The sequence below is a fragment of the Canis lupus genome, chromosome 16, assembly GCF_011100685.1.
Source record: "Canis lupus familiaris isolate Mischka breed German Shepherd chromosome 16, alternate assembly UU_Cfam_GSD_1.0, whole genome shotgun sequence".
Taxonomy (NCBI): domain Eukaryota; kingdom Metazoa; phylum Chordata; class Mammalia; order Carnivora; family Canidae; genus Canis; species Canis lupus.
The window spans coordinates 43,816,743-43,960,921 of record NC_049237.1 but is presented as its reverse complement, the minus strand read 5'-3'; the positions used below and the strand labels follow the sequence as shown (position 1 = coordinate 43,960,921).

Here is a 144,179-nt window from a genome sequence, read left to right as displayed (position 1 = left end):
GAGCCCCGCGAGCTGCTCCTGGAACCGCGCAGCCCCCTCCGCGGAGCCTCTTCCTCTGCCCGAGCCCCTCCGAGCTGCTCCCGGGGCCGCGCAGCCCCCTCCGTACGGAGCCTCTTCCTCTGCCCGAGCCCCTCCGAGCTGCTCCGGGTCCGCCGTGTGCGCTGCAGCCCTTAGGGAGCTCGGCTCACTCTCCCGGGGCGCAGGTGTCTGTTAGTGTCCCCGGGAACCCGAGGGCATCCCCGCCCTCCTGGGTCCTGCTCCAACTCCCCGCGAGCCCCTTTCCGCCCGGGAAGGTCGGTGCAGCTCCTGCTCCTCCGGGACGGGGCTCTCCTGTCCTGGGGACACTCGCCCCGGCCTCAGCCCGGCTCCTCGCCCCTCCCCCTTGGAGGCCTTTTGTGTCTTTATTTCTTTTCCCCCCGTCTTCCTACCTTGATAGAAGCGCAAACTCTTCTCACTGTAGCATTCCAGGTGTTCTCTCTTTAATTCTCAGGCCGAATTCATAGATTTTCAGGATAATTTGATGGTTTTCTAGGTAATTTGGTGGGGACAGGTGATTTGGTGACCCTACTCTTCCGCCAGCTTGCCCCTCCCCGCCTAATGTTTAACAAATGGTATGACTTAAAAAAAACAAAACAAATGGTATGACTGAGGTCTGAGCGATTAAGAGAGGCATGTAAAGCAGACTCAGGTGTTAGATTGTGGATGGAATTTATGATTAGGCAGAGAAATGAAAGATGAGCAGGAGCTAGGTGTAAGGTGCAGGTTGATAGTGGTGGAGAGAGGGCCCAAATATTCCTAGAACATTTTCCAAGGTCCCATGGCTATGCAGGCATTTTCTTTCTTTTTTTTTTTTTTTTTTTTTTATTTATGATAGTAACAGAGAGAGAGAGAGAGGCAGAGACACAGGCAGAGGGAGAAGCAGGCTCCATGCACCGGGAGCCCGACGTGGGATTCGATCCCGGGTCTCCAGGATCGCGCCCTGGGCCAAAGGCAGGCGCCAAACCGCTGCGCCACCCAGGGTTCCCTATGCAGGCATTTTCATTACAAAAAGGCACACTGGGAGCCTGGGTAGATGGCAAGCAATGCTGCTACAGAAGTAAACAGGCTCAAGGCTAAATGAATGAAGAGTGCCTTGAAGACTGCATTCTCTACCCACCACTTGACTAACATTGCTCAAAGATCATTCCTACCACTTGGAAAAAGGTTTTGACATAGTTTACCTTGATTTTATTTATTTAATTTATTTACTTATTATTTTCTTTACATTGATTTTAGTTTGTTCATTTCAAGATCCAAGGATGGCAAAGTTTTTGCTGCATCGGAGACATTGTGAATCATTAAAATGCTGAAACCAACTTTTATCAGTTTATTCTGGTCCTGGCCAGAAGTCACTAACCTAGCCGAAACATCAAATACCCAGACAATTTGGCTGAAAATAAATAATAGATGATGTTAATACAGACAGGGATCAGAGAAAAGTTACTTAGTTCTAGAGTATATGGAATGGTTTATTTGTAAATCAAAATGAAGCAAATGAATTGCTTTAAAAGAACTGATCCTGAAATCACTCTTTTAGGTGTTCTTACCACTCCATAAATTATAAATTAGGATAAACAAGAGATGGGTTCTATATTACAGAGTTAAATTATTTTATAATTCTGACAAAGAACTGCATACTCTAACTTTTTTTATACTTATGTATTTGAGAGACCACTCAGGAGGGGGAGGGGCAGAGGGAGAAGGAAAGAAACAGACTCACTGCTATGTCTGGTAGGGGCAGGGGAGGACTCCATGTGGAGCTCTACGTGGGGCATGACATGGAGCTTGAGCGCAAGGCTTGAACTCACCTGGGAAATCATGACATGAACCTAAGTCAGCAGTGGGAGGCCCAACCACCAAAGACAGTCAGGCATCCCTCTAACTTTTTATTTAAGAAAAGCTTGGTAACTGTTCTCACTTTACACCATAGAACCCACATAAAATTGGTCACTCTGGTTAATCATTTACTATGTGTAGCAACTGAATTCTAAATTTTTTACATCTTTGTATATACTAAGTCAAACATCAAAAATTGCCCCAAATCTCTCTCACAGAACTGATATGTCCTATTTGTACTGTCTTATGTTCTTAAAAACCATTGTGTATACTGAACCACAACTGGCCTCAAGGGTTCTGAAAGAGGAATTTTGGACCTATAATTAATATTCAAATTAATAATTAATTACTATATTAATAAACAATATACCCATTAAAATTAATATTTGGATTGAAATGAATATTTTAATGAATATCTGAATTGAGATATCAGAATAAAGAAATTGTAGAATATCAAATAAGATTCAATCACAAGTTTTAGAAAGAATTATGTTGTTCCTATCCGACTCTGCCTAAAATCCAGATGGCTGCTCTCTGATGTAGTATCTATGGATTATGATCTCGACTTTAGTGTACCTAGAATGTGAAACGCTGGATGGGACTTATCACTGTCAAGGACATGACTGGGGATCCAGTTTGAAACTTTTGTCTTTAAGTTAATAAGTTATGTAGAAATGAGCAAATTAACCAACTTATCCAAAGCCCTAATTTTCTTTTCTGTAACACTGTGATAGTAATTTATGACTCTGGGTTATTGTGAGAATTGAATAATAAGATAAAGTGGGTCTTTACACCTGACCTCTTAGTATGCATATAGTAGATGGAAGAAGCTATTATTAAGCCAAGTAATTATACATAAGGATGATATTTTTCCATCAAAGCTGACAATATGGATTAGATAAATGTCTCCATAAAAGCTAAATATGCTGAAATATATAAGAAACATACCTAACATGGAAAATTTCTCTTAGTGCTAATAATCCCTGCAATTGTGGAGCTTATCTTCTGGAAGGCTAGAGTTGGGAATGACTCTTAAAAAGCAAATTGAAATAGACATTAGAAGATGATATATGCTATGGCTGGAATCAAGGAAAAAAGTAGAATGGGCTTTAAGATAAATCATGGAGGAATAAGAAGGCATGAATTACAAAGGTAAAAATGTGGTAAATATAGGCTGAATTAAGATAGTGATATTTGATCTGAGACTTGAAGTAGGTATAAGGGCCAAGTAAATATCTGCAGAAAATGTATTTCAGGCAAGAAACTTCCAGGGCAAAGGCCCTAAGGCAAGAATTATGTGCTAGGTGGATAAACCCCTAGGCTCACTTGGAGCCCCGAGATGGCAAGGGGCTAGGGGTTGAGGTGAGAGGATAGAGTAGATAGACACAGAGACGGGGGAAAGGTCAAGAGTTACAGAACCATGTAGGATATTATAGGCATTCAGATGGTTTCTCCAAGTGTTACAGACTTCCACTTAAAATATTCTGGCCCAGGGATGTCCATTGACAGATGGATAAAGATGTGAGGTATATGCATACAATGGACTACTACTCAGCCATCAAAAAAAAAAATGAAATCTTGCCATTTGCAATGATGCTAGAGAATATTATACTAGGTGAAATAAGTCAATTAGAGAAAAACAATTATCATATGATCTCATTCATGTGGAATTTAAGAAACAAAACAGAGGATCATAGGGGAAGAGAGGAAAAACTAAATCAAGACAAAAACAGAGAGGGAGACAAACCATAAGAGACTCCTAATCATAGGAAACAGACAGGGTCACTGGAGGGGAGAGGGGTGTGGGGATGGGGTGACTAGGTGATGGGCATTAAGGAGGGCATGTGATGTGATGAGCACTGGGTATTATATAAGACTGATGAATCACTGAACTCTACCTCTGAAACCAATGATACATTATATGTTAATTAACTGAATTTAAGTAAACTTTTAAAAATAAATAATAAAAGAAAATAGGGATCCCTGGGTGGCGCAGCGGTTTAGCGCCTGCCTTTGGCCCAGGGCGCGATCCTGGAGACCCGGGATCGAATCCCACGTCGGGCTCCTGGTGCATGGAGCCTGCTTTTCCCTCTGCCTGTGTCTCTGCCTCTCTCTCTGTGACTATCATAAATAAATAAATAAAAATTAAAAAAAATAGTAAAAAAATATTTAAATTTAAAATTAAAAAAAAAAAATTCTGGCCCAAGGACCAGCAAACTTTCCCTGTGAAAGTCTAGATTATGAATACTTTAAACATTATCGTTCAAAAAATCTCTGTTGCAACTACTCAATTTACTCATCCCTATGGCATGAAAGTCATCGGTGATATGGAAACAATTGAGCATGGTTTGGTTTCAATAAACTTTATTTAGAAGAAAGGCAGTAGGCCACATTTTGCCTATTGGCCATGGTTTTTTAACCTCTGTTTTGGCCTAACTTAAGAACACAAAGTTTTTGCCTCTCTTTTTTTTCAAGAAGTTTTATAGTTTTATTTTTGCATTTGGGTGTATGACCCATTTCAAGGTCATTTTTCTGTCTTATGAGCTAAGAATTGAGTTTCTTTTTTTACTCTTTCTTTCATCTTTCTTTTTAATCTACGGATATTTAATTGTTCAGCACTATTTGTTGAAAAGATTAGCTTTTCCCTTTGCCTTGACACTTGTGTCAAAAATCAACTGAATGTGTGTATGCGTCTATTTCTGGAGTTTATTGTATTCCATTCATTTCTGTGTTATTCGTACAGAAACACAATACTATTTTGATTATTCTATTTTCATAATAAATCTTGACTTCAGGTAATCTAAGACCTTTAACTTTGTTCTTATTCAACATTATTTTTGTTATTCTATGTGCTTTGCACTTGCATGAATATTTTTAGGACCATCTTTTCAAATTCTACCAAAGAGTCTATTAAGGTTTGATCCAGATTTCAATGAATCCCATAAATCAATTTGGGGAATATTTACCTCTTAACAAAGATTTTTTTGATAGATGCCAAAAGTACTTTAAAAAATTGAAAATTGCAAAAATAAATAAAAATAAAAAATTGAAAACTGAAAATTGTACTTCATCAAAATTCAAAAGGATAAAATCTAAAAGGACAAGCCACAGACTAGGAGAAAATATATGCAAAGGATTTATATGATAAAGAACTTGTATCCAAAATACATAAAGAAATTTTAAAACTCAATAATAAAATAACTATCAACCTAATTAAAAACTGGCCAAAATATTTGAATAGAAAATTCATCATGAATATATATGAATGGAAATAAGTGCATAGAGATATACACAACATTGTTATTTATTTGGAAAATGCAAATTAAAACCAGAATGAGGGACCCTTGGGTTGCTCAGCAGTTGAGCATCTGTCTTTCGCTCAGGGCATGATCCTGGAGTCCTGAGATCAAGTCCCACATTGGGCTCCCTGCATGGAGCCTGCTTCTCCCTCTGCCTGTGTCTCTCTCTGCCTCTCTCTCTGTGTCTCTCATGAATAAATAAAATCTTTAAAAGTAAATAAAAATAAATAAAATGAGAATGAGATACTGATACACATCCACTACAAGACTGAATTTAAAAAGACTGACAATATCAAGCATTACAAAGCTGGTGTGAAGTAACTGGAACACTTAAAAATTGTTAAGAGGAATGCAAAATGATGCAACCACCTTGGAAATTAGGCAGTTTCTTAAAAAGTTTATTTACCATGTACTCATATAAGACCTGGCAAACTCACTTGTATTTAACTAACTGAAATTAAAAATATGTCCACAGAAAGACTTGCACTGGAATCGTCATAACAGGTTTATTCAAAATTGACAAAAATTAGAAACAACCCACATGTCCATCAACTGATGAACGGATAAAACAAAGTGTGTTATCTTTATAAGATGGAATAATTCTGTGTAATCAAAAGAAACTGAGTGATACATCTAACAACATAAACACATTTCAAAAGCATTTGCTAAGTGAAAGAAGTGATATGCAAAAAGATAGATATTGTATGATTCCATATAAATAAAATAGATTCTAGAAAAGGCAAATCTATAGTGATAGAAATCAGATCAGTAGTTACCAGATGCTTTCCAGCAGATATTAGTGGTGTGATGAAAGGATTAACTGAAAGAGGAATGAAGAAGGTTTTGGGATTGATGGAAGTACTCTATTTGGTGATTCTTGTTGTTCCATGACTGTTTGTATTTGTCAAAACTCACTTAAACACAATAATCAAGCAAACTTTGATGGAGGCTGGACCAATGTGGTAGTGGAGGAAGTTGGTGGAGAGAAGTCAGGTTCTTTCTTTACTTTGAAGGTAGAGTCATAGGATTTCCTAACAGCTTGGATGTGAAATATGAGAAAAAGAAAGAAGGGGGAAATGAACCTCCAATGACATAAGATATTCTTTCTCAACCCTTGTCATAGACTATACTACATGCTCACTGGGCAAACCCACTTGGCAGCAGTACAATATAGAAAAGTAAAGAGGCCAGATGTGGAGGCCAGACGTGGATATTGCCCTGATTTGTAGAGGGCCCTACAAATCACTTAACCATTCTCAGCCTCCTTTTTCTCACTTGTAAAATGGGGTTAATCCAATGTCTGTCTCATGGGCCAATTTAAAGTATGAAATGAGTTAACACATACTATATGTTTCGAACAGGGCTGATACACAGTAACTCCTCAATGAACATCAACGCTTCCTTCTCAAAATCAGATTCAAGAAACACGGATTTAAAAGAGCACTCGAGGGGGATCCCTGGGTGGCTTAGCTGTTTGGCGCCTGCCTTTGGCCCAGAGCGAGATCCTGGAGTCCCGGGATCGAGTCCCACATTGGGCTCCTGGCATGGAGCCTGCTTCTCACTCTGCCTGTGTCTGCCTCTCTCTCTGTGTGTCCATCATAAATAAATAAATCTTTAAAAAAATAAAAAATAAGAGCACTCGATTTTTTTCCCCCTAAAAGGGACATTTAATCAGCTTAAATCTCTTTGCATGGAGGAACAGCTCTCTCCTTTCTGTGCTTGACCAACTATTGTATCTTCCCATCAGAATGTCCCACCTGCAGGCTAATAGCTCCTGACCCAGGTCTAGCCTACCTTCAAAAATTGCTGAGCCTTGGCACAAAGTGCCAGGTAAATCTTGTCTTTCTCTCCCTCACTTACTATAAAATGTCCCCAGTTACCATAACCAAGGCCAGAGCATTTTTTAGAACAGTTTTAGATTTAGAAAAATTGAGAAATAGCAGAAACACCCATATACTCTAGACAATTGCCCTGATTATTAACATCTTACATTGGTATGGTACATTTGTAACAGCTTTTGAAATAATATTAATACACAATTTACTCAGATTTTCTTAAGTTTTACCTAACGTCCTTATCTCAGTTCTAGGAACCCACCCAGCATATCCCATTACAATTAGTCCTTAGGTTCTCCTTTGGTGTCTCCCTAGGCCACACTAAGCTATGACAAGATTCTCAGATTTCTCTTGCCTTTGATGACTTTGGATTTGGGCAATTTTTCAGAGTACTGGTCCTGTATTTTGTAGGATGCTCTTCAATTGGAATTTCTCTGCTGTTTTTCATGATTAGGTTGGGGTCACATGTTCTGGAAAGGAAGACCACTGAGGTAAAGTGCCATTATCATTACTTCATTGTGCACTACTACCACACTTGAGGTTGGCCTTGATCACTTAGCTGAGGTGATGTTTCACAGATTACTTCACTGTAAAGTCACCTTTTTTTTTTTTTGCTGTTGTCTTTGGAGGGAAGTCAGCAATGAGCAGGCTGTATTTAAATTGTGTTCCCTTTGCATCCATGACATTTTTAAAATTGAAAATTTCAGGCACTTGGAAACAATTAAGCATTCTGCTCTGTTACCTACTTTTGTTTCATTGGTTCCTTCTGAAGTTAGATGATGTTATAAATTCAGGGACCCAGCCCAGAAATTCAGATTCAACATGCTGAGGGTGGAGCCTAGGATTTAACAAATGCCCCTAGGTGATTCAGAGGCACATACTCCAGCAGTCCTCTCTAAAAAGCTCCACTCTAATCACTTACTAATGATAATTATTCTGAACTAAAGACCTTTTTACTGACTCCAGAGCTATTTTTCCCTTGGTTAAAGGCTTTTGTCATTAGTTTCTTGTCAGAGTTGGGGGAATACCTCTCTGCCCTTGTCTGCCTGCTTAACATTCAAAATAGTTGAACTAATTTGGCAACCACATAATTATTATTCATTGCCCATGAGGAAATTCAAATGCAGCATACAGCTCAGACTCTTACTCCTCTCTACCACCAAAAAAAAAAAAAAAAAAGTCCCAAATACATACAAATAAGTGTATAAATTATTAAGAATGCACTTTAAATTGATCCCACAACTCCTAAAAATAGCCAAGGCTCTTGTCAAGAATGCTTCCAAAGATGTGCAAGAAAGAAAGAAACACAAAAAGAGAGAAAGAAAGAAAGAGAGAGAGAAAGAAAGAAGAGGAAGGAAGGAAGAACACAATGAAAGATATTCAATGAGGACAGTAGTTTCTTCTGAGGAGAATAATGTAGAATCTGATGCTGAGAATTCAGAGACTTGACATTCTGACTGGTCTTCCTCTCTTGCTGTGTGGCCTTGGGCAATACACTTAATTTTTGTACTTTAATTTCTCATTTGTGAAGTACAAACAATAACCACCTGCCTTATGATATTGAGTTTGATTTTAAGATAGAATGGGATACTGAGGATCTGAGAATGAAAGATCTTGCTGCACAGATAAAAAGTTTCTTTGTAAAACAGAATTTATTTACCAATGTACTTATGGGATCAAAGAATTCAAATTTTAATGTTTCATATCATAATTATTGCATTCCATATCTAGATTAAGGAAACAAAGTTGAAGACACTTAGCGCCCCTGATCTCCCAGTATATAATGGACCAGGCCAAAATATACAATATGCAAAACTATACACACTTCAAACCCAAAATATTTTCCATAGACTCTAGAATATTCATATTAAGTTATACTTTAGATGCTTAAAATAATTACTTTTGTATTAAAAAAATTAAACTGTATGGTATTTCTCAAAAATTTAACATTGGCCTTTTCAAAATGGAGGCCCAATAGCCACTTCATTAGAGAAGCTGTAACACTATAAAGGCTTTGGTCTGTGAATATGGTTGTAAATCCTGGCTCTGCCACTTACTGTCTGGGTTATCTTGGGCAAATTTCTCAACTATTTAGTTTTCTTATCAGTAAAATAAGGACAGAATCATGGCAGGTTATTTGTGAGTGATTAGAGCCAACGTGTAAAATTCTTTAAAACATTGGTATATGTGATACTATTATTATTTATTACTATCAGTTTTAGAGGATTAAGGTCTATGGAAACCAATGAGATTAGTCTTCAAATTAAAAAAATGAAAATATTGGCAGTCAAAAAGTTGCTTTAACTTTATATATAACAACTGAAAATTATTTGCATTTAGTCAAAATGGTAAATTTAAAGTAAAACACTAATATCTACTTCTTCAAGCTAAGTACCAGAAAGAAAATGGATAGAAAGATAATTAATTGGATTACCAAAGGATAGTAATTGACCCCAATTACTTCTGTCTATTAGCTAATTTAAAAAAAGTCTGAACAATGATATTGGAAAGACTTACCTGTCATGATAAATTGAGTTAGGCTACTAGCTGCACAATTCATTTTCATTTCAAATGACACAGAAGGCCTTGCTTTTCAATCATATGTACAATCCTATTAACTAATATTTAAAACTGCAAATCAGTTCTCAAAATTCACATTTTTTTACGTATTTATTTATTTATTTATTATTTATTTTTTTATTTATGATAGTCACAGAAAGAGAGAGAGAGAGGCAGAGACATAGGCAGAGGGAGAAGCAGGCTCCATGCACCGGGAGCCCGATGTGGGATTCCATCCCGGGTCTCCAGGATCGCGCCCTGGGCCAAAGGCAGGCGCCAAACCGCTGCGCCATCCAGGGATCCCTCAAAATTCACATTTTAAAGATTAAGTTCACCTCTGACCGCTTAACAAAGATTCCTTGACCACTCTTTGGAGCAGTGAGTTCTTCCTTTCCATGTTCAGATACAGATGGGGTATCTGTAATTTCGGTGATAGTGAGCTTTATTAATATCACTAGTGTAGTTCATCCAGCACCTACAATAAAGGTCTTTGTTTTGCTTATTTTCATACATCCTCACTATCCCAAGCACAGAGGATAAAAGGATTTGTTCTTGGGCATGCAAATAGAAGCCAACATTGGACTACAACCCAAATCTCCTGACACTATTTCAACTATGCTTTTTCTCACACTTTTTACTCATATATATGCCACAGCTGTCCTGAAATTCCAAGGCTTGAAAATCCAAGAAGAAACAAATTAGTTGAATAATAATTACAAAAAAAAAGAGACACTTTTTCATTTGATCAGACTTTTTTATACATGACTACATAGTCATAATATACATGAGGTAATAATACTCTCCATTTTCAATAATGAAATAATGTTCCACAATATAAGTAAGTCCTGACCTAGGATTCATTAAAAATGGAAATAGTTGATCCTGCTATGGCTAATATATCACCTTTTTATGTGTTTGCTGTTAAATATAGGCAGGTAAATATGCAATTATGCCAAGGTTGCAGAATACAAAGTTAATATATAAAAGTCAATTTCTTTCCCATATTGCAGCAATGAACAAATGAAACATGAAATTAAAAATGCAATACCATTTATACTAGCATCTAAAAGAATAAAATACTTAGGTATAAATCTAATAAAATATGAAAGAAAAAAAAATAAAAAAAAAAAACAAATAAATCTAATAAAATATGTATAAGATATATATGAGGAAAACTATAAAATTCTGATGCATAAAAACAGAAAAGAACTAAATAAATGGAGGGATATACCATGTGCATGAGTAGGAAGACTTGTTGTTAAGATGTTAGTTCCTCCCAACTTGATTTATAGATTCATTGCAATCCTGTCAGATTCTCAGCAAATTGTTTCACAGGTACTAACATACTGATTCTAAAGATTATATGGTAGGGCAAAATACCCAACTGACACAATATTGAATGAGAACAAAGTTGGAAGACTGACACTACCCAATTTCAATACTTATTATAAAGTTAGAATAATTAAGACAGTGTAGTATTTGTGAAAGAATAGACAAATAGGTCAATGGAACAGAATAAGGAGCCCAGAAATAGAGCTTCATAAATATAGTCAACTGATCTGTAACAAAGGGGCAATAGGAATAGGAAGTCTTTTCAACAAATTATGCTGGAACAACTGAATATGCATACATTAAAAAAGAAAAGGAATCTGGACACAAACCCTACATGTTTCACAAAAGTAATTCAAAATAGGTTACAGACCTAAATGTAAAGGGCAAAGGTATAAACGAGGTATAAACTCATAGAAAATAACATGGAGAAAATTTAGATAACCTTGGGTAGGGCAATGACTTTTTAGATCCAACACCAAGAAAAAAAGAAATAATTGATAAGCTGGAGGTGCCTGGTGGCTCAGTTGGTTAAGTGTCTGCCTTTGGCTCCCATCATGATCTTAGGGTCCTGGAATTGAGCCTACATCATGGTCCCTGCTCAGTGGGGAATCTGCTTCTCTCTCTCACCCTCTGCCCCTCCCCCTCCCTCTGCTTGCGCTTGCTCCTTCTCTCTGTCTCTCTCTCAAAGTAAATGAATAAAAAACTTAAAAAAAATAATTGATAAGCTGAACTTCATTAAAATTAAAAACTTCTGCTCTGAAAAAGACAATGTCAAGACAATAAGACAGACTGGGAGAAAATATTTGCAAAGATGTATCTGGTAATGAACTGTTATACAAAATACACAAAGAACTCTTAAAAATCAACAAGAAGATATTCCAATTAAAAAATAGAGCAAAGACCTTTAAGAGACGCTTCACCAAAGATGTACAGATGGCAAATAAGTATATATAAAATTTTTTTTTAATTTTTTATATCATATATCATCAGGTAAATGAAAATTAAGACAAGATACTACTATACACACATTAGAATGGCCACATCCTACAGCACTAACATACCAAATATTAACGAAGATATGGAGCAACAAGAACTAATTTATTGCTGGTTCAATTCAAAATGGTAAAGTCACTTTGGAAGACAGTTTTGTAGTTGGTCACAAAACTAAACATACTCTTACTATATGATCTAGGGATTGTGCTCCAAAGGAGTTGAAAACATGCCCACACAAAAACCTGCACATAGATATTTATAGCAACTTTGTTCACAATTTCCAAAACTTGTAAGCAACAAGATGTGCTTCAGTAGATGAATGGGTAAGTAAACTGTGGTACATCCAGACAATGGAATACTATTTAGTGCTAAAAAGAAATGAGCTATCAGGCCATAAAAAGACATGGAGAATCTTTAAAGCACATATTGCTAAGTGAAAGAAGCCAATCTGAAAAGGCTATATACGAGATGATTCTAACCAAACGATATTTTGGAAAAGAGACAATTATGGAGAAGAGTAAAATGATGGGTAGTTGCTAGAGGTTGGAGAGGGATGGATAAACAGGTAGAGCACAGAAGATTTTTGGGAAGTGAAAATACCCTACATGATACCACAATGATGGAAATATGTCATTATACACATGTCCAAACCCATAGAATACACGACACCAAGAGTGAACCATAATGTGAACTATAGACTTTGAGTGATTATGATGTATCGACATAGATTCACCAGTTGTAATAAACATATTATTCTGGTGGGAGATGTTGATATACAGAAAGCTATGCATACATGGCGGCAAGAAGTATATGGGAAATCTCTTACCTTCTCCTCAGTTTTGCTGTGAACCTACAAGTATTGTAAAACATAAAATATTAATTAATAAAAAAGCTAGAGAGAATAAAAAGTTGAGCCTTTCTGTATATATGTGTGTGTATGTATACATATTTGTATGTGTGTGTGTATATATATGTCAAGAATATATTTTCAATGCAAGGATTTTGTTGAGCTCCTGATTTTGAGATACATTCAGGGCAAATATGTTTTCTAGGTCTTAAAGATAGTCTTCCTTTTATATTTCAAATCTTATTTGTGCACTGAATTATTTGTGCTCTGAAGTTCATGTCTAGCTAATAACAGGTGCTTACTACTAACTCCCACAGCTATCTTTATTTCATTTAAATATGTATGTTAGGGTTTTTTTTTGTATATTTACTTTAAAATATTTATTATCTCAGTGCTTTAATTTTAAATGAATTGTGATATAAAGAAAATATGTTAATTTTTTTGCTAAGTAAGTAATACTTTTGAAAAGAAAATAATCCTGTTTTTAATATAAATGATCCTACCCAAATAATCTTTTTTTAAGATTTAATTAATTTATTAATGAGAGACACAGAAAGAGAGAGGCAGAGACACAGGCAGAGGGAGAAGCAGGCTCCATGAAGAAGCCCAATGTGGGACTCAAGCCCAGAACTCCAGGATCACTCCCTGGGCCGAAGGTAAGCGCTTAACTGTTGAGCCCCCAGGGCTGCCCAGTCTTTTTCCTTCTTTCTTTCTTTCTTTCTTTCTTTCTTTCTTTCTTTCTTTCTTTCTTTCTTTCTTTCTTTCTTTTTTTTTTTGTCCATTTGTTTTATTTTTATTCATTGAACTTCTAAAAATTAGAGGAAATGGATGGAACATTTAGATCTTCATATCACACACTTATATTTTCAAGAGGAGTATGTACTTTAGGTAAAGTTCATTTGTTTATACTAGCACTGAATGAAGAACAGAAGAGCTGTTTTATCACCAAAAACAAACAAAATGTCATACACGCTGATTTGTGTTTACTGTGCTAGTTTTGGTGCTGTTTCACTGCAAGTATGAATATTACTTAGGCTTTGTTTGTTTGACAAAGCTTTGCTCCATGATAAAGCCAAGGGCAAAGCCAAGTATCTGTTTCATGAGGTAAAGAAAAATAGGTATAAGCTTGTACCATGGAAGTGTTTATTGATCAAAAGAAAGGTAGTTTTAAGAAAAATACTCAGGAGCACCTGCGTGGCTCAGTCAGTTAAACAGCTGACTCTTAATTTCATCTAAGGTCATGATCTCAGGGTTGTGAGATCGAGCTCTGGGTTGGGCTCACACGCTGGGTGTCGAGCCTGCTTAAGGTTCTCTCTCTCCCTCTCCTCAAAAAACAAAAAAAAGAAAGAAAGAAAAAAGAGAAAGATACAATGTGTTGAAAAAAACAAAATAGTCTTGAACTACTACTTTTCACCATCTAATAAATTAGTTCAAAAATTCCAGATTGGTCTCCCTATATTTATGTAGTGTAAGCTTCTGTTCAGTTTAAAAATCACATATGCAGAAAATACACCATCATTTGCTAAACATTGATATAAGTGTGATATCATTTTGATGTTGAAGAAGAGGAAATGATATAAATATATACTCTTGCCTTAGCCCTGTACTTTCTACAGTTAACAAAAGTTCACTGATGTTTCAAAATGAATTTTTAGTATTTTCTTTTCCATTATCAATAAGCCCCCAAATAAACTTCAGATATTTGAAAACCTATTTAAACTTATGTTATGCACTGAATCTTTTTATCCCCCCAATCCCCAGAAACTCACATGTTGAAGCCCTAACTTCCAGTGTGGCAGTATTTGGACCTGGGGCCTCTAAGAAAATAATTAAGGGTAAATGAAGTCCTAAGGGTTGGAGTCTTGACCTGATGAGATTAGTGTCTTTAGAGAAGAGACATCAGAGGCTCTTTCTTTCACACATGCATCAAGTAAAGGCCATATGAGGAGATTCCAAAAAGACAACTGTCTATAGGCCAGAGACCTCTCACCAGAAATCAATTTTGCAGGCTCCTTGGATCTTGGATTTCTAGTATCCAGAACAGCAAGAAATAAATTTATGTTGTGTTAGCCATCCTGTCTATGGTATTTTGTTATGGCAGTCCTAGTAGACTAATATAATTTGAAATCTGTATTTGTTTACTCTCTGTAATTTCATATATAACTGTTTTTTAAAAGATTTTATTTATTTATTCATCAGAGACACACACACAGAGAGAGAGAGAGAGAGAGAGGTAGAGATACAGGCAGAGGGAGAAGCAGGCTCCATGCAGGGAGCCCGACATGGGACTTGATCCTGGGACTCCTGGGCCAAAGGCAGGTGCTAAACCGCTAAGCCACCAGGGATCCCCATCATATATAACTTTTAGAGAAAACACAAAGTACATACAAATACACAAAATTATTTGAATAATATTTTATTCTTAAAGGATTGGAGAACTTATATTAGTATAAGACAGTGTTTGGTGGGTAAAATATTTGCAACTTCCTGAAAGAAAAGTTCTGCACTACAACTTTTATACCCAGGGATATAGAAAGATGATATTTTATATTATTTTTTACCTTGTATTATTTTTTATCTGATGGAGCCACCCTGGTACCCTGTAAATGAACCTTATAAAAGAATAGTGACCTCTTATGAAAAACATTTTTCAAAATTGAGGAAAACTAAAGGATAAAAATTCAAAGGAGGAGGAATAAAACTGATAAATTAGAAATGTTTAGATTATTCACTGGACATATGGAAATCATCAACTCAGGGAAGACAAAAAATGCAAAATTCATTAAAATTAAGATTTTAAAAGACAGCGTTAACCAGTTTGGTTTTTTCCCTTTGCTTGGAAGAGACAATGCTAACTTGGGTAGGTATTGTTTTCTTTTTTTCTTTTGTTGTTATTTATTAAATGCTATTTATAAAAACCCTAATGTCAAAGGATCAATAAACCTATGGCTAAAAATTAAAAACATGCTTCTCATAAAAATATAAATATAAATATAAATAAAAATATATAATTGGACATTTGTCAAATTCAATCATGAAGGAATCAGTAAGATCACTAAGCTGGTTCCAAAAGCATTTGAGAAACTTAGTATTTAAGGCATTTAGGGGGAAAATAAAAGAAATATTAGAATAATATTAGTAGGTTAGGTTTTTTGTTTGTTTTGTTGGTTTTTTTGACCTGGTTAATGTCTTACAGAACAATAAACCATAATCTTTGGGTTTTCATACTAGACAGAAATCTTTTCCATGTTTATCAGGAACAAAACTATAAATACCATGAAATTTTGCAGAGATTGAACCCTTAATAACAAGTAGCAAATGTAGAAAAAGGGTATTACCTTCCTGGAAAATTAGCATCATGGCATGATATGAATTTCATGAATGAATATATTTGCCAACTGAACTCTAGAAAAGCTGTGTCTAGAAAGGCTCTATACTTCTACTAGCAGTGAGAGACATGCTTCTCTTAAAAATATTTAATATTATGCAATTTTTTCCTTTGGAAGAGAAAATTCAAAGTTATGAAGCTTTCCGAAGCTAGCATCATGGCATGATATGAATTTCATGATAATATATTTGCCAACTGAACTCTAGAAAGGCTGTGTCTAGAAGGCTCTATACTTCTACTAGCAGTGAGAGACATGCTTCTCTTAAAATATTTAATATTATGTAATTTTTTCCTTTGGAAGAGAAAATTCAAAGTTACGAAGCTTTCCAAAGCCATATTTCAAAGCCAAGATTAGAATTCATTTTGCTATTCTATTCCATAACTCTGGATGCCAAATAGATTGCTAGTCTTGAGTTTCCTTCATTCATGAGTATCCCTCCTACTCCTTCCCAAAGTCCCAAGAATAATTCTGCTGCTAATTACTCATTGCCACACCTTTTCCCAAGGTTTTCCCCTCCTGGTAATATTTTGCTTTTTAATTAAATTATAACTTGGCTCATGACTCATTACATTTCAACTCATTTTGTAGAAGTTTTGTAGCTTCTACTTGGGTTAATACCCTTGCACATTTTAAGTCTATAATTTTAAACCAAAGGGGAAAGAAAATAAATATCAATATGTAGGAGGTTGTAGAGAGGTAGGAGTGGGTTGGGAGGACCGTAGGATTGAAGATCAAAAGGCATTCCCCAAATCCTTTAAGTCACATCATATAAACCAGAAGATTGTCCTTTTCACACGCATGTGTACTAGCTGAAACTCTTATTTCCTACTCAAGAAATCCAGAACAAGTGAGTACTACAAATATTACTCTAATTTATGAATAATATAACTTACAATTTTGGTATTTTATTGTCAGTAGCCAAGTACCTATCTCACAGTTGTGGATCAAAACAAAACCCTTGTGCTGCTATACTGAATTTCTGAGAACCACTGGTAAAATTATCAGCTCTTAAAATGGCTTTGCTACTTGTTCCTATACTATCTTTAGGATTTTCACTAATCACCATGGCCTAACTCCATTTGTTAGATATATTTTAAGATAGTGTCACTTCAATGTCTCTAGGTACTCCATGTGTGCTGAAAAATACACAGCTGCCCTGACCCTAGAGCCTACCAGCCTGTGTGTAAAATGAGGGCTGTTAGCGTTTATAGCCATTTTATCAGCTCATCTTACTCAGCTTGCTTAACCTGCTTGCTAGGACCTAAGCCTGCACAGAATCTTCCCCAAGTATTTTTTGAAAATTCCCAATCAAGCCACCAGATGGTTTAAAAAAAAAAAAAAATCTGACCCATCTGAACACTAACATTTTTAAAGAGTTGATATGATGTGTTCATTGATGACACTCTGTGCGCTATATACAGTAGGTTGAACAGTGTATATGATGTCCTATCATAACATAATTAGGATTATATAATTTAGGGAGACAAAATATATATGCCTAATCTTTTATAACTGAACAGAAAATTCCTGTGGAGTATTTCCTTGTATTCAAGAACAACTTAGGAATCTATGTTCTCTGGGGACTACTTCCCTCCTCTTGTGGGCAGCTAGCATCTTTTCTATGCAAGATGGAGCTCCCCAAAATTCTTAAACTGTAAAACCCTTGTGTTACCAAAGTGTTCTTGGCTCCCTTACATCTTCCGTGTTGGAGAACCACTCTGGTGTGTGTGTGTGTGTGTGTGTGTGTTTAAAGAAATGGGAAGATGTGTCCCTTTCTAGGGGGAAGATGTGTCCCTATTTCATTTTTACCTCTCCTGGGATCTCAAAACACCTCCCTGCATCTTAAGAGGGAGGAGGAGCACCAATGCTAAAGCACTCAAGCAAACACTGTGGGTGAGGGCTAGCACCAACTCATTCATGTCATTAGATACATTCAAGTTTGAAACAGTTTTTTTTTTTTTTTTAAAGATTTATTTATTTACTTTAGAGAGAGAGAGTAGGCAGTGCAGGGGAGCAGGGAAGGAAGAAGGAGAGAGGGAATTTTAAGCAGACTCCATGCTGAGTGCAGAGCCTAATACTTAGGACTCAGTCTCATGACCCTGAGATTATGACCTGAGCCAAAACCGAGAGTCTGACACTCAACTGACTGTTATCACCCAGGTGCCTCTGAAACCCTTTAATACACTACTAGGACTCTCTGACTCCCTGGCTCTCAGTTAATTAGAATTCTGACTCCACTACTTAGTAGTAACTCTCTTGGAGTAAATAACTACTCCACACTCCAGCTTCATTATCTGAAAAATAAGGATGAGACTAGTATTTACCTTACAGAGTTTTTAGGACAGGTAAATGAATCAATATTTGTAAAGCACTTAGCATGGTACCTGGCACCCAGTGAGCACTCTATAAGTGTTTGATAAGTACTCTATAAATAATGCATTTCACTGGAAGTTTTAAATCTTGCTTTTGAGGGAAAAGCTATGGAAAAATAAAATCATATTTTAATCTTCCAGTGAGACTTTTCCAATCATCATCTTTCTTTTTTTTAAGGTAGAAATAAAAGTAAAAATACTTTATAGATCTTCTATGTATATACATTAGTTTCTAAACAGAAAAAAGTTAATATTTTTAAATGTTACTTCAACAGTAAAATTGGTAGTAAACTAGAAATACATGCAAAAATTAATAAACCACAACATTGCCAGTTGTGGTTTAGGGGAATGGGAGCCTTCTGCTAAATAGGTTGGAAATACATGCTGAAATTTAAAATGTATGTAGGCTCTGCTCCATAAGCCTCTGAGGTAGTTTTCTCTAAATAAGTGATTTCTCAAATGTACTCCTCCGTCCAATACAACCTGAAAAATCTTGAGTGGTAATAAAAAATGTAGATGCCTCGGTTTTATCTAGGATTTATTAAATGAAAATATCTAGAGTTATCTGCAATTTATGATAATCTGCAATTTCAACAAATTCCCCAGTTGATACTTAATGCACCTTCAAGTTTGGAATTGTCATCCCAAAGACATGATCACACAAGTGTGAAAAGTTAGTCACGGAAGCATTATCTATAACAGTGGAAAATTGGTATCTGGCCAACAAAACTACATTAGTCTCCATACCACCTAGAGAATAATCTCATCAAACTGTTTCTTGTGAATCTAACCTGAGGAAACAATTAGACCAATGTGGAGCTGGAAATATCGTACAAGGTAGTGACCTCAGTTTTTAAAAAATGGCAATGTTTTGAGGGGGGAAAAAAAAAAGAATGATAGTAATGTAAATTAATCTTGTCTATAAAAATACAAACTGTGTCAGGTGGAATGCAAACAATTACTGCCGTAGAGATACTGGCCAATTCTACTAGTTTTTCCATTTATTTGTAAATCAATTACAACATTTTTTATTTGACATATATATGTAGTTCCTTGAATTCTCCTTTAAACTGGTCATAATATCTTGATTCCTTTATAAACTAAGAGATCAAAAAAATCTTCACTCATTTTTATATTTGTATGAGCCACGATTATATCCTTGTAAATTTTGTCTTTAATGCTTAAATGTTTTATTATGAACATGCATAGTTTTATAAAATAATACAGTATTTTAAAAGGAAATATAGTATTATATAAAAATTTGAAATATTTGAAATATATTGTTTCTTTTTCTAAAAACAAATTTTCATTGTAAAATAGGTATGTAGACACACATGCACACATATAGTAAGATGTAAAACAAGGTCATGAAATAATCTTATATATGAAATATAAGAGATATAGATAAAATTATACAACCAGGAGCTTTAAATTACCTACCTGGGCTGTTATAACAAAGCCCAAAGCCAGAAGCCCTCAATCAGAAACAGGTACTGATATGAAGATTACAGAAAATCCAGACACCACTGAAGGCAAAATTTACCTTAATTATATAGAGTCTTTAATGTCTAGCACAGTGATGGCCTGAGCTTCAAGGAGTTCGTTAGTTTTTTATTGCTGTATAATAAGTTGAAATAATCATTTATTATCTCAAAGATTCTGTGGGTCAGGAGTTCAGTCATGGAACAGTGGTGGGGGCCTAGTGTCACAGCATCTGGGTCCTCAGCTAGAAGACTCGAGGTTAGAGAGCTAAAATCATCTGGAATGCTCTATTGAGGCTAGAGAATCTGCTTCTGAGTTGGCTCTCCCACAAAGCTGGCAAGTTGGTTCCTTTCCACATAGGGACCCCTCTACAGGGCTGACTGTCCTTCTAACAAGGTGGTTGGTTTCTCCCAGACTAAGCCAAGAGGACAAAGCCAAGTGAAGCTCTCCTTCCCATGGAAGTCACACAGCATCACTTCCACTTTCCTCCATTTAAGGAGAGTCACTGATTCCAGCTCCTGTGCAAGCAGAGAGGAATCAGACTCCACCTTTTGAAAGTGCAAATGAATTTGAAGATGCTTTAAAATAACTGCAAGCACACTGACCAAGCAGTCAAGTCTACCAACAAGCTCAACTCAGATAACAGGTGAGGAAAGGAAAATAAACAAATCTTTAGTTTTAAAAGAGCCATTAATTCTTCAATTTATTTAATCAAATAACCAAATTTTGTTTTTTGATACATTTATGTTTCATTCACCTCAAATCTTTTTTTTTCCACCTCAAATATTTTAAAGTATCATTAAAGTTGTTAGTAAGGTTTTTGAGTGACTTAGAGTCAGACAATGACATAATAAAAGTAGAATTTGAGAAAAATGAATTTAATAAGAATGACTGGATGAAGAAAGGCTGGAGGCATAAAACCCAGTTGTGTGGTTCTTGTAGTAGTTCAAATGGAGATGTTTAGGTAAAAATCAATATGGTTTAGTGATTAATTAAAAACTATAAAAAAGGGATCCCTGGGTGGTGCAGCAGGTTTAGCGCCTGCCTTTGGCCCAGGGCGCGATCCTGGAGGCCCGGGATCGAATCCCACATCGGGCTCCCGGTGCATGGAGCCTGCTTCTCCCTCTGCCCATGTCTCTCTCTCTCTCTCTCTCTCTGTATGACTATCATAAAAAAAAAAAAAAAACCTATTAAAAAAACCTTTAAATTTTGAGGTTTTTTTTTTTTTTTTAAGATTTTATTTATTTATTTATGAGAGACAGAGAGGCAGAGGTCTAGGCAGAGAGAGAAACAGGCTCCGTGCAAGAGCCCAATGTGGGACTCGATCCCAGGACCTCGGGATCATGCCCTGAGCTGAAGGCAGCTGCTCAACCCCTAACCACCCAGGCATCCCTAAATTTTGAGTTTTGATGCTAAAGACTGGGCCGGTAGTATACTCATCATTCTTGAGGTTTGTTGAAAAAAATTTGAACTAGTTAAAATTAAACTAGTTTAAAATTCTTCAATATGAATCAGTTATTAATTAAGCGAGGTATAGATTGCTGAAGAAAAAATTTGACTTTTTTTGTTTACTATGACTGGCTATTTTTTTAGGTAAATTAGAAAAAAAAAATCCTAATATTTAGAAACAAAATCCAAGTAACAATATTTGACAAGTATCAAATGGGTAATTAAATTCCTATGTGAAAACAAAAGAAATTATAAAACTTTCCAGGCAAAACCCCCCAAAAGTGTTAAAATAGTCTCAAAATATGTGCTGTCACAACCTTGCTATTTCTTTGCATGGATTGGTGCATGGAAATGGATAGGATATATATGTAAAGCTAAAAAAAATGACTTTTCTAAAATGTCTTTGATTCTAAATTGAATATAGTCATGTGTAATAATCTGAGAAGTCAGGAGGATGATCCAAATGAAAGAACAAGTCTCTCTAGGAAGATGAGACAAAACAATAGAAGATTGTACAGATCTAAACCTCCTGCTGACTCTCCTTCAGGAAGGACAGGAGAATTGCTTTGATTTGAAAGATATCCTAATAGGTGAGCCACTGTGTCATAAAAAAATCTGAAACTTGCTCTCTTTCAAGTCCTGCTGGGTAATAAGCAAATAGAGAAGGATGGTGAAAACAGAGACAGTGAAGAGGTAAATAAAGTGCTCGAAATTCATCTGTGATGAAAGGTAATGCAAAAACCTATGAGCGGACAGGTGTGACATTCCCATATTAGTGAAAGTGAGTGTTCTAAAAAATAGCCAGTTTCTGAAGTATCCGTTTAAAGAAGTATTCTACTACTTCATAGTTTTCTAGTAAATTTCATGCCTCCCCCCCCCCATCCTTCATTCCTGTGAAGGATAGAAAACATTCGCTTTTTCACTAAACACATTACCTATTGATAAAGTAAGTAACTCCGAAATAGTCCAATTTCTTAATGCTTCTTCTTACAGATATGTTTTAGCACAATTTCTTATTTTCTAATTTTTGTCAAAACTATACAATAATTTATTCATATAGTTAAAAAAAGAAAATTACCCTTCCCATTATTTTTATGCAAATGCAGCATATTATACCCTTTCTGTCTACCCTTTGATTTTTTAAATTAATGCTCTGTCTTAAAGGTCTTCCCTATTAGTGCCTTGAAAGCATCATTCTTCATACAGCTGCTTTCTTATATTTTTATGGACATGTATTAATTTCTTAATAGATCCCTATAAATGGACATTTGGGTTTAGACATCATTTTTTATAATAACTACAACACATTTACTTCTTACTTTTTTCAAGATCACAAGGAAAGGAGATTCAAGCACTCAAAATTATTTAGTTAAATACACTGTTTTGTTCAATTAAACTCTTTTCAACTTAAAATTTTATCATCCATTCAAGATAGACATCACTTACATCCAGTGTAGTATAATTAACTTCTTCAAACTAAGTTCAAAATAGAATCAAATAAAAATACCTGTCTATATACAGAAATTTAAAAGTTTTCAAAATTACTGTTGAAAATCTCGTTAGACACTCTAATTGAAATTATGTTTTAATTGAAGTTTTTATCTTTTCCTTCTAAAATCATTCTTTTTATGTGACTACTCTAGCAAAAAAATATGTCATTTATCAGTTAAGTTTGATTATCTACTAAGAATAATATCTCTGTTTCACAAAATTAATAAGTTTTTACTCAAGAAGCCTTATGTCTTTCTTCAGAATTTCAAATGAGATTTAGTAAAACATAAAGTATGTGTAACAGGGCACCTGGGTGGCTCGATGGTTTAGTGTCTGTTTTTGGCTCAGGTTGTGATCCCAGGGTCCTGGGATTGAGTCTGACATTGGGCTCCCTTGCAGGGAGCCTGCTTCTCCCTCTGCCTAAGTCTCTACCTCTGTGTGTGTGTCTCTCATGAATAAATAAATAAAATCTTAAAAAAAAAAAAGTATATGTTGTTCATGGTGCTTGGATGGCTCAGTGGGTTAAGCAACTCTCGGCTCAGGCCATGATTCCAAGTGGGGGGGCCCTGTTCAGCAAGGATATTCTCTCTATATATATAAATATATACATATATAGTATGCTTTCCCTCTTCCTCTATCCCTCTCCCTGCTCCTGCTGGAGCTCCCTCTCTCTCTCTCAAGTAAATAAATAAATAAATAAATAGTATGTGTTACTCAATTCCTAAGCTCAGCTACACCGTTGAAAGATGGAAAATTCATTATATTCAATGAAGATAAAGATAATAGCACCAAAATATTACCACAAAGAAAAAAATATTTAAATTACTATATATTAAAAGATTTTGGCAGCTGTATAAATATGAACTATGTAACTTACAGATGTTAAATATTAACATGTAATTTCTCTAAATGAGTACTCAAATAGGTTAAGTATACACATTTAAAAATAAGTCTAGTTCTCTGTGCATTAAAGATTTCAGTGATCTTTTTCTGTGGAAATGTGATTCGGTACACATTTTTACATAGGGACAGATCTCTAAAGCAGTGACACTAAAAAGAGAATACTCTGCCCACTAGATTAAATAAAGCATAAACTTTATTTCTCTTTTCTATGGTCTCAGTGAGGGCCCCGAGGATTGGCAGCTGTGCTCCACGTGGTCACTCAGGGATGCAAGATCCTCCCATTCTAGAGTTTTACCTCAGCCTCCATCACAGATCACCTGGTGGAGGTTGCATTGCTACCATGTTTGTGTCATGGCCAGTGGGCAGGAGAAAATGAGCCCTAAAACTCATGAATTAGTTTCTCACTCATTCCGTTGATAAGCACTTAGTTATATGGCCACACCTAACAGTGAGACAGTGTCTCTACCAGGGTAAAAGAAAAAGAAAATGGATATCAGCTGTCAACTAGCAATCTCCACAAATCCTCTCATGTTTTTATATTTTATTTTGTTACTATATATGTATATATTTATATATAGAGAGAGAATATATATACATATTATATATATATGCATAAATGTATATGGGAAAACAGAGAATTGGCCTAGGCCACCTGCTTCCTTCCACAGTGAAACTCTAGAGATGTCAAATAAATAATGATGACAAAGGACATTCTATTTTTGTTTCTGACTTTATTTTACTTTATTTTATTTTTTTGTTTTGTTTTGTTTTGTTTTTTTGTTTCTGACTTTAATCTTGCATTTCAGTGTAACATTTGCTCTGGATTATGTTTTTGTTTCCTTTCTTTCTACTTTCCTTTCTTGTTTTACTAAATTGAGATTAAAACATAGAGAAATATCTATTACCTAGATTCATTAATGTTCAATGTTCTATTCTTTTGCTTCCTTTATTACACCAAAAATCTGTTTTTGAGTATTTTAAAGTAACTTCAGACATGCCGTATCATCTGTATATATGTTAATATGTATCTTTAACAGATGAGGAAAATTTTAAAAAACAATATAATACCATCATCACATCCAACAAAATGATGATTCATTCCAGATGGCCTTTCCTATAATTTTTTTAACCACTAGAGTTTTTTTTTTTTTTTCTTTGTAGTGTTCTCATGTGTTCTTTGTGAGAGAACAAATTAGTAATTTTCCTGGAAGTATAAACCTCTGAAGGAGGAAAGTGGGGAGAAAAGGGTATGAAAACATTTCTCCAGGAAGCACTCTTTTCTGCTTTGGGCCACAGTTTTTCAAACTGGTTGCATTCTTGGTTCCTACAATACAATATAGCTCTTAATTGTCAACTGTCTTTTAAAATTTCACATGCATGGATTTATTCTCCACCTGTGCCGTGAACTTACTGAAGGTAAGGTTACTTATCATGCCTTATTTCCCATGGTGCTAGACTTGAGCTCTCAACCATTATTATTCTCTTTCAAAAAATTCTTTGAAATCTCTCACATTCTTTATTCATAATTATGTTTTCAGTGGCATTCCAGGACATATATAAATAAACAATGAAATCTAGTCTCCATTTTTAACTCTAAGATTTCTGTTGATTATTACATATGCAGGAAAAATAGAGCTTTCTCTATTTGAGAAAAAAAGTTTGTTTTTCTCAGTTTGAGTCAAAATTGACATATAAAAACTGTGACATCAAACCCCTCCATCAAAATGTCAAGTACCCACTGTAGGATACTGAAATAGGGAATTGCTGAGAGGTCATTGGATTCATTTCTCTCACTCTTGTTGAAGTAAAAAAGCAAGGCCAACAAGAAAATATGGAGATATTTTTCCTTAAAAAACAAAAAAAAAACAGAAAAACAAAAACTCAAATAAATATCACAGAGGCCTTTTGTTCAGAAACCACTGTTCATCTGTGTATCTAATTAGTAGAATTAGTAGGATGCATGATTTGCATTTTTAAATACAGAGTCCAAGGATAATTTTGCATAAGTGATCAAAATAAAGCCACATAATTGAGGATGATTGTGGCAAGACTGCACGGAAGAGAAGCGGCTTATAAATAGTGTTAATAATTGCAGAGAGCAAAGAATTATTTTAGTTACAGCTAATAAAAGCACGACTCCAGGTACACCAGTGCATCAAGCAAATTGTGATATGGAGAACAGATGTTCTTATACCAGCCATTTAAGAACTGGAATGCTCAGTTCACTATTTGGTATTACCTGGGTTCTTATTAATTAGAACTTCCCTTACTGCCATTACTCCTAGAATGGGCTCTTGATACTCTCAGCTCAGCTTCATGCCCCTTTCCCTGATTTCCACACTTGACTTCCCCATCCAGTGTTGATGTAAGAGGGGAGCAAGGATGAAATTAACTTGAATGAGGAAAGGTCTTGAAAATGATAGAGCCTATCCTGGATTTTAGATAGAGATACTTCACTGGAAATGAAAACCCACATTTAGAATGTATTATTTAGAGAATATTTGTCATGGAATCAAGGAATAGAGGCTTATTTTATGAGACATTAGATAGACATCTTCTTTCTCCCTTGCTTAATTCCTGTTCCTTTCTCATGGGACTCAAAATTTCTCCTATGACTTCATTTGTAATAAACTATTCACTTCCTCCATACCTCTTCTCTTTCCCAATGTTTTTATGTCACAGTTTGTACTGAGAATGTCAGTGAATGATGTATGTGTATTTAGTGATAGGCATATATACGTTCCTTGCAAGAGAACTTGGGGGGAAACGGTAGATATTAGTCCTCTTCAGCAAGTGTTTAATGGATGACCATGAAAAAGTCATCTAATTTCTATGACCCTTGGATTTTTTCATCTGTGAAACAAAGGGATTTGACCAAATTGATCCCTAAAATTTGATCTTACTCTAAAATCCTGTGAGTCCTTAAAAACTCTTAGTTCTTTGGGAGTCAGATTTCTACAAGATTCTCTTTGTTTGTTCATGGGCCAATAGTCATGAAAGAATAGTGTCTTCCTTATCATCATCATCATAAGAACTTCCTAAACTACTGAGATACAGTAACCATGTGATTAGCAACTGCTCAAAAATAGAACTGAAGTTTCATACATTAGATTTTCTGCAGGGTCTTGAAAAACCTTTGTGTAAATAAGATCACATGCACAGTAATTTGAAAAATCTTCTGATTCATAACTTGCCTTGTTAATTTAAAAGCTAATGAAAATTGCCAAACCTATGATTATAAAACACATGAAGCCTGAATATACATTAATCTTCTGTTCAAAGACCACCATCATTAGGGTGATATTTTTGGATAGGTTCTATCTTGCAAATATAAAACTGCATTTTAAAAGTCTTACTTAATTGCTAAAGGACCATGCTAATACCATCAAATCGACTTTTTATTCTGCTAATATTTAATTCTCACAGTAAAAAGTTTCCAGACTTTAGACTTTTTTGTTGTTTGTTTTTTTGATTTTTTTTTTTTTAAACCCTGGCTGTATTATTTGGCATGAGTCAAATTTTGGGGTAGTGTCAATCCTGAAATTCCGCCAGGCATCAAAAGGCATTCTACTCACTGGCTTAATTTACATGGCCACTGACTTTATAGCTTATCAGGCTCAACCTTGTCATCTTTGGCTGAGAGAGGCCGATTTTCACCTACATACAAGGTTTCAGTTGTAATATTTGTGATTTTCAAACAGAGCCAACTGTTAATTAACTTTTTAAGAGTAAGTAGTAATACATGTGTGCATACTGTACAAAATTTGAAATATACAAAATGATTTACAATGGAAAGTCTCCCTCTCATACCAATTTCCCAGCCACCCAGTCTCCTACCAGCTAACATAATTTTGGCAGATTGAGATCAGCTCACAATTCTTTATTGTTTTGTCATCTCTTGGAAAAGTCATTATTAACTGGAAAAAGAGACAGCATTTTCAACTATGATCTGTTCTCTAAACAAATCATAACTTCTAATGTTTTATGACTTTTATTAATTTAAGATGGGCTTATGTAGCACTTTATAAGAAAGGCTCAAGGTGCTATATATTATTTCAATAAACTCCTCCATTTCTTCAGAAAATTAACTGTTTCAGAATTGAAAGTGAATATATTCTTTTTTTGTTGTTGTTAGCTGATGTAGCTTTTTAAATTTCAGTAAACTTTTATTTTACAATAGTTATAGATTTACAGAAAACTTAGAAAGATACTACACAGAGATCTCACATACCCTGTCTTCAATTTCCCTTATTGCTAACATCTTACAGTATAATGGTACATTTGTCACAACTAAGCACCAATATTCATACTATTAACTATTAACTATACACTGTTTCTGGCATTTCACTAGTTTATGGACTGAATGTTTGTGTCCTCTACTTCTCAAATTCGTATGTTGAAGCATTGATCTTCCCTTTGATGATATTTGAGGTGGGAATCTTTGAGAGGTGATGGGGTCATGAGGGTGGAGCTCTGATGAATGGGATTGGTGCCCTTATAAAAAGTGACACAAGAAAGATGACTTCTCTCTCTCTCCATCATGTGCAAACACAGCAAGAAGGTGGCTGTGGTAAACCAGACAGAGGAAGGACTTTCACCAGGAACCTGACCACACTGGCACCCTGATTTTAGATTTCCATCCTTCAGAACAATGAGAAATGAATGTGGTTTAAGCCACCCAGTCTATAGTAATTTGTTAAAGCACCCCGAAATGACTAAGAAATTAGTTTTTCCCTAATGTCTGATTAATTGTCAAGTCTCCTGAGTCTTCTCTGGTCTGTGACAATTTCCCAGACTTCCTTTGTTTTTGATGACCTTGATGGTTTAGAGATGTACAGACCAGGTATTTTGTAGAAAGCCCCCACTCTCGATTTGGTGCTTTTTTCATGATTAGACTGGAGTTATGTGTTTTTGGGATGAAGATCAAGATGAAGGGCCATTCTTAGCATATCATATCAGAGTACTTGCTATCAACATGACATTGCTGAAGATGTCAGTCAGCCTTAAGCACCTGCCTGAGAAATGTTTGCCAGGTTTCTTTCCTATCAAATGATTCTTTCTCTTATTTCTTTTCCATACTCTAGTTTTTGAAAACAAGTCACTAAGCAGAAGCCATTCAAGGAAGAGAGGAATTAAGCTCTGCCTCATTAATGGGGAGGAGGTATTTATGTAAGTTATGTGGAATTCTTTTCTATGGGAGATTTGTCCTTTTCCACTATTTTATGTGCATTACAAGGGTTCTTCATATATATTTATGAGAAAACACCAGCTACAACTAAACATTAGTATCCTAAGCTATTTCTCTTATATCTTTAAGTGAAGAAAGTTACATTTCAAGAGTTAATTTCATTTATCCAACCAACATATACTGAATATCTTTAGACAAGCTTCTCTCTTAGGCACCTGATAAATACAACAGAGCACACCAAATGCTTGCAATGGAGCTTACAGTCTAATAGAAATTTGCAATACAGTGTCATTAGTTACTGCTGAATAAATGTTTAGACAGAAGATACTAAGGACATCTATTCAGAGGGAACTTAGGGTCATCAAACATCTTGGAAGAAGGGGATCCCAGGTAATTTAAGTTATGTTTGTGTAGATCTTTACACATTGCAAAATTGTCAATTGTTTACATGTGTGTGTGTACATGTGTGCATTTAAAGATTAGTGGTGGCTGTAGCTGTGTGGTTTGGTGACATGGTATAGAACAAAAGAAAAAAGAAAATAAAAATATAGTCTGTGGTGACTGACATACATTATTTTTTGACATCAGTGTCCCCCCAGATATTGTCTAATTTTAGATTAATAACTTTAACTCCCTGAACTTTCTTTCCTTATTTTTTCAAGGTTGTTGTAAATATTCAAGCTAACCTAGCAAAAATGACTACATATTTTCCCCATTCTTTATGTATGCCTCTTTGCAATGTGATTTTGCATCTTCTGTCATCAAAAAATGAAGACTATCTTTCTACCCTTGAATCTGGGCTTAGCCTCTTAGGACTTGTCTTTTAACTTTGAAAAATTAGCAAACATGATGCACAGGCTTTAAGAGAATTCGAGGGGGGGCAGTCACTTCTTTACTGTTTCTGGAGACCTGTGGCATGTGAACAAATTCAGATTTTCCTGCTAAAGGACAAGACCAGTGCAGAACAGAGGAAAGATGGGTGAGGCCATCTGGGTAAATCAAGACCAAAGTAGTCCAGTGACTTGCCAGAAAATGGGCAACTGACCTCACATACATGAATAAGCCCTTCCAAGAACAGTAGAAAAACTGTCCCAATCAGCCTAGCCCAAACTGATGATCCAAAGGATAATAAGTCAAAAAAATGATTGTGTTAGGACACCAAGGTTCAAAATGGTTTATTACAGCCATAGATAATTGATAGTCAACTACAATGTTGACAGAAACCTGGTAAGTATTCCAAGTTTCAGAGATGATACTGTTTTTGTTTTTCTTTATGAGTAAGGTTAGAGGTGGGAGGGGTGCTAGGCTCCTAGGTCCCATGGGGCTGTAAAAGAGAAACTGTTCTTGGCAGGCTACCAACCCCAGGGCACTGCACCAGACTGACATACCCATCTTCTCTGTAAAAAAAAAAAAAAGAGAGAGAGAGAGAGAGAGAGAAAGAAAGAAAAGAAAAATATAGCTTATTTGCCTATCCTAAGGCTGATGATGTCTGAGTGGCAGGCATTAGATTTGACTAACAGGTAAGTATCTACAGATCTCCCTGCTCTCATGCTCTCAGGGAATATAGGCTGGTGCATTCCATCTTTCCACTCCCCCACTGCCTTGCTGCAGCTTACCAGTATGTTCCAGACACAGGAGCTTATACACTCATCTGGATCCCTGATATTTGTGACTACCCCCTGGGGACAACTCTAGATTGCCTGACATTGGTGGTTTGCTGGGCTTAGGCTTGCAGTCCCACTAGACTATATTTGCAAACTTTAAAGATGCTGCCTAAGGATCTGGCTCCCAATCAGGCTGACTCTAGGTGGTCCTGTTTGGGACACTGGCAGGTTTTGGTACATCCTCAACGCTTGGGGGGCAACAAAAATAAAATAGGCTGTTTGAATAATCACAAAGTTCTGAGAGACCACCAGGAGCTAGGGCAAAGTTGAACATAAAGTTGAACAATTCATCTCCTACATGAGGCCACTCCTTCAAGATTGGAAGAAGTGGATAATTTATCTAATGCATAGAAACCAACAGAGAAAGTTAAGCAAAATGAAGAAAGAGAAAGATATGATCCAAATGAAAGAATAAAGTAAGATCTTGGAAAGATATTTTCTTCTGCATGAAGATAGGCCATCAGGGATCAAAGAAATTATTAGGGCAGCCCTGGTGGCCCAGCGGTTTAGCGCCACCTTCAGCCTGGGGTGTGATCCTGGAGACCCGGGATCAAGTCCTACGTCAGGTTCCCTGCATGTAGCCTGCTTCTCCCTCTGCCTGTGTCTCTGCCTCTCTCTCTCTCTGTGTCTGTCATGAAGAAATAAATGAAATCTTTTTTAAAAAATTATCAATAGTCACCTGGAAATTTCTGTAAAGCCATCGAATGATTTTTTTTCCCAAAACCCATAAGCTGACTGAGTACTCCCCTCTTTGCCATCTTCATCTTTCTGTTCCAGAAGGTGTAGATGACTGGATTTAGAAAAGGAGCTAAAAACTATATCAAATATCCAGATGTTTTGAAGGAGAGGGCCACATATAGAAAAAAATCAGTGGGCAAAGAAATAAAATCACACAATAATGTGACCTGAAAGAGTAAAAGGAGCTTTGGATAACCACCTGAGGGGTGTTTCTGAAGAGTGGCCAGGATGAAGGTGAGAGAGGATGAGCAAGAAGAAAGCAACCAAGGAATTGAACCCATTGAACCAGTGACAATGAGCTTACGTTGTAAGTCTCTGTGAAGGCAAATTTGATGAACCACAGTATGTCACAGTTAAAGCTGTCAATACATTAAAGGCTACAGAAGGGCAAGTTTACCACAGAAGCCAAGGAGGCCAATGAGCCAATGAGACCAATGGTCCAGGCAACCACTAAGATCAAAATGCACATTCATGGCCTTTTGATGGTCAGGTGGTGGAGAGGCTTACATATGGCCCTATGACTGTCAAAGGCCATGGCTATGAGCAGCAAATCTTGTTGCCTCCAACACCATCATTGAGCTAATATAACCCCCAAAGGAGATGACTTTACACTTCCTGAAAAGATCACAAATTATCCTGGGTACTGCAATGGAGCAAAATATAAGGTCAGTGATGGAGAGATTGGCTAAAATAAAATACATGGGGGTCACAGGTCACAGTGACCATTATGAAGAAGTTTCCCATCATACTAGATGCAAAAGATAAGAAAAGAGCACACACATACACATACACAAAAGAAAGCAAAAAGAGGCTGGATCCCTGAAATTGGAGAACACAAACTGAGACACCACAAAGTTATTGGCTCTATCCATTGGCTCATATGGTAAGGTTAACTTAAACCTTCCTTACCTACAGGAAGAAAATGACACAATTTAAATTAATACTATTACACTAATACCCTTTATGGAAAAGTATATACATTTGGAAGTCAAATATTACCTGAGTATTTCACAAAAATCAAATAACATCCTTTTCACAACTTTTATGACAGTAACTAAGTAGCTAAGTAGCCTTGCTAACACAAAGGGTGATGCCTAGGAAAATTATTTCAATGGTAAGTCTTTCATACCCTATATAAATACTTTTTCTGATCACTTTTGGGGACACCAGTTAACTCAAATGTAGGTGCTTAAGCAACTGGGAATTTTGACAGTATAAGAAGTCAAATAAATTTGGAACATCTGGTACTATCCAACTATAATGAGCATAAATGAGATACATTGGAAGGAAGAATTGGACAAGGAAACAGGAAAAATAGGGACTCTGGAAATGAGTCCAATAATCTAAAAAGGGAAAGGAAGCAAAGCAAAAACTGTATACCAGAAGACAGTAACATGTACAGGGCTTGAGTCTTCAAGTTTCAAAGCCAAGACTTGCTCCTGGTTGATACACAAAACCAGAGGATCACATCCAATTGCCCTTGAAAGAATAATGCTGAGCTGGTTTTTTGTTGTTGTTGTTCTGAACAAAATAAGAATAATTTTAAACAATTTAGAATCAAACAACAAAAGCATCCTGTGTTAGTATTTGTAGAACACTACTAAAGCAGTATCCACAGAGAAGTAACTTTAAAATATATTAATCAAGAAATAAGAAATCTTGACAACAGATAGAGAATTAACTTTTTAGTTATCCAGAAGTACAGTTCATACAAAAGAAAAAAAAAGAATAAGTGCTTTATTATTTTTCTTAATTTACTAAGCTATAGAACAATACATTGATTAATTAATGAATGATTCTCATCTCAGGATGGTGGAATTATGAATGAATTTTTATTTCATTTATTATTTTTCTTAATTTACTAAGCTATAGAACAATACATTAATTAATGAATGATTCTCATCTCAGGATGGTGGAATTATGAATGAATTTTTATTTCATTTATACCTTGATTTCTGAGATTTTTTTTAAATGAAAAAGGTCTAACCATAAAATCGGGGGGGGAAAAGCATTCCTTTTGAAAAAGCAATCAGGCAATAAAGATATCTTTGCAACTCAGTAAAATTCCTTTCCTCTTCTGAAGTATTAAAACTTCAGTATACACATTTAAAAAAATTTAAGACTTCTCATGAAATCTGAACCTGAGGTCGTTTCTGGATGTTTTTTATGAAAGAGTCTCATACTAAAGTTAAGACCTCTGTTTTATGTCATTTTCAAAAAGATAGCACCTCTTGGGCAGGGGCATCAGTTCAATACTCACTTAGAAGAATGAACAGCACTTCCTGAATCACCAATGCCTTTTTCTACAGAACGTTGATTTTCCCTAGAGGTTTCCTATCCACACATACGCAACACTGACAATACTCAGAGGTTATAAAACCTGACAAATCACAGCTTGAGGTGAAAAAGCTTTAGGACTGAAAAATATCAAGAGGAATTAGAAATGAAAGGTGAATGCAATTATATTCATTTATTTTATCACTAAATTATAATAGGGAAAAAAACCCAAATAGAATTTTTTTAAATCTGAAGACTGATTATAACCATTAGCAGTATCATAATATCGACCTGTTGTATATTAAGAATATCCCTTTTCACTGAGATGTTAAATGTAATAAGTTAGTAAAGAAATTACTTTTCAGAAAAAGTCATAGGAGAGTTTTTCATTTTGAATTTCAAACCTGTGCTTCACTTTCTAGAATGTTTTTATTTAGAGGATGGGGGTTAGAAAGATTGTTGGTATGAGTTATTTTCCTTTCCTACACTATACTGACAGAAATTGACTAACATAGTCCAGCTTCTGTTCTCTTTTTTCTAAAAAAAAAAAAAAAAAAAAAAAATTCCTTTCTATAGTATCTTTTAAGGTTTGTCTAACTAATTTAGCCACAAGTACATACCAAAATGTTTCTGATTCTCAAAGTAATTTGATTTTAGAGAAGTATATGGGAACCAGCTGGGTCCTCATTTCCCCCCCAGCTTTTTATTTTGAAAATGTTCAAATCTACAGGAAAGTTGCCAGAACAATCCAGCGAATACCTATTTCTATGGGCTGAATTGTATCCCTCCAAAATTTATGTGTTGGAGCCTTTACTCCTAGCACCTCAGAATGTGATTGTTTCTCAAGATAGGGCTTTAAATTAGTGATCAGGTTAAAATAAGGCCATTGGGTTCGGCCCTAATCGTATCTTATTGGTATCTTCATAAGAAGAGGAAATTTGGACAAACAGACACTAAATGCACAGAAGGACAACCGTGTGAAGAGGGAAAAGGAACAGCCACCTACAAGCCAAGGAAAGGCCTCAGAGGAAGCCAATTCCACTGGCAGCTTGATCTTGCATTACAGCCTCCAGAACTGTGAGAAAATAAATTGGTGTGTTTGAGCCAACCAGCTGGTGGTATTTTATTATGGAACCCCTAGCAAACAAATATCCATATATACTTTTCATATAGAAATAATTGGTAACATTTTGCTACATTTGCATGCTCATTCTCTCTCTGCACACCCACACACACACACACACACACACACTGAAAAAAATATATATATATATACACACACAAATATTTAATCACACTTTTGGTAGGGCCAGAGGAAGGGATGAACTATTTGAGTGTTAACTGCAGGCATCATAAGACATATCTCTAAATACATCAGTGGGCACTTCCCAAGGACTAGTACATTTTCTGATGTAACTACATCACCAATTTCACATTCAGGAAATATAAATGTAACATAATTATTAAATATACTGTTATATTTAAATTTTCCCATTTGCCCTAACATAGCTAAGGTTTTTTGTTGTTGTTCTCTCCAACCCAAAATTTAATCAAGATACACACATTATATTTAGTTGTCAGGTCTCTTTAATCTAGAATTTTTAGGCTTTTTTTTTAAGCTCTTTTATGACATTAATATTTTAAAAGAGCAGTTGTTTTGTAAAATGTCCCTCAGTTTGAATTTGTCTGATGTTAATTAGATTCCAGTGAAACATTTCTAGCAGGAATACCACTCATGTGATTGTGTCTTTCTCAGGGTGTCACATTAGGAAGCTTATACCATCTTGTCCTACTATTGAGGATGTTAACTTTGACTATTTGGTTAAAATGATGTTTTCTAGATTTCATCACTGAAAAGTATTCTTTTATCTTTATAATTAATAACCTATCTTTTGGCTGATAATTTGATACTAGGTGACTATTGTGTTCCCCAGTAATCTTTCACTCATTGGTTTTAGCTCATTGATGATCCTTGTCAGAAGAAATTATTATGATGGCAGTTACAATATGGTAATTAAAGAATATCTATTAGTTGGTATTTTTCTTCAAAAGAGAACTCTTTCCCCTCTTCCTATTTAAAAACATTTTTTCCCCCCCAGGGCTCCTGGGCAGGTCCTCAGTTATGCCACTGGCTCTTGATTTCAGCTCAGGTCATGACCTCAGGGTTGTGAAGCTGAGCCTGCCATCAGGCTCTGTGCTCAGCAGGGAGTCTGTTTGGGATTCTCTTTCTCCCTCTCCCTCTGCCCTCCATCCTGTGTGCACTCTCTCTGTCTCTCTCTCTCTCTCTCAAATAAATAAGCAAATCTTTTAAAAATATTTTTTCTGCCACAGTGGACTCATTGATTTATTTATTTTATTCATTTTAAAAATTTAAGTATAACTAATATACAAGTTATATTAGTTGCAGGTGTACAAGATAGTGATTTAACAGTTCTATATATTACTCAGCGCTCACCATAAGTATAGTCACCATCTGTCACAAAGCATTATTACAATATTACTGACTATATTCCCTGTGCTGTACTTTTCATCTCTGTGACTTATTTTATAACTAGGTGTTTATATATCTTAATCCCCTTGATCTGAATTTATTTTATTCACTTTTTTTTTTTAGATTTACTTATTTTAGAAAGAGGGAGAGAACGTGTGTGCATGAGAATAGAGGGAGGGGCAGAGGGAGAGAATCTTCAAGTAGACTCCCCACTGAGCACAGAGCCTGATGTAGGGTTCCATCTGGGGCTCAATCTCAGGACCCATGAGATCAAGACCTGAGCCTAAACCAATGGTCAGGTATTTAACCAACTGAGCCACTCAGGAGCCCCATTTTATTAACTTTTTCTAATCCATTTCTGTCATTATGTGAAATTGTCCCAAATTTCACAAGTAAGAGTATCTTCATGTTGACTCCTGTCTCCTTGGTTTTTGAGCATGTCTTTGTTTCCTGGCACAAGAGATATTTGTTTAAACCAAAATGCAATAAATATCAAGTTTTCCCATTTTGTTACTGTCTCTTAGGATGTTTTTTAATCTAGAATAATTCCCCCCTCTTTGTTTTAAAATCATATCGACATACTGAAGAATCTGGTCTAGTTGCTATAGTGTCTCACTTTCTAGATCTGTCCAATTGTCTCCTCATGATATCATTTAACTTTCTTTATCACCTATATTCCCTGTAATATGAAAATGAGATGGTAGGATTTCATAAGCTATAGGGTAAACATTTTTGGCTAGTGTACTTTATAAGTTTTACTATATATATATAATAGCACATTAGGAGCCATATAATATTTAGTTGCCCTGCCATTAAATTTAATAGTCTCTCTACTATTAAACTGAGATGTAATTTCATCATCTGTATATATAATAAAATGTTTTTACCACATTCACTAAACTTATGTTATTTTTTATTCAAATAAGAGTTTATTACTTAATGATTGTAAATGAGATTTTACTGATTTCAATAAATGTATTTAATAGCTTCTTGAGAATATACCTTTAAATATCAGAAAATTGCAAGAAGAGTGAAACATCAACACATTTTAAAAATTAGATTCTAAAACTGAAATTTTCTTTTGGCCCCACCAATTCTACAACGAGAGATGTTCTACAGACTCTACAAGTTAATAAATATAATATAGAAGGATAATCAAGACAGGAATATTTATAGTCACAAAAACGTAAAAATAACCAAGGGTTTATCAAGAGGAGATTTGCTCAACTTAATGTGGAACATTCAGAATATATATACTAGGGAGCCATTAAAGTCAATTAAGTAGATCTCTTTGTATGCATACAGAATGCTGGGCAAGATTTATTTAGTGAAGAAGGCAAGTTTCAGAACCCTGTATATAGTGCAATTCTATTTATGTTTAAAATTTTTTAAATAACTAATTAAATGATTGGAGAATATCTGAAAACACCTGCAAGGAACATTTACAAGAAAATGTTAGGTGATAACTTTGATAAAGTCAGACAAGGATTGCTTTTTTTAAAAAAAATACATTTTGAATAAAGATTTATTCAAGTTAAGACCTACTCCTGAGTCTTTAAATTTTTCCAGATTACTCTTCAAGTATATTTTGCCTAAAGTCTCTATACCTAACACTCCTCAAAATTTTAAGAATAAAGAACTGTCTTTTGCAGAATTCAATATTATTTACTCATTATGAGAAAAGCAAACAAGTTGTATTGAGTTTATATCTGAACGGGTCAACTTTAAGGCATTCTCTGGCTAACCTATCTAACCATAAATATGACTTCAAAATTGAAGATTGACCAAAGATCTCTGATCTTGTTACGGAAAAACTGAAGCCCAGAAATCAGAAACTTTATAGATCTGAAAACTTGGGATTCCATAAAGATAAAAATCACAATAATAACAACCAGAGCAAATACTAGGAACCTAGGAACCATCCACTTGATAAACAGAAGAGAAAACAAGCAGACCATTGTAACCAAATCACTGCACTTCCTTAAAGTTTGTATTGAATGATCATTATCAACAACAGTAAAACTAGTTAGTTTAACTAATTTAGAAATTTAACAGTGCACCTCCGGCTAAAAGGAAGGTTCTGATTTAAAAACAAAACAAAACACCAGGGGAACCCTGGGTGGCTCCGCGGTTTAGCACCGCCTTCGGCTCAGGGCCTGATCCTGGAGACCCGGAATCCAGTCCCACATCGGGCTCCCTGCATGGAGCCTGCTTCTCCCTCTGCCTGTGTCTCTGCCCCCTCTCTCTCTCTCTCTCTCTCTCTCTGTGTGTGTGTGTCTCTCATGAATAAATAAATAAATCTTTAAAAAAAAATTTAAAAAAAATCTGTAGACACCATTTATATAGATAGATCTAGGTCTGTCTATGACATTTGCTGTTTGTTTTGCTGGTTTATTCTATTTTGGAGATTCTCTAACTTAAAATTATATATATGCACATACTGACTGACAACTCTCGATTTCAGGAGACTACACTTTCCGGTTTGTACATTCTTGTAAATGACATGTTCTGCTAGCCTGCAAGAACTACTAGCTCTTTGTATTTCCCAGCAACAGCCTGTCCCCTTCTCTTTGGGAAGCACTTAATGAGCCATGTACTCCTGGAAGTGAAAAACTCTTATCACACAAGGGCTCTGGTTCTGCTGACAGAGTAGTTTCAGCTATTCCTGATGGTTTTTGGTTTTCACATTGTATTGACTCCACCTTTAATTATATAGAAAGTGAGCTGGTTTCTTTGTTTCCTTTTCATTTTGGTCATCTTTCCCAAATTAACTTGAAGCTCTGTCTCTCAAATAGAAAGTTAACATTCATTTAAGTCAGGAATGTGGGGGTAAGCTTTTTTAATTTTTTTTTTTTTCAGGTATTCTTGAAGTATTCAGAAAGATCTGCACCCACATTCAAAGATTGTGGATTTAATTATATTGGTTTGCTTTTTTAAGATTTTATTTATTTATTCACAAGAGACACAGAGAGAGAGGCAGAAACATAAGTAGAGGGAGAAGCAGGCTCCCTGCAAGGAGCCTGAGGCAGGACTTGATCCCAGGGCCCTAGGATCACAACCTGAGCCAAAGGCCGACGCTTAACCACTGAGCCACCCAGTTTCCCTTAATTATATTGTTGAAACAAACAAACAAACAAACAAACAAACAAACAAAAACCTGAACTAGATAATCTTTGGTCATCTTCAGATATGGCTAACAAATCCATCTTTCTTGCTTGTAGATATGATCCTTAAAGCTAGCAAGAGACAAACTGTACCCTTCTTTTATGTTACATCAGTTCAATGGCATAGGGATCCAATGCCCCCAAGCTGTCCAAAAACATTATGTTCAAGGGCACTGTAATGGCTCAGGCCACTTCCTAGACTTCCCCAAATAAGTTTTGCTAAGCATCTCTCCTTCTCAGATGTCAGCACACGACTGGAAAGTCACCTCACAAACATTCCCTCCATCCATATTTATGTAAGTTCTCTGTGGTTTAATTTAATAGAATTCACCTCCCTATCCAATCTAATTTTAACACAAAAACAAATACATTTCTACTTCAAGTAAAGGAAGGATAATATGCCTATGCTTTGCTCATCTCCGTGGGCTATTGCACTGTATTCTATCATAGGGAAACTGGTCTTTTGGGGAATACATAGAAAGTATAATGGAGCAATTAGACAGCTCAATAAAATAAAAAGGAATTTAATTCAATCAACTGAACAAGGAGAACAATCACATTAAATACAGTACTAGTGTATAGTGTGTGGAATATTATCCCAGTAATTATGAGCCTCCTGATACACCACAAAGCACATTTAAGTTAAGATACTTTCTCTTAGCTAACTGACGGGCAAGAAATGTATGAAACAAACATTCCCTCGGTCATTTCTATTTTGACCTCATAATAATCTATATTTCTTTTTTTTTAAGATTTTTTTAAATTTATTTATTCATACATACACACACATACAGAGAGAGAGAGAGAGGCAGAGACACAGGCAGAGGGAGAAGCGGGCTCCTGTCTTCCCTGGTAGCTTACTATTTAACTTCTAGCTTAATGCCTTCCCATCTCAGAACACTTCCAAAATGTGCCTTTCTAAAGCAAATACCTCAGATGGCACAACTAGTGGCTGATTTTCTTTTATCTATCCCCTCTGCCCCTGCACAATGACCTCCATTAACTATATTATCCTTATAAAACGCACTTCCTTGATTGCTTTGTCCCTCAACATCTTATTTTCTCCTTAATCCATTTGTTGCCCCTCTATCTTCAATGGCTTCTCTTGTAGTTTTTACACCAAAAAGTGTATCTTCTTTCTGTGGGCCTGACCTTCGTCAAACCATGGTTACCTTGTGTATGACTAAAACCCCAACCAAATCTCAAACCCCAACCTGTCTGCTTCCCCCCAGTCATTTTTATCCCCATTCTTAGCTATTTCTAAGTCTTGAAATCATCTGAAACTGAACATATTCCAAATGGAGCTCTACATTTTATTCTCCCTCTCATTCTGGCACATCCTACCACAGAGTCAAGAAGACTTATATCTTTAGGATCATGATTGAGATCTTACCCTTGAAATCTCTTGACCCTATCTCTCTTAGATTCTACTTCATCTACACTATCTCCTTTGTTTATTCAGCTCCCCCAAAAAAAGCTGTTAAAAAAATCCACTGTGATAATCCTTGAATTAATTCACTATATTTGAGATTTTCATTCTTAAATTTCTAAGTCTAGTATCCAAACTCCAGCAACCTTTATCCGAGCCCTAACTTCTTAACTTTAAGGTTTGGCTTTCTAAGTTTTTTTTAAATTATTATTTATTTACAATAAAAATAATTTAAAATATGCAGTCTTACTTGCATTTAAAATTGATGTAAAAACAACTTTGTTTTTAATGCTTGTGTTTTATTATAAAAACTAGAGTAGTTTTAGATTTGAAAAAGAGCAAGGTATGGGGTACCTGGGTAGTGCAGTCAGTTAAGCCTTGGCTCTTAGTTTTGGCTCAGGTCATGATCTCTAGAGTGGTGAGATTAAGCCCTGAGTCAGGCTTGGTGTTCAGCACGGAGTCTGCTTAAGTTTCTCTCCCCCTTTGCCACTGCCTACCCCGATGCATGCATAAGAACACTCTCTCCCTTTCTTTCTCTCTAACAAATAGATACATCTTTGAAAAAGATCAAGGGCTCTTTTATTTTATTTTTTATTATTTTATATATGTACATAGATGAAATAAAAATATTATTTATTTTAACCAAATTGATCAAATTTGTCCTATGAGCTTTTTTTTTTTAAGATTTTATTTGAAAGAGAGAGAGAGAGAGCACATGAGCAGGGGGAGGGACAGAGAGAGGGCTTGATCCCAGGATCCTAGATCATTCTTTTTTTTTTTTTAAGATTTTATTTATTTATTCATGATAGACAGAGAGAGAGAGAGAGAGAGAGAGAGAGAGAGGCAGAAGGAGAAGCAGGCTCTCTGCAGGGAGCCCGATCCCGGGACTCCAGGACCATGCCCTGGGCCAAAGGCAGGCGCCAAACCGCTGAGCCACCCCAGGTGATCCTGGTATCCTAGACTCATGACTTGAGCCAAAGGCAGATGCTTAACAGCTTTATCCACCCAGGCACTCTTGTTATATGAGCTTTAAATGGTTTTATAATACATACATGTAAAATGTAAACTCGCTGAGAGTAGGTACTCTATCTCCAGCAACTACCTAAGTGCCAGGCATTTAGTAGGTACTCAATAAATATTTATTGACTCAGTAAGTATAAATTTCAACAGCTACAAGCAGGTAGAAAGTGTAAGGTAATTTTCCCTTCTATCTCTCCATATACTTAGTTTCTAATCCCAGAGGCAATTACCACTTTAGCAATTTCTTTTGTGTTTTTTTTCAGAGGTATCATAAGTCCAGCTAAACATGTTGTGTGTTTGCAGACAGGCAGATACATGTGTGTTTGTACACACCATAATCATCCTTTTTTCTCAAATGGGAACAATCTATATAAATTTCCTTTATCTTACCTTTTGTATTTATATATTTTAGGGTCATTTCATATTAATTTTTGGAAAACTCTCTTGTCTTTATAAAGATGAGAAAACATACCTTGAATGAACATGTATTCAATTGATTTGAACAGCCTACAAGGGGCATTTAGGCTACCAGGATTATGTGATTTTTAAACAATGTTGCAATACATGTTCTTGTAGGGTTATCATTGCTCCTATGTGCCAGTATCTGGACAATAATGTCCTAGAAGTGGAATTGCTGGGCCAGAGTAAATGCATTAAAATTCTCATTGATATTAGCAAGTTTCCTTTCATAGACATACCAATTTATACTTCCACTGAAAATCTTTAAGAGCACCATTTTCCTTCATAGTTGCCAAAAGAAGACCATGAGTTTTTACTTTTTTTTTAAACGTCTTTTTTAGAATCTGAGTAATTTTTTAAAATTTTAATTTCAGTGTGGTTAACATACAGTGTAATATTTGTTTCAGGTGTACAATACAGTGATTCAACAACTTTATGCATTACTCAGTGCTCATCATAAGTGTGTTCATAATGTCCATCACCTATTTCACCCATCCTCTACTACCTCCACTCTGGTAACCATCTGTTTTCTATAGTTAAGAATCTGGTTTTTGGTTTGTTTCTCTCTCTCTTTTCTTTTTTCCTTTGTTTTGTTTCTTAAATTCCACAAATGAGTGAAATCATATGATATTTGTCTTTCTCTGACTGGCTTATTTCACTTAGCATTACAACTCTCCAGATCTATCCATGTTGTTGCAAATGGCATGATTTTGTTCTTATTTATGGCTGAGTAATATTCTCTTGCATATATCTAACCACATCTTTATCCATTCATCTAACAAGGTCATTAGACTTTGAGATCATTACCATTAATGAGTTGAAAAATGGTAGCAGATTGCAACTTTCATGTTCCTTTTAAATATAAGTGAAATATTCTCTGTTTAAGAGTCCTTACCTTTTACAGAGATCTACAGAAACACAAATATAATTGTATAATGGCTGAGATTTGCAGCAAAATAATGAGAAGAGGGGAAGCAGATATGAGTTTAGATAAAACAGGATTAGCCAGAAACGAAGATGGTTGAAGGGTGCAGGAAGACTGCTTATGTTCCCTATCAAATTTGTGGATGTTTGAAATTTGCCATAACAAAGTATTTTTAATGTGCATACAAATTTGATAAAATAATTGTCTTCTTCCTGATACCAGAAAAGAATTATATGATGTTCAAGTTCAAAAAATTAATGCAAATAACATATAAAGTATGTTAATAAACATGTCTTATTAATTATTCTCACATTTTAAAGACATTTGTACTTTCATTTCTATGAATTTCCAGGAATATTATATATCATCGACTTATTTTTACTATTTTCTATTCTATTGTAATTTAAGTCATTACCTTTTTTCTCACTTTCCCAACTTACTTACTGCCTTTGCATTTGAAATTCTCTCTTCCTAAAATGCTTTTTACCACCATTTCCTTAAATCTAATTTTTTGTAAGATTTTTATTTATTTATCCATGAGAGAAACAGAAAGAGAGAGAGGCAGGCAGAGACACAGGCAGAGGGAGAAGCAGGCTCCGTGCAGGGAGCCCGATGTGGGACTTGATCCTGGGACCCTGGGATCACACCCTGGGCTGAAGGCAGACCCTCAACCGCTGAGCCACCAGGTGTCCTAGTTTCCCTAAATCTTAAATCAAAATCTTAATTTCATATGCACAGAATATCTCCAGGGAGTTGTGCAATGGAGAAACTGGTACCAGACCATTTCCAGATAAACAAACCGGATGAATGGAAACAGAGATTAGATTTCTCATTGCAAGAATGTCTAAATGTTATACAATGCTTACATGTAATCTCTACATGAGCAAACACAAACATTAACATACACCTGTTAATAATTCATATCCTTGTTTTTTAAGATATAGCTGGAGTGTAATTTTGAGCTGAAAGTTATTTATCTTTACTGTAATTAACACTCATGAAAATTAACTGTATACGTATAATATATTCTTTGAATTCTGCCAACATGCCTAGCACATTCTTTAATCAATGTAGGTACTCAAAAGCTGTTTAATTCATTTAGCAAACATTTATTGAGCTGCTGTTCTGGGAAAGTATCTTGGTAATCACTGGCAATAGGATTTACAGTCACAATCCTTGCCCTTAGAGATCCCAGTTAATGACGAAGATAAACACAGAGATAAATAACTTTAATAGGTGCAATTGAGACATGCAAAGAAAGAAAATAATAAACATGAGGCATTATCTATCTCAGCAATCTCCAGAGATTGAGTCAAGTAGCTCCTTCTCATGATGATTTTAGTTGGTCACCAGAAACACTTTTTTTATTAGATAATGATTTATTGCAAAAAATATATTACAAAAACTCATAATTTGTGGAGATTAATTTAGTATGAGGTTACAGCAGACAGTTAATTTTAAGAAGTCAGTCACAGTAAAGAAAAATTAAGTAAATAAGAGTTTAGAGAGAACATAGCTCTTGCAACACTAGTGAAGCAGAGATAAGGATGAGGTTTGATGTTTGACAAATGTTGATCAATCACATGCCAACAAGTAACATGCTGCCTTGGTAATGATGATCATAATTAAATATTAGAATAGCTTTCCTTTTTTGAGGGTTTACTATGTATCCAGAGTTATGTAAATTATGGTATCCATCAATAGTCACAATATCCCCAAGACCTATGTATTTTCTCGAGGAAACAGAGGCTAAGAGAAGTGAATTAAATGGCACATGTGAGCAAAAGTGTATTCTTTAATTCCCATTCAATTGTACCTACTAGGTGCTGAGTATTCGAAGAAATGAGAGTTATGTTTATTAATCTGACCTTATAAATTTTGGATTTGAGAGGAAAAAAATACTAGATTAATAAATGCCATTTATGAGAAATGCTATGAAAGAGAACTATGAGCACTTATGGCAGAACAATTAGGGGTGGGAGGTAAGGACAGAGATTTCCTTCAACAGGTGATGTTAAATTTGGCTCTCACAAATGAAATAGTTCCTGAGCACCACATGAAGAAAACGTCAGAGGAAGAGCCTAAGGATGGATATGAAAGAAGTCCAGTGTGGTTGGGTACAAGGAACTTCACAGCCCTACAAACAGTGACAGAAGAGTGCCTATGTTTCCACAGCCCTGCCAAAAACAATTCTCAAAGTTTCGGATTTTTGCCAGTCTCATGAGTAAGAAATAGTATGTCAAATGGTATGTCAAAAGAGTTAGTTTCCATTTCCCTTATTATGAACCTCTTTTTCTTTTTTTTTTGAACCTCTTTTTCTTAAGCTTAAGAACTATTGACATTTCTTTTTCTAGAAACGTATTATTGGCATATTTTTCTATATATTAAGTAAATTCACCTTTTGTCTATGATGTGAGGTATGTATTTGTTTCCTAATTTGACACATACCTTTCATTTTTACTATTTTCATGTTTTGATGATGAAGAAAGTCTCAATTATTTTTTAAGCCAAGTCAGTCTGTATTTTCTATTGATTTTGAGTTTGGAATCATATTGAGGAGTTCTAATCCAAGATTACAAACGTATTCTTCTGTGTCTTCTTTTAGTTTTTCTATGACATCAGTTTTCAAGTGTGAATATGTGAACACTGGAATTTATTTTGGCACAAAGTGTGATGTATGGATACAATTAGATTTTTCCTGAAGTATTTTCACTTGTTGCAACCCCATTTGTTGAATGATCTATCTTTTCACTATTGATTTGAACATTAATTTTATCCAATACTAGATTCTTGTAAGTATCTGAGTTCTTTACTGGACTCTATTCTATTGCATTGATGAATCTATATATTTATATACCAGTAATGCTATGATGTAATTACTATCATTTAGATTGTTTTATTATTTTGTAAGGCATTCACGTGTATGGAGTATTCATCTGTTTTATAATTTTTCTGGCTTTTATTTTAAAAAATTCATATATATATATTGTAGAATTGGATTTCTGCTTTTAAAAAAATTAATTAAAATTTTTACTGAGGGATCCCTGGGTGGGGCCGCGGTTTGGCACCTGCCTTTGGCCCAGGGCACGATCCTGTAGATTCAGGATCGAATCCCACGTCGGGCTCCCGGTGCATGGAGCCTGCTTCTCCCTCTGCCTGTGTCTCTGCCTCTCTCTCTCACTGTGTGCCTATCATAAGTAAATAAAAATTAAAAAAAAAAGTAAAATAAAATAAAAAATAAAATAAAATTTTTACTGAGAATTAGATTGAAGGAAATAAGGAAAGGAGCCATGGAACTATTGTAGGAAGAACATTCTAGGCCAAAGAGATACAATGTGTCAGAGCCTAGAGTGGGAGCCTGCCTCATGTTTGAAGAATAAGGAAACTGGTATTGCTGCAGCAGAATGAGGAGCTGAGTCAAGATCAGAGACAAGATCAGAGAAGTCATGGTGGTAAGGGTGTGGAATATGAGGGACAGAACCACACTGGTCCTTATAGGTCATTATAAAGATTTCCGCTGCTAGTCTGAATAGGAGAAAAGTCACCAGCCGACTGAGGACATATGAAGCATAGAAGAGCAGAGAAGTATCATATACAAATTTTTAAAATTTTTGGTAAATGCTAGGTGTCCAACAAGTTCATTTCTAGGTATCTGAAAGAGATTCAAACATATACAGGGAAAAAGAGAAAAAGAAAAAGCATTGTACAAAGATATTTATTGCGGCACTGTTTGTTACAGTGAAAAAGCTGACAACTGAAATATCACAAGAGGGAAATGGTTATAAAAATTCCATGCTATACATACTATAGAACACTAGGAAGCTGTTACATGCATGGAGTAGATTTGAAAGCACAGGAAAAAAAATGATAGAGCCATTATCTCAAGGGCAAAATGGCATAATGAGGGGAAGAACAGCCTTGTCTTATGGAGATTCAATTGGATGTGTCAGTGGATGAAGTGATGGGACATCTGGGATCTGGTTCAGAGTCCTCCAGTAGGGCAGGAGTAGGTGGATAGGTGAAACAAGATTAGCAGTGAGCTGGCACTTACTGAGGTTAAGTTGCTGGCATATGAGGATTAATTTCATTTTTCTCTCACTTTGAGTATGTTTGGGAAATTCCGTAAAAGTAAAAAAAAAATACTTTAAAAGGAATATCAACTCATTAAGAATTAAAACATCACTGAAGCATAAAAGTCAGGAAACTATTCCACGAAAGCCTTGGCTGTTCTTTTACATTTAAGGCAGGTTTTTATTAAGATGTATTTGTACAAAGTGTTTTGAAACACTAGACAATCAGTGAGGTTTATTTTTTTTATTTTTTTTTATTTTTTAAAGATTTTATTTATTTATTCATGATAGTCACAGAGAGAGAGAGAGGCAGAGACACAGGCAGAGGGAGAAGCAGGCTCCATGCAGGGAGCCCGACGTGGGATTCGATCCCGAGTCTCCAGGATCGCGCCCTGGGCCAAAGGCAGGCGCCAAACCGCTGCGCCACCCAGGGAATCCTCAGTGAGGTTTAAATGAGATGACCCATGTAAGTTGTTTAGCTCAGGATTTGCAATACATAGAGAGCTAGAAGTTTTTCTGGAAGTTGCTTTCATCACTCAAAATATATTTCAGTAATCTTTTCCATCTATCCATCCATCTTCTGTTTAACCATCACATAATATTTATTTGGCTCTTCCCCATTGACATTCCCTCCTCTTATAACTGTGTTACAATGAATGTCTTCTAACACATTTATGCACCTGTCCAATTATCTCCATGGGGTAAGTCCCAGAAGTGGATTTGCTGGATCTAAACCAATGCATTTAAGTAGATTTTTCCAGGTTACCCTATAAAGAGATTGTACTCAAATACATTATCTCCAAGTAATTATGAGACTATCTGTTTCCCCATAACCTTGGCAAGAAGGCACTATAAATATTTGTACATGTAAAAAAAAAATCATTGTCTTCTTAATACTGGATTTGTATTCCATGCATTATTACTGAGGGTAAATGTATATTTATTTGTCTACTTTTATTTCTGTCATTGTAAAATAACTTTTTATGTTAGTTTTTTTTTGTTTTACTTATTTTTCTATTGGATTTTTTTGTCTTTATTGATTTTTAAAAATATTTTATTTATTTATTTGAGATAGAGCAAGAGAGAGAGAACGAGTAGGGTGGGAGGGTGGGTAGGGAGGCAGAGGGAGAAGCAGGCTCCCCACTGAGCAGGGAGCTCAGTGCAGGGCTCAATCAAAGGACCCCAGGGTCATGACCTGAGCCAAAGGCAGATGTTTAATCAACTGAGCCACCCAAGTACCTCTGTCTTTATTGATTTGTTGGAGCTCTTTATATTAAGACTATTAATACTTTGTCATATGTGTTGCAGAACATTTTCCCTAGTTTGCCATTTGTCTTTATGTAGTTTTAAATATTTTAACCTTTATTTTATGGAATCCAGGATGTATGGCATGCTTAGAAAAGCCTTTTCTATTCCAAAATTATGAAGCTATTTTTTTCAGTAGTCGTTCACACTCTTGGACTAATTTGTTTGCATTTGTATCTTTAATCCAGCTGGAATTTGTTATTGAGTTTGAGGTAAGGATATGTACTTTATTCCTAAATGCAGAGCCAACTGTTCTAAATTGTTTACTGATTAAGTTCTTGTTTATACCCAGCTGGAAGTTCCCATCTCATTATTATTATTTTTTGGTTACTATTGATCAGCTCTTTTTACACATTTGCTATTCCCCATACATTTAGAACCATTTGTTGTGCTTCAAGAACATCCTGAAAGGACTATATTTGAAATCACTTTAGAAATTAGGTGAAGGACACATGGGTGGGCTAGTGGTTGAACATCTGCCTTCAGCTTAGGTGGTGATCCTGGAGTCCTGGGATCGAGTCCCACATCAAGCTCCCACAAGGAGCCTGCTTCTCCCTCTGCCTATGTCTCTGCTTCTCTCTCCGAGTCTCTCATGAATAAATAAATAAATAATAAAATCATTATAAAAAAAGAAATTAGGTGAGAATTGCCATTTGTGTGACATAGTGTGTCTTCCCACTTCTAAGATCTTTAGATAAAATTTATCATTAACTTCTCCATAAGTCTTTTAATTTCTTGTTAATTCCTATATATTGTATTATTTTGAGGGTTTGTGGCTTTCAGTGAGATTATTTTTGCTTCCATTATTTTAGTTATTGCTAATGTTACATCTACAAAATACTATGGATCTTTGCATGCATGTGTGCATGCATACACATACACACACACAGGTGTCATGAGATTAATAATAAGTGTCAAGATGTGAGATGGATATGACCTTTGGGTGCATCATTCTTTTTGCACATGTTTCAGGACTCTATGGCCCAGCAGTTACACTCTCAGGTATATAGCTAAGTGAAATCAATGCACGTTGTCCACCAAAAAATGTGTGTACAAGCATTTATAGCAGTTTTGTTCACAACAGGTAAAAACTGGAAACAATCCAAATGTCTACCAATAGAGAATAAATTGTGATTCGTTTATGCTATGGGGTATTACACAGCAAACCAACAAGAATAAAATTACTGATACAAAAAACAGCATGGAAAATCTCATGAACAATATTGTGAAGTCATTCTATTTATGTGAAGTTCAAGAACCTGCAAAACTAATCTTATAACATTAAAAAAAAAAAACTAATCTTATAACAGAAGTCAGGATAGTGGTTACTTTGGGGGATGTTAGGTATTGTCTAGGAAGGTGTGCTAACAACCCTGGGGTATGATGGAAATTTTCTGAATCTAAAACTAAGTGGTAGTATCACTGGTACACCAATGTATAAAAAACAATTGAGTCATACGTTTAATATTTGTTTAGTGTACTCAACATAAATTTTACCTACATTTTTAAAGTAAGCTTCCTACTAGATTGTGCCTATCCAGTCAGTAAAATAAAAATCAAATTGAAAAACAAACAAACAAAAAAGAAAATAATTGTCTGATCTGCCTGAAAAATCCACTCATGACTGTAAGACTCATTCTGAGCACTGATGCTTTGATCTGCTTTATCTGGATAGCCCCCGATATTCAGTGAAGCATGCTCCTGGAGGATCTTTCCTCCTACACCTGCTGCTCCTTATGTGTCCTATATTTCTCTTCATGACATTTCTATCTCCCAGTCTCCCAAGTTAAAAGTTACAGCATCATGTTTTATACCCTATAATAACTGAACATCATCTCATATAAATCTCTTTTCCCCTTTTTACTAACACTATCTTCAAATGGACTACAAAAATAGCCTTCTGATGGGATATTCCCCATACAATCTCTGGTCCCATTGTATTTTGCAAAATGCTCTGTTTAATTTTCTAGAACAATGTCTTCTGCCATGATGGCACCATCTACTGTGTTAGTCACTAGCCACAAACTGGGCACTTGAAATGTGGCCAGTTTGGCTGAAAAACTAAACTTTTTATTTCATTTCAATTAATTTAAATTTTAATTGCCAGATGTGGCTAGTGCCTTGTGTGTTGCATAGTGCAGTTCTAGAGGCACAGCTCCACAAATGGGATTGGGTTTTACACGTTCACTGACCGTAGGCCTGAGTAGTTCCTGAACCAGTTCAGATGTTCCTCCTCGTCAAAAACAAACAAGTCATTCAACATGGTGAACTTCTCCGGGCTGGATTTGTTCTTTTAATATGGCTTGAGTAATTGAGTAGGAACATTTTTTAATGTAAGAGCTCTTCTTAACACTGACCATAAATGCTAGATTATTTTTAAATTGTCTGACTCTGTTCTGAATATCTGCCAAAAAGTTTCTACTTATCATCCCCAACTGAAAAGCATTTTTTAAAAAGTCTTTATTTATTTATTTGAGAGAGAGAGAGAGAGAGAGAAACAGATAGACAGAAAGAGAACACAAGCAGGGGGAGAGGCAGATGGAGAGTAAGAAGCCGACTCCCCACTGAGCAGGGAGTCCAACTTGGGACTGGATCCCAGAACCCTGGGATCAGGACCTGAGCTGAAGGCAGACGCTTAACTGACTGAGCCACCCAGGCACCCTTGAAAAGCATTTTATTGTAGCCTCCATCTCAAATGAACTATGTGTGACTGAAGCTAGGCTGTATTGTCTAGTATATGGACAGATAAGCAAAAATCATGAACAACTTAATTGGATCCAATCAAAACTTGGGTAATTCACTTATGGCAAACCAATAGGATATAACCATATAGCTATGAAAATGATTTAGATTTGTACTGACACAGAAAGATATTTATATCAAATTATAATATAAAATCAGGATATCAAATAGAAAACATCCCAATCTTAATTTATTTTTAATATAAAAATATGTATACATTCACAGAGGAATAAATTGAAAGGAAATACATTAAAATGTTAGCAGTGGTTTATCTCCAGGTGGTAGAATTTGTTGTAGTCAATCAAAATTTTCTATGCTAATTGGTATTAACACTCTTTAAAAATGAAAACAGCATATTCAAATCCAGCAGGATATTTCCAGGCCAGATGTAATTTCTGAGTTAGTAACCATTTTCCGGAAAATCCAGCTACAATATCAGGCAAACAGAAATCCCGAGGTTAGCTTTTTAAATTATTCAACAATGAGTCTCTACTAATGGAGATTCTGGAAAGGACTCCATATATAGCCCCAAACAGTGTCAAATATAATTCCATGCTGGAAGCAGTATTCTAAGAAATGCTTACCAATTCCAAAATTTGGAAAAGTATCTATTCAAAGATATCAATTGAAAATAGGAAAGGAAAATCAATAATTGAAAAGGGATTTTAAAAAACATAATGTCATAGTAGAGAGGATTTTTCTAAACATAGCACACAAGCCACATACTATAGACAATTCAGCTGCATGGCAAAAAAAAACACAAAAAGCAAAACTAAGAAAAGTCTGCAAATAGTCTGACACAGGGGAAACTTCCTTAGTACATAGATACCATCTATAAATCCAGAAAAAAAGGGAACAAAAATATACATGAGATATAAATGCAAGATTTAAAATTGTCATTATTTTGGGAAAGGAGGAAGAGAAAAATAGAGAGAAGCCCATAGATAGCTTCTAAGATACTTGAAATCTATTTTTTTCTTTCAACGCATCAGTGATGCGTTCCCAAGTGTTTCATTGTTCTATAGTCATCTGTGTGGATATATATATGTGTTTGTGTGTGTATCGCTTACCTATCTACACACTTATATTCTGTATGTGTATTTCCAAAAAAAAATAAATAAATAAATGTGTCAACAAGATTAGATTATACTATGGGTCAGAATAAAGGGAAAGAGACAATTGTGAATGAAAATGTACATTGGTATTTCTACAGAGAACTATGACATATATAAGAATTATAAGGTATGTACTTTTTTAAAAATTTTTTATTTATTTATGATAGACATAGAGAGAGAGAGAGAGAGAGAGAGAGAGAGAGAGAGGCAGAAATGGAGAAGCAGGTTCCATGCAGGGAGCTCGACGCGGGACTCGATCCCAGGACTCCAGGATCGCGCCCCGGGCCAAAGGCAGGCCTGGGCCAAAGGCAGGCGCTAAACCTGAGCCACCCAGGGATCCCCCAAGGTATGTACTTTTGACTCAATATTTCTACTTCTAGGAAATTCACTCTAAATATATACTTGAACATGTATTATATGAAATTACATCATACAAGACTATTGTAACATTGTGAGTTATAATAAAAATGTGAAAACAATTTATTGACAGGGAGCCTAGTATATAAAACACTGTAAATATGTTTTTAATACACAAGCAGTTGTACCAAAGAATAAAGAAAAATAGGTAGATAGATAGATAAGAGGAATTCCATGATATACTATTTTGTGAAAAATTATGTGGAAAGGTATGCTATAATTGGTTTATTAAAAAGAAATACTACATGCTTGTTATTTACAGACTCTCTGGAGAGGGATACTTGATTGGATGAAAAAGCAGATGTAGGAAAATGTATTACCCATCTAAAAACTATATTTTAAAAAGTTTCCACATAGCTTTGTAATTAGTCATCAAAAGAAATTAAATGTACTTTATACATAGTATGTTTCCAGTTACATAAACAGACCTTAACAGAGGAAAGAGAAATGCAAGAAACACTCTATAGCAAATTAATGATGGTTGCATTGGTTTGGCAGAGCTCAGGGGCTAGTTCTCGTTTCTCTTTTTTCATAAGGACAGCTCGCAGACATTTAACACCACAAACTTCCAGTGTTTTTTATGAGCTACCATAAGGAGTTGGTCCTGACAAAGTATGAAAAAAGATGAAATATTAGTTCCTTCCTCCTGTGTGGGGAAAGTTTTGTTACCCTCTTACCCATTCAACAAAGGCTGGAGTAACAGTTCATAGCACATTGTTAACAAAAAGATACCTCCTCAGCTTAACTGGAACCACACAATTCTACTCCAAACCCTTTCTGAGAGAACAGAATAAATGGAAACTTCCCAGGTGAATTCCTTTCTTTCTTGGGGAGAGGGAAGGGGTGAGAAGGAGAAGGGGTTAGAATTATTCTCCTAGTCAACGCCTAGATCTAGGCTAGTTTGTGACAATGCCCGTGAGAATACAATGCAGTCCCCTAAGGACTACACAGAGTTGTTTGATTTTGCCAAATGAAAACTAGAGCCTCAATGTGTATGTTGTCTCAGTGGAGAGAGAATGTGATAAACCAAATGTGGCAAAATACGAAGTATGTAGATGTTCACTGAGATTCTTTTCAACTTTGCTATAGGTTTTATTTTAAGTTGAGGGAAAAAGGAAAGAAAATTTTGGCTAGGAAGCCTCTCCTAACACTGAAAACTTAACCTAGAAAGTTCTCTAGTCTCAGCCAGTTTCTAATATGGGAGGCATAAAAGTGGAGGATTGGAGTATGATTGAGTGGCAGTATCTGAGCCTTTGGACACAGGGCTAGTCTTCTTATATAAAAGACACTACTATTCCTCACCTTCATCTTTCCTTTAACACATTAATATCATCATGGTCTTTAAGAACAGTCATAACAACATATACCTACATTCGTTATTTATTGCAGTATAACAATTTTACTATAAACTTAGTATCTTAAAACATTTGTCATCTCACAAGTCAGGAGTTGGAAATGGCTCAGCTCAGGGCTCTGCAATGCTATAATCAAGATGTCAACTAGAGCTCAGTTATTTTTTGAAACCTTTACTAGAGAAAGATTCACTTCCAAACTCTTGTGATTATTGGAAGCATTTACTTCCTGGATGGGTCTTGCTCTGAGAGACTCAGTTTCTTGCTGACTGTTGGCCAGAGGCTTCCCGTGGTTCCTGGTCTTATTGACCACACAAAGCCCACTTGCTTCATCAAAGCCAGCAAGGGAGAAAGCCTCTGAGAAAGATAAATGTTACAATCTTACATCACATAATGACAGATACAACATTTTGTCACCTTCACTGTATTCTGTGGGTTAGAAACCAAATCCCAGGTCTTGCCTCTACTTGAAGGGGATGATTACACACACACATGAATACCAGGAGGTGGGGTCATGAGGTCCCTTTACAGACTGTCCACCACACCACCTTAACAAGAGAAAGCTTTTTTTTTTTTTTTTTAAGAATGTTCAAACTGCTCTTCCTTATTGTTTCAGAGATCATGTGCATTGTCATCATCAGTGAGCCACTCCCCCTTTCCCATTTTAAACAGTTGAAGCTAAGTCTCACCTAGAGGATATCTACAATATTTGTACCATTTGTTTCTAGTTTGGATATTTCCAAATAAAGGATATTAAATATCCTGAAAGAATCCTTTATCCTATTTTATACTGTTCTTATGTTTATATAATCATCACAGAATAGAGGCCAACTTAAAAATATCTTTAGAAATTGGTATAACTTAAAAAAAAAGAAATTGGTATAACTTTATAAATTATAATCTGGAAAGCTTTCTGAAATTTTACATCATTTTCCATGGACCATATTTTTGCAGTGATATCTATAGTCCATGGTATTTTCTCTTATTACACTGCTTATGCTGTACCAAGAACAGGTACTATTCCCAATGTCTTAATTTCAAAAATGTTCTACATTTTTTCACTCCTTCCTGAAAGTCAAAGATTTTCTTAAACTATCCATAGATACTGAAAATGGAATGAGGCCCAAAACTTCCTTCAAGTCACTGATTACAATGTATTTGTAAAAGCATTTTATATTCTGAGTAAACAGAGATAAACCTTAAATGAAAGGGGTTTGCAGAAACTATAGGTCAATCTTTAATCCAGGCATTTTTACTAAATACTTCCCAGATGCCAGGCACTGGAATGTTTTTGGGACACAGACTGACCTAGGAACACATATTCAGTGATAAGAAGACCATCCTTCTCTATGATGTAGCCAATTATATGAAGATGCAGCTTCTGGCTATTGTTTTTTTGTGTGTGGGTGTAAACCTATATGTACATCAGAGAAAAAGATGAAGCAAGACTTGGGAACTTCCTTTGAGGGAAACTCTTCCCCTTATGAGTCAGTCTCTGGTCCTCAAATCCCTTCTTAAAATGACCCAGAATATCCTCAATCTCCTGAAAATGAAATACGTGTCCTCTCTATGGCTTCAACCCTTGAAAATCGCCCAATGCATGTTGGGCTGTCAAAACTCAATCAGCAGTTGGTATCCATCACGCCAGGGCCTGCATGGGTTTCCACTTGTGATGTGCCAAGCACATAGAGCTTTAGACTTATTGACTCATTTAATACTTTCTAACAACCCAAGGAGAGATATATTATTACTCTCTATTTTATAGATGAGGAAATTGAGGTACAAGAGAGGTTATATAATTCCCTCAAGGATTCATATCTAATGAAGAGGATGTAGTAGACTCAGGACCAAGCAGGCAATCTAATCTAATATTCTTCTGCACATTTTGGTCTCAATTCCCTAGCTCCCTACTCCTCAGAATGGAAATGGGATGTGCGAAAGAGTGGGGGCCTGATTATGCCAACGGCAGAGCTTGGACACTCCAGAATGGTTCCCCCTTTAAGTGAAGAAAGTAATGCTTGCCTTTCTTTGCCAGACACACATTCTATCATTGAGAATGTTCAGAGTCCAATTAAAATTGGGTACAGCTGCTCTTGATTTTGAAGGATTTACACTTAAACCCTTCTCTGGTGCTTTCTTCACTAGGATTATCATGTAGAAGAAAAACCATCTGTCAAGAACCTTCCAAAGCCAAGTTATGCCTGGGGTAAACCTTTACCCCCACCCCACCCACCCCCCACACTGGCCGCGCTAAAATCCCATTTTTCTACAGTTTATGATAAAATCAAGAGGGTCCTTTCTCACTCCTCTTTTTTTGATCCTACAATGTCCAGAGGTCATTCTATCTCCTCAGACTAAAGTCATTCTTTTCATTAACTGGAATTTGCTTTAGGATACCTGCTAATTCTGCCCTTTTGTTGGGATAACCCCAGGTGTCCCAAGAGTTAATAATAGATCTCAGTGCCCTCAGGCCATCCCTATCTCAGCTTCCCCCATAAGGGTTCCTAAAAGAAACCAAAGTTCCTCACAGGGTCAAAAACTAGTAGACCAACTTTTTTTTTTTTTTTTTTTTTTTGTTTTTTGGTTGTTAGAATTTTATTTGACTTCAAATAGAAATACTGATTTGTATTTCTCTGGGAAGATCTGGCAGCAATGGACCCTTTGTTTCCAACTAGCAATATTTCTGTGGAATGGAAAGCCTCTCTAGGTCACCCTTGTTAGTACTGCCCTGTTTCCTCCTTTTCTTCTTTGCACTTGAAATTGTAGGATTTCAATTCACTGGTCTAAATCTGTGCTACTCAGTGTGCTCTGTAGCTAAGCAGCACAAGCATTACCCAGAACTTCCAGAAATGCAGAATTTCAGGACCATTTCAAATCTACTTAGAGTCTGCATTTTAACAAGCCTAGATGATTTCATTGCACATTAATGTTTGAGGGGCCACATCACTTCCTGTTTTCCCTTCACTCACCACCTACTAATGTACAATTTTATATGCCAGCAATATGAGCTCCTAGTGATTTTCCTACTCAAACAATTCCTACTCAATTACTTTTCTTCTTCTTGACTTTATGGTACTCTTTGTTTGGCCTAAATGGCCTTCTCCAAGTCACTCACATTGCCCTAGAAAATTCAGACTCATCTTGAAATTTCTGCTTAGAGGCTACTTGCCTCTAAGATTTTTCAGCAACCCATCCCCACCCCAACTCTAATGAGGTAAGGCATTTCTTCTCTGTGTCCTGCTAATACCTGTATATGATTCTTCAAGATTGTAACTGTCTAGATATGTGGTTGTCTAAATTGTAAACTTCTATTGAGCTCAATGAATTTTTTTCAGTTTCTAGGTCTAGGTCCTACATGTAGGTCAAACAGTGGCCCTCAAATTGATATCTTTGTGCTCTAATTCCCTGAAGACCTGTGACTGTGACCTTATTTGGTAAAAGGGTCTTTGCCAGTGCATATAAGAACCCTGAAGTAAGTTAAGGATCTTGAAACGAGATTATAATGGGTTATCCTATGGGCAGTAAATCCAGTAACAAGTGTCCTTATAAGGGACACAGAGAGAAAGAAGAGAAGGCCATATGAAGATATGAAGATGGAGGTGGAGATTGGAATGATGCAGACAGAAGACAAGAACACCTAGATCTGCCAGGAGTTGGAAAAAGCATGGAAAGATTCTTTTCTAGAGCCTTCAGAAGGAATACAGCCCCAATACCACCTTGATTTCAGACTTCTGGCCTCCAGAAATTTGGGAGACTACATTTCTAGGGTTTAAAGCCAATCAGTTGGAAATCATCTGTTACAGCAGGCAATCCTAGGTAAGCTAAGTGCCTAATATATTTAATAATTTTCTAATTGCATAACAATAGCTGCCAATATTGAGCTCCTATGAGCTACCAAGCATTTTTTTTTCAGGTGCTTTTCAATTATTTTGAAAGATAAACTGCAGGATGGATGGAAGAATGGGAAAAGGGCATGCAATGTACAATTCAGAAGGTGCTCAGAGGAGGAGTGTTATCATACACATCCTCATTTAAAAAACTGGAATATAGATGAAATTTAAAAAATAAAAGATTACTTATATGAGAGAGAGAGAGAGAGATTGTGCACACAAGCAAGTAGGGGGAGGAGCAGAGGGAGAGAGAGAATCTTAAAAAAGTCGCTCTACTGAGGACAGAGCCTGCTTGGGGCTCAATTCCAAGACCTGAGCTCATGACCTGAGCAGAAATCAAGAGTTGGCTGCTTAACTGACTGAGCCACCCAGGCACCCTCAGATGAAGTTTTTAATAATCAATTGGAGAAGATGATCCACCTGTAGGAGTTCATTAGCTTTTTTCACCAGCCAGTCAGCGTGCTCAAAGTCCCATGAAATCTTGAAAACAATAATATTGTTTGAATATTGAAAAAAAAGAACACCTACCAGATAGATGGGTCAAAGTGCCAAAGAATACCAAAACCTAATTGAGCTCCATTTCTAAATGTATGAAAACGGAAGCACCTCTATGTTTTTCATAATTTTCCCCTCCCTCATAACCTTCAAGGGCATACAGGAAATGCTGTTCTTTATAGCAAATGAATATTTAAGTTTAACAATTCTTTGATTTTTTTCTGAAAAATTAATTATAGTAATTAGAAAATCAAATACTTGGTTAAAGAGTGGCACCTATAGGCAGTGCTGTAGTGGTAAATGTTTAACAACCAGCTGAGGGTGAGCAGCACTAATTTTCAGCATGTACATACACATTCAGCATGACTGATTATAAGGTCTGAGTGTGATGTCAACTGGCTGGCACAATTCCTGAGAATGCAACAATTGGCTCTCGCATTGGGGGCTACTAGTGAAACTATCAGGGTTAGGATTAAAGAAGTCTACTGGCTTCAAGTGGGAGAAACAGGAACTGGAAGAGGCTGATAATGCTTTCAAACTAAGCAAATAAAAACAAGGAAGAAAAAAAGCATCTCTAATGTGATCTAATTTTTATGACACTTATCTTTCCACACACCCAGAGATATACAGAGAAGCACATTAAGTTATTTTATCTAAGTCTGTGCATGACCCAGTTTAGGTAAGGGCAGTCTTCTGAAAACTACTATGAAAATTTATGCTTAAGAGATGAGAACTGAAAACAACATAATGTCCCACCCCTATGTTAAACATTACTAAGACCAAAGCAACTGACCTTAGGCAATTTACTCCTGAAAGATAAGACTATGAACCACCTAAAATGACTTGAGTAGCAAGAACAACAGCATGCTCATCAATATTTGCTTAAACCCCTAGCCTCACTGTGATCCAATGCGGTGATGTCACAATCTAGGCTCAAACTCTATTAACTCTCTGCCTTGCAAAACCCACCTTAGAAATTACCTGACACAGGCCCTTAAAACCCTATAAATATTATTCTCTAATCCCCCCCCCCCTTGAGACCCTACTTGTAGCCTGTTAACCTTAAAAATAAAACTACCGCTTATTTTACTAGCAAAATGAGTTTATTTGGGAGGAGAGAACTGCAATTCGGGCCACGAAAACCCCCACAAAACTATACACTATTCTGTAGAATAAAGGAGGGCACTCTTTAAAAAGAGGAAAGAGTGGAGTTGGGTGGGGCTGTTATACACAAAAAATTCATTCAAGTGAACTGGGAGTATGAAGTATAATGGCTTTTCATTTGCTTAATGTGACAGTCTCTAATTGGCTAAGCTGTTGCCTGGCGAAGAGAAAACCTTCCTTCTGTAAGTTGGGGTACTGTAGGCTTCTTCCTGAGGGATCTGCGGTGGGCTGCAAGGAGTAGTATGGCATGAGAGTGCCTTTTCTGGCCTTATGGTTCCATTTCAAATGGTTTCCTTTATTCAGCTCCACACTCCCATGTATCTTCCATTACTGCATTAAATATAATAAACATAATTTTGCTTTCTGGCAGTCTAATTGTGAGGGTAGGCAGTGGTCATAGTCCTGTAAGGATCTAAAAAACAGATACCTCCTCTCCCCTCACCCCACTTCGGGTGCTCTTGTTTGGATGAGTACCTAGAACTATAAGCACCATCTGTGGTCAATGAAAGACCCTGCCCTGGTCAAGGTGGAGAAAGGAAGGGAGGGGAGGATGGATGGAGTGTGGCAGAGGGTGGAGAGAACAGAGAACAGAGACCAGCCTTCAGATAGATGGTGGGGCTGTTGGAACAGACTCCAACTCACCGCCCCTCTTTATGGGAGTTGTAGCACATTTGGTGCTGCCTGTTACTTGATGCAGTTATGGCAAAGGGAGACCATGTTCAGTGAGCTACACACTGGCAGGAGCACACGCAGAAATAGATGCACAAACCCCTAGTAAGGTCACAGGACATTCCCCAATTATTTTTGTCAGTACTAGAGAAACTTCACTGGAGGAAGGCAGCCACGAAGAGCAAGGGCAGACATGGTGCATCTTCCAGCTGCTATTGACATTCTTTGTACAAGTCTCATGATAGATCCCAAAGTGCAGTTTTAAGCTGAATCATAAACCTTATATGCAGTGCTTAAGTTACCATTCAAAAATACAGACACGATTTGTTCACATTTCCACTTCTAGAAATTCTACAAATGTTGGGATCTAGTGTCAGAACACATAGTTAGCCTGCAAAAGGAGGGGTAGAAAAGTCAGTCAGCCCCGAAGTTTATTATTCCCAATCTCCTATTATTCTGAGTTCCTGGCAGATCACTGTATTCCCACAATTGTAATTTTATTAATTTAGGACATATTAATTGTCACTATTAACTTAATATAAATTACATCACATCATATCAACTTGTCAAATATTAATTAAGAGTAATACATTTATTTTATTAGTTTTAAATATTTAAAACAATTCTCATCCATCCAGGATTCAAACCAGTGCTTACTACTCACTTACAGCTATCAAACTTGGAAACCATTAGCCTAAAAAGCACAAGTCTTTTGTTAGACCCACATTTAAGGCAACACTGTACTATTGGTGGAGACCAAAATCACTACAAAATAGCCAGTAGCTGAACACTGGGTCTCTGTACCAAATCCTCACTAGAACATCTCCATGTGTTTTATTTTTCTTTAGATATGTTCTTATAAGAATACTTTTTTTGTATTAGACCTTCCTATTATTAAGTTTCTCACAAGTGTGAACTTCTGCAACTCTACAGTGGTGGATAGTTTATCTTTACAAATTTTCACGTTATTTGCCAGCATTCAAGCTTGTCTGAGGAGCTCCCTGGGCATTCAGTGCCTTGCCTCCTTGCCTTCCATTAGCTTGTTTTTTTTCTAATTTCCCTCTTTAAATTGGTGAATTTGAAGTATGTATGTTTTCCTTTTCTTTGGAATTAAATACATTTTCTCACGAGCTCCGAAGGTCTTGATAACACCTCAGTTAGAATACTTTAATATTCTAATTGTCATAGAAATAATCTGATACCCCAGGGAACCTCTGGGATTAAATTTGTGGTTACAGTACACCCCTTATTCTCCGGTGTTTTGCATTTACTTTTTACAGATAAATACCTTAGTTCATAAGATCAAGACATGCTATTAAGGTTTATAATTTTTTAAAAATCACAATGAAAACTACAGCTGCAAACCTTCCACCTCCCTCCATGCCTGCAACCCAGCCACAAACACCTCAGTACTTGCAGAATCAACAGATTTCTTTATGCTTCTTTTTTAGGCATTATCAGTAGCTCCCTACTCTAAGAAATCAGAATGATATTATCCCCTACTCCTCCCAGATAAACTCTCCCTGCCCCATCATTCCAATACAGTCATGCTAACATTTGGTTAAATCACTTTTCACTGTGAACTTTTGGACCTAAGAAATATCCTTCAGCTGAGCAAATATAAATACTCTTCAATAATCAACATTGTTTTCTGTAGAGTTAACAATTGCCTCATTTTTCCCTATGTTTTCTTTCCTTATGTTTTCAAATGTACTAGTCACTCATCCCTTCAACTTTCCTCTGGAGCAATCAAGCTCTTGATGGTCAGACATCCATCAAGTTCTATTTATTTTTTCCACATCCTTCTGTGAGTCTTTGTTCTACTTTGGGCAAGCACTTGCTGACATTCTGGGAATTCTGTCCTTCCCCATCATTTTGGTAATTCCCTTCCCTCTTTGCTGTGTTCTACTTACCACTTCTGAGATTCTTTTTTACCGTGGTACTCCCCTCCCTCACTGTTAATAGAGCATTCTGTTACGGCTTTGCGAGCAGAGATATTGCATCACTAAATTGATTGCTTGGCTAGGAATGGGATGTAAGCTTGGAAGCATTTCTCCCCAGAACTGGGAAAGGCAGGACTCCTTTGACTTTTCTTGTACTGATATTGGTAAGTCCAAAGCCATTCTGAAATTGGATTTTGTATGCGTGACCTATTCTCTATCCTCCTGATCCCTGATAATGTTCTAACTTGGTATGGATGTTTTCACTCATTGCACTGGCACGTGAGGGACCCTTTCAATGTAAAATCCATCAATTTAAAATGTGTATATAATTTTCCTCTGCTCCCTCCACTTTCTCAGTTCTCCTTGTAATTCCCATGGATCAGAAGTAAACTCCCTGGATTAGATTTACCTTTTTCAAATGTTTTTCATCTTCTTGCTTTTCTCTCTAGGATATTTCCTTTTTTTTTCTTCCAACCTTTTTTACTGAATTTCATTACTGCTGTTTTTTATATAGAAGAGTTCTTTATTTCTTGTTTATATGTACACAGTATCTCTAGAATATCTTTTCATTTCTCTGAGGAAATTAATGGTTTTGAGGTTTTCCTTCAAATTCTACTTCCTACTATTCGTCTTTGTCTATACATTCCATATTTTTCTTAACTCATTTGTTGGTATTTTTAAAAAAAGATTTTATTTATGTATTTGAGAGACAGTATGTGCAAACAGGAAGGGGAGAGGGGGAACAGGGGAGGGAGAGAGGGAATCCCAAGCAGACTCAGCATGGAGCCCACCCTGGGCCAGACCACCACTCCAAGATCATGACCTGAGCCGAAATGAAGAGTCCAATGCTTAATCGACTGAGCCAAGCAGGTGCCCCTGTTGTTCATTTTTATCTATGAGTAGGGTAGTTAAAAAGTAGCTGGGAAACCATAAGAAACACCGAATATCAGGTCTTCCCTTTTGGTTTTCAAGTCTGCCTTGGGGCAAGGGATAAACCTGATTGCCAGCATTCTAGAAACCATCTAGGGGCCTATGTTTCATTGTCCAGTTTGCAAGCCTTAACTTTTAAAAGTTTTTTTTTCTCTCTTTTCTGTAACATAACATCAACCAACACATTAAAAGTCCATTTATTTTTTAACAAAACGTCCACCATTCACCAATACTTAATGAATAGCTATTGTGGACTTCCACAGTGTTTAAGGTGGGACAGAGGTAAATAAGACATATTTTCCAAAGAGAAAATGCATGATTTGTGTTATATGCTATAAAAGTAAGGCTGTATTGTCAAAAAGAATACGCCACTAACCCTTCACTGGGAGAATAAACCCCAACACGTTCTCAACTAGCTACTGGTATTATATAGGTTTGTATGTGTGCATATATGTATGGATACTTATGACACCTAATGATATGTAGTATCTTCTCTTAGATACTGAAGTTTTAAATCTTGTGTAGAAATGAGTTTAGAGAAAAGTAACCAAAGAGAGGAACACTAAATGCTTCAGGACTGAAAAACCATTAGCCAAACAGAACACCTGGGACTTTGATACTCATGTGAAAGCCACTGGGGTATTTCCCAGAGCAACCATCATGAACTAACAGGGTAATAGCTCTTGGGATTTCTAGTTGGTACAAAATCTTAACCTACAGTGATCCATTTTTATGAGTAGCTATAGCCTTCTCTTTAGTAGACACTTTTTGTGATCTTTGCCTCCAAGGCCTGAATTGCTCTATTCCATCTATGCAGTAAGAATAAACTGTTGTGCATGTATAAACAAATATCTGTTCTTAACGACAGAAAAGATTTAACCCCTCCTCACAGTAAATTCTATTATTTGAAGCAAGTCAATTAGGCATCCATCTCTCCCCTGCCCCCTCCCCCCAGGCCCCGTATTTATCTCAGGCTTTAGATCTGAGCCAGAAAGCTGGTCTATTGGATCAGAAAAAAACTAAGCTCTGATTTTTTTAAGTCATATTCAGAGACATGCTTGGGAAAACCTGATGGTCCACTGGATCATGATAAAAGGATATTAGAGAACTCTATTTCATTAGTAGTGATCTATGGACAAAACAAACAATTCTTAGAGAGTTCCTTAGACAAAATAATACTCCAAAGTTCCAATGTCAAGCTGTCTTATCTGTCCACTGATGTCAGGGATCTTTGTTTTGTTCGCTTAAGTAAAGTACAGGGCATATACCGATCAGTTGATATTTGTTGATTGTATTGTTCACCATTCATTCAAAACCCTTGCTATCACGGTTTACATTCCTGAGAGAGAAGATAGATAAATATGAATCCAGGTAATTACTGATGCTATAAAGGAAATAATGAAAGAGGAAGAGAATGAGATAGAACGTTCAGGGGAGGTCTTCCTTGTGGAGAGTAGATTAACGAAGACAAGAGTGGAAAGCCACCACAGCCGTCTAGTTTGGACTAGTGTGGTAAGACGAAAGTTGTTTAAAAAAAAACAACTTTGAATTGTGATATATATGAAAGAGCTAACAGCACTTGCTGACAGACTGAATGTAGAATGGGAGTGAAATAGAGGAGCCAGTGATGACTCCAGAGTAAATCAAAACAAAGTGAACCCTGAAGCTTACATAAAGCATGGGATGCCTGAGAGGTTGGCACATTTGGGAACCTTGTGGGCTCTGAGGGTGGGGAAGATATTCTTGATGGATTTTCACATGTTTTTTTCATAGGTTTTTAAAGAGGCTTTGGTCCTAAAGAGGTGAAGCATATCATACACCTTTTCCAATTCCTCAAATTACTCGCCCCAGGAAACTAGTGTCTCTGCCTTTCCCTCCAAAGCAAGCCACCTAACTCCACAATGGCAAAAAGGATAGTATATTTTCAGAGAAAAATTACACTTACAGTTCCTCATCTCTGAAGTTCTAAATTTCAACATCAAATGTAGGAATAGCTTTTAGCTTCAGAAATTTCATAGGCCAAAGAACAAAAGCTCAGGAGGTTATAACAAGTACTCTTCCACCCTCAGATCCACCCACCTTCTCAGAGAAAAATCCACTAGTATCTCAAGTATCTGGAATGACCACATAGTTCTATCTGAAAAAAGAAACACAATGCAGACTAGCTGACTAGAGACTGTTCATTAGAATAAACACAAACTCGTTAAAATATTCAGAAAAAAATTCACCTCAGTTGTAATCTTTTTAATTAAAAATTTTACTCTACAAATACATAATGTAAAACTGTTTTCACAAAATTCATTTAACTCTCCATCAACCACTTTTGAGAAATGTGAATTTCACCTTTACATCTTATCAGGCTTTTACTTCCCCCACCTTTCCTTCCAGTCAATCCCAGTTATCTGACTGAATACCTTTAGGGAGATACAATCTGTGTGGGTGGAAAGATTAAATTGCCAGTTTAAGTCTGTATTACTATTTGGTGATTTTTAGCATGTCTGTCTCTGTAAATTAGAAGTAAAAAATCTACCTCTTAGAGTTAAAAGAATGAGATGATACATATAAAGTATTTAGAACTTTACCTTGCAGACAATAGATTACAAACTTAAATTACCTTAATATGTAATATTTAAATTAAATATCCTTTTTGTCATCCTACCCCATTCATCTGCTGCAGAGAATTCTTCTTCTCTTGTGGGTATAAGTTTCCAACCTGACACTAGGTTCTTTTCAGGGCAAATTTCCCATTCTCTCAACTTTCCAATTTGTCAAGACACAACTAAATTGTAACCTTCTCCATCTTTTCACATTCCCTATGTGCTTTTTAACTTCCATGGACCACTGATGGATGATGTTTATCACACTCTAATCAGAAAAGCCAAGAAATCAGAACCTCAAATGACTTCTCCATGAATTCTTTATCTTCTCTTTATCTTTTCCTTGCTTTATACAAGATCAAGAAAATTAACTGCAGTGAGGTCACTTACCTTTCCTTCTTTTATTCCCAGACAGATGATTTCAAGCAGCCTGCCCTGACTCTCAACTGAAGGTAGGAGTAGGTCTAGATTGGCAGCAGCTGTGAGCCTTCCCTTATTCTTAACCCAGAAAGGTATCAGTAGTTCAGCTATAAAGAGCCTCACAGCTGGACTTTGCTACACATTTGTAGAGCACTATTTCCAAGTTATAACCAGAGAATGAAACTGGGTTTTTAACTTAAAAGTACCCCAACCAAAAAAAAACCCTTGCCATATGTAAAGTGTTTTAAGGGTAGCAGTAGCTCCCCAGCGTGGTTGGATAATCCAGGTGTTCCCAACCACTGGAGGCTCTGAGGCTCTCTTACTTAGCCCAGAGTTCCAAGACATATGGTCTCCTAAAGCAATTTCTAATTATACGTTACCAACAATTTTCCTTAAACAGCAGTCTGATTGGTAGTCCCAGTCATGTGAACTACGCACACTTGCTCATCACTAGAGACTATGTATAACTTCCTCTCATCTGAAAACCAAATAGTCCACCTCCCCAGTATTATCACCATGTCCTTAAGTTTTAAGACATGCAATTGCAAGCCACACAAAAGGCTTTGACCCTGACCAAACCAGTTTTGTTTCTTGTCTCTACTAATTTTCTTCTTAATCTTGTCTGCATATTGTAACCACCAAGGGAGCTTTGGAAAAATGATGCCTGGGTTCCAACCCAAAACTTGAAGGTAATTGGCGTGTGTCAAGAGGGGTGGCTTAAATATTCAGATTTTTAAGAGCTCCTCAGGTGATTTTAGGATAAACCGAATTTGCAAACCTGCTACTGCACATTAAAAATTTCTAGACAAACCAATTTACTATGGGTTGAACTGTCATTGTCTCTACTTCCCCTGCCATATGCACAAGATGTCCTAACTCCCTGTACCTGAGTGTGACCTTGTTTATAAATAGGGTCATTAAGTTAAAATGAAGACATACTGTAGTGTGGGCCCTAATCCAATATAAATGGTTCATTCCCTCATTAAAAAGAAAAAGTCATGTGAAGAGACAGAGCCATAGGGAGAATGCCAAGTGAAGATATAGACAGAGAAGGGGGTGTTATCAATAAGCCAAGAAACACCAAAGACTCTCAGCAAACCACCAGAAGCTAGGAAAGTGACATGCAACTGTCATCAGAAGGACCTAACTCTAAAAACACCATGATTTTTAGATGGCTAGCCTCCAGAACTAGGAGGTAATACACCTGTTGTTCCGGCTACCCATTTTGTGGTACTTATTATGGCTGCCTCAGCCAACTAAGTCACTTCATATGAATATTCTTTACTCATTTTTTAGTTTTGACACAGGTACATCTCTCCACTCCAGGACTCTGACATTCTGGCATCACCCAACAGCCCCACAAGCTACCATACTACTCAGTGCTTTTTTCCTCTCTTTCAGTATATATTTGAGAATTTACATGCTCAGGGGTATTTACCACCAGAATATTAGAAGGATGAACAGAAACAGACATAGTTCTTACTCTCAAGGAGTTTACAGTCTCATGGGGAAGGCAATCGAAGAATTGCCCAAATCTAAAAATTGCAACTGGGCTTTCCATAACAAGAACCTGGTACAAGGGATGCCCCAGGATTCATTCTTGTTAAGGATGCTAAGGAAGGCTCCTTTAAGAGTAACACTTATACTAAGATGTGAAGAATGAGCCAGAGTTTGCAAAAAATGGGGATGGAGCAGTGGTAACTAAAGTATAGAGTTTTGCACGTGCAGTCCTTGTGGCTGCAAGGGTGCTTGGGGCATCTCTGTTCAGAGGGTCAGTAGGCTGTGTCAAAGCTGTTCTTTCAAATGCTTAATCACATGATTCTCATACAAATATACACAGAAACAGGTCAAAATTTTGTTCAACTCAGCAATTTGTTAGGGAATCAGAAAAAGTTGGTTCCAAGAGGAATGAGAAGCAATTTACAGATCATCAAAACTACGAAAAGGATGTTAAAGTAAGATTGTTTAGGTTAGATACAAAACTGGTTAGTATTCTACAGGGCAATAAAACCAGGGGGTCGTTTTCCTACCAGACAAATCCTCATATAACATGTAAGTTCAGGGGTACCTGGCTGGTCCAGAGGAACAGGATTCTTTTTTTTTTTTTTAAGATTTTATTTATTTATTCATGAGACACACACACATACACAGAGAGAGAGAGAGAGAGAGAGAGAGAGAGGCAGAGACACAGGCAAACAGAGAAGCAGGCTCCATGCAGGGAGCCTGACATGGGACTCGATCCTGGGTCTCCAGGATCAGGCCGAGCTGAAGGTAGCACTTAAACACTGAGCCACCCGGGCTGCCCCAGGAGCATGATTCTTGATCTTGGGGTAGTGAGCTCAAGCCCCCTCTTGAGTGGAGAGATTACTAAAATAAATAAAAATAAAAATAAAATAAATAAAATAAATAATAATAAATATTATTTATTAATATTAATAAAATTAAAATAAAAATACATATTAAATAAAAATAAAAATAAAATAAAATATTAATAAAAATAAATGAATAAATAAATAAAATAAAAATAAAAATAAAAAATAAAGTCCTAAACTTCAGTATCTGGGTTCTCGTCTAATGGTAAGTACCAAAGTCAAATGCAGATACATTTTTCTAGAGAATTTAAATAATGTTTTTGTGCTTGTTGATGTCCCAGAGCAGCACTGAAAGGACATACTGTATTCTCCTGGTTTCTAAGTTTTTGAAATAGTTCTTAATAGTTAAGTTGCAGAAGCAGGAGAAATTTGAAGATGACAGTAGAGACTTAGAGACATTAATTCTCACATTTGCCTACATGATGCATCATTTCACTCAGGAAATTGTAAAGAGGCTTGAGAGCCACTACTCCAAGTCCTTAATCTCAGTGTTTCCAATAATTGTTTTACTTTCAATCACTCACCTAACCTAACCCCCTACTTCTCAGATCAGGGCTATTTTTCCCCCAAGGCTTCTTGTGATTTGCTGTGAAGATGTGCAAATATTTCTTCTAAACTTACATCTTTACCCACACACAAATTATCCGTATGATACAGTAAAAGCAAATTTTGAAAATTCTAAATAGTCAATTAAAAATCAGTTCCAGGGGTACCTGGGTGGCTCAGATGGTTGAGCCTCCGATTCTTGATTTTAGACTTTTGATTTCAGCTCAGGTTGTGGGATCGAGTCCCACTCCTGGCCCTACACTCAGCAGTCTGCTCATCCATGTTCCTCTGCTCCTCCCTGACTTGTTTTTTTGTTTGTTTGTTCTTAAGATCTTATTTATTTACTTGAGAAAGAAAGAAAGAGCACAATCAGGGGGAGCTGCAGAGGAGGGAGAAGCAGGGTCCCTGAGCAGGGAGCCCAATATGGGGATCCATCCCAGGATCCTGGGATCAGGACCTGAGCCTAAGGCAGATGTTTAACCAACTGAGCCACCCAGGTGCCTTCATACTCTAATAAATATAAATATATATATATATAAACAAATATAAATGTTTCCACCACTTCCTGTAGAAACCAGCTTGCATTTTTTAGGAAACTTGAATGAGACCACCGACCTACCTTATCATACACAGGAACCTACTGTTTAAGAAACAGGACCTGAGACAGAGCTGGCTTTCTGATTCCATGATCTAGACTTAATTCCTTATCCTGGTTACTTACTGAACACTAATAGCTGTGTGACTTTAGGAACATTAAATCACCTCTGTGTCTACTTCTACATGAGGAATAAGATTAATATATACTTATAGGTTGTTAAAAATATTAAGGGAAATAAAGTAGGACAAATCTTTTACATAAAAGTCCCTCTTTAAACATTGTCATCTTCTCAGCATTGTAGAACCACCCAAGCAAGGCTGCAGGAAAAAACTTTTCAGTGGATCATCAAACAGAGAAAGATGAGAGAAAGTACAATACACATACTGCTTGTATCAAAGCATTGAATTATCAGGCTTCTTTTAAGAAATCTAATTTTCCTTGTAAGACAGGAGTAGAATACGTTGAAAAAAATAATTTTAAAATATTTGTATTTTCTGTGACACCTCCTCCCCACCCAGATAGAGTACCCAGGGAAATGAAGTTCTCTGGAATGATATTAGGAAGTCTTGACACCATCAGTAATAGGATCAGTCATAAGATGTCTTCATTTCATATGTCACTGAGAGGATATCCTCAAACCTAGTCTTGATTATATTTAATCATGTTTTCAGAAATTGCAAGAGTACTTAACTTAGTGCTAGAACTTCCAGACTATATTATTTTGTAAGCTCCCAATTTTATGCTGCATATGCATTTATTGTTCAAATTAGTGTAGGGTGTTTCCATTATTATCATTCATGACTCAGGTTCAATGTAACCTCTTTCACTAAATAGGTGTTGAAAGCCTCTTGAATGTAAAAGCTCTGGGGTAATGAACTGTATTCCAACTCAATCAAGTGTTAGAAACTTTTATTGGATTACTTTATATAGATCCTTTTACAAAGTCAAGCTCTTCACTTCCTGGCCCCTAGTAGTCTTAGATTTCATGCTGAGGAAGCCTGTGGGCTAACAGTAACATCACAAGACGCAACATGAGGACAGCAAATACTGAGTGAGTCAGAATTTGTGCCTCCAGTTGGGATACAAAGAGAAAATATGGGTCTGACAGCTCCCCGGAAGGTAAGAGAAGAGAAATTATAAATGAGAGATCTATCTGTCACATCATAGAAGGATAACTGCCCATACTTGCAGTCTAGGAAGACTCCAACTTTGTGCATCTGCTCTCCCCTCAAGGAGACCTTCTTCAGAGGGGGAAAGACCCAGAACGTGTAATTAGTTCCCATCCTAGAACCTATGAGTAAGACTTTATCTCTGGCAGCAGTGGGTAGGTCACTGTGTCCACTGCCAGAGTCTTCAGATATCCCCAACAGCCACCTGGTTGCCTTTTCCACATCCACCTCCCAGTAGTGCCTCCCTGAAGTGAAGCTCTCCACCCCCAACACGGTGGCCTCGAAGATGAACCTCCCGGGGCCGTCAGGCACATCCTGCTGGACATTCCTGAGACATATACTTCTCCGATCCTCAGATAAGACCAGACAGGGATGAGCTGTATTAGGATCCAAAGTGACAGCTCCTGCAGGGAGAGAGAAACTCAGTTGCATTCAGTAAGTCATCCATGCCACCACCAAAGACTGAGGATTTCTAACATGAAGAGGCATGCCAACAAATGGGTACAAGTCACAGGCACAGAAAAGGAAGAGGCTATCTACTAGTTCAGGAAAGGGAACTTCTGAGCTTTGTTTCAAGAACTGGACATCACAGAAGAAAAGGTGGATAGGAGAATGGAAGGAGATGCAATCTGAGGAGGAAGAGTAACGAACTACACAAAGGTTTACAAGTACCTGTCAGACCAGATAGGAACTTTGGCAGGCTGTAAAAACAGTATCCAATCCTCATCATGTACCAGCTGGGGGCCAGTTCTACTCCCCATAAAGATCTCCAAGCCTGAACTCCAGGCTTTGTTCCCCTAAAGATTTATTAAAATCTCCTAACAGAGCAGGCTTTTCCCTGTTACTGGCCTTGATTCCCTGGGATTCCTGGCTTTTCCCTGGGACTGAAATGCTCTCACCTTAAATATTACCAGAGTATGACACAGATGCCTAGAAATTGTTGCCAGCAGGCTCTTGATATTGGGTAAATCAAAAGAACATATTAGTAGAGGCTGGAAAAACCTGTGGGAATCCTCCAGAAAAAAAAAAAAAAAAATCAAGCTGAGAACAAGGAAGCTCAATGTGATTTCTTACACTTGAATGAAAGTGACAGTTGCCTTCATATCTCGAACTGTTCCTTCTCTTCTCTCTTTCTCCTCAACCATTAAATATTGTGATTTCTCAGGGCTTAAGACTAGCTCTTCCTTTTTACAACTTGTACTCCTTTCTCCCTAGGTGACTTCGCCTAGCCTCAGTTTTCAATACCTTCTATATATTTAAGGCTTACTTCATAAAGATGTTACCAAATACCAGTTAGAAATAACACAGGCATTTCACACATACTATGTCCAAAATGGAACTTCCAAACTACCCCTTTCTGGTTTCTACATCAGTTAATAGCATGCTTAATTTCTTCAGTTGCTAAACCATAAAGCCCAGAGTAGTCTGTTATTTCCCACTTTAATATCTAATACGGCAAGTTTTGTTGCCAAATGAACTTCAATTTCTGGACTTCAAGCCCAATTCTTATCATTATTAGGGTGGTCTTAAAAGCCATAAGCCCTGAAATTTAAATTTGAGTTGTCCCAGGCTTTTAGTATTTCCAGAAGATCAGCAGAAACAAATGCAAATTCTCTCTGGAATAATGCATAGATTCATTCTTGGACTCAATTTCTAAAAAGAATATCCAAGGAAAAAAGCAAAGCTTGCTGTTAAAAAATCAAACCCCCACCCAGAGTGAGAAGGCACTACTGAGTGACACTAGCAGAAATAAATCTGAATAACTTTAGATATTGGAATTACTAGGCACAGAGCTAAAATAATTTTTGCATACATGTTTTAAGGAAAAAGAAAGCTTAAAAAATATGTTTGCAAATTGAACACCAATAAAAAATAAATTTATTTTTAAAAAATGTCTATAGGATATAAGAAGCTAAAAAAGCAAGACCAAATGGATTTGACAAAGAACAGATTATCTAGAAATGAAAATAAAATTAAAGTGTCTGTGGATGATTAAAAGAAAGCTACATATCAATGCCTCATTAACATAAATGCCCCAGTGGCTCAGTGGTTTACTGCCGCCTTCAGCCCAGGGCCTGATCCTGGAGACCTGGGATCAAGTCCCACGTCAGGCTCCCTGCGTGATGCCTGCTTCTCCCTCTGCCTGTGTCTCTGCCTCTCTGTCTCTGTGCCTCTCATTAATAAATATTAAAAAAATCTTTAAAAACATAAATGCAAAAATTCTTACAGAATTAGCACATTGAACCCAGTAATATGTAAAATGGATAAAACATCATTACCAAGAGTTTATTCTGGGAATGCAAGGCTGGGCCAACATAAGAAAAAATATATTTTACCATATTAATACATAAGGAAAAATTAGGAATATTTTGGTAGATACAGAAATATCATCTAATATTCAACATCTGTTCATGATAAAAAGTTTGAACAAACCAGGAATAGAAGGAGAACTTCCTTAACCTGATGGAAGGCAACTATAAAAAACCTATAGCCAAAATCAAAGTTCAAGGTGAAAGACTTAATGCTTTCTTGTACTATAAGATCAACAATGAGACAAATGTTTCTCACTGCTTCTATTCAACATTAGAAGTCCTACAACCAGTACAACAAGGTGAGAAATATGTAGAAAAGGCTTACATATTGGAAAGAAATAAAACTGCCTGTATTAATAGATTACCTGAGTATCTTTGTAGAAAATCCCAAAGCATCTATAAAAAAGCCACTAGATCTAATGAATTTAGCATTGTCATAAGATGCAATGTAAATATATACAAATATTTTTATATACTAGCAATAAATTAGAAATGAATACAATTTCAATTAGAAATGGATATTAGCACTAATAAAAATAAAATACTTAGGGATCCATCTAGTATGCCCAATATGGGTTTGCTGAAAAGTTCAAAACACTGATAAGTGAGATCAAAGACCTAAATAAAAATATATCATTTTATCCCAAATTAATCTATACATATAATGCAATACCAGTTGAAGTCTCCAATTTTCTTATAGAAGCCAATAAGCTGATTTTAGCCAAAATTATTATTTTTTTAAGATTTTATTTACTTATTCATGAGAGACACACACAGAGAGAGGCAGAGACACAGGCAAAGAGAGAAGCAGGCTCCATGCAGGAGCCGGATGTGGGACTCGATCCCGGGACTCCAGGATCACACCCTGGGCTCAACTGCTGAGCCACTCAGGTGTCCCTCACCAAAATTATTTTTAAAAGAACAAATTTGGAGAACTCTCATGCCAATTTTACGACTTCCTATGAGTAAAATTCAAGCCAGTGTGGTACTAGCAACAGGATAAACACAATGATCAATGGACCTATTAGAGTCAATGTAGACCTGGCTTGTACATGCCAACTGATTTTCAACAAAAGTGTTAACAAGTAAATTCAATGAGGAACAGTGTTTTTGCCAAATTATGCTGGAACAACTGGATATACACATGCACAAAAAAGGCAGGGGTGGGGAGTTGCACCAGATTTTGAGTCATATATAATTCCAAAAGTGTAACAGACCTAAATGTAAAAACCAAAACTTCTAGAAGAAAAATCTTTGTTTGGGTAGTAAAGGATTTGTTAGGATATAAAAAATGCAAACATCTTCAAAAGACAATATTAGGTAAATGAAAATAGGAATCACAGATCAAACAAATTGAAGATGACACAAGGAAATGGAAAAATATGCCATGCTCATGAATTGGATGAACAAATATTGTTAAAATATATATACTACTCCAAGCAACCTCTTTTAAAATACCAATCGCATTTTTCAAAGAACTAGAACAATCAAACCTAAAATTTGTATGGAACCACAAAAGACCCCAAATGGCTAAAGCAATCTTGAAAAAGAAAAACAGAACTGGAGGTGTCACAATTCCAGGCTTCAAGTTATATTACAAAGCTATAGTAATCAAAACAGTATGGTACTGGCACAAAAACAGATACATAGATCAATGGAACAGAATAGAAAACCCAGAAATAAACCCAGAATTATATGGCCAATTAATTTTCAACAAAGCAGAAAAGAATATGCAATGGGATAAAGACAGACTCTTCAACAAATCGTTTTGGGAAAATTCAACAGCTACATGCAAAAGAATGAAACTGGACCACCTTCTTACACTATATAAAAAAACTCAAAACAGATAAAAGACCTAAATGTGAGAGAAGAAACCATAAAAATCCTAGTAGGGAACAGAGGCAGCAATTTCTCTGACATTGGCCATAGCAATATTTTCTAGATAGGTCTCCTGAGGCGAAGGAAAGAAAAGCAAAAATAAACTATTGGGACTATTATCAAGAATAAAATGTTTCAAAAAAAAAAAAAAGAATAAAATGTTTCTGCACGGTGAAAGAAACAATCAACAAAATAAAAGACAACCTACTGAATGGGAGAAGATATTTACAAATGACAAATATGATAAAGGGTTAGGATCCAAAATATATAAACTGATACAACTCAACACCCAAAAACCAAAAAATCCAATTAAAAAATGGGCCAAAGACAAGAACAGACATTCTCCAAATCAGACATACAGATGGCCAACGGACACGTGAAAAGATGTTCAACATCACTTACCATCAGGGAAATGCATATCCCAACTACAAGATTATCACCTCACACCTATCAGAATGGCTAAAATCAACGACACAAGAAACAAGAGGTATTGGTGAGGATATGGAGAAGGAACATTTGTGCACTGTGGGTAGGAATGCAAACTGGTGCAGCCACTGTGGAAAACAATATCGAAGTTCTTCAAAAACTTAAGAATAGAACTACCTACAATCTAATAATCACACTACTGGGTATTTGCCCCTCAAAATAAAAAAACAAACAAACACACTAATTCTAAGGGACAAATGCATCCCTTTTTTAAAGTAGCAAAGATGGAAGCAGCCCAAGCATCCATTGACTGATGAATGGATAAAGAGGGGGTATTACTCAACCATACAAAATAATGAAATCTTGCCATTGTGCAACAACATGGTTGGAAATAGAGCATGTAACACCGTATGATGGCAATACTAGAATTAAAATTTAAGACCTTAAGAAAAAAAAATATAAATCACAGAGTGGGAGATAACATATGCAAAAAATATAGGATAAAAGACTGGTAATTAGAATATATAAAGAAATCACAACACTAAATACAAGAGAAAATTTAAAAATAGTGAAAATGTTTATAGATACACTTCAAAGAGACAATAAAGTGCAAATAAACACATGAAAATATGCTCAACATCACTAGTTATTTCAGAAGTTCATTAAAATTTAAAGTGATATACAACTACATATCTATTACGTCTGCTTTAAATGAATGAATGAATGAATGAATGACAATACCAAATGCTAGTGAGGATGCAGAGCAACTGAATCTGATGCATTACCAGTGGGAATGCAAAATGACACAGCCAGTTTGGAAAACAAATTTTATAATCTCTTTCCTATATATGCAACCAAAAGAAATGAAGTCATGTCCATAAGACTGCAAATTTATTTACAGCATAAATTTGGAAACACTCAGTGGCCTTGGAATTGCAAAAGAATAAACTGTGGTATATTCATACAATGGAGTACCACACAATAACAAAAAGGAATAAACTACTGATACACACAACAAACCTGGATGTGCCTCAAATGCTTTAGGCTACGTGGAAAAAGCCAGACACAAAAGGCCACACATTGTATGGATCCAGCGACAGGACATTCCAGAAAAGGCAGAACTATGGGGTAGGAAGTCTTTCATTATACATGCTGCCATTTTTTAAAAGACTTATTTGCTTATTTGAGACAGAGAGAGAGAGAGACAGAGAGACAGAGCATGATCATGTGGGGGGGGGGGGTGTGCAGAGGAAGAGGGAGAGAGAGAATCCTCAAGCCAACTCCCTGCTGAGCACAGAGCTCAACAGACTCATCCTAGCATCCTGAGATCATGACCTGAGTCAAAAATCAAGAGTTGGATGCTTGACTGACTGAGCCACCCAGGCGCCAACATTTTTTCCCTAGAATTTTTTTTTCCCCCTATTAGACTCTGCTCGGGATCACATTTCAGGCTTGGGAAAGTGGGAAAGGATATGCAAAGGAAAGCCTTTCAACAAAAGATTGTACAATTATTTTCTTGATAGTTATCCAATGTGTATAGTATATTAAACTCTCCAGTCTTTTTAAATCCTTAAGTTCTCTGGAATCTATTTCTATTTATGGTAGGATGTTCACTTGGTTCTCAAATACAAAATCAAATGCCTTGTAATCATGAATGTGTGTCAACTTACTTTGGAGAACTTTGAGCATTCCACTCATTCCTGTCACTTGGCATAAACTCAGGTCTGTGATTTGGGCAGGCTCCAGACACTGAAGCAGTAGTGACTCGCTCCTATTAAAGAAAGGACAATCTCAGTTACCTGTGCAGACCCTGAGCCCCCACATTCAGAGGATGGATGTCATTACATGACCTCCTGATCCTCACTTAGGCCAACATCTGTATTCCCGTATGCTCACATATCAAACCCTAAATCCCATCCCAATGTTTCCAAAAGGAAAACTTACCTTTCCACAGAGCATCTCGCATTCTACAGGATGAAAAAGAGATAAGGTTACACTATTCAAGCCACACCTCTTACGAGCTGCGCTCCTGAAAACTATCTTCTAATAATGAAACTTGATTTGTATGTAATTTCCCCAGCTTTGTGGTGCTAATTCTCAGATATCAAATTTTAACACTGAATAGAAGGCAGAAAAATGGTTGAATTCATTGTTGTATTCCCAAAGGAAATGTCTGGTTCTTTTTTTTCATTTTATTATAGTCATGGACTACATAGTCATTTAATATGGAATCTGACACCTGATGAATCCAATGATATGCTGGCAACTTTTATATTTAACCCGGATGTCTTTTTTTCCTTCTTTTATTGTAGAAATTTGACATGTGCTATTAAGTTTAAGGTGTATAGTGTGTTATTCTGATACACTTGTAATATTATAATGATTGCTGACATGGCAATATCTGTATCATACAATCATAATACTATATCATTTGATATATCCCTTATACCATGCATTACATCTCTATGGTTTACTACTATTCATTATAAGGTTTTACCCAGAAACACCATTTTGCTTACCAATGCCCCTCCACCACTACCCCATTAAGTACCATTTTACTTCCGTTTTTTTTAAACAGGTTTAACTTTTTTAGACTCCACATGTAAGTGACATCACATAATAGCTGTCTTTCTGACTTATCTTGCTTAAAGCATAGTTGCTCAAGGTCTACCCACGTTGTCACAGATGGGAGGATATTTTCCTTTCTCATAGCTGAAAAATATTCCACTGTGTATATATACTACATTTTTCCATTCATTCTGTTAATGGGCATTTGGGTTATTTCCAAAATTGGGAGTGCATCCATCTCTCTGAAATCCTGTTTTTGTTTCCTTTGAGCATATGCCCAGAAGCGGAATTGCTGGATCATATGGTAAATCTATTTTTAATTTTTTGAGGTATCTCTATTATCACTTTCCGTAGGGGTCGGACCAATCTATATTCTTACCAAGTAGGAATCCCTTGGTACTTGGTATCAAGTGCTCCCTTCATACCACATCTTCAGCAGCACCCACCGTCTCTTATTGCTGATAGCCATTTTAACAGTTGAGAGGATCTATCTCACTGTGGTTTTGATCTCCATTTCCCAAGGGACATATTGTCCATACCTCACCTCAGCCATCTTACCCAGAATGGTCATCAATCAAACTCTGCCCCTTTACTTGCTTTTTATGCTGTGGATAACAAGAGTTGAGGAGGTGAAGAAGCCTGCTAATAAACTGGGGATGGTGGATGGCGCTAGGTCAGAAGCTGAGCATAACTGAATCACACCTACCTTACCTGTCTGGTAGTATGTCTGGCCCTAGTAGAGAACCTAATGATTTATGTGTAAGTGCTTCTAAAATAAGAGCCCTCACTTTATAAACATGAGCACAGCGGCAGGGGGAGATGGATAGAGTCTTAAAAAGATAATAATTTACTTGTTGGAAGGTAATGCATGTTACAAGGCTTAAAATATGCAATACTATACAAATAAATTTCACCCTTGTTTTTCCAAGGTTACCGCTCAATGTTTGTGTTCTAATCTTCATGTTTATTTTGCCAAAGGCAGTCTGTGAATGTTAACGAGCATATGTCTATACATAGACACATATTCACCAAAACCAAACAAAAAGCAGTTCCGCATGCTTTACTTTAACTAAAGATCCTGAAAATAACTTTTACCACTATGGAGTTGCTTCATTCTTTTTTTCTGGTTGCAAATATTCTACTGTACTGATGTATCACACATAATTCGACTAACCAATTTTTTACCCTATCAAGGGACACCTTAATTCAAACTCATTATTGATAGCCTCAAGGCGAGAATTCATATTAAATTAGCTCTCCACTACACTAAAATTTTAGACAATTTATAATGCTTTTGATGCCTGGAAAATAACTATACAGCCTCCATGTATGTTTGAAAACCCTTGACTATTCTAGAACTGATCCCTAATGGATACTGTCCACTTCTTATTTCTCAAATCCTGTAGTGAAGATTTCTGGAATCTTACCTGGAGCAATGCTAGGGTGTATTCCCCACACTTCTTTTCTAGCTCTGCAGTGATTCTTTGGAGGCTGCAGATCTGTTCAGAAAGCCTGACTTCACTCTCCTTCAGTTTATTCATGTTCTCTTTCCCCAAATCATTCAGTCTCTGCAAAAGCATCTCCTTATTAGTATTTAACAAGTGGTAATTTCTTTTATTCACTAATTCAACCACCTCCTAAACCCACTTTGCTGCCTGCCACTCCAGAAATACATATGATTAGATAAGGCCCAATACCCCCTGTGTTAAGACACCTCAACTGAAACTTGATTCTTTGACACAATATATTTATGTTGACATGAAAGGAGTGTCATGCAGTCCACTTATTCAGAAAACGACACTAAAACAGATCACATTATTTTCCTGTGCCATTTTGTTAAGAAGTTTCCTATATCCTTAAGATTTGAATCTAATAATTTAATAACTTAGTAAGAAATAATCAAGCCACTGATGTTTTTTTATCCGTACAAAGATGTTCCATGTAAGCACAAAAGCTGTTTTTTCAAGAACACAAATGATGCACATTATACCCTATTGCTGGTATCACAGCTTGTTTTTTTTTTTCTTAATAAATATGCTTTCGGAGACAATTTTCTTATCTGTACACATAAAGCTTTGTTATCTTTACTAAATGCTGTAAAGCATTCCACTGAAAATACATAATATAATTTGAGAGTCCTTTACTGATGGATATAGGTTGCATTTAATCTCTTGCTATCGTAATGTTAATAATAATGCCTAATAGTATTGACTACATAATACATACAAACACTGTTTAAAGAGCTTCATGTAGATTATCACACTCAATCCTCACAACAGTATTATAAACTAGGGGTGTTATCCCCATTTTATAGCTAAGGAAATGAAGTCACAGGTTAAACGCGTGTACAAGTTAAAGTAGCCAGATAGATACTCGTAAAATAGCAGAAGCCAGATAGGAACCTCATCAGTCTGGCTTCAAAGACTACAGCATTCCCTTATTCTTACATCTTTTTATATGCACATAAGTGTATTTATAAGATCAATGATCAGATATAGAACGGCTGGGAGAATATATACATTCTTTCAATGCATGTGTGGTTGTCAATGGATGTCTCATTCTAGAATCAGCATAATGCTCAGCTCTTCTTTCTCTCATTTCCCAAACACTATGGGCATGCAGTTTTCCCTATCTCACCTGTAGTGTTTCCTGGGACTTCTCCTTCAACTCCGTGGCAAACTCCATCAGCTGATTCTGATTGTCTTCCCTCATGCTGGGGTTGAATATGCACCCTTGCTGGCTCTGAACATTCATCTCCTCTTCAACCATCAACCGGAACCTTATCCTATATTCAGACTCAATCATCTCTTTAAAATCCTGCTCTTCTCCCTTCATCAAACACAGATATGATAGACTTCAAGTTCAACCCCACAGATAAATATTTATGGTCACTTTCCATCTCCAATTCCAATATAAACACAAGGAAATATAAGGTACAGGGGAAGAAATAAGAGGAATAAATACAAAGGACAGAGAAAGTTTCAAGTCAAGATCAACTAACCCATCAACATAATCTTAGAGGACAAATGAAGATGGGGAAATGTTAATTGACTTAAAAACTGAGAAATCAGGCAGCCCAGGTGGCTCGGCGGTTTAGCGCCGCCTTCAGCCCAGGGCGTGATCCTGGAGACCCCGGATCGAGTCCCACGTTGCATGGAGCCTGCTTCTCCTTCTGCCTGTGTCTCTCATGAATAAATAAATAAAATCTTAAAAAAAAAAAACCTGAGAAATCTACAATCACAGTGACAAAGATGAGGAGACAAGGAAAATTAGAAGATGGGGCAAATGGCTTTTGCTGATACTTTGAATGGAGAGTGTGAGAAAACAGGCATGAAAGGGTGACTCCAAGGTTTTTAGACAAAGCAACTGGAAGAACGAAGTAGCCAAAACAGAGAAAATGAAATAAATAAGGGATGGGTCCCACAGGTGGAGAGTGTATTAGCAGCTCGTTTATGGATATGCAGATTCTGAGTTGTCATTTAGACAAGTGAAAGACAATGATAGAGAAATGCTGAGTAGGAAGATGGACTGCAAGCTTATCACTTCGTAATCTGAGCTAGAGATGTTTGTTGGGAGTAGCCAGCTTAATACTTCATCTCACGAGACTCCATGGAATTGAGATTTATCAAGAACTTGACCACTGCACACCACCTCTACCACTACCCCGCCTTCTTTTTCTTTTTTAATATTTTATTTATTTATTCATGAGATACAGAGAGACAAAGAGGCAGAGACACAGGCAGAGGGAGAAGCAGGCTCTATGCACGGAGCCTGACATGGAACTCAATCCTGGGTCTCCAGGATCAGGCCCTGGGCTGAAGGCAGAGCTAAACCTCTGAGCCACCCGGGCTGCCCACTACCCCCACCTTCACCGTGCCCCTGCCCCTGCCCCTGGTTACTGCAACAGTCCCCTGGCAGGTATTCTCACCTCTGTTCTCATTCTTCAATAGTCTAGTCCTAACTTCAGCTACCAGAGTGCTTCTGTGAAAATGGAAATTCGACCAAGCTATCCGTGTTCAGAACTTTCCCCAGGTTTCTTCTCTATTTCACTTAAGTCTACCCTGGGACGCCTGGATGGCTCAGTAGTTGGGCATCTGCCTTTGGCTCAGATAGTGATCTCAGGGTCCTGGGATCAAGCCCTACATGGGCTCCCCAAAGACAGCCTGCTTTTCCCTCTGCCTATGTCTCTATTTCTGTGTCATGAAAAAAAAGTGAAATAAATAAATAAATAAATAAATAAATAAATAAATAAATAAATAAATAAAGTCAGTCAGCTGCCCTGGGGCACCTGGGTGGCTGAGCCGGTTAAGCATCTGCCTTCAGCTCAGATCATGATCCCGGGGTCCTGGGCAAGGAGTCTGCTTCTACCTCTCCTCCCTCCTCCCAGCTCATGCTCTCTCACCTCAAATAAGTAAATAAAATCTAAAAACAAAAACAAAAAACCTATTCAAGTTGCCCTATATGAATTGGCCCCTTTATCTCCTGAGCTCATCTACCAGCTTCTATACCCTTTCCAGCCCCAACTGAGTACACACCAGATCCTTCCCAAAGCTGCGTAACTGAATTCCTGACCAGCTTGAGTTTTCTCAAATGCCACTTTCTGAACAAGGTCACTTCATTTCAAAGCACATCCCATCATTTTTTTTTTTGAAGAACATATAATATTTACCATATAACATTAATTTTCCTTGTTTTTTTTTAAATTTTTATTTATTTATGATAGGCACACAGTGAGAGAGAGAGAGGCTGAGACACAGGCAGAGGGAGAAGCAGGCTCCATGCACCAGGAGCCCGACATGGGATTCGATCCCAGGTCTCCAGGATCATGCCCTGGGCCAAAGGCAGGCGCTAAACCGCTGTGCCACCCAGGGATCCCAATTTTCCTTGTTTTATTCACCTTCAGTTGCACAAGGGCAGAATTTTTTTTTCCTCTCCTGTTGCTAAATCCCCTGCACCTAGTATAGTTCCTGGCAAACAGTGGGACCCCAAAATCTGTTGAATATATGGTGCTTCAGGCTGAAAAAATGAGGATTAGTTGAAAAATTCTTGGAAAGCCAGTCAATTCTCCTCCTCTACCATTCTCATGTGGCCATTTACTTTCTTTAAAAATGGAAAAGATGAAGACCCAGAAGCTGGGATACCGGCACAGAATAGAGCTAAACAGGAAGAAAAGGTGTAAAATCAGAAGTGAAATGTGGGCATAACAGATGACTAGCCCTATTTTGGATAGTAATTCTCAAACTGCCTTTTAAATGGTTTCAGGGTTTATGTGGCCACCAATGGTACTCAGAATGCTCATTCCCCCGTGGCATTGGTATAAATGGTGTTATCAATCTTTTTTACCTGTCAATCAAGGGTTGCAAATGACATCTCACACATTTAAGAATTAATCTGTATTTCTCTTACCATAAGCAAAGTTCAGGATCTTTTTATAGTTCAAAAGACAGTAGCATTTTCTCTTCTGTGAAATCTCCTTTCTCCGATCATTTTTCTATCGAGTGTCTAGTCTTTCCTTATTGACTTTCAACAACTCTTTATTCGTAAAGAAAGGAACACTGTTTGCACCTATGGATTTCAAGTATTTTTTTCCCTGCTTTGTTATTTATCTTCTGACTTTATGTTATTTGCTGCCCAACGTTATAGGTAATTCCCTGCTCAGACTAGAAATAAGCACTGACCTGAATCATCACCATTCTTTCCTGTTCGTCAGCCAATATGCTTTTCGCTACTTCAAGTTTCTTCTTCAATGTGTTCAATATCCCCTGGAATAATTTCTGCAGAGAAATAGATCACAGAATTCCAGGTAAAGTAATTGCTTTAGAACAGTTAGATTTTTTTTTTTTTTTCAGATTTTACTTATTTGAGAGAGAGTGCACTGACACACGAGACAGAGGAGAAGGAAGAGGCAGAGGGACAAGCAGATTCCTCACTGAGCAAGGAGGCCTACCTAGGTCTTGATCCCAGGAGCCTGAGAGCATGCCCAAGCTGAAATCAGATGCTTTACCGACTGAGCCGCCCAGGGGCAGCAAGAACTCTTATATAAAAAATCTTAAAAAAAAAAAAATTCTATTTACTCATGATAGACACAGAGAGAGAGTGGCAGACACAGGCAGAGGGAGAAGCAGGCTCCCCGCAGGGAGCCGGATGTGGGATCCATGGCAGGTCTCCAGGATCTCCTGGGCAAAAGGCAGGCACTGAACCGCTGAGCCACCCAGGCACCCCCAAACTTTAGATTTTTAATCTTAGAAGCTGAAAGGCCAATAGCCCGAGGTCGGCTTTGCTCTGTAGTTTGTCTAAATATGGTATTCATTTAACATTCTCTGATAGGACACTGCTGGGAGGAATGGGAATGGCAAAGGCAAGCTCTGTCCTCCAGATCAGCTAATAAGAGGAGGCAGCCAGGGTCCGAGCGCTCCGGGCCCCACAGGACACTCACCCTGTGACCGCCGGGCGCTCGGGGGCCCGCAAGACGCTCACCCTGTGACGGCAGGGAGCTCCGGAGCCCGCAGGAGGCTGCCCTATGACGGCTGGGGGCTCTGGAGTCCACAGGTGGCTCACCCTGCGACGGGCGGGCGCTCTGGGGCCCGCAGGAGGCTCACCCTGTGACGGCCAGGCGCTCTGAGGTCCGCAAGATGCCCACACTGTGACGGCCAGGCACTCTTGAGCCTGCAGGAGGTTCACCCTGTGACGGCCTGGAGCTCTGGGATTCAGAAGAAGCTCACCTTGCGACAGCTGGGCGCTCTAGGGCCCGCAAGAGGCTCATCCTACGGCGACGAGTCTCTCGGGCCGCAGGAGGCTGACCATGTGACGACCGGGCGCTCCAGGGCCCACAGGAGGCTCCCCCTGTGACATCCAGGCGCTCCCGGGCCTGCAGGAGGCTCACCCTGTGACGGCCATGCACTCTGGCTGCAGAAGGCTCAACCTGGGGCCTGCAGGAGGCTCACCCTGTGACGGCCATGCGCTCCGGCCGCAGGAGGCTCACCCTGTGAAAGCCGGTCGCTCCCAGGCTTGCAGGAGGCTCACCCTGTGACATCCGGGCGCTCCAGGGCCCACAGGAGGCTCCCCCTGTGACATCCGGGCACTCCCGGGCCTGCAGGAGGCTCACCGTGTGACGGCCATGCACTCTGGCTGCAGGAGGCTCAACCTGGGGCCCGCAGGAGCCTCACCGTGTGACGGTCATGCGCTCCGGCCGCAGGAGGCTCATCCTGTGACATCCGGGCGCTCCCGGGCCTGCAGGAGGCTCACCCTGTGACATCCAGGCGCTTCCGGGCCTGCAGGAGGCTCACCCTGTCGGGGCCGGGCGCTCCGGGGCCTGCAGGAGGCTCACCCTGTGACATCCGGGCATCTCTGTGGCCTGCAGGAGGCCTCACCCGAGTCCGGGGCCGGGCGCTCGGGGCCTGCAGGGAGGCTCACCCTGTGACATCCGGGCGCTCCGGGGCCTGCAGGAGGCTCACCCTGTGACATCCGGGCACTCCGGGGCCGCAGGAGGCTCACCCTGTGACATCCGGGCACTCCGGGGCCGCAGGAGGCTCACCCTGTGACATAATCCGGGCACTCTGGGGGCCTTGCAGGAGGCTCACCCTGTCCGGGGCCCGGGCGCGTCGGGGCCTGCAGGAGGCCTCACCCTGTGACATCCGGGCACTCCGGGGCCCGCAGGAGGCTCATCACCCGGTGACAGTCCAGGGGGGCACTCTGGGGGCCTCATGATTACTCACACCCTGTTCGGTGCCTGGGTCTCAGGTCGTATGCCTGCAGGAGCTCACCGCGTGACATCACGTGCACTCGTGGGCCGACAGGAGGCTCCACCCTGTGACATCCGGCACTCTGGGGCCTGCAGGAGGTCACCCGTCGGGGCCGTGCGCTCGGGCCCTGCATGAGGCTCAAACCCTGTGACATCCGGGCACTCCGGGGCCGCAGGAGGCTCACCCTGTGACATCCGGGCACTCCGGGGCCGCAGGAGGCTCACCCTGTCGGGGCCGGGCGCTCGGGGCCGGGCGCTCGGGGCCTGCAGGAGGCTCACCCTGTGACATCCGGGCACTCTGGGGCCTGCAGGAGGCTCACCCTGTCGGGGCTGGGCGCTCGGGGCCTGCAGGAGGCTCACCCTGTGACATCCGGGCGCTCGGGGCCTGCAGGAGGCTCACCCTGTGACATCCGGGCACTCCGGGGCCTGCAGGAGGCTCACCCTGTCGGGGCCGGGCGCTCGGGGCCGCAGGAGGCTCCCCGCGGGCCCGCCGGAAGCTCACCCTGTAACGGTCTGCAGCCTCCCGCACTCCGTTCACCACGTGATTCTCGTGCTCCTCGGGGCGGAAGCACCGGCCGCAGAGCAGGGCTTGGTCATCCTCACAGAACAGCCGCAGCGGCTCCCGGTGCTCCTCACAGCAGGCATCCTCTGGGATGTTCTGCCCTCGCTGGGCGCTGAGCCTTCGGGACATGGCCCGGGCCTCCAGGCCGCGAACGCCCACGTGCACTGGGACCGGAAACGAGGGCCGCGGACTTGGGGGCAGTCGCACAGGCCTGCCTCACTGCGCGTCCACAGCAGCCAAGCACCAGAGCAGGTGGGCGCTTTCCGCCCCCCCACCCCCGACCCCCGACCCCTGACCCCTGACCCCTGACGCCCACCCCGACTGGCAGGTCCGCAGCCACCAGGTGCTCAGCCGCAGACTGGAGGGGCTCTCAAGTTTCCTGAGAATTTAGAGCCAATGGCGGAGAATATGGTCACGAGTGAGCACACAGCACACCATTTTCCTATAAGGCGTTGAAAAAAGGAAAAAGACAGGAAAAGAAAAAAAGAAAGAAGGAAAGGTACTCCCTTAAAGGATAAGCTTGGGAGGCACATCCGGGACCTCAAGGGAGGCAAAGCCAGGCCTTAAGCATTTAAGGACGCACGCCCTCTCTGGGGGCTTGCACCGACCATTATATGCCGGCCGCTCTCCAGTGCCTCCTTAAGGGGGAGCGGCACCCGGGGGCCAAGTCTAAGGAGGCGTCCATTTTCCAGCTCCTGTTAGGGTGCAGCCCCTCAGGTGGGGGCGACTCGGGAGTGTGGTGCGCACAGCCCAGGGCACGTGTTGACTGAGAGTAGGCCCGTGAATAAAGATGATCGGAAAAAAAAAAAAAAAAAAAAGATAATCGGTTAAAAATATATAAAGGCAACCCCCCCAAATAAAAACTTTCCAAAGGGCAGCCCAGGTGGCTCAGAGGTCTAGAGCCTGCCTTCGGCCCAGGGCGTGATCCTGGAGTCCCGGGAGCGAGTCCCACGTCGGGCTCCCTGCATGGGGCCTGCTTCTCCCTCTGCCTGTGTCTCTTGCCTCTCTCTCTCTCTCTCTCATGAATAAATAAATAAAATATATTAAAAAAAAAAAAAACACTTCCAAAAATACTAACGGGAAACTGCCTTCTCTTTTTCTTCTTCCTTTTTTTTTTTTTTTCCAAATTAGAGAAACAGAACAAGGCATCCTTAATCTCCTGCATCCCCATTTCCCGACAATCCCGATAACCCTTGAGCAAAAAAAAATAAAAAAATAAAAAAATAAAATCTCTCTTCTCCAGAAACACTGTAATTATCTTAAAAGGGGAATTGGGGAAACTGTTCCCCCAGTGAATTGGCCTTGCCCTCGTTCTTTCTAATCCCATCTCCAGCTGTTGCCGCAGCGGCCATTCACACCACAGCACGGAGTACTAATAGCATCTATGTATCTCCTCATTCCTATTTCCGTTTGTTCCCGGTTCCATCTCATTGACCAGCTCCTCAGACAGTGTCTCCGGAAGCACATGACCCTGGCAGGCCTCAGGACCCCCAGACTTGCCTTTGTGGATTCACTAGCTTCTCGCCCCCCTCATGCTCTCACTACCCCTGAAACCCGGCCTCCGACTACACCTGCTGCCCCTTTCACACCTTATTTTTAGGAATATGCAACATTTTATGATTCTGAAGCTAATTAATTGTATATATAGGATGACTTTATTTGTTAGGATACTAAAGCAGCAGTTTTCAAAATGCAGTTCCCAAGACCTGATTCACTTTTTTTTTTTTTTACTGACATTTACACTGATAGATAAAACCGTTGGCATCTTACCATTAGTCAAGGAAGTAATACCAACTGTTGTCATGTATTGTATTTTTCAATTTCTACACACTTGCAAATTTTTTTTCTACTTAGGGGTATTCTTAATTTCTTGATGAAGCAAGACAATTCAACTTTGGAGTACAGGATTTAGTTACCGTTCTGGGTGACAAAATGGAAAATTATGCATAAAGCACTTAGGATGCATACGGGATTACAGTGGTTATCCAGAGAAAACACACTTTCTATTAACTGAATTATACACCATACTAGCCATGTTTTTTCATAGCACATTTTTTGTTGAAAGAACAAATGAGACAAATGTGGTTATTCAGGATTGTAGCAATTTGGAAGATAACACTAACAGAGTGACCTCGTCATTTCAAGGAAACCAACTGAGCATCTTGTCAATGATAAAATTCTGGCTTTGGAAAACTTGTATCCACTATTGTAAGCTTGACAGCTCCCCAAGACTTTGATAGCTTCTTTTCTGATAAAATCGGTGGTGATATTAACAAATGTGGCTTGGATATTGAATATTGAAATATGTCAACATTTGGAAAGTCTGAAAACTCAGTGAACCAATATTTTCTGAAAGACCAACACATGATGTTATAAGATTATGCAAGGGTAAAATGTGGATGCAGAGTATAAGATACACCAATGGATTTTAATATAAGGAAACATTCATTGATGACTTCAGGAAGAAAAGTCACAATTATTGGAGAAAGGCTATTAGAATATGTTCTCCTTTTTTAACAATGTACTTGTGTGAGGACAGATGCTCTTCATATATTTTAAGTAAAATAGCATTGCAATAGATTAAATGCTGGAGCAGATAGTAATAGCTATCTGATGAACCAAAAATTAGAGATTTCCAAAATTGTAAAACCAGGCCATTCTTTTTAGTAACTGCTCAGAGGGGATTCCTCATTAAAAAAATGTTATGTTTACTTTTAATAAATTAACACATGTTTTTAAAAACTCAGTTTTAATTTCTAAATACAGTGACTACAGATTGGTGCAACACACAAATGTTTTTTGGGGTCTTCATCAATAATTTGAGTGCAAAGCACAAAAGACCAAAGTTCAGGAACTCTTGTATTAAAGGGTATATTCCTTAGAAATGGGATTCCTGATGAAAATATACCTAATCTATAATTTTGGCACATTTTGCTGGAGTCCCAACCACAAGGTTGCACAATTTTGCATTCCAAGCAACATATGAGAAAGATGTCAAACTTTTTGCCCACTTGGTAGGTGAGAAATGGTATTTTTACATACGTTCAGTTCACTTTTTTTTTTTTTTTTTTTTTTAAGATTTATTTACTTATTTTAGAGAAAGAGTGTGTGAGTCTGAGCAGCAGCAGGAGGGGCAGACTGAGAGAGAAAGAATCTCAAGCCAAATCTGCGCTTTCCACCATGGACCTCGATATCTTGACCCCAGAGATCATGACCAAAATCAAGTGTTGGCTGCTTAACTGACTGTGTCACCCAGGAGCCCCTACATTTTATTTTCATATGCTAAAGAACCATTTTTATTTCTTTTTCTGTGAACCATGTTTCAGCCTTTTACTCATTTTCTTTCACTAGGTTTTTCCCTTTAAGAGATATTTATACATTGAAAATATCACTCCCTTGTTAATACACAAATAGCAAATATTTTCTCTCTACTTGCCATCCACTTTGAATTTGCTCCAATTTCCTTTTTTTGCCAGTTGAGTCTTCAACCTTCTTTGTAGTTTCCCGTGTTTTGCCTGAACATGTCCTAGACAACTCAACTGAAAAGACTGATCGGTTGTAAAATGAACACGTTTACAATTCAGCAGCTGCTCCTGGCTTTATCTTACTTGACTTTCTCAGCAGCAGTTAATAAAGTTGACCATGACCCTCTCCTTGGAACATTTCCTTCTCTTTGCTATCAAGATTAGAGATCTGATACCCCTCCCACTTTACTGGTCTGCTTCTCAGCATCCCTTTTTGACCTCACATCCTTTTGTACCTCTATGTTTTGGGGTGCTTCAAGGGTCAATTCTGATCCCTTATTCTATTTCCAGTTGTCTCTGCAGATGATCACCTATCCAAAAATCACTTCCTCCAATTTAATCTTCTACCTAAATACAAGACTTCCAACTCATTTGCAATTAAATGTCAAATAAGTGCCCCATATTCCCATATCCAAAACAGTATTCAGAGTTTCAAACAATACCTTCCTTTCCCCAGCTCACTTTAAAATGTGTTCCTTTAGAACAGCTCAACTAGTCTATGTTCAGCCCTCCCCCACTCGCACTTCCATCTCCTTGGTTCAACCAGAGTACTATTTTAAACCTAAATTAAGGTTTCTAACAACTTTTTTATCCATTACATTTAGGATAAAATCCAAGTGGCTGACCAATTCCTCTGTGATCTCCCTACTTACATATAATGTCACCTCCAGCTTCCCCTGGCCATTGTCCATTCCAGGTATGATAATAAATTCATCTGTGCTCTTTAAACTTGGCAATGCTTTTCTCATATTTTTATAATTCTAGTTCCTTTTTTCTTCTCTTCAGTTCTCAGCTCAAATGCCACTTTAGAGAGGCCCTTTTAGAAGTACCCAAATGGAAATACCCTCCCACCATTCATATCCTCTCTCGTTTTCTTCCATATCTAATTTTATGTATGAACAAATGTATTTGTTGCTCACTCTCCATCCACAAGAAATTACAGAGTTCCTTAGATGTATCTGCACCTGACATTCTAGATGCTCAACAAATATTTTTTAAGAAATGTTTTAAATCAAATCATCACATAGTTAAAGGGAAATCAGAGAACAGAGAGAATAGAGATTATTTTTTACAGAAAACAAGAGAAAGAAAAGCTGGAGAACAATTTGTCTTTCTCGAATGTTGACTATGTGCTAAACGGTTACCAACACTTATCTCATTTTTCTTCATTTCATTTTTTTTTCTCTGATCTGGCTTTCTCATTTATTCTTTTATTCGGTTACATTGCATATACACATTAAAGTTTCCATAAACGTTAAGATCAAGTCTAAACATTTAAAGAAAACCATGAGCAAGAAAATGGTCTTCAGAGAAAAGCTCACCTTTTTTTGTAATCTTGATTATTTCCCTTCAGGGAAAAAGCCAGAATAGTGGTGACCCAAGGGCTTTCATCTGTTCAGATGCTCTCTGGTCCTCCTCAATCACCATCAGGTAGGAAATCTGTGAAGTTTCAAATTCTATCCACATAATAAATCTGGGATAGCAGTTATCAAATTTCAGTGAGCATTAGAATCATTTGAGTTTATTGAATTAGATTTCTGGGCTCCACCCCTAGTCTGACTTGATAGATCTGGGTGGAGTCTTAATTTACATTTTAATGAGCTTCTAGAAAATGCTGAATAGCCAGTGACCTTGGCTGGGAGGTTTAACCTCTTTGGGTGGGTCAATATTTTGTTCTATCTCTAAGGTCTTAAACGGTACCTGCTATATAATAGCCCCCACCCCTTTTAAATTAACTATATATGTAATTTCACAGGAAGAAATCCTTCTACAAGGCATTACCCTAGAATCTCATTGTGTTTTCCCTTTAGCCATACCATTTTATCTTAAATCATTAAGTATTTTCGTTAGAGAATAATACCTAAATTCATTGTTAGTTTTCAATATTTACTGAAGGAAGTGATCATGACATTAACTGTGGATAGAAAAGTCAAGAACAGAAATAACAGCTTGAGGAATGTGTCACAGACGGGAGGTCAGGGGACAATCCAATGGTTCATAGTTGGCCTCATGGGAGAGGAAATCTGAACAACTTCCTAAATTTTACAGTTCTGCCTCTGGAAGATTTTCACCACACCAGTCAACTTCCTGCTAATCAAACTACGGTGATTTTTTTTTCTTTTTTTTAATCTGCTGACAAGACAATGAGAAATTCCACCATTTGCTATCTGATTTTCCAAAACCTTGCTCTACCCTATAGAATTTTAAATACATCTTTTCCCTTTATCTCAACACTCCTACACACTCCCTCTCCTAAATCCAGATTCCCTAGGCTCTTTCAGATACACCACACTCATTTTTCTGTGCCCCTCTCCTTCTCAGCCAGAACAACCTCCTTTTTACTCTTTTTTCTCCCCAGTCTTTTCCAAGCTTTGAAGCAGCCAACTACTGTGAAGATTTTACCAATTACTCTGTCATTTATTCTCATGATCCCAAGCTTCATAATTCATAAGATTTCATTTTGACAGGAACCCTTCATAGTCTTCACATCAGAAGGCAAAACATCAAGCAAAATTCTCACATCTTATAGTCTCTTAAAGCCTATTTTAGATTTTTAAGCAATGAGTAATTAATTCTAGAAGAATATTTCAACTTAATTCTAGTAATTGTGTTATATAGTGGACTAAGCAATTTTTATACATTTATATATCACACAGTCCTGTGAGACAGGTGGTATCAGAACACATTTTACAGCTGATAAAGCTGATGATTCAGAGGTTAAGTAATTGACCCAAAGTACTCCTAACAGAAAATTACAGATCTAGGGTTTGAGTCACAGACTGTCTGATGCCAAATTTCATGATACTTCATTACCTTTATTAAGCGTTAATCAAGTACTTTGCCAGTTTAAAAGAGAAAATGCCTCAAGTTTGCATTACAGTTTATCACAAGATTCTTCTGGAGGCCTAGGGTAACAACATTATAGAGAGCACAGATCATTTCACGTGTTAACTTTTTACACAGGCATGCTCTTGATTAAAAAAAAAAAAAAAAAAAAAAATTGAGAGGGCACCTGGGTGGCTCAGTGGTTGAGTATCTGCCTTTGGCTGAGATCATGATCCCAGGGTCCTGGGATGGAGTTCTGCATCAGGCTCCCTGTAGGGAGCCTGCCTCTCTCTGTGTGTCTTTCATGAATAAATAAATAAAAATCTTTAAAAAATTATTTTTTTCTCCATTGTCAGAGAATAAAATGATTGAGTCATGGTCCTTGCAACTTATTTCAGTCCTTTCACATTTGTTAGCCACTGGTTCCCTCAGCACGGGCCCCAAGTATCATATGCTTAGCTTCTGGGGAGGACAAATATGACTGGTGCCAAACAAGTTATTATTAGTTACTTCTGGGCTCATTCTGCTGCAGTAGACCCACCTCATCCCATTTCAGAAAGGAATGGAGATATGCTTCATGATCAGCCATTTCATTGTTATTCTTCAGATAGGGCTAGCTGCTCTCTGCCTTCTTTTCCAAGGCGGTTCTGTCAGAAGCAAGGGCTTAGCTTTCATTGACCTGCTTCCAAAAGGTCCAGAAGTCTCCATTCAACTATTTTCTTAAAATATTACTTAAGAAGACACATTCATGGCAAACTTCTTTTTTAAAAAATTACTTATTTTTTTTAAAGACATAATTTTATTCATGAGAGACACAGAGTGAGAGAGAGAGAGAGAGAGGCAGAGACATAGGCAGAGGGAGAGTCAGGCTCCATTCCATACAGGGGACTCCATCCCAGGTCTCCAGGATCACACACTAAACCACTGAGCTACCCGGGCTGCCCCATGGCAAACTGCTTTGATAGTACAGTTGCCTTTCTGTTGTGGATCAGTGCTTATCTAAACCCAACCTATCAGTTTTTTACTCCTGGAAAGGAAGATAGTCCTCCTAGGTAAGATGAAGAGGTCACCTTTACCTCTTCTAGTTCAACACAGGGACCAGCCCTCTCTGCTCTAACCACAGAATATCTTCAACAAAACAAATGGGCCTGGCCATAGCTGGGGTCAGTTAGGACCCTGAGCAAATGAAGGTCGGATTTTTGCCAAAAGCCACACATTGAGAAGAGTGTCATGTCTAACTGATGAAGTCAGACTAAAGTAGATTTCGGTTCTGGCTGTGCCACTTCATTGCCATGACCTTCATCATGCCACTGAATACTGAATATCACTTGCAAAATGAGAATCATTATGACTGTCTTTTGTTTACATGTGTGCATTATATGAGAAGTTGTATGAAACACAAGAGCAAGGTGGTAACAAGAAATTTCTCTCTGCAGGAATATCCTTTCTTTCCTCAAGTCAAGAACATTGCCTTCTTATAAAAGGAATGTGCAACTGAGGTGGTAGAGGAGGTCCAGAGGAGTTATAGGGAAATGAGAAATAGAGCATTTTTATGCCCCTTAAATTTCTTTTAGTACACAATAGGGTAACTAATTTATATTGAGGCACTTAGTGTTTTTATTAATGAGATGCTTATCTTAGAACTTCAAGATAGAAAAGCTCAAGATAGAGAACCACTGGTCTCTATCTTGTCCCTACTCAGGAAGGAAATATTTTTTTTTCAATAATATCCCCATATCAAGATATTAAGATGTACATGCATATTATCACTACTAGATATGCATCTTTAAGCCTTCAAATAAAACAAGGACTCAAAAAGTCTGTTCCATGCCTTAAAGTCATCTGATAACTAGGGCATCTTTCAGGACCTGGAAGTATACTTGTTAAAAGACTGACATCAAATGCTATAAAGGATTGTCCAAACTATTGGCTTTAAGTAAAAGGCAACCTTATAAATAGACTTGACCAGAGCCTGGTGAACATAATAGCAGGAGCTCTAGCAGCTATCTTGGGTCAAATATCCTATAAGGGAAAAGCTATACATGTCAGAGAAACAATAAATAGGAGTCTAGGTCTCTGAATCCATAGTGCCTTCCACATAGTAGATGAGTAAAAAGAACTTCTACCTTACTTAACCTGCCATTAGTTTTTTCCTGTTACTCCTAGTGTTACAGGATTTCTTCTTTAGTGCCCTTGGTTCTTGGTCATGCCATTTTGAAGAATGAAGAGGTAAACCAGAAGAAGAGTGATGGGAAACACAGCAAAGTTTATTGAACAATGCTCCCAAGAGGGAGGGGATCTGAGAAGGTTGCCATGGGGTTTCAAAGTCTAGGATTCTTTTTTTTTTTTTTTTAAGATTTTTATTTCTTTATTTGAGAGAGGAGAGAACATACAAGTGGGAAGAAGGGGGAGAGTGAGAGGGAGAAACAAACCCTCCACTGAGCAGGGCACCCAATTTGAGGCTCAATCCCAGGACCCTGGGATCATGATCTGAGCTGAAGGCAGATGCTTAACCAACTTAGACACCCAGATGCCCTGTAAATCTAGGGGCTTTTATGAGCTTGTTGGCCACTGTTTTATTCTGATTAACCTTCCATGAGCCTGTCATTCAATCAACTTTTTGCTATCTATCACAAGGGAAACGGTAGAGGGCTCCTTCCAGGACGGTGTAAAATCTCTTAAGAGTGGTTTACTCTTGAGGGGTGGGTGCTCGTCCCTGCCTGCCTTTCTTCCAATTATCCTTCATCAAGAGCTGAGGGTTCCTTTAATACATCGATTGTGCCAAAGTTAAGATCTGGAAGACCCAGCACAAATGGCTTGATATGGGACTTAGGGTGATCATTCTGGTTATCTTTATTTTTGTATACTTTTAGGGGAAGTGCTGGGGTATAGGAGATGAAGCTAGGGAAGAAAGGTGGAAGCTAGGGGGGAAAGACCTCTATGTAAGAACTACAAGAAAATATGTGTGAAACTTGCCATTTATGCCCATCATTTCAGAGACTCAGACAAAGAATTTTCTCCAGTGTGAAAGACCAGATCTTACAGTCAGCTCCAGGGGCATGAGACAGGACTTCAGTATTTGCCCTTGCCAGAGAGGGATGCTAGGAGGAGCTTAGGCAAGGAAAAGTGGTGAAAAACTCAGATCATCTGTGCTTTTTAAACCACTTGGCTTTAAGAAAGGACTAGAATATATTGGTAAGCTGCAAACCCAAACAATTCTCTGAAAACTGGCAGTTCTAGAAAGAGAGAGTAGGAAAAGAAAACACTATTTATATCTAGGTCCTATATGTCATGAACAGTTCCATTTGATCTTAGTCCTATGTGAATAAGCTTCGATCTTTCTTAATTGCTCCAATCTTGGAGAAGCAGTAAAATGACAGAACTACCTATGTTCTTGTTGAGATAGCCCAATTGCACCACTGCTGAACCTCTCCTGAAAATTTTCATCCATCCTAACTGTCTTTGTGGTAAAGTCAAGATTCAAAACCAACTTGGGAAAGTTAGTAATCTTAAAAGGGTTGTCTGTGAACAAAGATAGAGTTACTGTGTTTAGACAATGCAAATAAAATATTTTTTCCTTATTCCCTTCCCTCACTGGGCTCCTCAATAAATCCTGCCTGAAACAATACAAAATGGACACTGTGGTAGAAAGAACTCTGAGTTGGCCCCTAAGATTCTCACCCATTCCCCCCTCACCTCCCAGGTTTTCAAACACTCCTCTGGATTTTTGCACATGTAATTGGGGCCCCAAATCAGCAGACCCTGAGAAGGAGCCTACCCTAAATGGGTCTGAATTAATCACGTAAGCCAGTAAATAGGGGCGGGCTCTTGATGGGGAGAAAGATTCTACATGAGGGATGTGTGGCTTAGGAGACAGATGAGGCACATGTGTCACTGATCTAAGAATGGCCTCTAGGAACTGAGAGCCACTCTCACCTGATAAGAAAATGGGGTCCTCAGTCTTACAACAGCAAGGAATGGAATTCTGCCCACAATCTAAATGTGCTTGGAACAAGATCTTGAACTTCAGGTGAGAGCACGTCCCTGCTAACGCCTTAATTTCAACCTAGTGAGATCCTGAAGAGAGGACCCAGCCATGGCTTGCTGGATTTCTGACATACAGAATTGTGAGCTCATAAATGGGTGTTTTCAAGCTGCTAAATTTGTGGTAATTCGTTACACAGCAAGATAAAACTAATAGAGACACTGTGTACTGCCACTTGGTGCCTGAGAAATAGGGTTAGAAATGGATTTTTCAAGAGACTTCTACAGCTTATGTTGGATATGAGGAACACATTAAGAATTCTGTTTTAACAAGGTTTTATTAGATCACAATGATAGCCTCAAAAACAAACCTAAAATAGCTTTGACAGATTTTAACCTGGAAAAAGAATTCTTAGTTAGGATTTTTTCTTAGTTGGGATTTTTTTTTTTTTTTCCATGATCAGTAAAATTTATACTTCCCCTAGAGGGGAGTAACCTCCCCTGAACCAAAAGGTCAGAGGACTTAATTTCTTATTTTCTAAGGATTCACCCTACTTTATCTGTTCACCTAAAAGTTCCTTGAATTTCTTAACATGTTCAGTAAAATGAGTGAATTGCTATTGGTTTCAGCAGCTTTATCCTCTAACCAGTTTCTGCAGAAATATCTCTTATTGACAAGTCTCCTACAGATATTAAGATTCTCATAACTTTTTTTTTTCCTTTGGTAACAGCTTTTACTTCTCACCCATTTATAAAAAGATTTCTTATTTGATTATTAGTCAATTGTAAAATCTATGCTGGTTGAAGTTAGCAGCAGGTCTCAATCTTACAACTAGTAACAAGTACATAATTCTTAGCAATGGTTGTCCAGTTTAAGAAGTGACAATTCTTCAAAGGGAGTCTTACAAAGAATTGTAACCTACAGATGAAAGCTGCACTTCTCATCCAGCCATTTTTTTGATCGAATTATTTAATTATCTGCTCCATATACATGAAATTGTTACAATACAATGGTGTAAGAAAGCATTTTCTTACTGTCACGGGTTAGTTTGTCTAGTGTATGCATTGCTCTCAGTTTATTGAATGATAACCACAATTAAAAAAATAATGACTCTGAATACCTTCACCTGGCAAAGTTGGGACACACAGCTTATGAAGCACCCATATCAAAAGCCTTTCTGTCAGCGTGTCTGGACAAAAGTTTGAAAAAACATGGACATAAGGAAATTACAGTCTAATGCAAGAGATAGACAATTAAAGAAAATAATAAACTGCAACACGAAGGCTCCAAAGGAGAGCTACAAGGACCGGGAGGCTTCTATAGGAAAGGAGGAATTTCGTTACCCAAGGAGGTCTAGAAATGCTCCCCCCAAGGAAGCTGAAGTTAAGAAGGTAGGAAATAGAGGAGGTGCAGGGAAAGTGAAGATGCCCTGTAGCCTGCTGAGGTAGCTTTCATTGATCTCTTGGATTCATTTTTAAGGTACTTGTTGGGCAAACAGCTAAGCAGAAGCTTGATTTCTTCTTTAAAGTGGTAGTTGGAAGGGAAAGCTATTATCAAGTACAGAACAAACACATTCTTTGTTTTTTTCCCCCCTATCGTCTAGTTTGCTTGGTCTCAATCTTCCCAAACCATTTATTAGACTTTCACATGGTGTTGCCTATGGGCTTTCCAATAGAACACAAGCTGGGGGTAGAGTATGCCTCAAAGGCACTTAGACTATTTTGTTTTAAAAATACCAAACTTCCAAACTCAGGAAGTTCTGCTTTTTAGTATCTGCTTTTTAGTTTAGTCTTGTTATAGGATTCTAGCAAACTTTACCACACAAAAGGCTTGATGTTTGGTCCCATTTGTCGGGCTAAACCATTTCATGTAGTCAGGCTATCACTATCAATTTAATCTAGTCAGTATCTTTGACTACTTCAATGGTTTGATTTAAAACCTCCTTAGGCATGAGAATTTAGAATTTCTTGTGGTAAATTAGCTTATAGAAATAGTGAATTTGGGGCACTGAGTGTCTCTGTTGGTTAAGCATGGGAATGATCTCCACATTGGGCTCCCTCTTCCATGAGAGCCTGCTTTTCCCTCTCCCTGGTGCTCCTCCTGGTTGTGCTTTCTCTCTCTCTCTCTCTTTTTCTCTCTCTCTCCCTCTGTCAAAGAAATACATAAAATCTTTTTTAAAAAGTTATTAATGGGGCAGCTTGGGTGGCTCAACGGTTTAGCGCCGCCTTTGGCCTAGGCTGTGATCCTGGAGACCGGTGATCAAGTCCCACATTGGGCTCTCTGTGTCTCTGCCTCTCTCTCGCTTGCTCTGTGTCTATCATGAATAAATTTTTTTTTTAAAAGTTATTTAAAACAGTGAACCTGAAGTTTGTAAACACTACAATTCTTTGTATATATTTAGATCTCTACTTAGAATAAAAATATTGACTCAGTTGTAGGTTGTTCCTGGAATGACGTGGCTACTATTACAAGCCACATTCTCTTGCATATTATGAAGAACATGGAGTAGATTTCCCATGTTCAATACAAAAATGTGAAGAGTCTGGTTATAGTTTTCTTTGGTTAAAAAGGTGCTAACCCACTAGAGAATACTTAGCTTCCTGATTAAGTGAAGTTACACTGGGCTAGAGCTTCAGTTCCGTGTGAGTACAGAGGCTAGATACCCAGAGAGTTCCACCATTGCCACCTAGGAACCAGAGATGACACGATAACTGATAAATCTCATCCTAAGTGTGTTTTTTATTTATATTTAGCAGTTCCTTTGCAGCCTGCTTCAAGTGGCAAAACGGTCAGATATGTATGCCAGGATACCTGCGGGGATCTTGTTAGAGGCCCTGGCTGCACTTTCATGTTTACTATGTTACTGACCCCTTAGCTTTCTACTGCTGAAGCCTAAGACATACCTCCCTGCTCTTAACATACACCTATAACTGGATAGATTTTTACACGACTTTTTCCCTTGACTCTTTAAGTGTCCTTTTCATTTAAATCTAGCTTGATCTTAAAAAATAAATAAATAAATAAATAAATAAATAAATAAATCTAGCTTGATCTTGATGAAATGCTGTATTTGCTATATACAAGCATTTGTTATGTGACATATTTTCCTAAAAAATATATATATATAACCCCTCACTCTGCCAAATCATACACTAATAGTGCTTTTATAAGTATTGGAGCAGGATACTCAATCCCTATGCAACTTGAACCAGATGCTCTTAAAAATATTAACAGTCCTTAAAAGAAAAAAGTCATGGAGTAGATTAAAATACATGATGAACAATAACAACAACAACAAAAAAATCTCAACAACTTTTTCGAAGAATAAAATTATTTGCCAGGCTTTGGGAAGGGCTGAGGCAAAGGAGGTGGTGAAGCAAAGACAAAACGCACACAGGGACCAACAAATAAGCATCTCTAAGATAGTATCTGGTTAAACTGAGCCAGGAAGAGTATAAGGTGAAAGGACATCATGGCAGTGGACAGGTCATCACATTGGTGGCTTGCTGCACTTTTCTGTGTCAGTATCCTTAGCCTTCAGATGATTTTACTTGGAGCAAATTTTCAACATGCTAGCAAAGAATCCTGTTTGAACCAATGTGATTCTTGCTACAACTCTCTCATTTTGCATTGTAGAGCATGTAATTTCTAGCCTGACAGTCAATTTCCAGACCTACTGTCATTCCAAGGATGTCTGCAAGCTAGTTTAACTTTGAATTTCACCCATCTTCTATGATCATCTCATTGAGACAGAACTTTTCCAGCCTTTACTACAGTTCAGGTCCTCGCATTTGAGCAAACTGGTGTTTGAATGCTCTGGTGAAAGTGGAACTACAGACTTGGATTCACTAAAGACTTCTTGATTGTGTGTCCATTCTGATTTAGCAGAGTCTATGCATACTTACCTGCTCATTCCTCTCTTCCAAGGGACCTGCTTTCTTATCAGACTCAAGTGCCTTGATAAAAGACTCAGGATTTCTTGGACCTCATTCTGAAAAAAAAAAAATAATAATAATAATTATTCACTCCTCTTGGAGGTTGCTAGACTTGAACTATATAAAAATATATGTTATAGCAAACGTAGGCAGGAATTACAGGGTGACAATTGACTCCTAGTCAGAAAGCATCCTTTGGTGCCCCCAAACCTCCATGATTGAAAGGTCAGGGATAGAAAAAGATTTTAAAAGTGTATCACACCAAAGACCCAAAGTATTAAGATTGATAAAGAACCTCTGGAATTTTGAAAGACAAGGCAATCTTACCTTGAAGATTCCTGTGGCATTCTCAATGGTAAACATCGTGAAACTCACATTTCCAAGAAAGAAAACAAATCTCACAAAGGAACATCAGATCTGCCACACAGAACCTCTTCAGATTTTTTTTGGTTAGAATCACATATTGGTCTTTAAATTCATGAGGACTTTGTTATCTCAGCCATCATCCCTAGCTGCAGGTTACACCTCTAATCTCTCACTTTTAAATCTCCTTGACCTTAAGGTAGATGCTACGGGGGCTTTTCCTTCCAGTTTCTTAAGAGACATTCATAGCAAGACTTACATCCACTTGCAATTGCAAGTGGTTCAAATAGTGTAAACAGAACAAGTCAGCTCTTCCAGGAGATCTGGTCGGTTGGAGGCAGCCATTGTCCTTTTCAGTGAGGCAGAGAAAGATCAAGAAGGGAAAAAATCACTCATTCCAACCTATTATTTTACAGGATCGGGGATTTGTCTTCAGCATCAACTCATGATCACATTATTTCATCTTCTCAGTCACTCACGGCTGTGTTTTTAATTGCCATTCTTTTCTGTTGAAAAGTTGTCTGGGATTTCAAATGTCCTGCTCTAGACTTCTCTTGGAAGCTCTTCACCATCTACATTATACTGGGAACTCACTTGCAGCTGCCCCTGGAACCTCATCTGTGAAGTACAGTTTTGTTAAACTTTTGGTTCTCCAATCTCTTCTCAGAGTAGAATTACCTGGAGAGCTGTAATCACTGTGACACCTTTGTCTATGGTTTCCAAACTTTAAAATCCAAACATTGGAATCACCTGGAGATCTTGTGAAGGCACAGATTCCTGGGCCTTAGCCTCAAAGATTCTGATTCAGTCAGTTTGGGTTGGGGCCCAGGAGTTGACATTTCTAACAAGTTTTAGGTGATGCTGTGTCCAATTACTCTATTCCAATCAGGGCACTAGCAATTCAATCAGGACCTCTGAGAGGCAGCCATTGGCTTCAGGTGCTTAACTTCAGGTGATTCACATATGCAGCTAAGTTTGAGAAGTAGAAGACTGGAAGGATTTTTTTTTTTTTTTTTTTGAGATTTTATGTATTCATGAGAGACAGAGAGAGAGAGAGAGAGAGAGAGGCAGAGACACAGGCAGAGGGAGAAGCAGGCTCCATGCAGGGAGTCCTGATGCGGGACTCAATCTCGGGACTCAAAGATCACACCCTGGGCTGAAGGCAGACGCTAAACCGGTGATCCACCCAGGGATTCCCTGACTGGAAGGATTTTAAAGGAGGCATGATGGGGTACCTAGAAGGAAGCATATATGAAACCTAAATCCTAGCTCAGCCCCGTGACAGCAAAATAGGCTTTGTGTCTCTAGCTGCCCTGCCAGCAAAGACTTCAGTCCTAAAAGTCCTTCTTTAGCTCCCCTTAGTTTTTTCAGCCACGATCACAGCAATGATGCCTCCCCACCCACTCCCAATGTCACAGTTCCATAGAGGCACTTAGCTCTTAATTCTTGGGCATGCAATAATTTCCCCCGGTGACACACAGTGCCTGGTAAATGGCATGAATTCCCATAGTCCATGAGTTCCCATGTTGAGGAACACCTTTTCAGGTTCTCTCCAACTCTATTGGCACCCTAGTCCCACAGGTAGTTTTTAGATCGGGCCTCAGGCCAAGGAAGGGCTAGGACAGTGAAGATGGTGCCAATTTTGTTTCTTCTCAATAAATCCCACTCGCTCTCTGAGAAAGCTGTGTCTCAGTACATCGCAGGGAATATAATCAATATTGTAATAGCTTTGGCAACAGATAAAATAAATAAACCATATCCTAAACTTTGATGCCTCAAAGTGCTCTCTCTGACCCCAACATCTGGGGCTGCAAAGGACACATAAACTTGTGAGGAGCGCCACCTGGCAGTATCTGGAGCCAATTACATTAGATGGATGGGGGAGGAGGAGACTCTAAGCCTGATCCACCTTCAGTGCTGGACTTGACCGGATCCTTGCGCCATCAGCAAACCTGTTTTTGGCCACAGTTATGAACACTTTAAGTTTAATATCTGTGGCTCGTCCAATCCTGTGGAAATGGCAGCCTTGCTCTGTGGGTACTGGCATGGACTCCAAAGTCAGGCCACCTCTGTGGATCTAGGGCAAGGTTCACAACCAGTTTGTTTTCTCATCTGTAAATGGTGCTAGAATACCGACGTCACAGGGCTGCTGGAGGATTAAATAAGTAAATATATTAAAGTATTGAGAACGGTGCCTGACACAGAGCCAGCACACTGTATTTGTATTAGCCAGTCTCGTGGGTTTTTTTCCCCCCTCCATAAAAATACTGGTTTATGATGAGAGATTAAGAGTCTTATAAACAAACGTTAAGATTTTCTTAAGAGAAAAGTAGGTTTCCCCATTAAAAGGATGAATATCCACATGTATTCGCAAAGGCATCACTTTCCTACCCATAAAATACTAGATTAGCATGGGATGGTCGTTCATATTTATCTAATCTACCAGGTATATTAGTACACCACCAGGAGTGTGAAGATGTTTCATAATTCCTGAAGAATTAAGTGATGGACATCTCATAGAGGGTGTCTATGATAGAAGTAGGACAAAAGTGAGTAAACTTTGCACTCTCAAGTTTTTTGTTTTTGTTTTTGTTTTTTGTTTTTTTTTTTTTTAAGAAAAATCTAGTCTTAACCTTTACTAATAGGAACCCTATTCACAGGGTAGTTCAAATTATCTGTAATAATCTAAGCCCCACAATCCTCATTAAAAAGAAGTTAGATTCTCTCAGTAGTCCATCTTCACTTTAGACTACATCTTTTTATTATTATTTGTCAATATTTGTTTGAACGGCTTTTATAAAGTTTTCTTCCCTATCTAACTCGTACAGTTGCTCTTTGGCTTCCCTTTTTATCTCTTTTGGAGACGAAATACATAAAACACCCAGCATGAAGCCCAGAGAAAGTACATTTCCAACAGTTACCTTTTCATAAAGCAAAGGGCTGAACAAAAAAGGCTCTACTCTCACGCAGAAACAAACAAACAAAAACCACCTCACCTTAAATTTTTGTTTGTTTGTGGTCAAAACTCTGGAAGCTAACTCCCCACCTGCGTGAGTCAGCAGGCAAGGCTTGGCTGTAGCTTTTAACTGAATGCATGAAGTTTCAGCACCAGGGCGCCTTCCCTGACTGAGCTGGCTCCCAGGTGTTGCTGGTAGGACCAACGTGCTACCTATAAAGAATAAGAAAGGTGAATATTTCCAACCTTAACTGGTCTTTAAAAAATATGTCTGAGACAAAAAGAATGTTACAATCTAGACTTTTTGTTACTGTAATATTTTGACCCAATGTCAGAATGTAGTCTTCAAATTTCCAAGAGTTTTCTCACTTCTAAATAGTAGCGATCCCTTGGTTTGAAAGGTACTTAAGCCTTTGGTTTGAATCAAATGCCATTTCTCCCAGGGAGTTTTCCCTGATTGTTCCAGCAAGAAGGAAATATTCCTTCCACGAAAATGCCATTTTTTTTTTGAAAATGCCAAAAATTTAATAAATTTAAATACTACCACATGTGCTTAAAGCACACATCTTTTAATCCTTTGATATTTTTCTTTTTTGCACTCATATCTCCTGCTCCCGAAGAAGATAAATAATTTTTAGTCATATTTATATCACTTGCTGAGCACTGAGCTCTTTGTCTATATATAATAGAGGTTCAGTATGTATTAGTTACATAAAAACTATGTTGAAATCATAAAACCACTACAAACATTTCATTATATTACAGCTGAAACCAATCCTCTGAGATATTTGTATACCTAACCTGAAGAAAATCACCTCATTAATTGGTTTACTGCAAGTCACACCTCACATTTCTTTGCTCCTACCCTATTCCCAGTATTCCTTTACTGCCAAAGTGTTGAAAACACATTAAGAATTAAAAAAGAAAAGAAAGAAACTATACTTTTATACAAAAATTTATAAAATAAAGAAGTAAAAGTGATGCATTCCAATTCTCCAATTCCACTATGGCAGTATGTATCTTTCCATATGTTTCCTTTTAAATTTCATTTTAATGTGGTAAGAATCTAAACGTGAGATCTACCTTCTTTTAAAAAAACTTATATATGTAAGTTTATATAAGTGTATAAGTGTACCATATAATTTTGTTAGCTACAGGCACAATGTTATACAAGAGATCTCTAGAACTTCTTTACTATGTATAATTGAGACTCTATGGCCCTGGATTAACCTCTCCTCATTTCTGCCTTTTCCTGGCCCCTGGCAACTGCCATTTTCTTTTCTGATTCTGAGTCTATTTTTCTATTTTTGTTTTTTTAAGATTTTTATTTTTTTAAAGTAATCTCCACACCCAATGTGGTGCTCACCCCGAGATTGAGAGTCACACATTCCACCCACTCTGAGCCAGCCAGTCTCCCCTGAGTCTGTTTTAAAATAACACACCTCATTGCAAGTGGAACATCCAGTATTTATCTTTTCACGATTGGCTTTTCATGTAGTATGATGTCTGTACAGTTCATCCAATGTTGTCACATATGATAGGATTTTCTTCTTTTCAAAGGCTGAATAATATCCCCTGTGCATATATCCCCCAGTTTTCTTTATCCTTTCATACATAGACATTTAGGTTGTTTCCACATCTTAGCTTTTGTGAATAAGGCCACAATAAACATGAGAGTGCCAATACCTCTTCCAGAACTTCATTTTTAATTCTTTTGGATGAATACCTAGAAGCAGGATTGCTGGATCATATGGTAGTTCTATTATTATTAATTTTTGAGACATCTCCACATTATTTTCCATGACAGCTTCACCATTTTGTGTTCCCACCAATAGTGTACAACAGTACCAGTTTTTCCACATCCTCACCAATACTTTTTTTTTTTTTCACTTTTTAAAAATATATAATGGCCATCCTGACAAATGTGAGGTAATAACTCATTGTGGTTTTGATTTATGCTTCCCTGATGATGAGTGACATTGAGTGTCTTTCCATATACCTATTGTCTTTTGTGTATCTTTTTTAGGGAAATGTTTATTTAAGTCTTTAGCCCATATTTTTTTATTGGGTAATTGGTTGTGGGTTTTTTTTTTTATAGGACTTCCTTGTATATTTTGGAAATTAACCCATTCTGATGTATGGCTTGTAAATATTTTCTCCTGTTTCCTATGTAGTGCAGAATCTTCTTAGTTTGATGTAGTCCCATTTGTCTATTGTTGCTCTTGGCTCTCGTTGCCTGTGCTTTTGGTGTCAAATCCATGAAATGCTTTCTTTCTTTCTTTCTTTCTTTCTTTCTTTCTTTCTTTCTTTCTTCTTTCTTTCTTTCTTTCTTTCTTTCTTTCTTTCTTTCTTTCTTTCTTTCTTTCTTTCTTTCTTTTTTTCTTTCTTTCTTTCTTTTTCTTTTCTTTCTTTCTTTTTTTTTCTTTCAGAGACAGAGAGTATGTACAAGTGCAAGCAGGAGGAGAGGAGAGGGGGAAAGAGAGAATCTTAAGCAGGCTCCATGCCCAGTGCAGAGCCTGATGTGGGGCTGTATCTCAGCACTCTGAGATTATAACCTGAGCTGACATTGAGTCGGATGCTTAACCAAATTACCCAAGTGCCCCCAAATCCATACTCTTTCTATGCCTTCATGTACACAGATACATTTTCAATACCTATAGCATGACCTCATTTTTTATAGGGAAAAAATACATATATAACCTATTTTTAAATTATTTATAAACTATCTGTGGGAGCAAACATGTATTTCCCCTTAATATCATATAATGGATATCATATCATGCAGTGTATGCATATTGATCTGTTCTTTTTTTTTAATTTTTTTATTTATTTATGGTAGTCACACACAGAGAGAGAGAGAGGCAGAGAGAGAAGCAGGCTCCATGCACCGGGAGCCCGATGTGGGATTCGATCCCGGGTCTCCAGGATCGCGCCCCGGGCCAAAGGCAGACGCTAAACCGCTGCGCCACCCAGGGATCCCTGATCTGTTATTTCTAAAATGGCTATATAGTTATAAGAAGAGCTATTTTTAAAAAAGAAGAACTATTATTTTTAAGTATATATTCATGTAAGTCCTCTTTGTAATTTGTGATTAGATATTTTATGCATGTGTTCCAAGTTCTCTTTCCCAGATTGTCATTAAAAAAATAAAGTTACTTTATTTACTTTGCTGTATAAAAGTGTTTAATTCCTATTTAAATTTATTAATCTTTTCTTTAGTGGTGTCTAAGCTCTGAAGCATGCTTTAAAAAGCCTTTTCTAAGTAGTCTATTTTAAATTTCTATGTTACCAATTATCTCCTCTTATGATGTGCTTCATATTTTGGACACAATAATTGACCACATATTTAACAAATATGCTCCTTACTTGCTAAATAGATGTGGGGTACTCTAGAACAAAAACACACTCAAGAATAAAATAATATAAATAAATAAGGTTAAAAAAAAGCAATACAAAATGAAATAATAGTGTAAATTTATGACTAGAGTGGGGAAAATACACACACACACACACACACACATCTGGAATACACATTGGTATAAGTTGTTAGGTAAAGATTCAACTTTGTCTTTTTTTTTTTTTTTTTTCCAGATGGCTACCCCCAGTTGTTCCAAACCAGTTGTTGGATAATCTATCTTTTCCACACTGATAAGAAATGACAGACATATTTTTAAAACCAGGCTTTCAAACAATATGTTTTTCAAATAAGTCCTCATCCAGTCCACTGCCTTTACCAATAAATAAGCTCTCACTCTGTCTTTAAGATTAATCTTTTCTTTGTGCTCCAATGCTAATAGCATATAGATGGCAGTTGTGACTGTGGAGACCATAGGGTATTCCTACTATCACCCCCTCAGCAGGAGACAGGCCAGAGGAGAAGCTCTTTGAGTCGTCAGTCTCAGAAATCATGTCTGGTAGTGTAGTGCCCCGAGGATTGGTGTAATGTATTTTGGGATGGCTGGCCCACTCTTCATCTATGAGTTATCCACAAACTTCTTCATCTATGAATTAAGCTCAGTGTGTTGTGAGAGATGGTAAAGAAGTCTGCATCCCCAATAATGAGCGTGGCCAATGATTTCAGATACCAGTCACAGCATCACACCATAATAATAGCTGTCCTTCTGAAACATTGGAGCAATATTCATTTTATTGAGATAATGGAAAATTTCAACCTTTTACAAGTCAATAAGTGAGATGTAATGTAGTATGTGGACAAAAGAGAATGACTGGGAGGTAAAAGGCCCAGTTTCCTAGTCTGGACCTGACTCGTATAGTAGGCAATTAGTCAGGACCACCTCAATTTATTTGAATCTCAATTTTCTCCACCATCTATAGAAGGTAGTTGGACTATAAAATTTCTTGGTTTCTAATTAAAGGACTGTGGTTCAATAATAGTATGGTTCTTCTATTTTTTTCATGTAAAACTTATTTACAAAGAAGTTGAGTCCTTGCTATATGTGAAGAATTATTCTAGTCACTGATGAATAAGACATGGTTATTGTATTAAGTAGTTTATGTAAAGAGTTTGCTTGGAAGAGGGATGTGGGTTGGAGCAGCAGATCAGTATGACTTGAACTTAGAACATGCCAGTTTCCCCATTCCAAATTGGAATGCAGGATCTGTGATGTACCATATCTCTATTGTAAAGCTTATTCTAATAATCCTGGTTAGTGTTAAAGTCTTCTTCTAGGCTTGTGTACACACTGAATGTAGGTAGTAGCTCATATATCCTTTTTCCAGCGAAGGCAGTTAGTGTTGTTATAGATTTTTTTTTTTGGCAAGACCCTTACTTAAGACTAACTCCTAAACAATATTGTGAAGCTATACCTCAGTTACTAGGCTAGAAGCCATCCAAGGTGTAGAGGTTTCATGATCCCAATCTGGTGCTACCTATCTTTATATTAGTACAAGTCTACTGTGCTTTGTTGTTGTTGTTTGTTCTTGTAAATTCTCATCCCAGAAAAATCACAAATGCTACAGAAAGGACATATAATTAAAACAAGTGGATTAATAACTTCAGGAAGATGAGTTTTTACTAGGAGAAAGGAAAATGGATGAAAACCCTCTCAGTCCAGAATTTATTTTTACAAAATTCAAGATACGAAAACACCCAACATCCTGCTGGAGTTAAGTGGGGAAGAAGAATTAGTAGGAACCATAAAAGTTAGAAGAGAATTAGCGAAATAGTGTGGGTAATGGAGACCCATGGATGGTTGTCAGTGCTGGAGCATGGCAGGGTAAGAACAGGAATAAGGTATGAGGAACTTCATGGGAGGGTGAGACTGGCTAGACTCCAAGCAAGAGCTATTAAGTTTGTACTTTCTGGCAGACAGTGAGCAGGTGGTGGGCCATGACTAGTACTGTCTCATGAGCATATGGCAATGCAAATTTATAGGTTAAGGCACTCATAATCTCAGTGGTCATGGTCCACAGTCTCTATACATTTATTTTTTCTTAGGTCTAAAAATGTCTGCACATTGGATATCTGTTCAGTAAGAACTAATAGGGGGTTTAAGAAGACCTACTTTAAAGAGTAAAATAAGTGAACAAAATTATATTTATACTAAAGTGCAATTTTTTTCCATCCAGTCCATAGTGTTGTGGACTCTTGAGGCAACTTCAAACAAGAAGGATGTTTTACGTGGTTTTTATGATGGCAGAGAGGTGAGTATCTTGGTCCTGTAGGGCAGAGCAATAAATATAACTCTGGTAATCCTTTGTGCATTTAAAGTCAGGGAATATTTCAATGGACTCGTTCTTTTGTTGGGGTGAATAAAATTAGATAAAAGCTCACAGTACCTGATTAAGGAGCAAAAAAAGATTTTAGGCTTTGGTCAAGCACGTTAAAAGGGCCTAATGAGAGAGGGAATATATATTACAATTTTCTGCCTTCAATTTCTCAACTAGATTCCATTAGTGGGGTTTTCTAAAAGATCTGGACCATATTTCCAATTCAGATATTATTAGAAATTATCATAACTTAAATCTTTGTACTGGCTTATACCAAATTACCTAACCTTCCATCCTAAAATCAATGTACTTAAATGTTTTCCCGGTGCTATACACACACACACACACACACACACACACACACACACACACAATAGCCCATTCTTGGAAGGAGAACTCTGTCAGGAGCAAGTACCCTCAGCATGTGGCTTGCACAGTGAGAATTCCTTAAAAGTTTGGGGTTGATGATGAACCCAGTGTACAAGGATTCCACATTAAGTCATAATTGGCTTTGTGTTGGGAGACTATATGTCAATTGGTAAAATCAGGCACAGAGGAGAGTAAGAGTTTCTTGTATCAACAACATAGCAACTGAACACCCACCTGTTACTCAAAGCAATAGAAACCTCAGGGAGGACTTCTCTAATCCCAGAATAGAGGCATGACCTTGCCTTGATGTCCTTCTTTGTGAAAATGTCTACATCAGATTTGATGGAGAATCTCAGGGAAGAACTGACCTGTTTCATCTGCTTGGACTATTTCACCAGCCCTGTGACCACTGAGTGTGGGCACAGCTTTTGTCTCCTGTGTCTCCTGAGGAGCTGGGAGGAGCATAACACTCCTTTGTCTTGTCCCGAGTGCTGGAGGACCTTGGAGAGCCCACACTTCCAGCCCAATGAGCGTTTGGGGAGGTTGGCTGGCATCGGCAAGCAGCTCCGATCCCAGGTGCTGCAGAGTGAGGGTGAACTAGATGCCTCTGGGAGAATGCTGGCAGGCACTAAGGTGTCCTCTGATGATGAGCAGGGTGTAAATGCTTTCTCAAGTCAATGTCATGGAATAAACAGATTGCATCCCTCCAGTGAGGCTGAGGAGCGTCACAAAGTAAGATTGGCTGCTCAATATAAATCACAGAATACAATTCATGTTCCATCACTTATTCCCATAATATTCTCTATTGGTGACAACCATGGGTGGTGGTCTCCAGGCACTGGACCACAAACTTGGCGTGGATCCTGCTTCACCCTTTGTGTTAGATCCTGCTCATCTTGTTTTTATTGGTCCTCAAGGTTTCTTCACAAGCTGGTGCTCTGCTCATCTGCCACAGAGAATTTGTTTCTATTTCAGGAGAAACTCAAGGAAATCCTAAATCTTTTGCATAAAAAGAGAAAGGAAACTCAGGTTATATTAACCCATGAGAAGGAGAGAGTAATACTGTGCAAGGTCAGTATCTGTCTCACTTTTGGGTTTTGTAGATTATACTATGAGAGGGGCTAAAGGGATACTTAGTGAAATACCAGGGGAAATACCAAGGCAAATTTTTCTAATCACAATCCTACAATATGCAATGTCCTTATTTTGGGCTTCCTACTCTGCTTGTCCACGTGGTTATCCCAAGACTCAGTTCAAACAATTCCCCCATCCCCAGGCCTGCTTTCTTCCCCACCCCATTCATAGTCCACCTCTGCAATTTGATGGCCACCTCTATTATGGCTCTGATTATAATTATTTAAAATTACAAGTTATAGACAACATAGGATGAAAATCTACAAAAAAGGAATATTTCAAATGCTTTGCAGAAAAAACAGAATGCAAATAAAAATATAAAGACAATGGGAATGGGAAATAAAGACCAAATAATAGTTTGGATTAGTACACCTGCACTAATGCTTGAGTTAGTCACAAATTGGAACTTGAGGGTCTAACAAAGAGCTAAATGTGTAGATATTTTAAAAAATATGTGTGTCCATCTGATTGTCCCAATAAACTGAGTTCTTAAAGGGAGTATATGTGATGTGCATCTCTGTTTCTAGGGTGTGATTCAGTGCCGAATTTCATTGGATATTTATTGAATAACTGGACACATACTTTTTTCATATTTTTGTCCTTACTTTATTTATTTTTTATCATGATGTGGATCCCCACCTGTCATAGTTGTTTATTTTTATTTTTTTCCCCACTAGAATGACAGCCTTCTGGGAATAGAAATTTTGATTTTGTGTACTACTCTGTCTATAGCGTACATACCTTCTAAAGTATCACAGTATCTACCCAGTTACTTAATGGGAAATATGTTGTGTGTCAGGCTTCAAGACTTGTCGCAGAGGAACTCTAGGACTGTAAGGATTAAAAATCTATGTGCTAACTTTATTATATCATTTCTGTATGTATGTGTGCATGCATGTGTGTGGGTTGATGGCAGGAAGAGACGAAGGCCTGTAAACAGGTTGTTGTGTCAGAATATGCAAAAATGCACCAGTTTTTGAAGGAGGAGGAGCAGCTGCAGCTCCAGTTACTGGAAAAGGAAGAAAGAGAGAACATGAAGAAACTAAGGGATAATGAGATCAAGCTGACCCAACAAATAAGAAGCCTGAGCAAAATGATTGAACAGATAGAGTCTACGTGTCAGAGCTCCATTATAGAATCTTTTGAGGTAAGAATATTGGGAAAATCAATGGGATAACAACAACAACACTGTAGTAACCCATAATATTTCAAGCCATGCAAAATAAGTTTTTCTTTATTTACCTGAGAAACTAAGTTCTGGCCCCAAAATAATCTTCCTGAAGAATTAATATTCTATAGTATAAATAAAGTCTTAAAGTGGCAGAGGAAAAAATACAAACAAAAACCAGTAGAATACCTAACCAAACCAATCCTGATGATGACTCCAATTTCTGCTGTGCCTGTCGGTCTGCAACTTCAGCTTTGTCAATTATTTTACGTTTAATGAGCATTTACTATGTGCTGCTGGCACATTACATTTCACCTTCACAAAGAGCTGGTGAAGTTATTTACATATACACCTGTATATGCACTACAGGTGATTGTTCTTTATGGTGTGGGTTTATCGTAGCACTTGTTTCATAATTCAGACTTGTGGTAATTTGTCTGTCAAGTAGCTAATAGGTGATCTGAACGAGGAATTCAGTTCCGTGCCTGTATTTTTCACCATCCTTGTTCTGTGGCCTTCCTGGGCTACTATTGCATTTTCTGGGGCCTGTGGGAGCCACGTGCAGCTTTGGTTCTTCTCCTAGATTGGCTCCACAGAATGCTGCTATTTGACTTGGTGAGTTTCCAGCAACACACTCCACCTGCACACAGGGTGCACCTCAGCACTCCCAGAGCCACTTCCTGTTTCTGAGCCTTGACTTCCCGAGGTTGGATAGGAAGATCAGTACTTGGGCTCCTTTGTCAGTATCGGGTTCTCCTGATGAAGTGATGACATGAGGAATGGACAAAGTAGTCTAGTCATTGTGAGAACCCTCTCCCGTTCACAGGAACCCACCCTTGGAGGAAGCTAGGGATGTTTTCCTACCACACGCTTGGCCCACTCAAGGTGTTCTAGAGCCATGGAAAGGGGATTCTGTGAGATTACCAAGGACTAGATTTTGTCTTTGGATTCCGTCTTTGCTAGAGGTCAAAGTGCACAGATACTAACCCTCTTTCTTTTACACCCTCAGGATATGAAAGGAACACTGGAAAGGTAGGTTTGCATTCTGTGTTGTAGATAAAGGGGTCCTACTGCTGACATAAGGTGGTCACCGTGGGGATGAGGGTGTCCATGCTGTTGGGGTAAAATGAGCTGGACTCTCATGTTGGAGCAGGGTCACGTGGTCTGTGCAGGGGAGACAGAGTGACTGTTTTTGCCCTCTTGTAGGAGTGAGCCACTCTTGCTTCAGTGTCCAGAGGCCACCACCACGGGACTGACTCTGTGCCGCATCACTGGAATGAGGGAGATGCTAAAAAAATTCAGCAGTAAGTCAGCCCGATTTGTCAAACCTCCAGCGATTTGTGGAGTTAACTTCAGGGTATACTAAGGAACGCAAAACTGAGCTTTTAGGCAGTTTCCTCTGACATAGAATATTCGCCATCTGGGTGCCAGGCTCTCAGCAAAGGCACCCTGAGTCAGCACGAAACCTCAGGGAGGGCTGGGGGCACAGAGCCCTCTGTTCTGGAGCAGTCTGGAGCAGACTTGACTGATGTTTCATCTGCCTTTGCTTCCTCTCTAAGGGATCCTGGCTCTTCGTTCGTTTGTTTTATTGTTCTGTTTTGTCCATTTCATCCCCTTGCATACACACACACACACACACATCCTCAGGAGGTTCTGCGTTTCTGCCTCTGTTCTTGTCAGCATAAAAGCTACTTAAGTCCTAAGCTTACTTTTAAGTCCTAATGAGGCAACATTCAAGCTATCTTTTTTATCTTTAAAACATTTTTTAAAGATTTATTTGAGAGAGAGAGAGAGAGAGAGCAGGAGGGGGTAGGAGCAGAGGGAGAAAGAGAATCTCAAGCAGGTTCCATGCCCAGCATGGAGCCAGAGGCAGAGCTTGATCACAAGACCCTGAGATCATGACCTGAATCTAAACTGAGAGTTGGATGCTTAACCAACTGTGCTGCCCAGGCACCCCTCAAACTATTTTTTTTAGAATGCTCTAGATATTTAGGCTTGCTAAGACCAAGAGAGGTTAGCTTTCATTTTCAACTTTTACCTTGTTGGCGATCTGACCTTCAGAAGAAGGTCTAATGGGCTTCGATTCAGTACATATTTGATAATTGCCCACTAAATGCCCTGCACTGTGATGTTCAGCTCTGAGCTTTTCTACAGTGATGGATTAGACAAGTTTGCCTTTGCTTTTATAGAACTTTTCCGTGGAATTGAGACAGACATTCATCTCAAATAATGAGTGATGATTAGGATTTGATCTATAAATAAAAGTATGAAATTATGTAATAGGGGCACTTAGTTTTGTCTCGGTGGTCAGTGATGGTTGGAGGCCTCTCTTGTGACCTCTCAGAATATGGCACTGGTCACAGGTGGTCTCACTAACTCATATGAGGCTGTTTCTAAGCCTGACATAATGGGGATGCCTGGGTAGCTCAGTCAGTTAAGTATCTGCCTTTGGTTCAGGCCATGGGATTGAGCCCCACATTGGGCTCCCTGCTTGGTGAGGACCCTGCTTCTCCCTTTCCCTCTGCAGCTGTTCCTGACTGCACTCTCTTTCCCCCTCTCTCTGTCAAATAAATAGATAAAATCTTAAAAAAAAAAAAAAAAAAAAAAGCCTGACATAATGAAACATGCTGATCGGGAACTGCTGTTCAAACACTCAGTGACTTTGTAATCTTGGTCAAGTTCCCTAACTTCTGTGAGCCTCAGTTTCCACTTTTATAAAGATGTGGGCGGGGGAAGTGCCATGATTAAATGAGATCATGTACAGAAAATGCTTGGCACCTAAGTAGAAGTTCAGAAAAGGTGAGTGCCTCTGTCTCTCTCTCCCCCCAGCTGGAGAACCACAACCAACACTGGCTCAAGTGAATACAAATGACAGAGTATGCCCTGTGTGGCTAATTAGCTCTGAATTTTAAACCTATGCTGTAAACAGAACAACTTCCATGCCGTTACATCAGAGATTCCTCTCGCTTCTCAGGCAGGCTAAACATCACCATCCCCATGACTCACTTCTGTGTCTTTTTAGAAATTTTCTCTTAGTATTTGCGAAATAGTGCAGGAAGGGCTCAGAGATTCTGTCCTGGCTGAAATACAAATCCTCACCATAATCACCTAGATTATATTTTTAACATAGGGTTGGAAACTAAGAATTTAATTTAGCTTCCACATATTTAAGAGGGTTTTCCAGAATGCAAGGGAGGATTCATTCTTTTCTCCTCTTGCAGCGGACATAACTCTGGACCCAGCTACAGCCAATGCCTACCTTGTCTTGTCTGAGGATCTGAAGAGTGTGAGACACGGAGGAATCCGACAGCACTTACCTGACAATCCAGAACGATTTGACCAGTCTGCAACTGTGCTGGGCGCTCAGATCTTCACCTGTGGGAGACACTACTGGGAGGTGGAGGTGGGCAACAAGACGGAGTGGGAAGTTGGCATCTGCAAGGACTCAGTGAGCAGAAAGGGCAATCTCCCAAAGCCACCAGGGGACCTCTTCTCACTTATAGGCTTAAAAATTGGAGATGATTATAGTCTTTGGGTCTCATCACCTTTAAAAGGTCAACATGTCAGAGAGCCTGTGCATAAGGTTGGTGTTTTCTTAGACTATGAGTCTGGGCATATAGCATTCTACAATGTGACAGATGAGTCCCTCATCTACAGTTTCCCTCCCACCTCTTTCCAAGAGGCTCTCAGGCCTATCTTCTCCCCTTGCCTCCCAAATGAAGGGACGAACACAGGCCCTCTTATCATCTGTTCACCGAATAGTTATATTTGAGGGAGATGCCCCGAGCCTTCACTAAGGATGAGGTCTAAGAGCAATAGATGATTATTAATTAAGGTGATTAATGCATCAACACTATTAACATTGGACTATCTGAAAGGAAAGCCTCCCCAAAGAGTTTCCATTAACTTGAGCCACAATCAACAGCCAAATGGGACAACCAACTTTCAACACCATAGAAGGCTGATCATATCCTGTCTTTAACCAAATTCATTATTTAGACTGTCCCACCTATATGATGGTCACTAAAACTGTAGAGATAGAACTCGCCCCTATTATCCCTGACCCCACTGTCATAGGCCAGTTTTATAAATATATGTCATGTTTTTGAGTGTATTTATTTATTTGACTCTAAAGAACTCTGCTAATTTGAATGTGTCTTTGTTCTATGTGTAGAGCTGTGCAATCTGGGGCAATCCTAATTCCTCTGGGGCTGGGGCTGGGTTTCAGAGGGAGCAGATGCCTGGGTTCTCCTTTTTAAGGGCTCATGAGGGATATTAATAACTCAGTGCCACTGAAAAGTTGCTTTTCTTCCCCTCCCATGGTGCCTGGAGTATCTGTACTCAGGAAGGCTTATGTGTTCAGAAAGCTGCAATATTGGTGTGGGTATCATCGTATCATTCACGTTACCATAACCACAAGAGGCTGGAACCTTTTGTGAGTATGTTCAAAGATCACAGATCAAAGTCTCTATTCAATAAATGTATTGAGGCTGCGGGTGCCAAATGACTTCACTGAATGTTTTTATAAGGTTATTTTCTGTGCTTTTGCTACTGCTATGAGCAGAAGGCTTTTCATCACTAGAAGGTGAAATCAAGTCTACTCTCCATCCCAAGATTCTAGGGTTTGTGAAGAAGTTTTGTGAGCAGACCTTCTTTTGGCTGGTCGCAGATAACCTTCTGCTGGAGGCCTGCACTTATGCTCCTGATTCTTAGTGCTCTGTCCCTGCAGAGTTTTGTTTTGTTTTCTCTGCAGATTTGTTTAATTATTCCTTCTTACATTGCAGAATGGCACCAATCACAGAGGGCCCTCCTTACCACCTCTTCCCACTCACAGAAGTCACTGTCTATGTTTTCAATCTTGGACAAGAAAACTGATAGGATTTAATTTACAACTACAAGATTAAGAAAAATGTTTATCACAGATTTTTGTCTTTAAATTAGAGACTAAGCTGGGGGGAAATGGATAATTGAAGCTGTTAGTGAGCATAGAAAATCACAGGGAGGGAAGTAAGTAACCGAGGGAGGTTAACTGGGTTGATTTTAGGGATGGTATTCACCCTTGTTAATCTAGGTCTACTTCCTCTTTCAAACTTATGCATATTCATCTTTTGCTCTCACAGGCAGGGGAGCAGATCTGAACTAGACTTTGGGTCCCAAATCATGCCCTCTTCTGTTCTCTGTGTTCATTGTTTGCATTTTCACCCTGACATCACATATACTTAGAGAACTGTAAAGGGGAACCAATCACACTCTCTTTGAACAATTTGTAGTTGTTCCCCATTTTTAATTTATTTATTTTTAAAGATTTTATTTATTTTTTCATGAGAGACACAGAGAGAGGCAGAGACATAGGCAGAGGGAGAAGCAGGCTCCCTGTAGGGAGCCTGATTAAGGACGCTAACGCAAGACCCTGGGATCATGATCCTGAGCCAAAGGCAGACACTCAACAACTGAGTCACCAGGTGCCTCTTTAATTTTATTTCTTGATTTATCACCTCAAAAGCTAAGAAACAAATCATCAACAGCAAACACTAAATATATTTGAACTGTGTCTTTCTTATATACAAAAAAAAACCCACACTGATTTTAAAAATTTTTAATAAACGAATATAAAGGACATACATTTTAACTTAGTTTGCATTGTATTAAATTGTGGTGTAACTGAGGTGATAACTACTTTTTCTTTTCCTTTGTCCCAAAGGGGTTGGTATTATCAAGGAAACCAGCCTATTTTTTTCCTCTGGCAAAGTCATCCCGTTCTGATCATTGTCTGCCCTGGGCCTGCCACCAATCAGGTGTGTGTGGGAAGATTGGATCCACACTATTTTTACTCTGCTTAGTTTGCATAAGCAACCGTGAAAAAATTGCAAGAAAAATTTCACCTAGACTTCCAGACATAAACTCTAAGCCAAGCAGATGTGGTGGTGGGGATGGGAGGTAGAGTAGCTGGAATGAACAATTGAGGGTTGCACTCCCTTGCTTGGCAAACTCATCCTCTTGCTTCAGGGCCTGGTCTCTTTGCCTCTGCCTTTGAACATTTGACAAAGACATTTTCATGTCTTTGGTGCCCCACATGGGACGTGCTAACTATTACTCAAGCTATACCTTTTTTTTCTCTCTCTTTTATATATATATATATATATATACACACACCTTTTTTCTCTTATTAACACCCTCTCTCCTTCCCAAATCTCTTTTTTTTTTATCCTTTCCTTAGTGGGAAATTTTCCCAGGAGATAGCCAGTCACAATAGCCTTTTGTAGTGCACATTACAAAATGGAATCCAGAAACATGGCCATTTCCCTCTCTGCCTTTTGGCTAGAGAGGGTATATGCCAAGTCCCAAGGGTAAAGGACAACAAGAGTGATCTTTCACACAGGATTGCAACTTGATATTTTCATTAAAAAAAAAAAATTGCGTGTCCTAGAGTACCTTAAAAATAAAATGTTATAGGGCACCTGGGTGGCTCAGTTGGTTGGGCAACTGACTCTTGATCTCAAACCAGGTCTTCATCTCAGAGTCATGAGTCCAAGCCCTACATTGATCTCCATACTGGTTATGGAGCCTCGTTAAAAACAATAATTAAAAAATTAAAATAAAATATAACACATCTTTTGCCTTGAAATCGAATTAACCAATAAAATCCAATAGCTATCCAGATGAGGTCTTTATCTACCTTCCTACCCTAATTACTCCTTCCTCCAACAATGTAACTTTGACCTATTATGCTTCCAGTACTTACTTTGGCACCTTATCTTACTCTGGATGGTTTTACAATGCTCTTTTAGTGATGTGACTCAGCAGTGTGCCCAATCAACCTTTCTCTATTCTTGAATTTCTCCCTGTGCATATACCTTAAAGGTGTGGGAACAGATTACTAGTAGGCCCCAGTAGGAAAATTCAAGAATGATAAAATATACAAAGGATAAAATTTAAAAATTGCGTATGATCTCACTCTGTTATACTACAGAGATTACCAATGCTTATTATGGTGTGTGTCTTTCTAGTCTTTTTTTTTTCTATGCATGTGTATTTTAAGCAACATGAAAATTATCTTAATTTTATATTTTGAGCTCCATTCTTATAAGATAGTCCTTTAAAATATGACTTTTTATCCCTAAATATATAAGCATATATTTTCTAAGAATTGGCCCATTTTGTTAAATAACACTTATCATATAAATATTTTGCATTCAATAAATGATATTATTTGGCAAACTGGGTGAGCATCTGCCTTCAGCTCAGGTCATGATCCTGGGGTCCTGGGATCAAGTCTCGCACTGGGCTCCTTGCTCAGCAGAGAGCCTGCTTCTCCCTCTACTTGCCACTCCCCCTGCTTGTGCTCTCTCTCTCTCTCTCTCTGTTTCTGTCTTTGACAAATAAATAAATAAATCTTAAAAAAAATTCCCAATTAGCCTTCTAATGTTTTTTGTAGCTGTTTTTTCAGTCTTTTCAGTATTCAGGAATAATATAGGATCATGGATTAAATGTAATTGTCTTGGAAAATATGATTTTTAATGGCAGTAATATTTCACTATATGAGTGTCCCTAATTTATTTAATCACTCTCCTACTGTGGGACATTTAGATTGTTTTCCATTGGTAGCTATTATAAGTGACACTGTGATGAATGCGCATGTACATAAACCTCTGGGTGTATCTCTAATTATTCACCAATATGTCTCCTGCAGGCAGGAAAGCTGCCTGTGGATCCTGTGGGCATGTTTGCAGGTTATACATTCCCCTACAAAAGTTTTATGTGCACAGCAGGTAGTTTGAAAGCTTTTACTCACTGGCATTTCCACACTAAAGATGCAGAGACACAGTTTTGAGACAAGTGAGAGAACATGTTTTCCCTTGCCCTATGGTCTTGCCAGAAGCACTGCATTTATTTAAAAAAAAAAAAAAAAAAAAAACTATCCTGGGAGGAATTGGGCAGTAGTGCTATGGCTTTGAAATAAACAGCCCTTAGCTGGAACACTTAACTTCACTGCAAGGTAACTGTTTTCACTTTGACAAAATCTTTTAACTCTCTGAGCCTTTGTTTTCTCTTCTCAAAAAATGTGGAAAATAGGTACGGGTTATGATGATTATGTGAGAACACAGGAAAGCAATTAATCCACAATGCATGATGAATTTTTGTTAGCCCCCTCCCCTCCCTGCCCCTCACTCTTAGACTCCATTTTGCAATTTGTTAGAAAGGGGACAGAAGAGCCATAGAAAGCTTGTGTGAAATTTGGAAAACATTGGCACCAAAATCTGAAATATTTCCAGGGTAGGTGTCACTATCTTAGAGGGAAAAGTGTTAGCATAAAATTCAGTTGAAGGGAAAGAAAACCTCTAGTCATTGCTTTCTTATCTTTCATGGAAGTCCTTTGACCTTCACACTTGTGAGCATATATTACCTAATTTTAAAGTAAATTAATATTAAAATTATAAAATTCAAACTACCCTACAATCCAGCAATTGCACTACTAGGTATTTACCTAAATAATACAAGAACACTAATTCAAAGGTACACATGCACCCCTATGCTTATAGCAGCATTATTCACAATTGCCAAATTATGGAAGCCGCCCAAGTGTCTATCGATTAATGAATGGATAAAGAATAAATATATATGTATATATAAAAATATATATCTATTATATATATAATGGAATATTATTCAACCATCAAAAAGAATGAGATCTTGCCATTTGCAACAACATGAATGGAGCTAGAGAGTATAATGCTAAGCAAAGTGAGTCAGAAGATAAATACCATATGATTTCAAAAACTCATATGTGGAATTTAAGAAACAAATGAGCAAAGAGGAAAAAAGAGACAAATCGAAAACAGACTCTTAACTATAAAGAACAAACTAATGGTTATCAGAGGGGAGGCAGGTGGGGGGATACATGAAATACGTGATGGGGATTAAGGAGGGCTCTTGTCATAATGAGTTGGGGGTGATGTATGGAAGTGTTGAATCACTATATTGTGCACTTGGAACTAATATAACACTGTTAACTGGGCTTAAAAACCTGAAAGCAAACTAATAGACAGTAAATAAAAATAAAGGTAATGTAGTAATCTCATTTTCATTCCTTGGCAACCTTACACCTTTGCTCTGTGCTCTGAGGACCTGGTAAGAACTCTGCTAAACATTAGCTCTGCTAGCCCTTAAAAGCACTGGGGGATGCAGCCTTCCTCACTCACCTCACCTCACGCAATGATGCTCCAGTAGATTACAGGTGTCCTGAGACGCTGAGCCCATCAGCCTTTGGGTGGGGCTTGGGATGGTCACCACCAGCTGTGAATGTCTTCTTTCTTTTAAAACATGTTAGATGTGTCTTAAAAAGCATACAAAAACCTATTATAAACATATACAGCCTTATAAAAACATGCTAGATGCGTGCCACAACATGAAGTTTGGAAAGTATTGCCTCTGCCCCCACCACAGGACTCTGTAAATAACGTGAACTCTACTTACCTGCGACATCCTGTTAACAGCTTTCTTACTGACAGCTTGCAGGAAGGAACCAACCTTTGCAAGTCTGAAGCTTAAACAAATGAGGGGAGCCATTTTTAAGACAAAATAAAAAATTACAAAGTTTAACACTAGGGCTAGGGTCTTAGAGGGTGTCAGACAATAGTGGGCCCGGAGCTACAGTTTACCGTTTTCGAGCTGCATCTGCCTGTGGGTTGGCCGATGCCAAGATAAAGGGCAAAGGCAGTAAAGCCAGACCTCCTAGGTTCACGTACTGGTTCCACCAATTCCTAACTGCACAGCCCTGGGTGAGGTGTGTACTCTTCCCGGACCTCCCTTCCTCCATCACCAACATGACGCTGACAGCCCATCTGCCTCATGCGTCTGTTGCAGCAAATGACAAACACTTGCATTTAGTACACTGACTAAAGTGTAACTATGAAATAGGTGTGAATCATTATAGGTCCTTTCTGAGCTTTGGCATCTACCTTAGCCAGACTCTATTTGCACTTTTAAATACTGCCTTCTGTGGCTCTGTTTCCTACCGTTCTGACCATGAACTTACTCATCTGAGTTCAGAACACTGCCCTCTCCTACTTGCATTCCTGCTCTTGAGGTTCTGGTTTCTATTCTTGATGGAAGCTCTACCTCCAAGCATATTGCTGGTCCTTCTGCATTCATAATTTTAGTTCTTGCGCCTTATTCCTTAGGAAGTTTTCCTAAAAATTCTTGAGCATTTCAACTATTGCCTTCCATTTAACTCATTGGCTCTTTCAGCTCATGATTCAAATAATAAACTCTTCTGGATTATAAGTTTATGAGTTTCAATATCCAGAACTGGTATTTTCTCTTTGGGTTGTGTTTTTAAGCGTGATGGTGGATTCACAAATTCTTGGTTCAAAGGGAAATTCTGCCTCCACCAGGACTGTTTGGTTTCATTTTGGTGAGAGAGAGCCTCTCTTCATAGAGCATCTGAATCATCTGCTCACCATCCAAATGGAAGACAAATGTCCAGGGTGCTCAGGAGAGGCAGATTGCCCCCTGGGTGAGGCATGTGAATGGGTGTGTTGTGTGTGTGTGCGTGTGTGTGGTATGTTGTATGTGGCATGTTAGGTATGTATGTGTTGGGTGTGTGTGTGTGTGGTGTGCTATGTATGTGTGTGGGGGTGTTCATAGGTATATGTGTGTGTTTGTGGGATATGGGATGTGGTGTGTGATATGTGTAATATGGTGTGTGTGTGTGGTGTGTATGTGTGCTGTGTGATATGTAGTATGTGTGTATGTGTTGTGTTGTGTATGTTTGTAATTGTGTATGTGTCTGATATTTAGTATGTGTGGTGTATGTGTGGTGTGATATGTGTTTGTGATATGTGGTGTGTGTATGGAATGTGTGTGTCTCTGGTATGTGGTGTGTGTATAATGTGTGTAGTATGTATGATGTGTGTCACGTGTGTATAGTATGCTATGTGTGTGTCTGTGGTACGTGTGTGGTATGTGGTATCTGTTGTATGTGGTGCATATGGTATGTAGTGTGTGTGTACACACGTATAGTATGTGGTGTGTGTATGATGTGCAGCATGTGGTATGTGTATGGTGTATGTAGTATGTGGTATATGTATGATGTGTGTGATGTGTGTGTAGTATGCTATGTGTGTGTCTGTGGCACGTGTGTGGTATGTGGTAAGTGGTGTATATGGTACGTAGCGTGTGTTGTGTGATATGTGCCTGTGGAATGTGTGTGGTGTGTGTGATGTGTGTGTAGCATGCTATGTGTGTGTCTGTGGTATGTGCTACGTAGGTGTGCAGCGTGTGATGTGTGGGGAGGGGGGTGTGGTAAAGGGAGGGTCCTGGAGGGAGCTAAGTTTCTCCTCAGTCTTCTCTCTGGGCCCCTTCTTGTCGCTTCAGATTGTAGCCTCCCCTCCTAGCTGCCACTCTCCTTCCCTCTGGTGTCCGGGAAATGAAGCCTGGGCTCCGGGAACCTCATCAGGGGTTCCTTGGCCTCTGTTTCTGGAGTCGGGGAGGTAAATGGTGAGCAGGAAGGGCCGCGGGCACACGGAGCAGGGCCAGGCTGATGCTTGGTGCTGCTGCCCCGACGGAGCGGGCTCCCTGCGCAGGGATGGAGCCTCTGCAGGCTCCGCGGGAGGGATTCCTGCTGCCCTTCCATACGCCTACTTATTTTATAACTAGACCTTGTAGGTTAATGAGCACCACTCACAGGTCAGTTTCAAGCAATATAAATATATTGAGAGCAATATTATGCTATGCATAATACCCCAAGCTTTGCATCTAAGGCCTAAACCTCCTGTGGGTTGGAGCTCTGGGCACTATCTGGGTTGGAGCTCTGGGCACTATCTTAGGAAATAGCGTAAGATCTCTCCTTTCTTTCTCCTCTTTGCATACGTCTGAAAAACTGTTCACTCAGTTAAAATTTTATTAGACATTTTCAAGAGTAGCTGTGAAATGTGTTGTCTCTTTTGAGGTGCTGGAAACATTCTGTGCTTACCTGATTACACCTTGCGGTCGGTTTGGGAAAATATATTGAGCCAGAAATTTATATGTCCAATTTCTGTATGTAAATTGTACTTCAATAGATACTTTCAAAAAGTGGCTGCTTCTTACCACAGATTGGGTCCCAGTCTGCAGGAGCAGATGCCAGCTAGGAGATTTGCATGCACGTTCTTTATTTTTTTAAGGAATGCTCTGGAGATCAAGATTCTTCCTTCCTCTTTCCTTCCTTCCTTCCTTCCTTCCTTCCTTCCTTCCTTCCTTCCTTCCTTCCTTCCTTCCTTCCTTCCTTCTCTCCTTCCATTCTCTTTTTCTTCTCGTATTAAAATCTGGTTTATATTTTCCAAGTTGTTAAATATGTTTTCATGAATTTTCTTGTAAAATATCCGTATTTCCCTGTTCTTTTCTTTCTTTCCTCTTTTCTTTTTATTTTTTTGTTATGGTTAAGAACACAACAAGAGATCTACTGTCTTACAGACTTTTAAGTGTACGATATAGTGTTGTTAAGCACAGGCATGATGTTGCAGCCGACCTCTAGAACTTATTCATCTTGTCTGAAGCTTTATACTTGCTGACTAGCAACTCCCCATTTCACCCTCTCTCCCTCCCATGCAACCAGTATTCTACTCTCTGCTTCTCTGAGTTTGACTGAGGCCTTTTCAGTGGAAGGGAAAGAAGCAGGAATATGCAGAGGGTGAAGTCTAGCTGGGATGCAAGCCTCGTGACAGACTGCCCTGGCCACATAGAAGAGGAGCTCTAGAGCTAAAATGGGCTAGAGTCATCTAGAATTGGACAGAGTTGGCCCAGGCTTTATGTACTGTCATCGATGTGATGTGTCACTGCATATGATTTCCCTTGAGCAGGGTGGCTCTCTGCCACTGAGGCATTTTTTGGAGGGGCTCAGAGCTGCAGTCTGGCCATGGTACACCCAGCAACAAGGACCGCAAGGCCTTCTTTGCTGGGGCATCTGAGAGACACATCAAAATGTCCATCACAACAATACTGGAGATCAGGACCTAAATAGGAGAGGGGAGGAACTGGGTTCTGTTGGACTCTCATTTTAAAGCTCTCTATTATCTATTTAAAAAACAAATCCATGTGGGTGTATTCCTTTAATTAAATAAATGAAAGTAGTATTTGACATGTACACACACTAGAATTACTTATTTTAAAATCATGTATAGCACATATTGTTTTGCCCACAGAAATTTAAATAAGAGCTTATTATTCTAAATTGAAATGTAAGTGCTCATGTGTATGTCGCTTTATTTCAATGAGAGTCTTCCACAAAATGCTCTTTCCCTGGATTTTATATTTCTTATTTTATTCAGCATTTGGCTTATTTACTACTTTTTACTGATTGACTTCCACTTATGAATTTTCATCTGATTTTGGACATCAGCTTTTTTTAAATTGATGGACTGACTTGTTCTTCATTATATGCTTTTGGTCAACTTTATCAAATTCATTGTTCCCATGGTTAGCCTTTATTAAGTAAGAGCAGTCAAGTGGAAACAAGTTTCAGTGGGAGAAAGAAGTCTGAAAGGCATGGCAGCCATGAGAATGCACCTGGAAGACTTCTAACTACCGGGAGTGTAATTGACCAAGAGCATAGTTGCTGAGTTTTGAAATCCAGCGCGTCATCTGTGCATGAGCCATGCTTCCTGCAGGTGTCTCTTGAGTATGACCCAGGGCAGAAGGAATACTAGTGCAGACCCATTCCTGGCACAGACAGAAATTCTCTGATGGCCAACTCTGGCTGGCCCAAGCAGTCATTCAAACTCCCATCCAACCTTCCTTCCCTCTCTCCTTCACTTTGGGGTGCAACCTTAGCATGTTCCCTCCCTGTTTCACTTACAAAAGGGTGCGCTGGGTCACTCTGGGCTGGGACCAGCTCAAGAGTATTTATGTGCATCTCTTCTCAAGTTGGGGCCTAGGGACACTATGTTGATAGCTTGAAATGGGCTAAAGTGGAGTAATTATGATGAGCAATATACAAACATTACAAATTAGCTCTTCTCTTTGTTGAGACCGAGTTGTTGAACAATTATCTGCACACTATTGACCTCATCAGCATTTGCCTTCATAAAATTCCTGCAAATTTAATTCCCTTTGGTATCTGTGTCTTAGAGTACCCATATTAACACAAAAGGATTGAGGAGAAAAGATGAAATCAGTTTTGGACATGTTGATACTACAGATAGGAATCTTGAGACCCACCAAGACCATCAAAATAAGACTGGTTTCTCCAGTAGGAAAATTATCATCAGCCAAGGCTGTTGTTGCTCACAGGAACTAAAGCTAAGGATCTAGGTTTTCAGCAAAAATAACTTCAAAGATTGAGGTAGCACACCTTCTTTTGGCTTTGGGGCCTCTGATATGTTGCAAAGCTGGCCTGGCCTCCAGGATTTTGGTCTACAAATTCTTCACTGGGATGGGAATTATTTTTTCCTTAAATGTATTTTTGACTTTCCTCAGTTCATTTATTATCATAGGCCAATGTTTATTCAATTGAAAACTCTATTTCCAAATTCTTACTACTTCTCTTTGCTGCTCTTAAAAATCTGCAGAATCTTGGACATTGCTGTTGTGAACATTGATTGGGGTGCAGAATCTTTTTTAAACATGAATCCATTATAAGGCAATTCACAATATTTGTTTCCCTTTTTCTCAGGTGGTCTAGTTCCAAATATGCAATTTTTAACCATTATCTTATTGCAGAAAAAATAATCCTTCACCTACTGAATGTACAAAGCTATACCTATTAACTCTTCAGGAGTTGGACAATTTGATTTATTTTTTCCTATTATCTCCTATAGGGAAGAGGCTAAGAATAAGTCTTTAAAAAGAGCAACCAAAAAAATAAAACAAGATGAAATCAGAGAGGGAGACAAACCATAAGAGACTCTTATCATAGGAAACAAACTGAAAGTTACTGGAAAGGAGGGGTGTGGGGGGATGGGGCAACTGGGTGATGGGCATTAAAGGAGGGCTTGTGATGCTGTGAGCACTGGGTGTTAAATAAGACTAATGAATCACTAACCCCTACCTCTGAAACTAATAATATACTATATGTTAATTAATTGAATGAAAAAAATGTAAAAATGCAAAATAAATAAATAAATAATAATAAATAAATAAATAAATAAATAAATAAATAAATAATAAAAAGAGCAAGCTGTGGAAGACACATGATATACTTAGTAGGGCCTTAGCATTGTGCTGCTGGAAATCAGATTCCACTTTATATGCTTCTTCTCATCTTTACCACCTTGACCTTTCACTTAGGACAATATCTTTGTTCTATATTTGAATTCAGATCTTTATCCTTTCCCTGGAGGCTTGGCCCTCTGGGGGCTGTGCCCTGGCTTTCTATCCCAATGGTTAGTCATCACAACTTGTGCTTAGATACACAAGCCCACTCAGATACACTGAGCCATTGCTTTGAGTATAGTATATTTATAAGATCAAGACCAGAACTCTTGTGAGATATTTTCTGTGCATATGGATTTTATCTCTAATAAGATATTCTCTTGGCTACTGTATCGCAGGTGAAAATGGTTTCTCCCATTTGTTAAACACCTATTACAGGCCAACTTCTGTGCCTAGTATTTCCTCTGCCATTAAAAGGTTAAAGAAGTTGCCAATGCCACTCACCTGTCAAGTGGAAGAACTAGATATTTAACCAGGTCTAACTCCAGAACCTATTTTTTAGCCACTGGGTTGTATTATTCTTTAATAGAAATTACCTAGGTGAAGGAGCCAGTTATGCGTGTGTGTGTGTGTTTAAAGACTTTATTTATTTATTTGAGAGAGAGTATGAGCTAGGGGGAAGGAAAGAGGGAGAAGCAGACTCCTCACTGAGCAGGGAGCCCAACATGGGGCTCAATTCCAGGACCCCAGGATCATGGTCTGAGCTGAAGGCAGATGACTTAACCAACTGAGCCACCTGGGCACCCCAAGAAGCCAGTTTGTTTAACTGGGCATTGGAGTTTAAAGGAGAATGTGGTACGTGAATATGACAAGAACAGTAGCGAATCCTTTGATTTTTAGGGATAGAAATAGGTTTTGTTGCTAGGTTGAGGCTTGAGGGAGGATTTTTATAGTGATTGTCATATACATAATAACTGTTGTCATAGACATAATTTACACCTGAAATTGTAAGACAGCGACTCTTAATTCTAGTAAAGACTGAGGATCAAGAACATAGGGTCAAGTATTGAACTTTAGAAGAAATTCTGCATTTAGCTTAAAGAAGCAGCAGGACCAGGAAGGTGGAAAAATATCAAATAATGTTCTGTTGAAACAGTGTTGGGATCAAGGAGGGGTCACTGGAATACTGGGGACTGCAGTGCAAGGTATGTAATTCATTTGCAAATAATTTCTAAGAGAATAAAATTACAAGCAGGGAGGATTAACATGTTATAATTGACTCATTTTTTTTTTCCTTCCCAAGTTTGAGCTTTCTTCCTCTCCCTCTTTATTCTACATTTGGTTAACCTGCACAGGTGAAAAAAATTGTTTTTTATGTTTTTGGGGAACAAAATGTAAGATCTTAAAATGACAACAAAGTACTTATAAAACTGAGAATCATTATAGTAAAATCTTATGTTCTTTGTTATTAGGCAACTAGAAGGTACCAACAATATTTCTTTCTTTTTTTTTTTATGATAGTATTTATTTATTTGGCAGAGAGAGACAGCACAAGCAGGTGGAACAGCAGAGGGAGAAGGAGAAGCAGGCCCCCCCCCCCCACCGAACAGGGAGCCTGATGTGGGGCTTGATCTCAGGACTCTGGGATCATACCAACAAAATTTCAAACCAAGTGTCAGTTCTCTGGATCCTGAAACAACCAATAGTTTTCTCAATATGACTGAGGATTTGCTGATTGGCAGATGAAAATGTCCATCACTATGTCCCTGACAATCTGATATAATTGAATAGAGTGTCAACATCTTGGGAAGCACTTTTGCCTTTAGAATATTAATAACAGGTAGTGGATCAAGACCAACCTGATTAGGAACTGATGGGGATTCACAAGAAATCAACCAAAAAAGTAATAATCCCCAGAATTTATAAGAATGGATTTTGTACATGCTTATTTTTTTTATCATCCTTTAAAAAGGTTTTCTAAAAAAAAGAGATTCAAGATTATTTCTTGCCTTTGCCTTCTATTGAGATTACACAGTGAACAGATATGAGGAATGCAAACATCTGTACTTTACCTGAAAGGAAACAAACACCTCGAACAACAAAAAAATGAGAAAAGGTTGGTAGCTAAGAAACTTACTATTAAATGCCTGGAAACAAAGGAAAGGAAAACAATTTTGTCAATTTGGGTCAAGGCTGACCAGCTAATTGTTTTGCATGCTAATTAAGATTCAATGAGAGAGAGGAAAAAAAAAATCGATGTGCTGAAAGGCCATCTTATTTAAATTAAGAAACCTACTCAAAAGTTTGTGGACAAATTTTCTCTTTTGAAAGTAACCAAAAACCTTGTTAAGTTAGCATGGGCTAATTTCGAGTTGGTGATCTCCTAAGCCTAGGTGGTTGTAGCAGTTCAAAGAAAAGCCAAGTGTCCTAACAAAGACACCCTCAAAATATAATGGGTTAAATAGCAGAGAATTTTACCTTTCTTTCCTGCAACAGTCCTTAGTAATAAAGTGGTCTTCACCCTAGAGAGTCACTCAGGGATTGAGGCTAGCGGAGTGGTCTTTGCCACCGCCAGCCCATGACTTCCCAGTGAGTTTCAGCCTTGACCATTTCAAGCTAATGGGAGCCTGGGGTATGGAAAAGTTGAAGTCCAGAGCCAGAGGTCTACTTTGAATCACAAGACACAGCAGCTTCAAATAGCCTTCATCTCAGAATTCCCTAGTGGGGCATCTGGGTGGATCAGTGATTGAGTATCTACCTTTGGCTTAGGTCGTAATCCCAGGGATCCTGGGATCCAGTCCTACATCAGGCTCCTTGCAAGGAACCTGCTTCTCCCTCTGCCTCTGTCTCTGCTTTTCTGCATCTCCCATGAATAAATAAATAAAATCTAAAAGAAAAAAAAAAAAGAATCCTCTAGGCATGTGGTTATTTGTGTCTGGTGGAAGTTCCGTGTAACCAAGTGCTTAGAGAGAACACAACCGACTCAAGCAGCAGGTTCTTCAGTGACTCTACCAAAGCTTTACCTTTATGCTTCTTGGTTACAGGAATCATTTTGAAAATCATGAAGGTTTTCAATTTTCAATTCCTTATCACTTTTGGGCTAAATATGTTTTGGAAGTCAAGATTTTTGCTTTAGAACAAGTAAAATTTTATACATACTCTGGGTTGTGTAACATGCCAGTGGAGTTTGAGGCAGTACCCCTTAAGCAAGTCAATTAATATTTCTGTAGTAGAATGCAATATTGTTCATACTAAGTGAGAGAAATGAACACTAAAAATATCTCCCTGGCAGTACTGGGCAGGTTTTGCCTCCATGTAAGTTTGCGCCAAGATTAGGAAATTACTTTTAGCTTTAAATTTTGAAATTGTGGATAAAGAATTGTGGAACTGAACTGATAATAAGTAAGATCATGTAGTTTACGTAGGATTTAAGTAATTTGAAAGCAAAGTTTTAAAAACAACAATAATGGTAAGAGGCCAAAGAATTCTTATTTAAATTCTACCCTTTAAAATTATAGTTCTTTTAGATACATCTATTTTTTGGTGACAGCTACACCTAAAATAATGGCAGGATGGCTTAGAAGTTTAGGAAAAAGTAGCTAAAACAGGTCTCATGCCCAGAGCAACAGGCTGGGGATGTTGGCTATGACAGGAAAGGAGACTGGGTGGGAGACCAGAAGGGGGAGTCCCTGTGCTCTCTGGGACAAATTTTCTAGAGTGGCTCCTTTAAAAACGTAAGGGACTCTATTGGCATTGTGGTTATGAAGATGATGGGCCAAAGACAGAGAAGGCAGCATGAGTGCCAGAGAAGGTCATCAATGAATGGCACTAAGAAAACCCATTTCTTCTCATCAAGGATGGACTCTCGGCAACTTGAGTCCAGTATCTTTCCCTATTAGGTTAGTCCTCTGCCTTCAAGTGCTGCACTGCACATTCCTTCTCCTTCTTTCCAGTTCTTTTTGTTGTTGTTGTTGTTGTTTTTTACAAAAGAAACCCACACCAGATGCACTTTCACTTGGGCTTGCTAACTCTCCCTTAGCGCACTCACGCTGGGGTGCTCATCTGCTTCTCTGCAGGGTACAGAAACTACCAGGTCTTGTTTATTCTCCAGAAGAAACTGGTTCAGGCACAAGAGTCTCCTGTAAGAGATGCTTGTGTCTGAGCAATGTAAGAAATACAAATCTGGTACCTCTCCTCTGGATGCTCTCAACTTCTCTCAGGGCACCACGACTGAGCAGTGAGGGTTAGAAAATCTCTATGCAAGGAACAACATCACTTTAAGAAGTCTTAAGGATTTTTTAATGAAAACTGGGAGTTGGGTCTGAGCTTGGCCTGCACACGTATCTGTAATGTCTACATTAAAGTTCTTATCAAAGAAGGGAAAAACATAGGCTTTAGGCTCACAGCAAAATTGAGTAGAAAATACAGAGATTTCCCAAAAGTCCCTTGCAGTCCACACATGCACAATTTACCCCATTATCAACACCCTCCCCACTGGAGTGGTATATTTCCTACAATTGATGGAACTACATTGACACATGATTATCACCCAAAGTTCATAGTTTACATTAGTGTTCACTCTTGGTGTTATATGGTTTGAACAAAGAAATAATGGCATGTATCCACGAATGTAGCATCATACAGAATAATTTCCCAGCCCTAAAAATCTGTGCTCTGCTTATTCACCCCTCCCTTCCTGAATGCTGCCAACCCCTGATCTTTCTGCTGGGTCCAAAGTTCTGCCATCGCCAGAATGTTCGACATTTGGAATTATATGCTAGGCAGCTGGAATTTTTTTGGACCAAGAATTCACTGGAACTTTCCTTTACCTACATTATCTCCTGTGTCTCTGTGAGACATCTTTACAATCTCTTCTTGATTTTGCCTTTAATATCAGGGAATGAATCCTAGTTCTCACCATCTGTCTAGTAATACCCAAAGATGCCAGACAACTGAAAACAACTTATGTTTAATAGCTTGATAAGCTACTCTCCTTCAGCACATCTCCCCCAGGAGGATCTGATCAGAACACTCACATAAAAATACAGTCAGTTTTGCTATAATGCTTGTTTTGAAAATGTAAATTTGTTCCAGCACAATTGATGTATCAAAGGATAATTTGAGCATAACAGGAATCTCATGTTTGCTTACACATGATTTCATCCACGAGAAACACTAGGTGAGCACAGAAAACGGCATTTAGTTGAACTCAGTCACCCAGGAATGCACAAAGTACGTGTGTGCATGTACATACGCGCACAGACACACACCTCCCAAACATGCCAGCTACCCCAATTCACGGCATGTGTTACAAGTCACACCCATTCACCTTTGGCATGACAACCTCCGACCTGACTTCACTCCTTTTCCTATCCCTTCAGATTACCCTTTCTTTCTTTTTTTCTTTCTTTCTTTCTTCTTTCTTTCTTTCTTTCTTTCTTTCTTTCTTTCTTTCTTTCTTTCTTTCTTTCTTTCTTTCTTTCTTCTTCTTTCTTTCTTTCTTTCTTTCTTTCTTTCTTTCTTTCTTTCTTTCTTTCTTTCTTAGATTTTATTTATTTATTCATGAGAGACACAGAGAAGACAGAGACATAGGCAGAGAGAGAAGGCTCCTGCAGGGACTCAATCCTAGGACCTCAGGACCATGACCTGAGCCAAAGGCAGATGCCACCTAGGGTACACTTTTTTTCACCAGTTCGTGGTAACTCACCAGTTGCTGTCTTTCTGATGCCCATGTCCCCCATGCAGACTGCAGGTCTTTTTCAAGGTAAAGTGTCATTATTTATTGTAGCATTTATGAATTTCTTAACCATTTAACAAGTGTAAAACTGTGCTGCATATATATATATGCCTAATAAATATAGATACACATTTAATATATATAATATATAAACATTATGTCATATATATATATATATATACACACATACATACACTTTTTTGGTAATGTGTCACTGGGAAAGTCTTTAAGTATTATGCCCATAAACCCGTAACCCCATGGTTTTATTGCATGGTTTTGCATAACGTGGTGATTTGAGAACACATGTGTAGCATTCTAGCAGAACTGACTATATAGGACAGGATGTGAAAATGGAACTCCTTTTCTTTAGGGTTCCACTGAGGATCAAGATCATCTATGTGCCAACCTCCTCATTTTTTCCTATGTCAAACTTGTAAAAGCGTTGGGGAAAAAAAGTCACTTTTCATGTACTCTTGCTTTAGGTGGGTCAGTGTTAAAGTTGAAGCAGTTGGGCATTTCTTTGGAAGTTGAAAGCTTTATTTGGGGAGAATGACCATGCACTAGGGAGCCTAAATCCACCCTCTATGGGAAAAGGATAGAGCTAACTCTGTCCACCTCCCACCTCTGGTAAGAGAGACTTTAAGCCACCTAGATAGCTTCCACTGATTTCACAGAGCTTGTGATTACACAGTGGGGTGGCATTGGCCTTATGCCTGAAAAAAACCTACAGCCTGGCTGATGTGATCTGAAATATATTGATCAACACTCAGTTTTTCATATCCTGCTTGAAATAACCATTTGGTCAGGTTTCACTGGGCAGGAGAAAGGAAAGATACTAGTCTCCTAGCTCAGGATGGAGGAAGGGGCTATGAGCCAAGGGATGTAGGTGGCCTCTCAAGGCTGAAAAAGGCTAAAAAAACCAGATATTTTTTTCCAGAAGGAAACACAGGCCTGCCTATACCTTGATTTTAATCTAGGGGAAAAAAACATTTTAAACTTTTGATCTCCAGAACTTCCAGATGACAAATTTGTTTTAAGTCAGTAAGTTCAAGGTAATATGAGAGAAATAACTGTGTCCAATAATTTGGCCCAAAATAGAAAATAAATACATATTGAGGATAGAGGCAGAGAGGAAGAGGGAGGAGAGGGAAAGACCTTGGGTTCTTATTTGAGGTATAGATTACAATCACATGTGCCCACCAGGTGCCAGCTTAGCTCCAGGGGCCAAAGCAGACCTTGCTGCAGGACCAGGATGAAGACGTTTCCAAGGGCTGAGCTGTCTGGTAATGTCACAGCCAGTGGCACAGGGGATAGCCCAAGAGACACATCCTACTGACTCTGTTAATGATGTATTTGGCTTGCTATGGGCAAAATATCTCTTATCCATGAGTAAAATGATATTGCTTACAAGTAAAGTTGAAAGCATTGAAGATTTTTTTTAAAGATTTATTTGTTTATTTATTTATTTGAGAGAGAGAGAGAAAGAGAGAGAATGGGCAGAGGGAAAGGGAGAGAAGATGACTCTCCACTGAGCATGGAACCTTACTTGGGGCTCGATCCCAGGACCCTGAAATCATGACCTGAGCCAAAATCAAGAGTCAGATACTTAACCAACTGAGCCACCCAAGCACTCCAAAAGCATGAAGGATTTCAATAAACTCCTTGGGGCCCATTAGAATAGGGATCCATGTTATGCCCTGTGGTTTGAGTAGCATCCTAGTGTGATGAGTGAGAGGATCCTGAGCAGCTTGCTGTGTGACGAATATTTGGATGTGGAAGATTTTTTGGAACTGTCCCAGCTGAGTGGAAGCCAGGGCTGAAAGAGCTCAGTGGGCTGGTGCTTCTTCATGCCGTGAAGGAGTCAGGAAGTGAAAAGGTAGAAAAATTTCTCCTCCTCCATCTGCTTACTCTACTCTCTCTCCTTTCCCACCTGCCTCTGCCCTTAATTCATTGATTTAGATAGAAGTAAGGCTCATCTTCAGTTGTCTGCTGATCTTTTTACTCTCTACCTCTTCACCTTTGTTTTGCTTTTCAACTCTTTACAAAACATGGTATGGAAGTCGGGTGAAGTGGGATTGGATTCCAGATCCTTCATCTTCTAGCTAGGTGACCAGGCCCAGGGCCTGCTGGCACATACTGACTATAAAATAAATGTTGCTTTTTTTCTGGTCCTTCTATGGTCATACCTGCCATAGGGATGGACACACAATGGGTACATGATTTACAGTCTCAGAAAGTCATGCTGTAGTTTCAAGCCAGGAAGATATGTGGACAACAATTAGTCCTACTATGTAAAATCTCAGGAATATCTGTGGCCTGCATGATCCTGGAGAGCAATGGCTCCAGAAAAATCTCATGTTAGATCTATTCAGTTAGGAAAAGGGAAATACATGATGGCATGCCTTCTGTGTCCAGGGTACTGATTAAAGTGCAAGGTATTTATAAACATTTCACTTCTCTACCATGTTTATATTTATACCATGGTGTCAGTTTACTTGTTAGACAGCACAATATTAGTGCCTAGTATAATTTAGGGACTTAATATATGTTAGGAATTTGGAATCAGAATGGGGTTTGAGTTTTCACTTTGGTTCTTAGAAAGTTTTTGACCTCAAACAGTTTTCTCAACCTTTTCAAGGCTCATTTATTCAACTGACCTTTTATCGAGTACCTACAGGAGGTTCCCCACCAAACTGTCCTGGAGGAATTACAGATAAAAGACAGAGTCCTTGCCCTGCAGAGAAAACCATTAGCCTTTAGTTTCTTCAAGTGTCAAAATTTGGATAATAGTACCCATCTTGTAGCATGTTGTGAGGATTAAATGAGATAAATTTTTATGAGAGTGCTTCACATTTAGAAGAAACTCAATAAATGTTAATTTCTTTCTTTCCCCAGTGGCAGCCTAGTGGGAAGGAAATGTTTCAGCTGGGAAATCTTTATTTGTGCTTCTCAAGTAATACTAACAGTGCCTTGGGGATGACTGGCTTAGAATAACAACTCTGAAAACAATATTAGAATGAAGGTAACTCCCTAGATTGGTAAAAATTATACAAAGCTTTTGGTCAGCCTTCAACATTTGAAAATAATTCTGTATAAGAATGACTTGAGTATAACAAGTGTTTGTTATATGATCAGATATACTGTAGATAACCCTTTCTCCACCACCAGGGACGAGTGGAAGATAGATGAGATCTTTTAAAATCAAATTAATGGAAGTACATATTAATGATCTTGGGTTTCTGAGAGAGTCTGTTATGGCCAATATGGTAGCTACTGTAATGTAAGACATACCAAAAAAAAAAAGTTAAACATCTCTTAATGCAGTGATACCATGATTGTAGATTCATAAAGGGGAAGATCAAAGTTCTACTAATAGGATGAATATTATTTTCTCATAAGAAACTAATCTGTTTTCTCCAAGAAAATATAAGCTCACCTTAGCGATGCACTTGCTCCTTGGGTGAATCATATGGAGGCTCCAACAGCCCTCATTGCTGCGAGAAGCTGAATGACCATCAGTGGCTCCATCCAAAAGCCACCCAGAACACCTTTCCTCAACAACAGGGGTTCTTGGTCCTGGTGGGCAGAAAGCCACGCTATGGGGACTCCAGGGGCATCTCAGGGGCTCCTTGTGGATTTAGGGCTTATGTTTGGTGTTTCGGAGTGAAGCATCAATGACACATGGTTTTTCTCTGGTGATGTCAGAAAGTGGTGAAAATCCTATGACAAAATATCTTACTTTTTATAGAGGAGGTAGGAGGAATGGAGCAGACCTTTAGGGCTAGAGTCCATAAAGAAACAGTCATTCCTGTTAGCCAGATGAAGGAGATGTTTAAACATTTTGTGGTTTGCCCAGTGTTCTTGTTTTTATCTGTGCTCAGACATGTTTATGAAGTGGTTTTGTTTTGTCTCCCTTCATCACAGTCACTGAGTGACCTTGCCTGATGTTGGTGTTGTGTGAAATCATTTATGTTCCATGGAACACCAGGCCTCGCTGTGAGCTCTGGGCTAACAGCTGTCAGGAGCAGCTTTCTCCTTTCTCGCTTGCCTGATCTCACTGTGTGCGCTCTTCCCTCCCAATGCAATGGGAATGGGCAGTGACAGACCCAGCAGAAGGAGCCATTAGCTGTTAGCATCTGGAATGGGCCCAAGATTTGGACATGTGCAAGATGGGAGAAGGAGGTAGCTTGTTATTAAGGGGAAGAGAGGGTGGAGAGGTAGGGATAGAAACAGGGAGATCATAGAAAAAGAGGAGCTGGAGAGAGAGCAAGGAGAAGGAGAGGACCCATGGACACACTTTCCCTTCCAAGTCTAGAAGATTCCTTTCCTTGTTTGATGCAAAAAAAAAAAAAAATGTAGGGCAACCCTCTTGGGTCCCCTCCCTCCTCAGGAGCTTTGTGGTATCACTTTGGTATTGCTCAATAAACCTTGCTTTGCTGCCCACCCCCTCCAAAATTATATAGTTATAGATTTGCATATACATATGCATATATGCATAGGGTGTTCTTTTGAAATCCATCAAATCTATTAGCAAATGCCTTTTTACACCCCCCTTGGAGTTTGGATTATGTTTTGACTTGGCAAAGCAGGAAGGACTGGGAGAAGGGGCTGAGAGATCCCTTTCAATCTTTCATGAATTGCATGTGAGTCAGCCCTGTAGAGACACCAGGCCCTCACCCCGACTGCCCTAAATTGTCCATTGATTGCCATGCAGTTACCACAGGTAGCTATAGACTTAAAGAAATGGGGGTGCAGGTGGGCATTATTCCAGAAGCAGGAAAAAATACTCCCTATAGATTAGAAAAGAAAACAAAACTCCAACACAAGCAAATGTAGTAAGGACAGTCAAGACAGAAAGTTAGCATTTTCATGATGGCCTCTCTCCTGATGTACTGTATTATTTCTTCGGAGCGAGATAATGAAGTTTTCGATAGAGGGCCTTGAAATATAAAAATTGTCTCTTGAATAAAAATGTGTTTATGAATTAATTATCTGATTAACATATTTAAACTTTAATTTTTTTTTTTTTTTTGCATCTTAATTTGGTCCAAAAATTGGGTTTGGAGCGATTTGGAGGGGACGGGGGGTCTGCTGTAGTGGAGGGTGTGGGAAACCCATTCACGGAGCTGGAGCATTTGCCAGTGCAGCTCTGCATTGAAGCTGCAGTTCACACAGGAAATGATTTTCAGCCAAAGGACCTAAGGTGCCCCTTCTTCAGCCCCTGTCACTGCTACAAATTTACAAGGAGTGCTGATAGCATAGAGAGAAAAGAAGAACAAGTGCCCTTGCAGCCTAGAGAGTTCAGATAAAAAAAGCAGGGGCAAGAGCAGCTTTGTCAGGGGCTCATAGAACAGTGCAAGGGACACAGCTTTCCCAGAAATGACTGGATGATTATGATGGAAAGACCAGGTTTTGAACAAGTGGAAAAGCAAACATTAAATTTCACAGGGATTAGGAATTGCTCTGAAGGAAGAAGTGGACAACCTTGGCAAGCAGCATGGGAGGAGGGCAGTGTGGACACATAGCTTGATATAGGCCAGCCATGCCTAAGACTCTGTCATCACAGATTGGGAGAAAAATACATATTGAAATTTACCATATTCTCATGCAGGTAAAAAATCCTTTTTGTAAATAAGTCTGTAAGATAAATAGTATTTCATTTTCACTATAGAGTAATAATGACTTTAGTTACTCTCTGGAAATCCTTTGTCAATATCAAAAACCCTCTAGGTTCTGCTATCTACTGTGGTAGAATGAGGTTGGGGCTTGACTCCCTACCTCTCTCTCAAATGCAATCTTGAAATTAGACATAAAACTTTTTTTTGAAGTTGAGAAGACTTTGTCTTCTTTTTTTTTGCATATGAACAGTAAGACCAAGCCAAAGACAAAGATGACATACCTAAATACGTCTTAAAATCATTATTATTAAATCTAGGACCAAAATTTTTGTCAAATTATAACCCAATTGTTCATAATCTTAATATTTATTTTAGGGGCACCTGGGTGGCCCAGTTGTTTAAGCTTCCAATTTAAACATGTTCAGCTCAGGTCATGACCTCAGGGTTATGAGATCGAGCGCCATTTCAGGACTTGGTGCTCAGCAGGAGTCTGCTTCTCTCCTTCTCTGACTCTCGCCCAACTCAATCAATCAATCAATCAATCAATCAATCAATCAATCCTTTTAAAAAATAATGTTTTTTTAATTTTAATTAAATATTATTTATTTGTACTATATAATGCAAATGAATTGTTAAAATTCAAGTACAGGAAGACATATCAAAGTCAATATTCCAGACTCCTTTTTTTGGTACTCTCATGAGCCAATGGCCCTGCAATTTTCTGGCTATGAAACAGAGAAATCAAATGAGGTCAGGAACAAAGACAGTTTGAATCCGGGGAGTGCCTGAAGGTATATTGAGACAGATCTTTGCCTCCAGAAGAGGAAGGTAGTGGAGGACAAAATGTCTGTTGCTTATAGGGTGGGAAGTTGAGTTGGAAATCCCTTGCATGGAGCCAGAAGAAATATTTCTGCACTGGTTTGGGTAGAACTTAAAATCTTCTTGCAGCTCTTACCTGAGTCTGGAGAATCTGAATTTCTACTGCTTAGATGGTCTGAAATTTTTAATTTTCATCAAGCAGATAATTTTAAAGTGTACAGAGTCTACGATACTCCCAGGTAATTAAGAAAAGTGAATGTTGAAACTCCTTGGAGGAATAAAGTCTCAATCCAGGCCTCAGAACTACCTCACAGAGAGAGTGGCAGCAACTCTGAACTAATAAAAGGGAGTCATAAAACACATCAGAAGTAGTCGTCATGAGCAATTGCCAAAAGAAACAAACCTGCAAAGACATTGGATATTGAAGTTGCTGAATATGAATATAAAATGGGTGTGCTTAATATGTGTAAATGAATAAAAGTAGAAATGAAAAATATGAGTAAGGGTAAAGAAATTTCCAAGGATTACTAGATAATTTGGGGGGGAAAAAAAGAAATAAAACCTAAAATAACTGAAATAAAAAACCCAAATTAATGGAAAGATTAGAACAGCAGATTTGGTAAATGTTTAGAGCATTGGAGCTAGTCTGTAATGGTGGATACAGGTTATTTATTATGCATTCATTAAACCCCATAGACTGTGCAATGCCCCAAAAATGAGCCTTAATATTTCATCATTTGCTCCTTGATTGTAACAGAGGTAGACCACACTCATGCAAGATATTACTAATAATGAAAACTGTGGTTGGTGGTGGTGATGGTGAGGAATATACGGGTATTCTTTGTACTTTCTCTGTTTTTCTGTAGATCCAAGACTGCTCTAAAAAATAAAGTCTTGGGGTGCCTGAGTGGCTCAATTAGTTAAATGTCTGACTCTTGGTTTCAACTCAGGTCATGATCTCAGTGTTGTGAGATGGAGCCCTGATTAGAGTTTCATGCTCAGCAGGGAGTCTGCTTGAGATTCTCTTCCTCTGCCCCTCCTCCCCACTTGTATACACACTTTCTCTCAAATACATAAATCTTAAAAAAATAAAGTCTAATAATAATAATAATAATAATAATAATAAATCATGAAAGCAGCCAGTTAAAAAGACAGATTGCCTACTAAGGAACAACAATCACACTCTCTGGTATCAATAATGACAATTGGAAATGGTCAACAGTATAATTATATTTTCCAAGTGTCTAGAGAATACAAATATAAATTTAAAAGTGTGTGTATCATGAAAGTCTCAAAAACAAGCATGAAAAAAGGCATTTTTCAAACATACAAAAATATGTTTACTACAAAAAATAAAACTCTTCACTAAAGTATGTCTGAAGGACACATTTTTTTTAAAAAAAATTATTTATTTATTTTAGAGAGAATGAGTGAGAGGGACAGAGAGAGAGGAAGAGAAAATCTTCCATGCCCAGCGTAGAGCTCGATGTGGGGCTCCATCTAATGACCAGTGAAATCATGACTGCAGCCTAAACCAAGAGTCAGACGTTTAACTAACTGAGCTACCCAAGTGCCTCAGAACACATTTAAGGATAAAAGAAAGAGAATCCTGAAATGAAGGTCTGAGATTCAAGAAAAAATAAAATGTAAAAGTAATTAGAAACATGGATAAGTCGTAATAAATATTGATTGGATAAAACAATAATAAAAATGTCTAAGATATAGAGAAAGCTAAAATATAGGGCAAAAATAATTTATTAACCAAAAGGGGGCTGAGAGGGCTAAATCATTTTAAGATTCTTTTATCATTAAGAGTTAGGGTGTGGGCTGGGCTGCTACCAACCATAGTTCTTGGATCTCTGTGACAGAGGGCTCTGAGGTGGAGTGAGGCATACAATTTTTATATTCAAAATTTCAGGGGTAACCACAAAAAGGGTAAAGTGTATATTTTCTAAACCAGTAGAAGGAAAATAAAAGAATGAGAAAAATCTTAATTATTTAAAAAAGAAGAAAAGAAGGGAGAAAGAAAACTTAGAGAAAAGTAAGGTAAATAGAAAATGAAAATATGGTGGTATAAATCAATAAAAATATTTCAATGCTAATAATGTTGCTCAATTGAACTCTTTCAATAAAGAATCAAGTTGTCTCAGTAGATGATAAAACAATTCTAACTGTAGAAGATACACTTAAAACCTAAGGACAATAAAAGCATGAAAACAAAGGAACAGAAGAGATACATTGCACATATACTAAGTAAGAGAAATACGTAGTTATAATAATAGCAACAAAATGTATTTTATGAACAAAATATTATAGGAGGAAAAAGAGAGTCACATAGGCTCAATTAAACAGGAAGATATAATAACTCAAAATGTTTATGTAACTATTAGAATAGCTTGAAAATATATAAAAAACTGACGTAACTGCAAGGAGATATTGACAAATCCATCTTCACAGTGAGAGACTGTAACATCCTTAGTAACTGAGAGATGAACCAAGAAAAATGATCAGTAAGAATATAGAAACTTTGAGGAAAAATCCCAATATTTTTGTAAAGGGTATGCATAGTTCCCCATAATAATAGTTGATACTGACTTTTATCTCCCAAATATACATAATTGTATATATTGACATATATTTGGCCACACAGAAAGTATCCATACATTAAAAAATGTCAGTATTGGGGAAGCCCTGGTGGCTCAGCAGTTTGGTGCCTGCCTTTGGCCCAGGGTGTGATCCTGGAGACCCTGGATTGAGTCCCACATTGGGCTCCCTGCATGGAGCCTGCTTCTCCCCCTGCTTGTGTCTCTGCCTCTCTCTCTCTGTGTATGTCTCTCATGAATAAATAAATTAAAAAAAAAAAAAAAGTCAGTATCACAGACACCACATTTTTTCCTAGAGTACAATTCAGTTAGAAGTTAGTAACAAAGCATTTTATAGGGACGCCTGGGTGGCTCAGTTGTTTAAGCATCTGCCTTCAGCATAGACCAAAATCCCAGGGTCCTGGGATGGAGCCCCATTGCCAGCTCCCTGCTCATTGTAGAGCCTGCTTTTCCCTCTCCTCTGCTGCTCCCCCTGCTTATACTCCCTCTCATTCTCTGTCAAATAAATAAATAAGTGAAATCTTTTTAAAAAATTATATAAAGTTTCCATGCATATGGTTTTTTTTTCCAAGCACACTTCTAAGTAATTAACCAATCAATTTACAATTCTATTGCAAATTAGAAAATGCTTAGATCCAAAAGAAAAATGTGGAACAACATTAAAATCTGGAGGCCTTAGCTAAAATGATTTTCAGAGGAAAACTTATAATTTTAAACCCATGTGTTAGAAGAGAAGGAGATTTGAAAATCAGTGAGATCAGAATCCAAAGTCAAGCCTCCACGGGATTGCTAGGCATGAGATGAGACTCCCTGCAAATGCAGACATCTGCCTAGACTTCCTGGCTTGCCCTAGGGGAGTTTCCCCACTCGGAAACAGCAAGGGAGTGCTCAGCAAACACTGCCCTCTCCTTCCAGTCATTCATAATTCCCCTTCAGTTCTTGTTTTCTCACATGGTATGTGATAATTTATCTTCTGACTGCCACCCTGCTCTCTCCATCTTAAGCGTTCATTTGTTTTCAATGGAAAGTTCGAAGAATGCAGCCTTGATGACTTCATAGGGACATTATTTGCTGGTTCTTTTTGCTTCCTTTTCTGACCTTTGGATTTTATATTTGTATATCCAACAGAGATTGTTGCATTTTGTTACAATGGAAATAAATTTCATGGTGTAATTGTGATGTTGTCATTGCCGTAGATTCCTTGCCTGAATAAAACCATTAACAAACAAATATGACTTGGGCAATGTGAACTGCACATTCTTGCCAGACTTAATTAATTGAAATTGCCTAAGACTTGTGGTGCCATTGGGAGGGCTAAATCTTGCATTTAGAGTTCTCTTTGGTACTTGATCTGAGAGTACAGTCATCAAGTATTTGACTGTGGGTGATCTCTCAGGGGTCTGAAGTATAGACGACACACCCCATCTAATAGAACTCATTTAGTACATGCAGGCTCATAGAGCCATCTTTCCACAACTGAAGACCAGATTCCCATACAATTAAGACAAATCTGAAGGCTGAGGCACCTGAGTGGCTCAGTCAGTTCAGTATGGGACTCTTGATTTCATCTGGGGTCATGATCTCGGGGTTGTGAGATCAAGCCCTGCTTTGGACTATGCTCTGAGTGTGGAGCCTGCTTGGGATCCTCTCTCTTCCTCTCCCTCTGCCCCTCCCCACTTACTCTCCTAAAAAAAAAAAAAAAAAAAAAAAAAGACAAATCTGCAGGCTTCTAAAGAAAGCCTAGAGAAGAAAAATAGAAAAATCAGTAAATTAATCTCTGAACACTTTCAGCTTCTCATACCAAAGTAAGAGTCACATGCT

The 144,179-nt window shown here is 38.2% G+C and overlaps 2 protein-coding genes and 1 long non-coding RNA gene across 10 annotated transcripts; 2 read left to right on the top strand and 1 right to left on the bottom strand.

The window, feature by feature from the left end:
- Positions 1–62,359: 62,359 nt before the first annotated feature.
- Positions 62,360–85,518, top strand: LOC119877105. The gene is made up of 3 exons (XR_005371598.1): positions 62,360–62,507; positions 83,803–83,962; positions 84,487–85,518. It is a non-coding gene; the product is annotated as an uncharacterized LOC119877105 (long non-coding RNA).
- On the bottom strand, positions 70,699–86,681 carry TRIML2 (tripartite motif family like 2). Of its 5 annotated transcripts, none has more exons than XM_038560312.1 (7): positions 86,301–86,670; positions 83,838–83,933; positions 80,797–80,988; positions 79,587–79,727; positions 77,536–77,558; positions 77,262–77,362; positions 70,699–71,379 (listed from the first exon to the last, which is right to left on the bottom strand). In XM_038560312.1, exons 1-7 carry the CDS (start codon positions 86,589–86,591, stop codon positions 70,790–70,792), a joined length of 1,434 nt encoding a protein of 477 aa, XP_038416240.1. In that variant the 5' UTR covers positions 86,592–86,670; the 3' UTR covers positions 70,699–70,789. The 5 variants fall into 5 exon arrangements, with proteins under 5 accessions (XP_038416240.1, XP_038416241.1, XP_038416243.1 ...); XM_038560313.1 differs by having other exon boundaries at positions 86,403–86,667; XM_038560315.1 differs by lacking the exon at positions 86,301–86,670 and adding an exon at positions 85,573–85,638.
- An 80-nt stretch (positions 86,682–86,761) lies between these two features.
- On the top strand, positions 86,762–116,604 carry TRIML1 (tripartite motif family like 1). 4 transcript variants are annotated; one of them, XM_038560320.1, is made up of 10 exons: positions 86,762–86,961; positions 90,592–90,683; positions 91,341–91,417; positions 92,036–92,091; positions 109,641–109,715; positions 111,126–111,221; positions 112,201–112,431; positions 113,462–113,484; positions 113,659–113,756; positions 115,674–116,604. In XM_038560320.1, exons 3-10 carry the CDS (start codon positions 91,387–91,389, stop codon positions 116,222–116,224), a joined length of 1,161 nt encoding a protein of 386 aa, XP_038416248.1. In that variant the 5' UTR covers positions 86,762–86,961; positions 90,592–90,683; positions 91,341–91,386; the 3' UTR covers positions 116,225–116,604. The 4 variants fall into 4 exon arrangements, with proteins under 4 accessions (XP_038416248.1, XP_038416247.1, XP_038416246.1 ...); XM_038560319.1 differs by lacking the exons at positions 86,762–86,961; positions 90,592–90,683; positions 91,341–91,417; positions 92,036–92,091 and adding an exon at positions 108,577–108,717; XM_038560318.1 differs by lacking the exons at positions 86,762–86,961; positions 90,592–90,683; positions 91,341–91,417; positions 92,036–92,091; positions 109,641–109,715 and adding an exon at positions 110,308–110,726.
- The last annotated feature ends 27,575 nt before the right edge of the window (positions 116,605–144,179 follow it).

Bases quoted from the DNA above. Each gene is read 5' to 3' on its own strand.
- TRIML2 (XM_038560312.1), bottom strand. From the start codon at position 86,591: ATGTCCCGAAGGCTCAGCGCCCAGCGAGGGCAGAACATCCCAGAGGAT. The intron at 83,934-86,300 runs GTGAGCCTCCTG...ATTTCTCTGCAG, and splicing joins GAGTGCCCGGATGTCACAGG to AAATTATTCCAGGGGATATT. The intron at 71,380-77,261 runs GTAAGTTGACAC...CTCTCCCTGCAG, and splicing joins AATGCTCAAAGTTCTCCAAA to GAGCTGTCACTTTGGATCCT.
- TRIML1 (XM_038560317.1), top strand. From the start codon at position 110,457: ATGTCCTTCTTTGTGAAAATGTCTACATCAGATTTGATGGAGAATCTC. The intron at 111,222-112,200 runs GTCAGTATCTGT...GGTTGATGGCAG, and splicing joins AGAGAGTAATACTGTGCAAG to GAAGAGACGAAGGCCTGTAA. The intron at 113,757-115,673 runs GTAAGTCAGCCC...CTCCTCTTGCAG, and splicing joins GATGCTAAAAAAATTCAGCA to CGGACATAACTCTGGACCCA.